The 144,179-nt window shown below is 40.6% G+C and overlaps 2 protein-coding genes across 3 annotated transcripts; one reads left to right on the top strand and one right to left on the bottom strand.

The window, feature by feature from the left end:
• Positions 1-15,513: 15,513 nt before the first annotated feature.
• On the top strand, positions 15,514-74,597 carry LOC132124083 (bone morphogenetic protein 7-like). Of its 2 annotated transcripts, none has more exons than XM_059534864.1 (7): positions 15,514-16,103; positions 55,467-55,659; positions 60,602-60,750; positions 61,071-61,265; positions 73,416-73,492; positions 73,653-73,763; positions 73,876-74,597. In XM_059534864.1, exons 1-7 carry the CDS (start codon positions 15,734-15,736, stop codon positions 74,023-74,025), a joined length of 1,245 nt encoding a protein of 414 aa, XP_059390847.1. In that variant the 5' UTR covers positions 15,514-15,733; the 3' UTR covers positions 74,026-74,597. The 2 variants fall into 2 exon arrangements, with proteins under 2 accessions (XP_059390847.1, XP_059390848.1); XM_059534865.1 differs by having other exon boundaries at positions 60,635-60,750.
• A 1,407-nt stretch (positions 74,598-76,004) lies between these two features.
• Positions 76,005-87,526, bottom strand: LOC132123838 (thioredoxin domain-containing protein 5-like). The gene is made up of 10 exons (XM_059534528.1): positions 87,222-87,526; positions 85,444-85,596; positions 85,093-85,198; positions 84,836-84,932; positions 83,405-83,520; positions 83,227-83,313; positions 81,617-81,766; positions 80,884-80,966; positions 78,978-79,107; positions 76,005-77,002 (listed from the first exon to the last, which is right to left on the bottom strand). Exons 1-10 carry the CDS (start codon positions 87,392-87,394, stop codon positions 76,880-76,882), a joined length of 1,218 nt encoding a protein of 405 aa, XP_059390511.1. The 5' UTR covers positions 87,395-87,526; the 3' UTR covers positions 76,005-76,879.
• Between the last annotated feature and the right edge of the window lie 56,653 nt (positions 87,527-144,179).

Consider the following 144,179-nt stretch of genomic DNA (forward strand, 5'->3'; position numbering starts at 1 on the left):
TCGTTGACTTGATTGCAAATAAATGCACAGACACTATTTAAACTGAACAGAGATGACATCACTGAATTCAATGATGAACTGCCTATAACTATCATTTTGCATTATTGACACACTGTTTTCCTAATGAATGTTGTTCAGTTGCTTTGACGCAATGTATTTTGTTTAAAGCGCTATATAAATAAAGGTGACTTGACTTGACTCCTCCTGCTCCAGGCTCCTCCCTGGCTCCTCCCTCCATCCACCCCACCCTGGTTCATTGCTCCATGCTCCCACATTGCCTGCCCCTTGCCTGCCCCACACCCGCCTTCAGAACCCCCACACTCACTCCGCTGGACTATCGCTTTCGGTGCTAGGACATACCGTTCCGGGAGGGGGCTAACTGTCACAGTCATTGACTATCTGTTCCTTTTGTGTTATCCTTATTTGGCCAAGTTCTGTTCCTCGTTTTGTTAATTAATTAATCCCCACCTGTTTCCATTCCCCTCATTACTTTCCTTGTGTTTAAAAACCCTGTCTGTTCAGTTCCTTTTGTCCGCTATTGATGTTAAGTTCTAATGTTTAACATTTGTCTTGGATGTGCCCTTATTCTGATCATTAAAATAACTTAATAATCTTCTTCCTAATGAATTTGATTTACACACCCAGCACGTGTGACAATATACATATCAAACACCCACAACATACTTACAAAGCCACAACAATATGCTATACATCACTCAGTTCATCTTGGTTAAATGTAGCATAGATAACGTTAGTAAATCCCTTGCATCCACCTCCACACTTTATTAATCGCACAACTTGCTCATACATACTCAGTACAGCTTAGCAACCACTAGCAACATCCTGTCATTGTGGCATTGACTTGCACAGGCAGATGCCACACATTATCTGCAGAAAATGTTATTTATTTCTGAAATATAAACTAATCCAATAGCTTACATGATATGATATATCTATAGTCACATTACACTTCTGATTAGAGCATCTAACATGTAACCATTCCCTCAACCTACCAAAATGTTTGGTCAAAAAATCTGATGTTTTTTTTTTCTGCCACACTTCAGTTCCTGTGGCCATTCCGCTATGATCGAGTTTAAATGAGAACTATCATTTAGAGACTTTTTTCCCCCCACAGAACAAGGCTAAGTGCTCTGACACTAGCCACTTATTTACTCTAAATTTTCCTCACTCTCTTTTACTTACCCACAGTGCACAGCAAGACCTTAAACACCATTCATCTCACATAATAGATGTCTTGGGCACCATCAGTGAAAAGGGTTTATTTTAACATCCTGCTTGTAGGTTTTATTTTACCTAATCTGGTTTTGGCAAGTGAATTTAAGGGCTGTATTTGGGAGACCAAGAGAAAGAAATGCGAAACAGATGCGGATGAGGGAGGTTACCCTGGGAAAGGAAAATATGCTACGAAAACTGACTGAAATCTCTCTGATGTGGCCAAATACTTCCTGTTGTGTCTTCAGATACTACATTGAGCCACCAAACTGAAAGAAACAGTCCTGAAAAGAATGTGGACAAGCCATTTAAGTGATTCAGCTAGTGAAGTTACAGATTAAAGCTCAAGGGAAATACTTTTTGACCAAGTGAAAAGTTACGTAGTCTTTAGCACATTGGCCCTGTAATTTACCTTCCTGGTCTTATTGTGCACAGTTCATCAGTGCATAGTATACCAAAGATCATTTGTCATGTGGTATCATTAATCATTTCATTTAAAAGTAATACATTTGGATACATTTATTTTCTTTTTTGACTTAAATCATCTATAGCTATTTAGGCTTTGCAGGTAATTTGACAAAAAGTGTTACCATTGCGATATTTTAAAATTTCCGCTATGGAATGCTCACTTTTCATGATCCAGTCACTGTTTTCCCATTGAATATTTTTTCACTTGGACAGTAAGTTCCCAGCTCAGATGAAATGCAGTACATTTATCAGAGACCAGAAGACCTGTGAAATCTGAATTTATCAATTTTAAGGGGCCCTAACTGCACAAATTGTATAAAATCCAACAGCCCAGGTGGTCAAAACCAGTTACTCTGAATGCAGTTTCCATTCGACCCACCTCAGCCACTGGAAAGGCTGCCAATGACTGAAATGACTTGACCTTTCTCCAATTTTACAGACATTCTTCTTCAATCTTTAGAACCTTCCTTGGCCTGTAATGCTTGGACTCAGAGATGCAGATTTCATCAAATATGTTGACGGTTTTGAGTTGTCTTGAGAACTGAAGACTTTATTTAATGCGTTCATTTATTTGAATTGAATAGCTTAAACTGAAATTATAAAAAGTTCAGGTTTATCCAGGAGTGATTTATAAATATAATTTATAAGGGGCAGGTTTTGTATCATTGTCATGTGGGTTCTGATTTGACAGACATGTAAGCCATATCTTAAAGCTTCTCATTTAGCATTTGTTGCATTTGTGTTATTGTATAGGCATGTGTGCATGTTAAGGTTTTTTCCGGAGCTCTAGTGTGGTCTAACACGGCATTAACCCAACACCATTGTGTGTGCAAGCTTGCGTCGTAGGCTTTATTAGGGCTTTGATGTTCCATGGATACCAGTATCACCAGCATTAACACGTACAGGAAGACATAAAAGTTCAACCGCAGGCTCAGGCTTACACAGACAGATCCATTCATTCAGTAAAACACCTGAGATTAACTGAAATCACCCAAGTTCTAATGCAGGACTAGTGACAGGGAGTCAGTCAGTGATTTCTGTGAAGCCTTTGTGCCGCTTCAGTTTCTCGTGTATGTGAGAGCAAGAGGATGTTGCACAATAGTCAAGATCTGGGCATAAAGGTTGTGGATTGATAAGTCACATAATTTTGACCAATACAGGTGCCTGCGACACCTCTAGTCTTTTAATGCCTGTACACAGTGGTGTTCACACTTGCTATGTTTACATGTGTTGTGTTAACAACACTAACCACTGAGTCACCATGATTCCATTGATCCAGCTCTTTAATTTTGATCTGATTGGTTATGGTTAAATAATTTGTTTAATAGGAAAATGAACCCTTTAATCAGAATACTTTCTTAATCAGATAAAAAAATACTAGAGCAATGATAGCTTAAATGCATAGCTTTAGTGTACATATAATAGAATTTACAGACATCTAAAATTGGATTGGATTCATTTGGATTGACAAAAAAGGGCATGTAAACATTATCTCTAGGGGGATATAAACTCAATGTACTAATACTTTGTGTACTCTTATTATTAATTAGTACCAATATGCACACTGTGAGGTTTAAAAAAAAAGGTCAAAATGTACCTTTGAGGGTTTGGCCATACTGATTTCTAAATGCACTTTGTTATTGTTTGTCAAAAAATCCCTTAGAAATCTTTTAGGTGGTTAGCTGGTCAAACATAGATTTGGCGACTCTGGCGATTTAATTAATATTAATGTACCTTCATTTTGCAATTGAATTCTTTGAATTTATGGATTCTACACTGCCTCTGCTTTAAAGACTTTATAGGTTTATCTTCTGAAACAGATGCACCTCATAACGCTTGGGGTGTGTCAGCTGCATGCTTGCAGATGTGTAATATAGATGGAGGACTGACTTTCTGAATGACAGACTTGAGTAATAGGTTAAAAGAGCAGATGAAATATGGAAGGATGTGCTTACTGAAAGAAATTCCCTCCCACCTCAGCTCAGGCTGCCAGATGTGTAGTGTGTTGACTGAGAGGACAGATGATTGGTAGCAGATGTATCTATTCATTACCTCTCACCCTCTCAAACCACTATGAATAGAGCTGCATTTTAGAGGATTTTAGGAGAAAATATATAGAATATGGCAGTAATGATGCTAGTTCTCATGTTCATCATAAACATCTGTACTGCTATTTTGATTAGTGTAATGCATCCTTTCCAAATAAAGAATTAAATATCTTTCAGATAAAAATCTTACCTTAAACTTTAGAGTGGTAGTATGTACAGTATCTGCATGTGTTCATAATTCACCACTTATCAGTTAATCGTCAGCTCTTCTTTTTTCTGTCTGTATCACACAGGTGTACCATTGATTGATGGGGGTATGGTGAGATTGCCACATCTGACTGGTCTCTTGCTAACACTAGATCTCATCCTCACAGGCTGACGGATGAAGGCCCAAGAGGTTTTAACATTTTGACTTGAAAAGAGATTGGTGCCTGATGGCCAAGGTACACATACAGTACGCTCTGAAACTTACTTTAGCATGATGAAGCAGTTGCTTATAAACCATATGAAATACATTTTATCTATGTTGAAATAATATCATAGTTACTTAAAAAAATGTGTTTGTGGGTGTTCTTGTCACATGTATAATCATAATGTGGAATGTTTTAATATGCAAAAGCACAAATTAAATTTAAGAACCTCATTTAAATTCAGGTCTGTTTCTCAAATAAACCATCGTTTGTAATGATGTCATTCCATCTAATTCTACCTAAGTTGTCTACAAAATGCCATGCCAGAGTATCTTTTGATACTGTACTGTATATGTGCTGTTTTTGGCCAGTCTATGAGCGATTACATCTTTCAGAGTTCCCTAGAGGATGTTAGAAGATTAAACTAATGTAATGTTGTAGCAGTTCACACAGTCACATTGAGGTTAGATGAGATGAGCTCACAGCTGTTTAGCGATACTGTTAAACAAGCACATCAGTTTCAAAATCACTCGAAAGGACTTTCCATAGGAGATCTAAACAGAGGCCAGAGCTTTCATGTGCTACACAGAAGGACAAAATAATTTCATATTAGAAGGAAATGAGTGATTATATGGAGGTCACTTGACGTCACACATTATGGTCAGCTGAAAAAATAAATAAATAAGATTGTCACATCTACCCAATGTTTTTGCTGAGGTCTGTTATGTACTTAATTAGAAATGGCCCCATTTTGGCATCTTCAAGTGGCTCTTGAACTTGCTGAACAGGTCAGTGCATTTCCACAGCTCTGTTTTGGTGCTGACCGTAACTCCGCCTACCACACTGTCTTTGACTCCTCCTCCTACACTCAGGCCATTCAGTATGAGTTTGACCATGTCATTCATTGTAGCTGAAGCAGTCACTGGAGCAACAAAATTCACCTCAGGCGCTGGGAGAGGCAGGACGCTCTCTATGAGTAAACAATGAATGGCCAGATGTGACGATCGCGACCCAGTGAAACACAGGGAGAGAGAGATCCAAGTGCAGGTATGTTTTTATTAGGGTAATCCAAAACGTAATCCAAAACAAGCCAGGGTCAAAACCAGAAAACAGTCCAAACAAACAAACAAAGAAGGAACAGGAAGGGAATAGGAACTCGGAAAGCGAAGGAACTCGGGAGACGAGAAGACTGGGTATGACATGTAACGGAAGGTAAGGAATCCATGAAGACGAACAGGAAAAGACGGGTAAATATAGGGAGAATAATGACTAATAAGTGAAGACACCTGGTGCAATTAGCAGGAGTGCAATTACTGTGATGAAGGGACAATGCTAGTGGGAATTGTAGTGCCTACGGTGAAGTGCCTAAGGGGAAGTGAGCCCACTAGTGGACACCCAGGGAAACAGAGACTAGACAGCGTAACATTACCCCCTCCTCTACGGAGCAGCTACCAGATGCTCCACCCGAACCCAAGAAGAGACCAAGGACACAAAGAGACCAGGGGGAGGGACGGAGGGCCAGGTAAAATGGGGAAACAGAGACAAGAGGACCAGGTAAAATGGGGAAACAGAGACAAGAGGGGCAAACACAAAAACAAGGAGCCCAGGAGGGAGGTGGACCGGCGGAGGATCAGGGGGAGGGACAGAGGGCCAGGTCCTTAGAGGGGAACAGAGAGAAAGACAAAGACAAGGAACCCAGGAGGGAGGTGGACCGGCGGAGGATCAGGGGGAGGGACGGAGGGCCAGGTCCATAGATGGAAAACAGACAGAAGAGCAAAAACAAAAACAAACACAAAACACAAGTCCAGGAATGACGTGAAGCCCACCAGGGCGGAGCAGAAGACCACTATATCTGTGTGGTCGAGACAGAAGCCCACCAGGGCGGCGCAGAAGACCACCACATCCGTGCGGTCGAGACAGAAGCACCCCAGGGCGGAGTAGAAGACCACCACATCCGTGTGGTCGAAACAGAAGACCCCAGGGCGGAGCAGAAGACCACCACATCCGTGCGGTCGAGACAGAAGCCCACCATGGTGGAGCAGAAGACCACCACATCCGTGTGGTCGAGACCGAAGCCCACCAGGGCGGTCCAGAAGACCACCACATCCGTGTGGTCAAGACAGAAGCCCACCAGGGCGGTGCAGAAGACCACCACCTCTGTGTGGTCGAGACAGAAGCCCACCAGGGCAGAACAGAAGACCACCACATCCGTGTGGTCGAGACAGAAGCCCCCCAGGGCAGAGCAGAAGACCACCACATCTATGTGGTCGAGACAGAAGCCCCCCAGGGCGGCGCAGAAGACCACCACAGTGGGATCAAATTAACAGGAGAGCAATTCTGGTTAGGCAAGTCTGAAACAGAGAACATGAACAAGTTAAGGGTAGCCTCCGTGGCCACGACAGGATCAGTCAAGCGCTCAGAGAGTTCGGCTGAGACGTGACGAGGCTCTGGAAGTTCCGCAGAAGCAAGGAGAACCTCTGGTAGTTCAGCCGAGACAAAGAGAGGCTCTAGTAGTTCAGCAGAGACGTGGAGAGGCTCTGGTAGTTCAGCAGAGGCTGGGAAAGGCTCTGTTAGTTCAGCAGAGACGTGGGGAGGCTCTGGTAATCCCATGGTGTTTAGACTGGATTCCAGAAGATCAATGCTGACTTGACTCTGCTCATGAAGATCATTGGTGACTTGTATTTGTTCATGAAGATCAATGGTGACTTGCCTTTGCCCATGAAGATAGTCGGTGACTTGACCTTGCCCATGAAGAACACTGGTGACTTGACCTTGTCCATGAAGATCAATGGTGACTTGGCCCTGTTCATGAAGAATACTGGTAACTGGACTTTGCCCATGAAGATCATTGGTGACTTGCCTTTGTCCATGAATTTCACCGGTGACTTGGCTTGACTCCAGAGTGTCAACGGTGACTAGTCCTGACTCTGGAGGTTCAAAGGTGATTAGCCCTGACTCTGGAGGTTCAAAGGTGATTAGCCCTGACTCTGGAGGTTCAAAGGTGATTAGCCCTGACTCTGGAGGTTCAACGGTGACTAGCCCTGACTCTGGAAGGTCAACGGCGACTAGCCCTGACTCTGGAAGGTCAATGGCGACTAGCCCTGACTCTGGAAGGTCAACGGTGAAGGGACAATGCTAGTGGGAATTGTAGTGCCTACGGTGAAGTGCCTAAGGGGAAGTGAGCCCACTAGTGGACACCCAGGGAAACAGAGACTAGACAGCGTAACATTACCCCCTCCTCCACGGAGCAGCTACCAAATGCTCCACCTGAACCCAAGAAGAGACCAAGGACACAAAGAGACCAGGAGGGAGGTGGAGCAGCGGGGGACCAGGGGGAGGGATGGAGGGCCAGGTAAAATGGGGAAACAGAGACAAGAGGACCAGGTAAAATGGGGAAACAGAGACAAGAGGGGCAAATACAAAAACAAGGAGCCCAGGAGGGAGGTGGACCGGCGGAGGATCAGGGGGAGGGACAGAGGGCCAGGTCCTTAGAGGGGAACAGAGAGAAAGACAAAGACAAGGAACCCAGGAGGGAGGTGGACCGGCGGAGGATCAGGGGGAGGGACGGAGGGCCAGGTCCATAGATGGAAAACAGACAGAAGAGCAAAAACAAAAACAACCACAAAACACAAGTCCAGGAATGACGTGAAGCCCACCAGGGCGGAGCAGAAGACCACCACATCTGTGTGGTCGAGACAGAAGCCCACCAGGGCGGCGCAGAAGACCACCACATCCGTGCGGTCGAGACAGAAGCCCCCCAGGGCGGAGTAGAAGACCACCACATCCGTGTGGTCGAAACAGAAGACCCCAGGGCGGAGCAGAAGACCACCACATCCGTGCGGTCGAGACAGAAGCCCCCCAGGGCGGAGTAGAAGACCACCACATCCGTGTGGTCGAGACAGAAGCCCACCACATCCGTGTGGTCGAGACCGAAGCCCACCAGGGCGGTGCAGAAGACCACCACATCCGTGTGGTCGAGATTGAAGCCCACCAGGGCAGAACAGAAGACCACCACATCCGTGTGGTCGAGACAGAAGCCCCCCAGGGCAGAGCAGAAGACCACCACATCTGTGTGGTCGAGACCGAAGCCCCCCAGGGCGGCGCAGAAGACCACCACAGTGGGATCAAATTAACAGGAGAGCAATTCTGGTTAGGCAAGTCTGAAACAGAGAACATGAACAAGTTAAGGGTAGCCTCCGTGGCCACGACAGGATCAGTCAAGCGCTCAGAGAGTTCGGCTGAGACGTGACGAGGCTCTGGAAGTTCCGCAGAGGCAAGGAGAACCTCTGGTAGTTCAGCCAAGATGAGGAGAGGCTCTAGTAGTTAAGCAGAGACGTGGAGAGGCTATGGTAGTTCAGCAGACGCGTGGAAAGGCTCTGTTAGTTCAGCAGAGACGTGGGGAGGCGCTGGTAATCCCATGGTGTTTAGACTGGATTCCAAAAGATCAATGCTGACTTGACTCTGCTCATGAAGATCATTGGTGGCCTGACTCTGCTCATTAAGATCATTGGTGGCCTGACTCTGCTCATTAAGATCAATGGTGACTTGCCTTTGCCCATGAAGAACACTGGTGACTTGACCTTGCCCATGAAGATCAATGGTGACTTGACCCTGTTCATGAAGAATATTGGTAACTGGACTTTGCCCATGAAGATCATTGGTAACTTGCCTTTGCCCATGAAGATCACCGGTGACTAGCCCTGACTCCACTCTGGAGGGTCAACGGTGACTAGCCCTGACTCCACTCTGGAGGGTCAACGGTGACTAGCCCTGACTCGACTCTGGAGGGTCCACGGTGACTAGCCCTGACTCGACTCTGGAGGGTCCACGGTGACTAGCCCTGACTCGACTCTGGAGGGTCCACGGTGACTAGCCCTGACTCGACTCTGGAGGGTCCACGGTGACTAGCCCTGACTCGACTCTGGAGGGTCCACGGTGACTAGCCCTGACTCGACTCTGGAGGGTCCACGGTGACTAGCCCTGACTCGACTCTGGAGGGTCCACGGTGACTAGCCCTGACTCGACTCTGGAGGGTCCACGGTGACTAGCCCTGACTCGACTCTGGAGGGTCCACGGTGACTAGCCCTGACTCGACTCTGGAGGGTCCACGGTGACTAGCCCTGACTCGACTCTGGAGGGTCCACGGTGACTAGCCCTGACTCGACTCTGGAGGGTCCACGGTGACTAGCCCTGACTCGACTCTGGAGGGTCCACGGTGACTAGCCCTGACTCGACTCTGGAGGGTCCACGGGCACCTGACTCGACTCTGGAGGGTCCACGGGCACCTGACTCGACTCTGGAGGGTCCACGGGCACCTGACTCGACTCTGGAGGGTCCACGGGCACCTGACTCGACTCTGGAGGGTCCACGGGCACCTGACTCGACTCTGGAGGGTCCACGGGCACCTGACTCGACTCTGGAGGGTCCACGGGCACCTGACTCGACTCTGGAGGGTCCACGGGCACCTGACTCGACTCTGGAGGGTCCACGGGCACCTGACTCGACTCTGGAGGGTCCACGGGCACCTGACTCGACTCTGGAGGGTCCACGGGCACCTGACTCGACTCTGGAGTCGGAGGCCATCTTGCGCCGTGACGCTGGGCTGGCGGCCATCCTGTGCTGTGGCGTTGGCTGGCGGCCATCTTGCATCGTGGCGCTAGGCTGGCGACCACCCCTTGCTGTGGCGCTGGGCTGGTGGCCATCTTGCATCGTGGCGCTCGGCTGGCGGCCATCTTGTGCAGTGGCGCTGGACTTGCGGCCATCATGGGCAGTGGCGTTGGGCTGGCGGCCATCCTGGGCAGTGGCGCTGGGCTGACGACCACCTTGTGCTGTGGCGCTGGGCTGGCAGACTTCTTGTGCAGTGGCGCTGGGCTGGCGGCCATCCCACCGGAAGAGACAGGAGTGGCTGGGGCATCCCAAGGAAGCCTATCCTGCAAGTAGCACACGAATTCCCAGAACCAGGACCAGAACACCTGTGCCATGGCACCCACCTCATTGCCCTCTTGGCGGAGGGTGGTCAACTTTAAATATTTTGCCCTCCACTCCACCATACTGGCTGGGGAACGAGAAACATCAAAAGACATACCGCTGGATCTTGTCTTGGAGTCCTTCTGTGACGATCGCGACCCAGTGAAACACAGGGAGAGAGAGATCCAAGTGCAGGTATGTTTTTATTAGGGTAATCCAAAACATGCCAGGGTCGAAACCAGAAAACAGTCCAAACAAACAAACAAAGAAGGAACAGGAAGGGAACAGGAACTCGGAAAGCGAGGAACTCGGGAGACGAGAAGACTGGGTATGACATGAAACGGAAGGTAAGGACTCCATGAAGACAAACAGGAAAAGACGGGTAAATATAGGGAGGCTAATGACTAATAAGTGAAGACACCTGGTGCAATTAGCAGGAGTGCAATTACTGTGATGAAGGGACAATGCTAGTGGGAATTGTAGTGCCTACGGTGAAGTGCCTAAGGGGAAGTGAGCCCACTAGTGGACACCCAGGGAAACAGAGACTAGACAGCGTGACACCAGATGGACGGACGTGAGACAGTGTGTAACTAAATAATGCTGATATTACTATTAATTTCAGTTTCAAGTATCACAGGATAGTCTTTGGACTGTTTTTTATTATTATTTGAGTTAAGATAAAACTTGCACATAAAAATACTCACAATAATAATGATTTGTTGTCAGTATTCTGTAATTGTTATTAAACAGTAAACTGTGACAATTGAAATATTACAACTTGTCCATTTTAGAACTTGTGTATTATGAAGAGATGTGCAGTTGCCTCAGATCAAAGTCCCATTATAATTGTTTTATTTTTATTTTTTTATCAAATATATTAAAAATCATAGTGACAATTTGTTCAGGGGATTTGTCAAGCAAATTTGTAAATTCATTACATGAGTGGTTTATTTTGCAGATGCTGTTATGCACACTTTCACTGATCAGCCACAACATCAAAACCATCTGCCCTATATTGTATAGGTACCCCTCATGCTGCCGAAACAGCGAGATGGTCCTCACTGCAGAACACATGATCCAGGGGGATTTGTTGGTCCAGTACATCCCATAAATGCTCAATCAGATTGAAATCTGGAGGATTTGGAGGCTACAGCAACACCTTGAATTGCATTATCCTGCTGAAAGAGGACACTGCCATCAGCGAACACCATTGTCATGAAGGGGTGTACGTGGTCTGCAACAATTTTTAGGTAGATGGTACAGTACATGCCAAAGTAACATCCATATGAGTACCTAGACCCAAGGTTTCTCAGCAGAAAATTGACTAGAGCATTACACTGCTTCCTCCGACAAGTCACCTTTATTTATGTAGCGCCCCCTAGGCCTATCTCCTGGTACTAAAGGGCGTTCCTGGGTTCTTAACTTAATCCCAGTAAAATGTATATAATATATAGAATTTTTGCTGACGACCTGTTTAACTGTCTGTTTGTGTAACTTTACATGTGCTTTGAATAACTAATAAACTTTTAAACCACAACCCTGTGTACTTACTTTTGTGTAACTGACTTAAACCATATTCACATGGAATATCATTTACATATTAAATCTATTACCCCATGATATCTTACACTAAATAAATACTCAGGACTCAGTTATTAATGTTAAATAAAAATAGGGTTTACTGAATAAATAAAATATTAAATTCACCAAAAGAATGAATTCTCACTATAAAAAAAATAAATAAGATACAAGATGTATCACTGAAGAAAAGTATTCAATAAATACTCACTTAGCGTATTGAATAAAATTAAATCACCTCAAACCTCAAGTTTGAATAATCTTCAAAATGTAAAATAAATCAAAAGGTTACACGTACCTCAATATCCTCAAAATGTAGTAAGAGCTTAGAAACTTGTAGGCTACATTAGCATCACTTTAGCTAACATTCAACAGTAGCCTAAAATACAGTACATAACACATCAACATGAAACATGCACGCGGGCCCACGCTCACACACACACTACACGTGATTCACCCACCCCAGTCCTAGCCGGCAAAGGAGCTAAAACATAACAATTAACCGTTGCAGGCCTGGAGCGTCGCTTGTGTTCGGCGTGGCCAATAAACAAAATGACCCCTTCACTCCCTTTGGAGCAAGAAAAAAAACAAATAGATACCTTAATCCCAAATGATTGTTCGTCCGTCAAATTACCACACCGTCACAGGCAGGCAGTCTCTAAAACGCGATGTCCATGGACTGGAAATCACTCACACGACAGGCTTCCTCTCGGCGGCGAAATGTTAGCTTTGGCAAAACGTCAATCACTACAAAGTCTTTGGTTTTCAAGTTCACAATTCAGTCCGATTTTGTGCACAAACATAACCAAAGTCCAACTGGCAAATATACAACGTTTATCACGTTCTATTTTACAGTGCAAACACTAAAACACGGAGCGCGTTCACGATGCAACTTCTGCTCAGCTACATACAGTCTTCCCTTTTTTCCCGGTTGTCGACCTTTCACCTCACGTCATTCCATGCATACAAAAGTCATATAATAATTTTTTTAACTACCAAACATCAAAATATTACGTTACATTACACATTTCACTTTACCAATGAAATTATTTAAACAAAAACCCTTAGAATAAATTTAAACACATACTTAAAACAAACAATTGTATAAAAAACTAAAACTCCCATAATCCCTTTCACTTACTCAAAATGAATAGAATGGAGATGATCTACAATAAATTTGTTTCTTGAGCTTACTTCTAAATTCTAATTTTTGTATATCTTTAAGATAACTTCTTTAGTTCTAACTTATAATTATGAACCTTAATTAATCTAAATTATTTAGCACTTAAATAACTTAAATGCTTTTTAGCACTGGGCTACACTTACATAGTGCTTACAACAAAAAAGTTTGTGTCAAAGCAACTGAACAACATTCATTAGGAAAAACATGTGTCAATAATGCAAAATGAAGATCTCCTCTGACCAGACGAAACCAGCAGTTCAATTCCAGGCTGCACCATAGTCAGATTCTGCAGAAGAATCATCTGTTTCCCATGGCCTTGTCCCTGTGGCCATTTAGAAGACAAGGTCTGTACAGGGGATCTGTATCTGGGGCTCTAGATGTCTTGGTCTTCGCTGTTTTTCAGGGCTGTAGAGGTCCACTCTAGGCGCTGATCCACCATCTGGTCGGATGACTGCAGTGACCCTCTGATCTGGATACAGACTGGATCTGGTGGCTATGGTGACCTTGGAATAAGAGAGAAACCGACTAATATTAGCATAGATGCCATTCTTAGAGTGTGTAATTTCTGACCTTGTGGGGAGATTTTTTGGGAAACAGCTTAAATCATACAGAATAAATTATTTATATATTTATTTTAATTATTACATATTTATTTTAATATAAAAATGCAGAAAGTTTTGTGTGAGAGGTAGGTTTAGGTTAAGGGGCCAGAAAATACAGCTTGTATCATATAAAAATCATTATGTCTGTGGAATGTCCCCATAAAACATGAAAACCCCTCATCATGTGTGTGTATGTGTGTGTGTGTGTGTGTGTGTGTGTGTGTGTGTGTGTGTGTGTGTGTGTGTGTGTGTGTGTGTGTGTGTGTGTGTGTGTGTTTGAGTGATGGACTATCAGTGATTGGACTGATGAAGGAACAGGAAGCGGGTGGCTGGCATTGATTTGCGCTGCTTTGATGCATGCGTTTCTGCCCAACTAGATAAGATTAGCCACTTAGAGTTAACAACACACAGCCATTTTATCAATCTAGATCTCAACCAGACACAACATAGTGTGTGAATTTGTGTGTGTGTGTTTTCTGAAATCAGTCTCCGTAACATAAACACGTAAGTTCTCTCTCTTATTATAGTAAGTTCAGTGAGTGTCTCATCTTTGCACCTGACCCTGACCACAAACATCAGTTTGCTGTCTATATGTCTGATGTCTGTAATCTCAAACATCAGAGAACTCCTTTAAAAATACTGGAGAAATACAGGCGATCAGATTTAACATAAGATAAAACAATACAGTCAGGTTCAGTATTCAGGTTCGGTTACTTGTCAAACATCCAATTTTTTCATAAAATTATATTTACAACACACACCACATGTCTACGTGTGGTGTCATGGTATATTTATGGAAACATGCTACTAGGCTACTACAACGCTTTTACATTTAATGAATAGCCTATTATATTATTTCCAATTATTATAATGTGCAAAGATGAAAAAAATAAAATAAAAAAATAAAAAGATTTAAAAAAAAAAAAACTCTTGCGGTTATCTACTGTGTCGTTAGGGGTCACGCTTCGGCCATAAAATGACTCGATTACGTAGAGTAAGTTTATTTAAGATTTTGTGGTGACATTTTTTGAAAGAAGTAACTGTAATCATTTGTAAAATTACCTACAATTCTTTTTTAATTCATGGTATTCTTTCAGGAGCGAATTTCGGTTTATTGGCTTGCATCTCATAGAACTTCACCAACAAAACTAGAGGGCTTTTTGTTAGCCTAGAATGAATCAAACTACATTCTTATCAATGCATGTATAATATGGCCATTAGGCTAACCCACACATACGCATTTTGTTTACAATGCGTCGGTTCTGGCGTGTAGTTGCTGATTTTAAGATGATATTAAACTAAAAGTAACATCTGAACGACTGCGCGACAAAACTAGAACGCTTGCATTTTAATAGACGAAACTACTTCACTTATAATGAATGAAGTTGTAGCCTATTTTACATGTCATGATCATCGACGCGCTATTTTAAGTTGAACGCGGTAAGAAAGCTGAAATTGTCATCTACATTTACAAAGACGACACATAGACGTGTACGTAAAGACGGGTTTGAGGATGTTAAAACTGTCTGGTAAGACTCCACCTCTGGACGCGAGCAGTGGGGCGGGCTCGAGACGCGTCTACCTGCTTCAGCCCGTTATTTAAAAGCCTCTGATACAGATGCGCTGTCCACTCTGTGAACACATTCTGTAGGGATCAGTCTGAGGTCACATCGAAGAACTGAACGGAGAAGATATCTAGCTCGTAAGGATATCATTTCTTGGAAAATTGACGCATGACTTTTTTCTTTATTCGTTGTTGTGAATTAGCCTATACACTAAACTTAACAGTAACTTTTGATGGGACACAGAGAAGATTCAAGCTGTTTTCTGCCTGGAACGAATCATCACGCAAAAGAATTGATGGAGATTCTGCGAATTGAAAAACCTGGACGACAACTGCATTTGTTTCGCACAGGATAATATTATTTTGCAGAGGCGGCTTACAGTTACAAACCAAAGGGTTTTTAGATCTTCAGAAAACCATATACACTAGTGCTTTTAAGAACCCAGAAACTAGCACCAACATATTTGAAGATAATGTAATCATGAGCTTTCAGGGAACCATGTAGGATAACTTGTCTTTAAATAAGAAGGTTCTTCACTGAACCTAAGAGCCACTGAAGAACCTAGCTGTAAGATCCTATGGCGTGAAGCAGAAGAGAAGAGGGAAAAACACTGGCTTCCAAGTGATTTTATATTTAGAAGTGAAAACACCCTCATGATCATCACAGACTGGATGTAAAGATGACAAGCTTCTGGTTTGCTCTGCTGAGCTTCTTGTGGACTGTTTATTTGGCAGGTAGTGGTTCTGTACTGGACCCATCTGAGCTTCAGCCCAACTTCATTCATCGGAGGTTACATACTCAGGAGAAGAGAGAGATGCAGAAACAGATCCTGTCCATACTGGGACTGAACCACAGACCCAGACCACATCTGAACAACGGCAAATTTAATTCAGCACCCCTCTTCATGCTGGATCTGTACAACAGCATGTCCACTGAAGAGAAGAGCGACGTGGATCAGTACAGATCACTGTTCACCACCACACGACCCACTTTAGCTTCACTAGAGTTCCTGCATGACGCGGACATGGTCATGAGTTTTGTCAATTTAGGTAAGATTAACTTTTACATTTCCTTTTTTGCTCTTGCATCCATTTTGTTAAAGATAGGCACAACGATCTCAGTATACATGCGTATCTAACAAACCCTTTTACATTCAATTATTTAAAAAGCAGATATTGTATATTGTTAAATACATAGAGATATAGTATTTGGGCACTTTTATGTTCATAGTTAATGTGAAGAACTACACCTGTGTTTGCTCTGTTAAGACATCTAACACCTGTGTGAACTGACTTCATACAGCCACTTAAACACAGTGGCCTAAAGGTGTTCAAATTGGCTCAAAAAAACTGTAGTTTGTTATCTAGTGTGATGACTTTCAGGCATGTGTGTGACTTTAGTGTACAAATACTAATTTTTTTTTTATTTTGAGCAGGATATCTGCTTTGACTATTTAAAGCTGAACAAACATATTTTTTGTACCATTTGTCTTTCTTTCTCTCTCTCTTTCTTTCTTTCTTTCTTTCTTTCTTTCTTTCTTTCTTTCTGTCTATGATTGATGCTTGCTTTTACATTTTGTCATCTAATGCTATGCCATTCATACATTATAAAGTGTGAAATTATTTTTTGTGGCCTTTGCCTTTGTAAAACTTTTGCATGCACATGAAAGATAACTTTTAATTAATCTTATTTTATATGAATACAGTATGTTATATATTAAACATGTTATTATTATTATTATTATTTATTTATTATTATTATTATTATTTTAATGCAGTTTGGAGTGCAAATTTTATTTATTTATTGTTTACTGTAGCTTGTAGGACTGAGACATTTTTATTTTAGTGTTATAACTTTCATTGGAGTGCACATTGTGTCATGTCTCTTTGAGCTCACTAAGAAAAAAATATCATAAAGCATATTTTTCTCATATATCATGGTAAGTAGTGTTCATCTGTACCAGATTACTGATGGTCCTGCCTTCTCTTTGTAAGGATTTGTTGGATATTGCCCTTCAACACTTTTTTTTTACAGAAATCTATCATCTATCAAGCTCATAGTGACCCTTAGCACAGTGTCAAACCACCGGTCTGTTTATGCTCAGGGATTCTGTGTGGTTTGCTTCAGTAAACACAGAGCTCATTAATGGAGGGTGTATTCGTGTCCAAAATTCACTTGTTTATGTGAACTTCCCTCTCCGGGGCCAAGAGTTGCCCAATTAAGTTAATTATAACAATACAAACTTTTTTGGCTCTGCTCACTGCAGCTATGGGCCAATTGTTGGGTCAGTTGCAAGGGATGCTTTTGTGTGAGTTGCAATATTCTAGTTTTTGGCTGGGTTCATTTCAAAGCTAATTTGTCTCTGTCAGTCTGTTTTATAAGACAAGAAATGTGTTATTTCTTGACCTAGTAGCGGTGTTCTTCAGTCAGTTGACAGGCATTCGCCATTGACTGACACAATAGCCACATTTTCAGTTCTTTTTGGAAATAAGCAGAATTTCATATCACCTGACCACTGATATGTTAGCCGAGACAGGCTTGAAGTGGCTTTTACTCATTTCAGTCAAAGGTCAGATCATTTTTTTTGTAATACAGGTTTATACGGTGGACTCATGTAAGGGAAGTCATATAACTTGCTTTATGTGATTCGTCTGTGATTCAAGTGATTCTTCATGGTCATTTACTGCAGTTATCCGTCTAGAACACATATGACTCAGTTCCAAATGTAGGAGAAAAAAGGATATTGGCATACAGAAACTGACCAGTGTTGTGACACATCCAGAAATAGCCAGTCTTCTTCTCACAGACATTCAGTGTATTCTATGTGAATCATCTTATGACTGTAGCAACAGTAGTACAAATTTCCTTTTTATGGTGTGGCTTCATAAGTAGTCAGGATTTCTGACCTAAAGAGAAACATCACAATTATTACCTAAATATTTAACAAAAAACATTGTCGTTGTGGCCAGGTCCGTTTGAAGGAATTTGGGGGCCCCAAGTAAAATGAACATGGAGGCCTCCCCCGACCACCCACCCCCCGCATGCACGCAAAGCCTTTCAGGAACCACAGCATAGCCATACAGTTTAAGTTCACCCAAACTTTATATAAATAAAAAAGGTTTACATTGCAAATACTGCTGTTGCATATACTGTACATATAAAAAACTTTTTTACAGTGCAAATACTGCTTGAAAAAATATTTGAAATTTGAACATTTTCAACAATTAAACATTTGCAAAAAACACCACTGTACCATAAAATCAAATATACATTTAAAAAGTGCACAATAACTAAATTCAACATACGTTGTACTTGCACACACACACACACACACACACACACACACACACACACACACACACACACATTAACATTTTTCAGTTCTCACAAACATGTGCAAATTATCTAAAACTGCTGTTTGCGAGCCTTGTTTTCTGCAAAGGCAATCACAATGTCCTCCATGTCCAAAGACTGGCGAACATCACGCTCAATTGACATAAGTGCCAGTCCTGTGAGCCTTTCTTAGCCCATGGTGGACCTCATGTAATTTTTTATCAGCTTCAAAGCTGAAATGCTCCTCTCACCAGAGGCCACTGACACAGGGAGAGTCTGGAGTAGACGCAAAGCAATGCTTAAATTACAGTACAAATCCAGTAGCTTCACACTGTATATGTAATTAAGCATGTCAAATTGGGAAGTGGCTACATGGTCTGGAAAAGTGTAGAGAGATGAATTGATCTCAAGTGCCAAGTCATCAGCATCAATGTCATGGAGGGTTTGTTCCAATTTTTTGGATCGTTCATGAAACTTTCCATTCTTTATTGTCTGCTTCATGTTGTCCTTTGAGAACAGAAAGTCATAAAGGTCATAAACACCCTTCAATCTTGAAAACCTTTCAGTTAGGTTTCTGAGGGCTGTGTCAACCATGGGCAGAAAGAAGTCTCTTCTGAAAGTCTTGTCTGGAGTAGACTGAGTTTCCTCTGTACCTTCATATAGAGACTGTCTTTTCTTTTTATGCTGCCTTTTCTCAGGAAGGGTCATTTCCATATCCAGATTTTCTTTTGCATCAGTTTGACAGGAACCAATGCCATTTTCCCTGTCTCCAAGTTAGTCTTTTACTACTTCTGTTTCTGATCTAAGTGTTTCCATGGAAACATTTGGACTTTGTAGCAGCTTGCTGACATGATTGATCTGGTACAAAACATTGTACCAGGTCATTGTGCAAAGCAGAAAAGACCAGGTCTTCAACTCACCATGTAAGCTTTTAGCAGTGGACATGGTCTCTGAGTCCCCCTTCTCTATAGCAAACGTCTGGAGTGCAGACAATGGATCTCTGGTAACTGGTATCGCACCACCTTCACGCAGTCAATCCGAGCTTCCCATCTTGTAGTTAACAAAGGTTTAAAAGTGAGCTGCTTTACATGTTCCTTTAGAACTGCCCAGCGTTGCACAGAGGAACTGAATAAGTTATAGAGTCTTTGCAACACACCAAAGAAGGAGATGGACAGCACTGAGGGCTTGGCAGCATCAGCTTGTGGTACCATGAGTTGTAGAGGAAACCTCAGTGTTGTGAAGGGGTGCAGACTCAATTTCTGTTCTGGATGCAGTGTCTTCCACTGTGAGAGATGGTATTGATGGTGTAGCTGACACCTAGAAATTTGACAGGCACTACTGTATATTAAAAATTCTGAAATGTCCATGGGCAAAAGTGACTGGTATTTATACAGTTTGGTGGGAATTCAATAGTGTTTTTTTTTTCTTTCTAATAATATGACACCACACACTTATCAGTTTAAACTCTGGGCTGTGCAGGATTTCAGCTATAACTAGAATTAAAAGTTAGTGAACTAACTTTGATGTTGGCTTGGCCATGGGGCAAAAGAGCCACAGTACTTGTGTGCCCAACATTCTTGAGCTGCCCCGCTGCAAAAAAAAAAAAAAAAAAAAAACCTGTACCAGTTTTTTCCCATGGTCCCTTGCTGTTTTCTTTTCTAATGAAAAGCCTAGGCTATGATAACAGCTATGACTGGGTTGTCTAGCTGGATGCGAAATAAGTCATGCATATTTTTCTCGTGTTTGCTATTTCACAGTCCACAGTCGCGTTGTGGGCAACGACACACAAGATAACTGAAACTATGCGGTTTAAATCAAGGTGATCATAAGGGGTCCAAGCACAATGGTTTGTATAGATGATGCAGTTGCACAATGGACGTGTATCTTTTGAGTACTATTATATGCACAACATGAAAATAGATAACTATCATAGTGCCCCTTCTTCACTTTTTCAGTAATGTGTGATAACCTGATAAATGTATTGGCAATACTATTAAAATATGATAAAATTTAATGGTATTTAGGAGATGATCGTTTTTGCATAATTACTATATTGGGTTTTATGAAAGTTTATAAAAAAATATGAATATTTATTATTTTTTTATTTATGCACATAAATGAAACATTTTCAAGTCTTTCAACAGATGAGGTGTGCTATATCTTTTCTAACTGATTGGACTTACGGTTTTCATAAAAATAAATATTAAAAATCATGAAAATCCCATAGACTTTAATTGACAGGATGTTCAGATTAGCCAAGCTCCAAATCCCATTAGACTCAATCAAACTTAGCTTCTATGAACTATTTCAAATCAATTTAAACTCATTCAAACTCATGTAATATTTCAAATTTATTTATGTGCATAAATAAAAAAATAATAAATATTTTGATTTGGATTTTGCACACATACACGGCTCAAAAACCCCTGGATTTTGCTTTTGTTGTGTTCTAATGGGTGGATTGTGTGCATTCAGAGTAATATTTTATTTTAAGAAGCTCTTTAAAAAATATATAAATGACTTTAGCACCGAGCAATCGATGTGACGTTCAGCCTGACAGAGAAAACTCACAAGCACATATAAACAGTCATTTTCATGTGTATAATATATTCTTCTAATTATTTTGTGCTGTTTCGCTGCAGTGTTTTAATGTAAAAGGCTGTAAATTCTCTATGTGGACTTCAAGTGTTCAGAAGAATACATCACGAACTCGCGGGCAGTTGGCTGCCGCGAATATATCATGTTATTACTTTAAACAGCTCAGAAACATCTGAATTTAGCTCTTGGTGTGTTCTAATGGGTGGATTGCGTGCAGTTACCGGAATATTTTAATTTGAAAAGGTCTTAAATAAGAATAAATTTGCTCGTTGTGAGCTCCGTTGAGACAATGCCTGAGCTGACCAGCAGTGATTCTTCTCTCGTCTTTCTGACTGCTCTCTGCCCAGAAATAAATTATTAATGAGCCCTGAACCCTGTATTTATCAGATATGTTGGTTTAGCTTGTCAGTTTGAAGGAAATTGTATTATTTACTTTTATTTTTAACCGATTTAAAAGTGAAACTAAACCAGACTCCTCCCTTCACTCTCGGGAATTGCTCCTCTAGGGGCGGAATTTTTCGCAGACAATGGAAGTCTATGGGAAATTGATTTTAAAAAATTAATAATAAAAAAGTTTAAAGTTTAAGTCTGATCAGTCTGAAAAGATATAGCATAAAGCACCCCCCTATGCTGCAGGTGTCTGCCGAGTTTGGGGCTTGTGGCTTTAAAGCCCTAGGAGGAGATACGTTTGGAATTTAGTCTCAGAAGCAGGGCCGTCTTTGATGACAGGTGACACAGGCAGCCTGGGGCGCCATCTGCTGGACGGGGCGCAAAATTGCAGAATTAAAAAAAAAAAAGTTAATTAAATGTATGTATCGTATTATGAAAGCTGCGTACACGCTATACACTTACTGTGCACTGTCCACACACTGCTTGTATTTGTCCATTTCTTTTACTAGATTTACAATCCTAAAAAACGACTGATTCACTCTGACAGGCAGCTGTCAAACTCACGCGCGTTGCTCAGCAACCGGGAGTGGCGCGAAAACATCTGACAGCTGGTTTTAGTGCTTTAAATGATGGGGTAAAAGTCCCCCCTGGCGGTTGTAGGCTATAAATGATCATATATGTATAATATTTTATGATGAAAAGAACACCCAAGCCATCGGGATCGGCTTTCCGAAAACGAAGGAAGGAGGAGGAAGAAAAACAGGCCCAAAGCAGAGGTAACTTATGTAGACTATATCATCAAGTTCACAGCCTACCCGGAGGAGATAAAGACGAGGATAACCAACAACTTTTTACAGCTTAACAGTAAATAAAATGCATTATTTGAAAAAAGCTGAGGTCTCCCTTGCCAGTTACAGAAGCACTGGTTTTGCTGATGCACAATCCTCTGCAAAAGAATTGTGTGAGGAGATGAATGTAGTTGCTGCCCTAAAGCAGAAGAGGCTCAGAGTGACCAAAATGCAGTTTTCCTATGAGGCTCCCGATGAGCATCTTAGTGATGCACTGAAGAGAATGGAAGTTTATTTTTTCAATGCAGTTGTTGATGTGTGCATTTCATCTCTAAGAGAGAGAACAGGTGACATTGCTAGCAAGTTTAGTGTTCTCACAAACTTCCCTGATCTCCCAGCTGATGAGCTTGTGAAGCAAGCTAAAGAACTGTCCCACACCTTGACCTTTGGAGATAAATCAGACTTAGATGCGGAAGAACTGATTGTGGAGATGCAATATTTTCCAACTTGGCCGAAACCCAAAACGACAAAGCTTGAACTGCTGGTGTTTCTTGAGGAGAAAAACCTTAAGGAAGCATATCCCAATCTATGGATAGCACTGAAAATTGCCGTCACCACTCTAGTGACTGTGGCATCTGCTGAGAGAAGCTTCTCCAAACTCAAGCTAATAAAAACATATTTGCGATCCACAATGTCTCAGGAACATCTCAGTGGACTGGCATTAATAAGCATCAATCAGGAAGTGTCAAAACAAATTTCATTTGATGAAACCATACATGCCTTTGCTGCTAGGAAGTCCAGACGAGTTTAGGCACTCTCGCCTTGGGCACCAAATAACCTAGAGCCGGCCCTGCTCAGAAGAATAATAATAATAAAAAGAATAAGTTTAAATAGCATAACAGTATGTTGGCTTGTTGCCAAGCCAACATAATTATAGAGCTTGTGGTACCTTGTGCAATAGAGGAAACATCAGCACTGATAAGTGATGCATCTGTTGATGTTGAGGATGAAGCTGATGGAGTAGCTGGGAAAATAATTGATAAAAAAAAATCTGAAATTACCTGTGAAGTGCGTTTTACCATTTCACTGTTAGCATATTGAAAGAGGTCACTATTAACAGCTCAGCTCAGTGAGATAGATTCACTCTAACTTCATCAGTGGAGGTATCCTTAGGAAGAGCCTGAGGGCTGAGAAATTTAAGCAAAGCACCTTGAGGGAGAAAGAAAAGATGGTAACACTTTCTAATAACAATCATTAATAGATGGTACATTGATAGTTAATTAATCTTTAGTAAATTCTCATTTAACTGTTAGCAAACAGTATTTTTACTTATTATAAAGTTTACAGAAAACGTAAAGATATGTTAGCATTTCCATATTTTGATATTAGAAGGGAAGGGAAGGGATGCAGGCAGCTGCTTACCAATGCTTAAAAACATCCCAAGCTAATGTTTGATGCATGGAATTTATTGTGTGGTTTTCCTAACCCCCATTTGTTAAATAGATTACGGTGGAATAGTATAGCATGCTACAGCAATGTCATTAAATTAAATACGATAAACAGTGATTCTGGAACAGATCTGCGTCTTCCTTATCCTCTTAAAAAAAAACGTATTACAGTAACCATATTCCGTCCGTTCGAAAAAAAAAGTTGCACTAACTGTTCGTTACAAGCAGCATTTGCAGTCAGGCAGGTAGCTAACATAAACATATTTTTGTTAGCCTACCTGCTGCAAAATTACACCATTTGTACAAGACTGACAAGTAGAGCTATTTTATCCAGTGTAATTTATCACTTACCACTATCTTGTTTTTTCTTATCCTCCTCTTCCTGTCTCTTCTTTCTCTTCTGGCTTCCTGAAGCATAATTCCGCTTCATGACTGCCCAGGAGGTTTTGTATTTTGCCGGCAGCAGAGATCACGTGGTTGGCTGGCTGCTGTCAGCGACTACTGAGAGGGGCCCCCTTGTTATCCCGAATAACAGTATCATTGCACTTTACTGCATTGACGATCAAAGGGGCACTCACACAGTGTTGTGCATTTTATTCTTAACCAGTCATTGTCTTGGGGACAATGACTCCCCAAGCTCGGGTCCCCAAGCAATAGCTTGGTTAGGTTGCCTTGTCGCAACGGGCCTGGTTGTGACACAAAATGTCAGTTCTGTCACAATTTACTCAAATTCATGTCATGTTAATCCTGTATGACTGTTTCTTTTGTGGAGCTCAATGTTAAGCCAAATGTTCACAGTGCTCAGTTCATAGTGAAAAAAAAAGAAGGCTTTCTAAGCATGAATCATGAAATATATTGGAGGTTTTCTAATTTTAAAACTGACCTGGTCCTTATGTTTCTAGAAAAACTAAATTGTACCCCTAAATGACAACATCACAGCATACACATGTAAGCATGCTGAAGTACATGCAGATATTCACTGGAGCCGAACTCTGAGTTTTGACGGTTTTAGATTTGATTGCTCTTTGTGACAGATTCAGGTACATCCAGAGTTCTTGATGTTCCTAATTCTCCCAATTCTTCCTGACCAGTTTTGCTCTGTTTATAGAAGGGTAGAGGATGGCCTAAACTTTTCTTGGCGCAGAGGAAATTCCCATCTCTTGTTTGCACTGGTAATATTGTGTATTTGTCTTTTTTTCTGGATAAGAGGGGATCTTCCAGTAATCCAGGGATAATCCATTCCTGCGTTCTCTCCTTTGGTCCATCATTGCCTTCTCCCACCTGGATCTTTTGTGTTCACTCACATTTCCTCCTGTAACTGTCTCATACAAACATATACACATATTAAACTCATTCTTTTCCACAGCGCATGTCTTAACTAGAGCCCAGCTGTCATTTCCCCCTCTTAGCAAAGTCAACAGCCACCCAGGAGAGCACAGGTAAGCTTCACTTTAGGCCTGTAAAGTAGTAAGTGACCCACACACATAGTTGTAGGGGGTTTCTCAAGAGCTTAACGTGGTCTAGACAATCCTGGCTTCTAATAACTCTATGAATCCTGTATTTGACAATGTGCTTTCATTTTGTTCTTCTGCTCTTAATAGTGTCTTTCAGTGTGCTGAGCTTCAAATCTGAGCTGAGCTTTGTGTTTTGCACTACAACCCATATTTTATCACATAATTTGCTGGCTGCAATCAGTCAATGAATTGTTTGATGTTAGCTGGTTATGCACAACATGGATGACCTCTTCTGAAAGACTGGTCGTGGATCACAGACACAGGAGGGCTGTATCACTTCTAGTCTGCATGCGGGTGTTAACATGGAAATTAAGAAAGGAATTTGAGTTATGCTTTAGCTCCGTAAAGAAAGAAAGGGATTTTCTCAAGGGTGACTCAGCAGACTGATAAGAACTGTTGAAAACATGCAGCAAATGAGACTAATGGGCAGGCACAGATGAAATCTGCACTGATTTAACTGTCAGAATTGTGGATTGAAATAATGTGTTAAATGGAATTCAGAGTACAGCACTTTTGTTAGCACATTTTTAGTCATTTAGTAGTGGCTTTCATCCAAAATGACCCTATCTACTGTTCATATTTTTGAATATCCTGATTCACAGCCATACATTTTTACAGAAGTGTTTTGGCATAACATTGTTTCCTTTAAAGCTGCATTTTTCCTTGAATTATTCCAGTTGTACATTTGTTATAATGATGGGTCAGATTTTGTTGTAAAATCAATTCTGTATCTTAAATTTTTGCATTAAGTCACATCTGTAAACTAAGAGAACGTGGTCTGTTATTGCAATTTTACCTCTTTAATGTGGTGTACGTTTGAGAAAAAAATTAATATAACAAAATAATGACAGTACTTGATTTGATCAACAGTGAATTGAAAAGTGGCCACTTTGAGGGATGTGACTTCATTCGAAAAGAAAAAGTCGAAAGGCAAAATAAGTGACTGATTACGTTTTGATGATTACAAAAATTACAAAGACAAACAAAAAAAATAAAATAAAATAAAATGTTAGAATGTGTAATAATAAAGTAAATAGAGTCCTTTTTGATTTTAGGTTGACTTTAAGCAGTTTTATCTAGGCAGGCTAAAATGGGTTTCGTTGGTCTTCTCTCTTAGCCTTGGGCCAGATCCCCTTGTTCTCTGGGCATTTTTGAACAGTGATTGTCTGACAAGGAATGCAAGTTTTAATCTCCGTTAAACAGACATGCTGAAGTTGATGATCGTGAGGTCAGGAGATAAGCTTCTTTCAGGGAATGTCCTCTTAGCTTCAGTGTTAGCTGTGAAGTTCCAATGTTATCTCTGCGTCTCTCGCCATAGCCGTTAGATATTCCCCCACGGCCACCAGTTCCTGCGATCAGTTCTCAGGAATGTGCTGTTCTCGGCAGGTAGCTGCTCTGCAAGAATCTCTTGTTATCATATTGAATAAGGAATAAATAAGGATATTGGAACAATAAAACTTGCCGTGCTGTTGCCTCTGGGTGATGAATTTGTCAGATGAGAAGGCATTTGTTAAACTGATGTGAGATGATAACCACAAACCCAGAATCTGATTACATGATAAATCACTTGTGGGATGGATCACATCCATGTAGCCTTTTAAAAGTCTCACGTCAAGATCCGAGTTATAACCCACAGAAACAAAAAGAGACCATACCACCAACCCTTGCTTATTCCTCTAAGCCAAGTGTGGTATTTTTCTCTAAAGCGTGCTAATGGCCTGACATCAAACACTCTTAAAGCCAAGGCTTTAACCAAGTCTGTGCTTGAAAGTGAAACACTCAAGAACAAAGTTAGAGAAGTGTGGACGGCAGAGCGTGACCTCTCTGTAAATAACTTTTGACCCCCAGATGAGGTCACAGCTGAGCCGTTACCATGGGTTCAGACCTACAGTTATGTAGCATTTGTTATCATACAATATTATGAAATAGACTGATATTAGTCAGGGCAATTAAATAATTGACACATTTAAAGAATTGTTTCAAAGGGGGTTCAACTTCTTGCTTTCTTTGATTTGAAGCTAATAAACCATTGGCAGCATATGATTTGTAAGCGATTTAATTGTTATTTGGGTTAATTTTACAAGAATAAAGGATTTTTATGTAAAATGCTAAGCAGGTGGAGTGTTGGTCTTATTCTTGTCACAGTGTCTGGGTTGTGTCCCTGGGTTTCCACTAGATGTCCCCCTTTCTCACAGTGTCTGTCACCTTATCACTTCCTGTTCCCTTATTTGGTCACCTTCCTCCTTGTTAGTATTGATTGTTCCCCACCTGTCTCCTGTTCCCTCATTATCCTTCTGTGTATTTATACCCGGTCTGTCTGAGTCTGTGTTACGGAGTCCTTGTTTAATGTCCTATAGTTATTCATGTCCGTCGCTTCTTGCCTTGCTTTGCCTTGTCTTCGTGTCTTGTTTATGTTTGATATTCTGGTTTTGACCCTGCCTGGACTGTTTACCCCTTTGGATTACCCTTTAATAAATGACTTACCTGCACTTGGTTCTCTCTCCTGTGTTCTCTGTAACACCGATCGTGACAATTCTAAAATGCTTAAAACAACATATTTCTGCCTCATTATGTGACCAAAGTCCACATTAGATTGCAATTGGAAGTTATTACAAACACCAATTGTTATTTACAGTGAGTTTTGAGTACAAGTATAGTTTTTAGCTTGCTTGCCAATAATGCAATAATGCACTAGTAATAGCAATAATGCACAAGCAATAATGCAGTAGTAACAGGTTACTGCCCAACACTGGTCAACATTAAGTGCAATTTGACCATAATTTAAATCAACAACAACAAATAAATAGTGGAGAACTTTGCCTCCTCGTTCCAGAACACCACTTTATATGCCATTGGTCTGTTACAAATATTACAAAGGTGTTCCATCTACATCAGTGGAAAAATGCAGCCATTCAAAAACTATTAAAATAACTTAATGTCATGAAAATGATTTAGTTCCTGAGTTTCCTGTGTCAGTGCCCTACACAAGTACTCTAGATGTATGGCTCTGTTTTCTTCAGACAACAATGAATGTGTTCATTTGATGGTCACTAGCACAATGAAACGTATTGTGGTGTGCTGAATCTAAATCATCTAAAGAGGTTACATTGTTTTGACTATAGAACAAAATATACAAAAAAATAAATACATGAATGTTAGTGGATGTGCTAACTGTCAAGATAGACTCGGGAGACAGAGGTAGGTGAATTCAGAACAGTGATTTATTGAATGATATATACAAGTGCTCGGTGAATCCTTATCCTTAAGTGGACGGTGAAACTCCGTAGCTCCGTAGCTCACCGAAGGTGAGTATACGTTATGCTTGGCTTGCAGGAGATCAGGAGACAAGTGGGATGAGACTGTTCCTGTTGGAGGAACTGTGGTGCGGGCGAGTGTTTATATACTAATGGTGATTGGCTCTGTGATGCGTGGCAGGTGTGTCTGGTTAATACTGAGGGGACTGTGAGTGTTGTTGATTGGAAGCCGGGCTTGCCAGATCCCTGACACTACCACCCCCTCCAGGGTCCGTGACAGCGGACCTAACTCTCCGACATCTTGGGGGTCTGCCTAAGGGTCGTGGAGCGGGTCTTTCTGGATGCAGGGTGTGAAAGTCTGTGAGCAGGTTGGGGTCTAGGATATCCTGACGAGGTACCCAACATCTTTCCTCTGGTCCATAATCCTCCCAGTCTACCAGATATTCCAGTCGCCCACCACGACGTCGGGAATCTAGAATCTCTTGTACAGTGTAGATGGGTTCAGTGTCAATTGGTAGCAACGGGGGGTTGTCGTCAGGGACCAGGTCTGTGGAAGGGACAGAAACAAGAGGGTTCAACAGGGAAATGTGAAAGGTAGGGTGTATCCGATACTGAGCAGGTAGGCGTAGGCGATAAGTGACAGGATTTATTTGTCTCTCCACTGGGAAGGGTCCGATATATTTAGGGCTGAGTTTTCTGCAAGGCTGTCTTAATCGGATATCCAGGATTGAAAGCCAAACCAGTTGTCCAGTTGACCCTCTAATTGTTTCAAAACCAGGTGTTCACTGCAAGGACATCTGAAGGTTCACCAGACCAGGGAAACAACGGAGGTTGATAGCCTAGGACACATTGAAATGGGGTGAGGTTAGTAGAAGACTGACGGAGCGAATTCTGAGCATATTCCGCCCATATGAGGTAACGGTTCCAGAGGTTCTGGTTCTAATGACAAAAGGTTCTAAGGAATCGACTAATGTCCTGAATCGTATGCACAGTTTGTCCATTGGCCTGGGGATGATATCCGGAAGTGAGACTAACCGTGACATTGAGGAGAGAGAAGAATGCCCACCATACTCGTGAAATGAATTGGGTTCCTTGATGCGATACAATATCTTCCGGGATCCCAAAGTTCCGGAACACATGCTCGAAAAGCAGGTCTGCAGTCTCAAAGGCTGTGGGAAGAGCTCGTAACGGGATTAGTTTACAGGCTTTAGAAAATCTGTCAATGGCTACTAATATACAGGTTTTATCATCGGAAACAGGTAGATCAGTAACAAAGTCTACCCCAATGTGGGACCAAGGGCGATATGGAATCGGCAGAGGAACTAATTTTCCTGTGGGTAACTGTCGTGGAACCTTGGTAAAAAACCTTGGTAATGGCACAGAGGACGCATCCCCTGATGTATTCTTGGACGTCCTCGTGCATTCCTGGCCACCAGTACTTATGTTGTAAGGAAGCAACAGCTTTATTTACCCCGGGTTGTCCAGTTTCCACTGAGGAGTGTGCTTGTGAGATAAGAGCCCTGTGATGCTCTTCTGAGACGAAGATCTTTCCTTGTGGACATGCAGGTGGGGTTGTTGTTGAGCCCATTCACGGAGCATTTGTCTAGATCCCATTGGATGGGGTTAACAAATATTTTAGTGGGTAAGATCGGCTCTGGTTCTTCAGGGGTCTCTTCAAGATTGTGAAGACGGGACAGAGTATCCGCTCATTTTTTAGATCCTGGTCATCTGGAAATGTGGTAAAAAATAAAGCCCACCTGGCTTGTCGTGGGTTGAGTCTCTTGGCTTCCTTCAGGTATTGGAGATTCTTATGATCAGTAAGTATGAGAAAAGTTTGTCTAGCCCCCTCTAGCCAGTGTCTCCACTCTTCCTACGCCAGTTTCACTGCTAGGAGTTCTCTGTTGCCTATATCATAATTCCTTTCCGCTGGAGACAATTTCTTCGAAAAGTAGGCACAGGGCATTGGTCTGGTTGCGTTCTCAGAATACTGGGACAGGATGGCGCCGACGCCTGTTGTGGAGGCGTCCACCTCAACAATGAATTTATTTTCGGGATCTGGGTGTTGAAGTAGTTGGGCTGTGGTAAAGGTGGTTTTAGAGCTTGGAATGCTTGCTCCGCTTCATGATTCCACTGAAGGGGTCTTGGGTTTCCCCTTCAAGAGGGAGGTAAGGGGTGCAGTTATCATACTGTAGTTATGAATGAACCTGCGGTAAAAGTTGGCGAAGCCAAGAAATCTCTGGAGCTCCTTGATGGTTTTAGGTGCAGGCTATGAGGTGATAGCTTGAGTTTTCCAGTCATCCATCCTCACCCCTTCCTTGGTGATTGTGTATCCTAAGAACTCTATGGATTGCTGGTGAAAAACACACTTCTCAGCAAAGAGAAGAGAGAGAATTTACAAAGAGAGAGAATTCTCTTAAACGTTGGAGCACTTGGGCAACATGACATTGGTGATCCATACCTCGTCTTCCACTCATCTCCTTCTCTAATTCTGACCAGGCTGTATGTGCTCCGTAGATCTAACTTGGTGAAGATACGGGCATCTCGGAGCTGTTCGAGAGAGGATGGAATTGGTGGAAGAGGATAGCTGAATTTTACCTTTATTTTGTTCAGAGCTCTGTAGTCGATGCAAGGCCTTAACCCTCCATACTTTTTTGGAACAATGAAGAAACTAGCCGCTGCTGGAGAAGTAGATGGTCAGATGTACCCTTGCCTAAGGGCTTCGTCCACGTACTCCATCGCCTTCTGTTCCGGGATGGACAGGGAGTAAATACGTCCCTTAGGAATGGCCTCTCCGGGGACCAGATCGATTGCGCAATCCCAATGACGATGTGGCGGGAGCTTAGAGGCTGCGAGGGGGTTAAAGACATCTGCAAAGGAGGCATAACAAGATGGTTGACAGATTGGTTTTCTTTGGGACTCTCAATGGACGTGGAATTCAATGGTGTTGGGACAGGTTGGTTATCAACATAGTGCATGGAATGACTTGGTCATTTTGGCATTTACAACCCCACTTTTTTACCAATTTTACCCGTGGTCCAGTCTATAAAAGGTTGGTGATGAATCAGCCAAGGGCGGCCAAGTATGAGTTCTGCACGACTATTGGTAAGTATGAGTGGTGTAAATTGTTCTTGGTGTTTAGATTCAACACAAAGGGTGATTGGTGCAATTTGATATGTCACTTACCCCTTATTGATCATTTCTCCTGTGACCGCGCTGCTGGAATAGGGCTGTGTAGTTCGAACCCTCTGGAGACGAGCTTTCCTGAAATGAAATTTCCAGCTGATCCGGAGTCAACAATGGCGGTAACCTCTACATCGAGGCCTAACCAGAGATGGTTAGTGGGTTAGAAACAGAGTGTTGAGGAAGGACCGAACTCACCACTAACCATGGGGGACGAGATGGGCAGGTATGTATGAAATTATCACATCCCGTAGTACAGGCACAATTTCTGTGCTCTTCGCCGATTTCATTCCTCGGGAGATAACCTTTGGGAAACCACTTGCATTCTTTCGGGTGGTGGTTCTGGAGCTTTTTCCGGTGTGCTTCGGGGGGGAATATTATCTGATTGCTTATCTGATGATTATATGATCACTGACTGAGGAATCCCCTACCGGGCATCCAAACACTTCCTTGAAATGACCGATGAAGTTCTGTAAGGAGGAGGTGATTGTGGATTCCTGGAACCATAGCGCTTCAGCCTCATCTCAGTGCTGGCCCGGACTGTATGATAATTGCTGTATGATAAACAAGATTTTTGATCTCTCCGTAGGATACTGATGTGCGTGCTGCTCCAGTGCAAGCGAACATTGGAGTAGAAACCCATTGCAGTCCTCCTCCCTGCCGGAGAAGGGAGCTGGTCGTGATATCGAGCTTGCCATATACACAAATGTGGGAGTCGAACTAGCGGAAGCGCTATCCTCTGACTGCGCAGAATTCATCCTTGTTGTTTAGGTCAAGCCTTCTGTCAGGATAGACTCGGGAGACAGAGGTAGGTGAATTCAGAACAGTGATTTATTGAATGATATATAGAAGTGCTCGGTGAATCCTTATCCTTAAGTGCCCGATGAAACTCCGTAGTTCAGATGCGGGCAGTATGGGAGTCACATGGGATGGGAATGCAAACAGGTGAGTTCGCTCGGTTCTGTAATGTCAAAGCCACAGTCACTGATCGCTCACTTATATTCTCTTCTTCCTTAGGTGCTGAAGACTGTATCAACGTCCATCGAATCATTGGTAGCGAACGGCTTATCCGCGGTCATGAGGGTAGCCTAACAAAGACACAGGTTAGCGTAACACCGAAGGTGAGTATACGTTATGCTTGGCTTGCAGGAGCTCAGGAGACAAGTGGGATGAGACTGTTCCTGTTGGAGGCTTGACGGGGAACTGTGGTGCGGGTGAGTGTTTATATACTGATGGTGACTGGCTCTGTGATGCGTGGCAGGTGTGGCTGGTTAATACTCAGGGGACTGTGAGCGTTGTTGATTGCTGGAAGCCGGGCTTACCAGATCCCTGACACTCACCTTGAGAACATATATACAAATATATACACACGTCTACTGAGGCTGGCATTCAAAGGTGTGGGGAATTTAAGGGCAATAGCAGAGGCGGATTTAGTAAATTGGGGGGCCCAGGCAAAATATAGGAATGGAGCCCTATACATTTTCACAAATTTTTTCTTAGATCAAACTTAAGGTTCCTTTTTTATTTTGATGCTTGCTGCTGCACAATGGTACCCCATAGTTGTGTCCAATGTTTATACATTTTTTTATGTAAGTTGTTGGTTTTTTTTCTTTCTTTCTTTCTTTTTTATTTTATTTTTTTTTTAACAGCCAGCGGCAGACAGTGACTTGATCATAGCCTCTTTGTTAGATCAATTTAGCCTTCTCAAATAATCACGACTTACCTAAAATAAAATCTATGAATACAAAACAGTTAAAGCATATCACAATGTTAGTTTAAATGTTTAACTGAGACTTTTGTTCTTATCTATCAGATCCCTTAGGGGAGATCCATCTCTGCTGTCTGACACAGATTTCCTCCTCTAATGCTGTGTCTCTGGCCAGTCCTGAGTTTACACACACCTGCTGCAGCACACACAGATTGCTCTGGCATGCTCACACAGACATAGATACACAGGTAGCCACATTTGTAGGAGACACTGCACACAATGCCTTAAAATCCACATATATCCAAGTATATAAAGACCAGATAGGTACCAGAGATTTGATGTTCCGACCCCCTAAGTGATGAAAAAAACACACCATGTTACATGCCACAATGGGCAGAAATGGTCCCATAAGGTTTCAAACCCCTATCTCTAATCTTTCAATTTGGAGTGGGCAGTATACCAGTTTAAATTAAAAACTAGTGGAAAATTTCAATTTGTTTACATTTTTCCTATACTGTTCAATTCAAGTTTATTTTATTTGTATAGCGCTTTTTTGTGACGCTAACAATGGAGGACAGGAGGCAGATGCAAGTAAAGGTAGTTTATTGACAGGAGTATGATGGATGAATGCTGGTGAGTGACGCAGGAACCACGATGGCAGCACAGACCGGTGGGTAGGTGGTTTGAGTGCGTTGGTAGCGATGGCGGTGATGGTAGATCGGTGATCGGCGGTGATAATCCGTGAATGACTGTGAATATCTGATGAAGACTGAAGCAGGACAAAGAGCAAAGACAGGAACACAGGAGCACGAACAGACATCTACACGAGGACCTCAAACAACGATCTGACAAACAGGAGACGAAAGACAGGGCGTTAAATAGGCGGTGGAATGAGATGCACCTGCCGCTGATCAGGCGATCAGTGGCAACACCCACATGAACCAATCAACATGACATAACATGACTACAGCTGGAGACGGTGCATTCGCGAACCGTGACAGTACCCCTCCTCCTTAGGACGCCTCCTGGCGTCCCCAGAATCTCTTACCTGTCGATTGTAATCATCGATAAGGGAGTGATCCAGGATGTCCCTAGCAGGTACCCAACTTCTCTCCTCCGGACCGTAACCCTCCCAGTCCACCAAGTACTGAAATCCGCGTCCCCTCCTTCTAGAGTCCAGAATACGATTTACCAAATAGGTGGTCTCCCCATCTACGAGACGCGGCGGGGGAGGGACCGGGGTAGGCGGATTAATGGGAGAATGAAATACGGGCTTGATTTTGGACACATGAAAGGCGGGATGAATTCTCCTGTACGTAGGAGGGAGTTTAAGGCGGACTGCCACCGGACTAATGATCTTGGTGACAGTAAACGGGCCAATAAATTTGGGAGCCAACTTATTAGATACGGACCGGAGAGGAATGTTCTTGGTTGAAAGCCACACCTTTTGACCCACGACGTATACGGGAGGCCTAGACCGGTGGCGATCGGCCTTGGCCTTGGTGCGCGCCCCCACTTGGAGTAGAGTCTCACGGGCTCTGGTCCAAGTGCGGTGGCACCTCTGGACGAAGGCGTGAGCGGAGGGGACCGCAACTTCGGATTCCATACTAGGAAAAATAGGTGGCTGGTAACCTACACTACACTCAAAAGGAGATAGGCCCGTAGCTGATACTGGTAAGGTATTGTGGGCGTACTCCACCATAGACAATTGTTGGCTCCAGGAGGAAGGATTCTTGGAGACCAAACATCGCAACACCCTTTCCAAATCTTGGTTGGCTCTCTCGGTTTGACCATTGCTCTGGGGGTGAAACCCAGAGGACAGACTTACAGTCGCTCCCAGTAGTCTACAGAATTCTTGCCAAAATTTAGCCACAAATTGGGGTCCCCTGTCGGAAACCACATCTATCGGGAGGCCATGTAAACCAAAGATGTGGTCTACGACAGTCAACGCTGTCTCCTTGGCTGAAGGTAATTTGGGCAAGGGAATAAAGTGGGCTGCCTTCGAGAACCGGTCCACCACGGTTAAAACTACCGTGTTGCCCTGGGAGGGCGGGAGGGCGGTAATAAAATCTAGAGCGATGTGGGACCAGGGTCTCGAAGGAACCGGCAGCGGTTGGAGTAACCCATCAGGGGGCCGATTGGAAGTCTTACCAGTGGCACAAACCGAGCAAGCCAAAACAAAACTGTGAATGTCGCGAGCCATAAGTGGCCACCAGAATCGTTGCTTGACTAAAAATCTAGTACGGTTAACCCCTGGATGGCAAGCTACATTCGAGCAATGTCCCCACTGGATAACGTTGGACCTTAATCCCTCCGGCACAAATAAACGGTTCGGTGGACACCCAGGCGGAGGCGTTACCCCTTCTAAGGCCGTTCTGACCTTCGATTCGATCTCCCATGTGAGAGTGGAGACCACTAATGTCTCAGGAAAAAAACACTCGGGAGTGGACGGGCGTTCGGAATGGTCAAAAATACGCGACAAAGAATCGGGTTTGATATTCTTGGAACCCGGGCGGTACGAGATAGTAAAGTCAAAACGTCCGAAAAAAAGTGCCCACCGAGCCTGCCTGGAGTTCAACCTCTTGGCGGTGCTAATGTACTCTAAATTCTTGTGGTCAGTCCATACTATAAAGGGAACCCCTGATCCCTCTAACCAGTGTCGCCATTCCTCCAATGCCATCTTGACTGCCAACAATTCTCGGTTACCAATATCGTAATTTCGTTCTGCCGGAGATAAACGATATGAGAAATACGCGCAAGGGTGGACCTTGTCGTCTAAGGGAGGATGTTGAGATAACACCGCTCCTACCCCCACCTCTGATGCGTCGACCTCCACCACGAACTGACGTGTAGGGTCAGGGGTAATCAGAATAGGGGCTGAAATGAAACGGCTCTTCAGTTTAGCGAACACAGCCTGAGCTGTGTCCGACCACCTGAACGCAGTCTTGGCGGAGGTCAAGGCGGTCAGAGGTGCGGCTAGTTGGCTGAAGTTGCGAATAAAACGCCGGTAGAAGTTAGCGAACCCCAGAAACCTCTGTAGGGCCTTACGGGAATCTGGGCTTGGCCATTCTACCACAGCCTTAACCTTCTCGGGATCCATGCGTATTCCCTCAGTCGACACGATATACCCCAAAAATGGAATTGACTGTGCATGAAATTCGCATTTCTCCGCCTTGACAAAAAGCCCATTCTCTAGCAACCTCTGAAGCACTCGTTGGACGTGCTGCACATGTTCCTGGAGAGAAGAGGAAAAAATCAATATGTCGTCCAGGTAGACATAAATGAACTGATCGATCATATCTCGCAGCACGTCGTTGACGAGTGCCTGGAAGACCGCTGGGGAGTTGGAGAGCCCAAAGGGCATAACCAAGTATTCAAAGTGCCCTCTGGGGGTGTTAAAAGCGGTCTTCCATTCATCCCCCTCCCTGATCCGAACCAAATGATACGCATTGCGTAAGTCCAGTTAAGTGAAAATTGACGCTCCCTGCAACCTCTCGAAGGCCAAAGACATCAACGGCAAAGGATAAGTATTCTTTACCGTGATGTTGTTCAGTCCCCGGTAATCAATACAAGGTCGCAGAGATCCGTCCTTCTTTCCCACAAAAAAGAACCCCGCCCCCGCAGGAGAAGAGGAAGGGCGGATGAATTTGGAAGCTAGAGAATCAGAAATATATTTCTCCATAGCCTCCCTCTCTGGAACAGAAAGTGAATAGAGTTTGCCCTTAGGCGGAGACTTACCTGATAGTAAATCTATGGCACAGTCGTAAGGACGATGCGGAGGAAGAGAAGCAGCCCGAGACTTACTGAACACTTCCTTCAGATGGAGGTACTCAGCGGGCACGTTAGACAAATCCACCGCCTCCTCCTGCAACACAGACACAGACACAGACGGACAGGCAGACACTAGACAAGACTCATGACACCTTTTACACCAAGACAAAACGGAGTTAGAGAGCCAGTCAATGCTAGGGTTGTGGAGGAGGAGCCAAGGGTGTCCGAGGACAATGGGTGCCAGGGGAGAGTCAAGGATGTGAAAAGAGATGGTTTCGGAGTGATTGCCAGAGGTGATGAGTGTAATGTCTTCAGTGATGTATGATATGGTGGGAAGTTGCTGACCAGTGAGGGCGTGAACCGTGATGTGGTGCGGAAGAGGTCTGAGGGGGATGTGGAGCTTGTGGGCTAATGTGCTGTCCATGAAGTTACCTTCTGCCCCGGAATCCAGTAGTGCCTGACAGTGATGTGTCTGTGCTGACCACCGCAGCCATACCGGGAGGAGCGTAGAAGATGATGGTGATGATGATGATGATGATGAGGTCTTCTCGGCGGAGATCCCACCCGATAGTAGCCTCATACGTACTACCGGGCCTGGCCTTTTACCGGACAGGCGTGGGCTTGATGTCCGGCTCCCCTGCAGTAAAGGCAAAGGCCCAGGGACCTCCGCCTCTCCTTCTCCTCCCGGGAAAGCCGAGCTCGCCCTACCTGCATGGGCTCGTGATCGTAGACGGGGCTGGCCACGTCCCCGCCGCTGAACCGCACGTCTGCCGGTCCCCTGGATGGGGTGTTGAGTAGCCCCCTCCTCTCCATCCGTGCCAGACGTGCGTCGACCCGAAGGGCCAGCTCAATGAGTCCATTGAACGACGGGGGAAGGTCCAGGGCGTAGATCTCCATCTGGACGCGGTCAGCCAGCCCATGCAGGAACATGTCCCACTGCGCCTCCTCGTTCCAATGGCACTCCGCCGCCAGGGTCCGGAACTCGATGGAGTAGTCCAAAACGGATCTCTCGTGCTGGGGCAACTCCGCCAACCTCCTGGCCGCCTCCCGTCCTGCGGCGGCCCGATCAAAGACCCGTCTCATCTCGGCGGAGAGGGCCTGGAACGAGGCGCAGCATGGGTCCTGGTTCTCCCACACCGCTGTTCCCCACAATGCCGCCCTCCCAGAGAGCAGGGTCAGGACGAAGGCCGCCTTGGCCCTCTCAGTGGCGAACGTTCTAGGCTGGAGGGCAAAATGCATATCACAACGGTTAAGGAAAGCTCTACAATAGTCGGGTTCACCTGAGTAAGCCTCCGGAATCGGGAGGCGTGGTTCCGGCTGGGAGGGGGCCTCCGATGGTGCTGGTGGAACAGGCGGTGTGAGTGGCGCAGTGGGAGCTCGTAATAGCTGGAACTGTTGGGTGAGCTCGGACACCTGCGTCACTAAAGCCTGAACCGCGCGACCAGTGTCGTTAAGAGTCCGCTCCTGGGAGTCCATCCTCCGAACACTGGCACTGAGGAAAGCTTCGAGGGAGGAGGGTTGATTACTCGCTGCCTCCATGTTGGTCAGATCGTTCTGTGACGCTAACAATGGAGGACAGGAGGCAGATGCAAGTAAAGGTAGTTTATTGACAGGAGTATGATGGATGAATGCTGGTGAGTGACGCAGGAACCACGATGGCAGCACAGACCGGTGGGTAGGTGGTTTGAGTGCGTTGGTAGCGATGGCGGTGATGGTAGATCGGTGATCGGCGGTGATAATCCGTGAATGACTGTGAATATCTGATGAAGACTGAAGCAGGACAAAGAGCAAAGACAGGAACACAGGAGCACGAACAGACATCTACACGAGGACCTCAAACAACGATCTGACAAACAGGAGACGAAAGACAGGGCGTTAAATAGGCGGTGGAATGAGATGCACCTGCCGCTGATCAGGCGATCAGTGGCAACACCCACATGAACCAATCAACATGACATAACATGACTACAGCTGGAGACGGTGCATTCGCGAACCGTGACATTTTTACAATACAAATCGTTACAAAGCAACTTTACAGAAAATTATGTTTCTACAATATTTAGTAGTAGCTAGTAGTTTTTGCACGTTTGACAGGATTTTAGAAAAATAAAAATAAAAATAATAATACAAGATGTCGTCAGCTAGATGATGAACTATCAATATTATTAATTAATAGTAATTATATGATGCAGTCACACATGTAGCAATAATTGTAGCCACCAGATTCAAGGTTCCAGATTCAAGGTTCCAGGTTCAAACTGGTTTGTACCAGTTTGTAAGTTAAAGTGAATGTCATGATATGCAGTTTGTGTAGGTAGCTGTTTGTGCATGTAAACAGTCTGCAACATTTGGTCTTCTGATACAGACTACATTGTTATAGATATAATAGTCAAGTCACCTTTATTTACATATAAAAGGACAATAGGCAAAATAGACAAAAGGCAGTTCATCATTGAATTCCGTGATGTCATCGTCCTTCTCAGTTCAATTTAAATAGTATCTGTGCAATCAGGTTGAGGAGATAACTGAAAATTAATTGCCCCCAATTAAGCAAGCCAGATGCGACAGCGGCAAGAAACCAAGACTCCATAGGCAACAGAATGGAGAAAAAAACCTTGGGAGAAACCAGGTTCAGTTGGGGGGGGGGCAGTTCTCCTCTGGCCAGATCAACCAGCAGGTTGATCCATGCTGCAACAAAGTTAGGTTGTGCAGAGGGCTCATCTGGTTCCATGATCTTGTCCCTTTGGCCATCTAGGAGATTCACTGGGTATCCGTCTCTGGAGCTCATCTAGTTGTACTGGTCTCTAATGAAATTCAGGGCTGTAGAGGTCAGCTCTACCTGTTGAACCACTATCTGGGTTTGATATGGACTGGATCTGGTGGCTACAGTGACATCAGAGTAAGAAAGAAGAGCATATATGCTATTCTTCTTACGATGTAACAAGTACACTATGCTTTATTGAAAAGGTTCCTGGATCCGGTTATCCTAATTATTGCAGCCTAACAATCCTTTAATGGATTTGAGTAATTTAAATCTGTAAGTGTGTTATATGTAAACCAGGTTAAAGAGATGGGTCTTTAATCTAGATTTAAACCGACAGTGTCTTCCTCTCAAACAGTGTTAGGTAGATTATTCCAGAGTTTGGGCACTAAAAAGGAAAAGGATCAGCTGCTCACAGTTGATTTTGATAGACTAGGTATTATCAAATTGCCAGAGTTTTGAGCGTGCAGTCGACATATAGGACTATAATAGGATAAGAGCTTGCTCAAGTACTGAGATTCATGCAAGGCTTTATAGGTAATTAGCAGGATTTTAAAATCTATACAGTGTTTAATAGGGAGCCAGTGCAGTGTTGACAAAACTAGGCTAATATGGTCGTTCTTCCTGGTTCTAGTAAGAACTCTAGCTGCTGCATTTTGGACCAGCTGGAGTTTGTTTATTAAGCGTGCAGAACAACCACCCAACAAAGCATTAAAATAATCTAACCTTGAAGTAATGAACACATGTATTAAGGTTCATTTTGATTTCGAAGGATGAAGGATGACGAAGAATTGACAGAGCAGCCATCAAGTCTTGGACTGTGTTCTAGGTTATTACATGCAGAGTTTTTAGGTCCTATAATTAACCTCTGTTGTTTCAGAATTTCGCAGTAAGAAATTACTCATCATCCAGTTTTTATATCGACTACGCTATTGAGCAAAAAAAGAAAAAAAAAACCTTTTCAGAAATAATAACGGCAGGCCTAATAATAATATAATGTACCAACATTATGAACACAATAGGATAATTTAGTTCCCCTCACTTTACAACAAATCTTCTCAGTGTGGATTGAAAGCCAAAACGGAAACAGAGAGAAAAAGATGCGTTTTCAAACTAGGTTCTAGGTTATTACATGCAGAGGTTTTAGGTCCGATAATTTACACCTCATTTACAACAGAATTTAGCAGTAAGAAGTTCGAAGCTCGAGTCGTGCGGAACACGCGTACATGCTAGAAATAGAACCGACGCCTATTTTTCACGCGACACGCCCGCGTGTTGGAAGCGTTTCCAGGCAAAATATAATAGGAAAATATGTTTATATGTAATTTTGTACACAAATACATATTAATTCATTACATTTTGATATTTGAAAGTCTATAGGTTGACATAAATTCAGATATAAATGCAATTAAAAAATAAATAAATAATTATCGATTTTCAAATATTGCACCTGTCAAACATAGTCTATTTTGCCGTCAATACTGTTGATGGTGTCCTTTATCAGTAGGCATAGGTGTAGGTGTGTAAAAAATAGTTGATATTGTTGTCATAAAGACAAGATCCTGGTCTGTCGGCGGCCTCCCTCTATGTCACCTACAGCAGCAGCAGCGCGCCAGCGCCGCGTCAGGCACGGTTCTGGTGTGTAAAGACACAGAAAACGCGAGGCAGCCGCCACGCTCCTAACACGCAGCAGAGACGCCATGCAGCCAGTGTGTCACCGGCCTAATTGTCATAAGCATAACAGTGAAAGCTAACACCTTGTTACCTGATGATATCTCCCAAGGGTAACATGTAAAGCATGAAAAGCAACGTTCCTAGTACTGAGACTTGAGGTACTCCATACTGCAGCTGTGATCGATATGATACCTCTTCATTCACATCTACAAATTGATGGCATTCAGATAAGTATGATCAAATGCAGCACTAAGATTCAGTAGCACTTTTAGACAGATACAACCATGATCAGATGATAAGAGCAGGTAATTTGTAACTCTAATGAGAGCAGCCTCAGTACTATGATACAGTCTAAATTCTGACTGTAAATCCATTTATGGAGTACCATTTTATTTTTACCATCTTAAGCATATCTGATGTGATACTGTAGCTGATGGCTGCATGATTGCAATTTTATTTCTGCTGTGCTGTTGAGTAATGTCATAGCCTGTTGGTGCTTTATTTTTCATTCATTTAGTGACTGTATTAAATAAATAAATGGGGTTATATTTGTTTCTTCTACAAGAGATGAAAAAAATAATCAGATCTAGCAGTTTTTAATGCCTTTCTGTAGGATATGATACTTTCCCACATGCAACACAAAATGTCTCTAGTTTTGTTTTCCTCCTGCTGGGCTCCATTTACCAGGCTGTTCTCTTTAGGGAATGAGTGTGCTTGTTATACCACAGTGTCAAACTGTTTTCCTTGGTCTTCCTTAAACATAAAGGAGCAGCTATATCTAAAATGCTAGAGAAGAGAGAGTCCATCATTTCTGTTACACCATCAAGTTTTTCTGAGCTACTGGATATGCTGAAGAATTGAGATAAATCAGGAAGATTACTTACAAAGCAGCATTTTGTGGTAGAAGTGATGGTTTTACCATACTTGTAACAAGAAGTAGGATTTACAGTTTTGACCTGACATGTGTTGTCTAACCCCAATAGGGTGTCTATAAATGCTGATCCCAGTGCATTTTTTATCATTATCAAAATGGATGTAACAGTTTCCTCCAACAATTAAGACTTTATCTGCAGCCAGCACTAATTCCGATAGAAAATCACCAAATTCTTTAATAAAGTCTGTGTGGTGCCCAGGTGGCCTGTATACAGTTCCCAGTACAAACATCGCACGTCCTGATATTGCTGAGTTAGATGTGTTCCTAGGTCAACATATTTTGTTGACCCTGGAACAACATTTTACTCAAAAAATGTAGTCTTGACCATATCCCTACACCTAAACCTAACCTTAACCATAAGTGATCCTTAAAATCAGAGGAAATGATAGATGAATGACACTGATGTACAAGCACCTAACAGTGATTGTAAGCGTAAACTTCACAAAATCTATAAACTTGTTCTTCAAATCTGATTGGTTAATCACAATGTTGTTCCAGGGTCAACAAAAATGTTGTCCCAGGAACATGTCTCACTTGGTAAAATCAGGTTCTGCACAAACATCACAAGGGATTTATCAGTAACACTTGTTTCTTTGGATAATGTTATATGTAGCACCATTACTTCAAATGAGTTATACGTGAAGCCCTCCTTCTGAGAAACACTGAAAATATTGTTATAAATTGTAGCAACACCTCCCCCTTTACCTTTTGGATTTGGCAAATTTATAAAAGTAATCTTGGGGGGTAGACTCATTTAAAATAATGTAATCATCTGGTTTTTGCCAGGTTTCTGTCAAACAGAGCACATCTAGGTTATAATCAATTATCATATTATTTACAAAAAGGGCTTTCATAGAAAAGGACCTAATATTCAATAAGCCTAGCTTTATAACTTGTTTCTCTGTATTATATACATTTTTTTTGTTGTTGTTGAACATCCACTAAATTGTTACTCTTAAATTTCTGTGACGTGAGGTGGCTAGCAGACGGTCGGCTTAGCAAGTCTGTCTGCTTCCTGACCTGGGCCCCAGTTAGGCAAGTGCTGTTAGTCATATAATACTGTTTACAGTTTTTTATTAACACACACTCTGTGGTTGAGCAGTCAAAACAAACTGGACCAGCTGACCAGTCAGAGTAGACCTGACTTTTTCGGAATTGATTGCTGCAGTCCCACAGGCTTGCGGCCAGGCAGCATTTGCGTCTGCATATTGAGAATCGTTTTCGATCGAACCCTGCCGGAGATCCGCTTCAGGGGGCCAAGAACGAATCCCGATTAATACCCGAGGCCAGCCTCAAGAGGCTGGTCCCCTTAGTAGAGTATTTCGATGCATGGAAAAATCTCACAAATATTTCTCCTTGGGCTCTGCGCACCATTCAAAAGGGGTACAGACTACAGTTCGGTTCCCGCCCACCAAAGTTTGACGGGGTGGTCTGGACTGTAGTCAACCCAGAGCAGAGTCGGGTATTGGAACAAGAAGTAAACTCCCTGCTGGTAAAGGAGGCTATAGAACATATTCCTCCTCAAGACAGGGAGTCCGGGTTCTACAGCCGCTACTTCTTAGTTCCCAAGAAGGATAGGGGGTTACGTCCAATAATAGGTCTCAGGCACTTGAATCGGTCTCTGAGGAGATTCAGGTTCAAGATGCTCACTATTCCCATCATCGTGAATCAAATTCAATCCGAGGATTGGTTTGTTACGATAGATCTGAAGGATGCATACTTCCACATTTCCATCCTTCCATCTCACAGGAAGTTCCTGAGGTTCGCCTTCGGGGGCGAGGCGTACCAATATCGGGTTCTTCCGTTCGGCCTAGCTCTCTCCCCTCTCATATTTACAAAATGTATGGATGCAGCTCTAGCACCGCTGAGGCTTCAGGGTCTCAGGGTTCTCAGTTATATCAATGACTGGCTGATTCCAGCCCAGTCACAAGTGCTGGCAGTTCGGCATCGAGATGTTGTCCTTGCCCACATCTAGAGCCTGGGGTTGAGACTCAACACGAAAAAGAGCGTGTTGGCACCAGCCCAGAGGACCACATTCCTGGGAGTGGTGTGGGATTTGGTCACGATGCGGGCACAATTGTCTCCTGCACAGATCGAATCCATCCTGGCCACGGTGACCAGGATAAAGCTAGGCCAGGCCATCACTGTAAAAAATTTCCAGAGAGTGTTAGGTCTCATGGCAGCAGCATCCAATATCATTCCATTCGGTCTCCTGCACATGAGGCCCTTGCAGTGGTGGTTGAAAAAAAAGGGGTTCTCCCCGAGGGGAAACCCATTTTGCATGATCAGGGTTACGCGCAGATGCCTTCATTCCCTATCTATGCGGAAGAGAACTTGGTTTCTGTCCCAAGGTCCCCTGCTGGGAGCGTCGTGTTGCCGGAAAACCGTCTCGACAGACGCCTCCCTCACGGGCTGGGGCGCGGTCATGGACGGCCGCTTTACGAGAGGTCTATGGCAGGACCATCATTCCTCCTGGCATATAAACTGCCTGGAAATGTTGGCGGTGTTCCGAGCTCTGAGGAGCTTCCTGCCGGATCTCAAGGGTCATTACGTCCTTGTGAGGATGGACAATATGTTGGTGGTGGCCTATATAAACCATCAAGTGGGTCTGAGGTCTCGCCCTCTATGCAGACTGGCGCATCAGATCCTCTTGTGATCCCAGGGGAAATTGTTGTCTCTCAGAGCAACATACATCCCACGGAATCAGAATCAGGGAGCAGACATCCTGTCGAGGCAGGGGCAGAGGCCCGGGGAATGGAGACTCCATCCCGAGGTGGTGGAGTCAATATGTCAGAGGTTCGGCCCAGTGGAAGTGGATCTATTCGCATCTCGAGAGACGACTCACTGTCCACTGTGGTTCTCCCTCACACATCCAGCCCCACTGGGGTTGGATGCCATGGTACAGACATGGCCGAGGCTGCGTCTGTATGCCTTTCCCCCGATCGCTCTGCTCCCGGGAGTTCTAGAGAGGGTTCGTCGCAACGGCATCAGTCTATCATTGGTAGCCCCATTGTGGCCGGCCCAAGTATGGTTCTCAGACATAATATTACTTCTGGACGGCCCTCCATGGGAGCTTCCCATCAGGAGGGCCCTGCTGACACGGGCAGAGGGCTCAATACTTCACCCTCGGCCCGAACTATGGAAACTGTGGGTCTGGCCCCTGAGGGGGCACAGTACCGAGAGGCCGGCCTGTCAGCAGGAGTAGTGGAGACCATACTCAGCTCTAGAGCTCCCTCCACGAGGAAATTGTACGGCCTAAACACCTACACCTCCCCCTGCCTGGGAGCGCTTGCTTCATTACGGAAGCTGTCTCTGTTGTGTGTCGGCGTCCTTTTTATAGCATCCGCATATGCCGTCACACATTACGTCATGACGCAACACCAATCAAGATTGGCTTAGTTTCATTCATACTTCAGAAGCGCTATGCTGAGGGGCTTCCCCCAAAGTGTCGTTCAACGCAGTTCTCATTCCCTTTCTCGGGGAACAAGGGTTACAGTCGTAACCCGAGACGTTTTTCTGAAACGGAAAATTTTTGATTTTATGAAAATAAGTACCAATAATATTTTGTTGTGCCATTTTGTAGGCTGTGAATGTTGAAGCCTGCCTTTAAGTACTGTTCACATGTCTCTTTTTAGAGGTTGTCAAAGCACAAAGCACCATTAGTCTATCCCCAAATGTTTTGTCAGCTGTTCTCATGGATTATGCCTTTATTAATGTTTCTATATGCAGAGAAGAAGGAAAGAATGGGAATGTTTATTTTCCAGACCATTTCCCCCATTTTATGGAATTTCCTCCTCATATAAAAAGACATTATAATATTTGTTGACAGGCCATTGGCTTGAGTAGGCACTCGAGAAAATTGGTTTGTTTTATGCCTGTTAAAGACGGAACAGCTGACTCTTGTAATGTCTGTTAGCCTGTTGCCCTATGCATATGCTGAATTTAAAGGAGACATTCCCCTACACAAATCAAGTCAACCTGACTGTTGAAAACTCAAACACACACCACACACACTAAATTCCTTTCTGTTCAGTATTTTCCTGACACACAGGTACAGTATGACCGTTGACATGATTAGCTTCAGATAGTTGGCGTTGGTTATAGAGATGAAGAGATTGAGAGACATCAGACATCTTTTAACAGTCGCAATTATCACAAATTACTGCTTTTCTCCAAACATCCTGCTAATAAAGAGAAACACAGACATATTTATTTTCTTCCCATCTGAAATGCCAGATCAGTCCATTGAAGATTTGGGTCTACATACTATAAAAATACTATAAAAAATACCAAATATTGAATGCAAAATAAATCTGACCCTCTGTCCCCAATGTGAAGTAGGGAAACTATAACAAGGAAACTTTTAATTAATAATAAATGGACATGAAATATTGATGTGAGTATTTATATATATTTTTTACTGTATGTAAGAATAAAGAAAGTGTAAAGAGACTTTAGAGAAATGAATCATTGTAACATACACTGTAACAAGGAAACCTTAAAATAAAGTGTAACCGTGGGTTCCAATTTGAAATATATTTTGTATTTGCATGGAACAAGAGATACAATATGATGTTGCAAAGCTTCATGTTCTTTCATAAACCACAATTTATAAGGTCTCTCTTAAGGAAAGAGCATCATTGTCTTTAACACAAAATCTTGTAAGTTTTCTTAAAAAAAAAAAAAAAATATAAGAGCATGATCTCTAGTGTTCACACCAACCAATGGATCTGTAGAACCATGTCATCTATGGTTTGCCATAAACTTTTGCACCTCTTGCTGACCTCTGCTCAGAGCTCTGACTCCTGTAGTTGCACCTTTGATGATATGCATGGGTCAGAGACTTAGATTATGGTTGTAGGAAATACCCACATAATGCAATGTCAAACCCCTGCCATCTCCCAGGTTCCAGAACACAAAACCCCATGAACCCTGTCCTTTTATCTACATGCAGTTTCCATTTTAAGACTGGGCTATCTTTCATGATTTTCATTAACGTAGTGTTAGTCCTAGGATTTTTTTTATATTGTTCTTAATTTCCCACTTTTCATATATCACTCAGGGTTAATACAGTACATTATCTAGGGGTGTATCTCTCAAAAGCATTGTGAGCAACCTGTAATTTCAAGTTCTACTGTTAACAACATAATTCAACAATTTGGTTATTCCCAGAACAATAGTTTCAATGAACATTCACAAACATAATTGCAAAGTTATTTGGTGAGAACTACAGCTTTCGACCTGTGATTAGAAGTAGAGATTGATCAATATTCAGTCTGTCAGATTGTTTTTTCTTTTTCTTTTCATTAAAGGGGTCATATGACATTGCTGTGTATTTGGTGTAATGCAATGTGCTTATGCAGTTTAAGTTTAAAAAAAACATTATTTTCCACATAATGTACATTATTGTTCCTCCTTAATGCAATGCCTTTCTGAAGCACAATGATTTTTACAAAGCTCATTGTTCTGAAAAGGGCTCTGTATGCCGATTGGCCAAATTCCTCATGTGTGTGGTGGAAATGTAACGTGCCTTACCATACTGTGTTGCCATATCCCAAAACCAATAAAAGCCATTATAAAGGAGACATTTGTTGCATCCAGTATAGACATAATTACTGATTATGATGACTTATGTTGTCTTTTTACGCGTTGTCTATCATACTGCGTAAACATACAACAATGTCTGCATTTGGGATCAGAGAAACGTCAAACAACAGATTCTACTCTACACTGCTCAAAACTCGTGTTCGAATCATCAGTGGCAAATTCTTTAAATATGAAAATGTACTTACAGACTGTGAGTCTAGGCTGTCCTTGCAAAGTCGGAATTGCGCCACTTTATAGAAAACAGATGGCATTGTAGGCTACTCTCCCAGGAAACAATCCTCCAAAAATTTTGCTGCACACACTCAAATATTTGGGTTGAACTGAACAGTGTTGTATGCAGTCTTTATTTGCGTAAACATTTGGGCGGTTTTATGCAAATCATCTCACATAGTGACATAGACATGTGGGTGCATGTTTAAACGAGGCGTTTTAGGAGGGTGTGGACAACTCTTAACGTTTTTAAAGAATATCTCTTTGGGTTTGGGACCTTAGTCTTTGCCACTCTAGGGATCTTATCTATGCTCGAACAGCTTGTAACACTCCAAAGAGAAAGGGAAACTTGAAATCACATCATATTACCCCTTTAAGAGCATCAAAAACAAGTGCAGTCATAGAGATGACAAGCAAGTCACAGTAGCCTTTATTACATAAGCTGGAACAATTCGATTGTGGGGAAGAGAATGTGAACGGGGATTCTGAAGATAATTACATAAACATGGATGGATTCTTAGCATGCCTGGCTTAACAGCATATTTTTATTGGTTAAATGGAAGGAGACAGCTTTCAAATCATTTGGTTCTCAATGTTTCATGTGCTGCAGAGATGCAGGAAATAATTTCAGGCTTTGTGTATGGTCAACATTTTTTCTCACAAGTTTGTGGCGACTTGATTTTGGATTGGGCAGAATAATTAAAAAGCCTTATATATAAATTATGCCATAATACTCAACAGAAACTTGTTGGTAGTGAATAGTTTTGCACCAAAGTACTGCATGTATAAAGTGGATACTTCTATACATTTTAATTCTACATACATTTTTATTATCCATTGTGTACACTGTAGAAAATGTTACATTTAAAATTGCATTGTATAAATCTTGTCAGCAATTTCCTTTATGAAATGTTTGAATAACAGGGAGAAAGGGTCATTGACAGAATTCCCCATGCAAAACATAACATCTGTTTATATCAGCATAATTATTTAACATAATCAAATCAATATTAAAGTGATCATGTAGCTTAACACCTGTATTCCTATCAATTTTAATGGGTCATTTAGTTTTATGTTTTACAGTTAGGAAATGTACAATATACATTCACCATACTATGATGCTTGTAACATTGTCATTGTATTTTAGCCATAGGGTGAGCTGTTGTTTTCATAGTGGCTGTGGGCAAGCAGGAAAAAGTCAAGATGTGGTGAGTGAATAAAATGCAAATGACCACCGGACTACTTCAGGGGATGTGATGGAAAACATTTAAAGCATAACTCGCATATGACCATGGACCACACTGAAGCCTGACTTGCCATTCCATGCAGCCATATGCCACTACATATATATATATATATATATATATATATATATATCCAAATGTAGTGGCATATGGCTGCATGGGATGGGAAGTCAGGCTTCAGTGTGGTCCATGGGTGGGCTTGGCACCGTTTGTGTTTCCACTGTAGTTTATTATCGCTTTAGAGTGGGCAGGATTATTCACGTCATTATATTTGCACCGTCTCTACTGCCATGACTCCTAAAAAAAATCATTTTCATTCTGCGTCACTACTTCAAGCTCTCACTGGACCCACTCCTCTGCTATCAACGAGAGTAACATCTGTACTTCCACAACAGACAACAAAACTTTTTAGTTGCATTCTATCTTTCGCTAGCTGTGCTGATTTAAATTTAGCGGTTCTTTTTGTGTTTGTGTTGCAAGTTCAGTGACGCAGGTAATGATGATTCTTTTTGGCCAATCCGTGATGAGCAGAGTTTACACTTCACATTTCGGTAAGGGTACGGTTCACTTGGAACTTCGACCGAAGTGGTACTAAAAAAAAGTACCAGGTACCAGGTACTGTACCCAGTGGAAAACCCCACAGAGCATCATGCAAAGGCTTCTTACACCGTGCCAATGGTGTACACGACTGTATCATCAGAAAGAAACTGGGCAAAATTAGCATCTATGACAGAATAGCAAGGCAGACACCAGTGTTGAGAAGAATAACATATCTTTTTTACAAATCGTCCCCTTGGAATTATAAGGTTCTATCTGACATTTTTGTCAAAATTGAGTTATTCCCACATTGTTATTCTGTTAACTTATTTACATTTATGTGATTTTTTTTATGTTGTATACATTATGGGATTCTTATTTAAAAAACAATAAGGTTCTATCTACACAGTTGAATGGAATGCAACAACTTTGAAGCTCAATATCTCCAAACTAGTCGGAATGCAGATAGAACCTTATAATTCCAAGGGGACGAAATTAATCACAAGTGGAATTTGCCTGAAACATGACATATTTTTTTAGGGAACTTTACAGAATTAATACAGAATTCATATATTTTTGCTTAACATATTGTATAAACCATTTCTCAATGTGTGTCCCTCTCCCTGGATCTGTCCTCACATCCCTGTCCTCGTTTCCTGTCAATGTGTGGGTGAACAGTACTTGTGAAGATGATGAAAAACACCAACACAGTGAAAGCCACTCAAGACTTTCCACTTTGTCTCTTGTTCAAACAATTGCACTTTCACATTTTTTAGTATGTGGCCACGCAGTTATTGTTGTGGGTCCTTTCTGAGCCTGTTCTCTGAAAAACCACATCAGTCATATCAGACCACATGAGCTCTGTGGTTTTGGTTGTGTTTTTTTTTTTCCGTTGATGCCAATTTTCCATTAACCTCTCAAAAATGCAACAGCATTTGCAGAGGACACAATTAGAACTATCGAGTAGCTGGGACCTTTCTCTATTTACTTATCTTTCTCAACATTTTTAGTAGTAAGTCCTCACTAGAGGTTCTACAAGGTTAGTCAGTCAATTAGAGTAGTGTATGTAGCACTAGTACAGGGAATCCCTCAGAGTTCCATCTTAGGCCATTTGAGGTTTTCTCAAGAGGCTCAGTTTTAAATTGTAACGCATGTGTCAGGAGAGCAGAGGAGTATAACTCCCTGTTGGAAGTCCACAGATCAGAGAAGTTGTTCCCTTATGATGTTGGAGAACTTTAAACAGCTACTCTAATTCACCAAACAGAGAAGAGGGGGTAGTCTTCACATAACCCCAGTACCCTTGTTAATCCCTAATTCATTCCTCTGCTTCACAACTTTCTTTTCCTCTTCACGAGGTCACTAGGCTTAGATGGAAGTGTGTGTTCCTCACCTAGGGAAACATGGAAATACAATCAGAGCAAGACACTTCAACCCTGGGCCACAAGCGGGGGGTTTCGGCTGGACTTGTACTTATGGCAAAAAATTCAGCCCATGGGTCGTTCGTAGAAACAAGAGGAAGGGTTGTCTGTGACATGGTGGGGAGAGCAGCATGGCAGAATGACAAAACTGTCGTCTGATGAGAAGACACACTCTGGTCATAGTTTCCCCTTTTTTCTTTTTCTATAAGAGTGGCTGCTGGCCCTTAAAACACTGGATAAATTGTCATTATGTCCTTTGCCATGGGAACAGCTTGAATAAATAAAGAATTATAATTCTACTAGAAATAGTGAATCATTACTACAGCACATGCCCTGAACATCTGGACGCTCTGTGAAGTGGTGCTGTATTATAAATGCATATATATACACCATATAGGTAAATTAGGTCAGTCAGTTATCAGCTGTTATTGAGCATACATAGCATACATATATTTATAATGTTTAGGTATAGCCTATGTAAAAAAGAGATTCACTAATATTTTGTCTTACCTAAACCAGGTATGATCAGACTATTATAGTTATTACTATTACTACTACTACTACTACTACGACTACTACTATTATTATTCTTATATCATTTCCAAGTATTGTTAAGAAAACTTGCATCTAAATAGCAGTACTTTAACAGTAGCAGTATTGGTGGTGGTTAAGGAAGCGCAATTCACAATTCAGCACTGTATAAATGCATTATTCGTTCATTCATTCATACTTTGTGCCATCAACGGGTCTGACATAGCAGTAGCTGCTTCTCACTACACTTAGGCAACGAATCAGTAGAACAAGACAGTATAATCTAAATATTTGTCAATCTGGATTAAGCACCAATTGTTATTGAGTTTGTCTGCCACGGATGCACTGCAAGAGATACAAAGAATGAAAGTTTCTGAAGTCAATTTATGCAGAGACAAATGGTTATGATAAATAAAATATACAACAGTGACAAGAATAAGTAAGCGAACCCTTTGCAAATATCTGAATGTCTGTATTGATTACTCATAAAATGTGGCCTGGTATTAATTTACTTCCAATTATAGACAAACACAATCTGATGCAACTAATAACCCACTTTTCATATTAAGTCATCTTGATGAACATATTAAGTAATCATTCACAGTCCATTAATTCCCACAAATCTGTTTCTGTTCATCAGAATTGTTAGGTCTTGATAACACAGTCCTCTTTAGGTCAGGATTCACATATTTTCTTATTTTTGTGTATTTTCTCTCATTGTATTAGTTTTCATGTGATGTCACACCCTAAAAAAAACAGGCTTTCCTCCACCGACCGCTAGATTTTTATGAGGTTTGCATTAAGAGGGTGCTATGGTAAACACACATCTGATTGATTGTGATGCCTTGCTCACTGGCATGCTTGGTCATGCACACGCACATAAGGATCTACTACATATTTTTCTTTTTAAGAAATAAATTAAGAAATATCCTAAGAAAAATTCCACGAAGTTTTTAAGAATGTTCTTAAGTGCAATTCTTGAAAAATTCTTAATAAGTTCTCAAATATATTCTTAACATCTTAATTTTTTTCTAAAGAAGAAATCATTCAGTTATCTGAATGAATCCATGACACACTGCTAAACTCACACTTGACCTATTGTCTTTGTGCTCTTCCTGTAGATTACCCTAATAATATACCTCTAATAATAAGCACGCACCATATACTGTGTATTTCGTTGCAACTTTGACTGACGCTCAGCTTCACATTTTTAATGTGGCCTGTTTTTGAAGTTACTTTTAAAATATCCTGCCTCAAGCTGCAGCGATATGTTTCAATCATTTTGTCCCGTGTTTTTGAACTCTCATCTAAGTGAACGCTTTCAGTATTTGAGTCCACGCTTCTACAGCAAATGCATCCTGCGTATTCATATACGCTGAGTACTGCCAAAGATTATGTAGCTATTTGTAAACTAAAATTAACGGCGTCCATTTAAAGCTCCCTATCTGACTCGTTTTAGAGTTGCTAATGAGATTTGAAGTCAGCGAAAAAAAGCAGCGTCACACACAGGCTAATTATGACCGATCATGTTTACAATAATAGTTATCACTGTCCCTTCAGAAAATCTGTGCACATCCCTAGTAGCTGTTGTTTTAATGCTTAAATATAACAATTAATTTGAAATAACCCAATAATTTAATTAAATAATTATTATTGTTTGGGATTTAAAACAAATCTGAGGCTGTCCTAAAATTTATTAAGTTATTTACGATGATTTTTAAGAAGATTCTTTTCACGAATCTTAGGTTTTGTCTTAAGAAGACTCTTAAGAAAAAAAGATAAGAATATTCTTAAGATGAATTTTTGGGAATACTAAATATTCGTAACTTTTTTCTAAAGTTAAAAAAATAAGAAGAAAACGGCAGTTAAGATGAAAATTCTTCTAAAGAATGTTTCGTGAATACAGCCCTTGGTCTCCGCTGTCTTTCAGGGCTGTAGAGGTCCTCTCTAGGTGCTGATCCGCCATCTGGTCTGGATACGTACTGGATCCGGGTGACTGCAGTGACTCTCTGATCTGGGTACAGACTAGATCTGGTGGCTACGATTACCTTGTAAGAAGAGAGAAACAGACAAATATTAGCGTAGATGCCATTCTTCTAACGATGTAGCAAGTCTTATGGGAAGTGTTATGGGAAGTGTTCCCGATTCTGATTTTCCTAATTAATGCAGCCTAAAAATCGGATTTGGATATTAGAAGCATATTAGTGTGTTATTTGTAAGCCAGGTTAAATTGATGGGTCTACAGTAGATTTGGACTGCTAGGGGCTAGACTTGAACTTTGGGTGCTAAATAGGAAAAGGATCTGCCGCCTGCAGTTGATTTTGATATTCTAGGTATTATCAAGTTGCCAGAGTTTTGAGAACGCAGCGGACGTGGAGGATTATAATGTAACAAGAGCTCATTCAGATACTGAGGTGCTAAACCATTCAGGGCCTTATGAGTAATAAGCAAGATTTTAAAATCTGTATGATGTTTGAGAATGATGAGCCAGTGCAGTGTTGACAGACCTGGGATATTATGGTCATACTTCCTGGTTCTAGTAAGAACTCTTGCTGCTGCATTTTGGACTAGCTGGAGTTTGTTTACTAAGCGTGCAGAACAACCACCCCATAAAGCATTACTATAATATAACCTTGAGGTTGCATGGATTAACATTTCTGCATTTGACACTGATAGCATAGGTCATATTTTAGATATATTTTTGAGATGGAAAAATGCAGTTTTACAAATGCAAGAAATGATCTTTCTAAGGAAAGATTGCGATCAAATAGCACACCTAGGTTCCTAACTGATGACGAAGAATTAACAGAGCAGCCATCAAGTCTTGGCAGTGTTCTAGGTTATTACATGCAGAGTTTTTAGGTCCTATAATTAACACTTCTGTTGTTTCAGAATTTAGCTGTAAGAAATTACTCATCATCCAGTTTTTTATATTGACTATGCTATTGAGCAAAAAAAAATAAAATTTTCAGAAATAATAACAGCAGGCCTAATAATGTTATAATGTACCAACATTATGAACACAATAGGATTACTTAGTTCCTCTCACTTTACAACAAATCTTCTCAGTGTGGATGGAAAGCCAAAACGGAAACAGGGAGAAAAAGATGTATTTTCAAGCGAAAACCTATTATAGTGTGGACAAGGCCTAAAATCAGGGCGCCAACTATGGAGACGGCACCAGAGGTGAGGGGGCACAGTGACCGAGGTGGCCGGGCCGGGCCCCCTCAGGCGCCCACATGGCACCAACGCTGCCTGAGATGCTCAGACTCTAGACCGGCCCATGTCCAACAGATTATCAGAATTACTGTCCGTCTTTTACCCCTTCTCCCAAATCAGCTTATACTACTGTTTCATCTATTAAAATAGTTACGTTTTGTATGCAATGGCAAAGTTAATAATAGATCATTTAGAAAAACTTTGGATATTTTTTGTTCGTTTTATATATATATATATATATATATATATATATATATATATATCATTGTCATTTTGTGTTTGTCTTTGGACAGTTGAAAATGATAGAGAGCTGTCACCACAGAGAAGACACCATAAAGAGTACAAATTCAACCTGTCCCAGATTCCAGAGGGAGAGGCCATCACAGCAGCAGAATTCAGGATCTACAAGGAGTGTGTGACCAGGGCCTTCCGCAATGAGACATTCTTTCTTAGTGTGTTCCAAGTGGTTGGGGAACATCCAGACAGGTAAATAGGAAGTTAAATGTAATATATAGTGTATAAGTATAAATCAGGCTTAAAATCCTGTAGGGTGAACTAGGCATTACTAGCCCTCAGGCCATTCAAGATGTAGGTGATTCTTTTTAGCTGAAACCATTTATCTTGACGATTAATAATGCAAGTCAACGGCTGCCTGTTTTTGAGAGTACACACACACACACACACACACACACACACACACACACACACACACATATATATATATATATATATATATATATATATAAAAGTGTTCATATCTCTTCCCCCAATTACAACAGCACTATAAACTGTAGTGTACTGTATGTTGACAGACTTTAGTTTATTTAAAGACAGACATATTTTATTCAGTAAACCACTGTTTATTCAAAATTAAAAACTGTTTCGTTTTTCCTCCTACATCCGAAAACATACTGAACTGAGTGTACCATTACACCCCTGATAAATATGAACACATTTAAGTACAATAAAACTGCTATTGTGAAAATATTTATTTGCTGGTGCTTATTCATTATTTTGAGTAATTGACTTGTTTGAGTAATTGTCTTAAATTGAGCCAAGGCTTCCATCACTAAACACAGCAGAGGTTGTCTACCATGTACTTTATGTAGACCATGGCAATGACCACAACGCACAACTGAAATAGATTTAGTTGTGTTTAAAAAAGAACCCACCAACACATGTCAAACATTGACTTTGTGGGAGGTGGGAGGGATATCTCCCTGAGAAAGCCAGATGGCGTGACCGGTGAAATGTCCAAAACTTACCAATAAGTTGTGACTGTGAGGCTAGCCATAATTTTATTATTATTATTATTTAACTAAAAAAGGCACTAAATAAGAATTTTGTAACAAAACTAAGGCCAGAGCCAAAACTGGCTAAATGAACTACATGTTTCTCTCACAAATAGTTTCTAATGTTTATCACAAAGTGTTCATTTGCTATACACTGTTTTTGCACAAACCTGCATTGGGAATCTTTTATTTTTTGCCATATCTTAATATTATGTATTGCCACGCATTGTATCTCTGTAGAACAAGCTTTACCTTGATGCAAATTATAGCGTTCTTTGTGGTATTTCCCTACATGCCACTTTCTGCCTATAAATCTCAAATGCTGTGTGGCTTGCAAAATGTATTTGCTTACAAACAGATTAATTTGCAAACTTGTCAAGTTCTAACAGCATAATTACTGTGTTTATAGTTTGTGATCTTTAAAAAACACATTGGTTAGGGAAAAGCGGTATAGCTTAGCTAAGCAGATGCACAATATGGCTGAGAGAAGCTTCTGAAGTGTGTAAGCCTTTAATCCATGAAGCAAAAAATAATATGGTTATGGAGGTGGTGCAGAGGGGCTGTACTGTATATCTGGCTGAATTTAGCCCATGCGGCAAGACGATTTGAGCTAAAACAGAACCATAGTGAACATAAAGTCAACAAGTTTCAAATGACCTTAAATGTAAAGAAACAATATCATGTGAGAACATTTTTCAAGTGATCTTACTTTGTTTCTCTGGACCATCTTTAATATGTTAAATGTATTTTATTTCTTCACCACCACAAATAGTCTCCACCTTCCATTGTTTGGGTATGTCTGAAATTGATTACTAGCATACTGTTGTATTTTACAATTATTATATTATATTACATTGTTTAATGTAATAAAATATAGATTTTTTTTTTTTTAAAGATGAAGGATACAGCATGCCAAAAAAAAAAAACATTACATGGCAAGTCCAATGTAGCAAGTGAGTCTAGTTTAAGATACTTTATGAGTATATTTTTTTTAATCACCTAATATTGGTAAACTGGTAATTTTAACCATGTACAATTCATATATTGCAAAACAAAACGAAAATTTGGTAGCACTTTATTTTACAGTCCTGTTCCTCATGTACATACTATGTACTTATTATAGTAATTACAATAACTATGTAATAACTAGGTACTAACCCTGAACCTACCCCTAAACTTAACCCTACCCCATGTAGTTACCTTGTATTACCAGAACTTTCTTAGATAAATACACTGTGAGTACACTATAGGTACATGTTAGTACACGTACTGTAAAATAAAGTGCAACCGAAAATTTGTTTTTGTAAATTTTTATATAATGACACTTATATTCAAAAAAGCTTTGAATACTTCATTATATTGGGAAAAAATGTTTGGAAGAAATCTGAGATGCATTTTTAAACACTGTCAGTTATATTTATTTTGAAATCACAGCATAGATCAGGTTTTGTTTTCATGACAATCCATCAATACTTTGGGGAAAAAATCCAGTTTACCACGACTGTGGAGTTATTACTTGTTCTGTTTATATATATTGTAATCTCTGGTTGTTTTCATGTGCATATGGCCTCTGTGGAAAACCCTCCCAAGCCATATGTGAAGATGGTCATGTATGGCTGTAATGACATCGTGAAGCTATTGAAATATAGGTCTATTTTAACAGCTGCCATGGAAAGAGGCAATAATGTGATTCATGTAATCAAAAAAAAAAAGAAAGAAAAAAAATGCGACACTTCTGACTTTATTATTCCAGTCAATTTAGTGTGTCTGTAAGAGGCTTTACAGTTGGGATTTTAGAGTTGGCAGCTCCCTTGTGGTCTCATTCGGACCCTGTCCCAGGTGAAGGTGTGTAAATGATGGCACTAAACAATATGAGCCAGCATAAGTATGATGCATTCATGTCGAATGTGACGTGTGAACCAGGAAAGGAAAGAACCTCATATGGAGTTCCTTAGAGAGCAGCTCTAATTAATGAGCAATAACAAGGAGCTGCAGTGATATTCCTAAAACACCTGTGTGCTTTGAAGTGACTTGGCCAATGCTTATTGCCATGCATAGTATGTAAATACTGTAATTGGACAGGCCTCTCTGTAAGGCTACTGTGATCAAACTTTTGTCTCTGTTCTCAAATCAGTGACTTGAAGCTCCTCTAAATATGACAATCTAGTAGAAAAAGAAAAGATAGAAAAAAAAGAGTACATGTCTTAAAATGATCTTGGAAAATATGTATGAGGTGATGCATGCTGCAATGGGGAACAACTTAATATTTAAATCAATAATTAGGTCATAGCAAACACACACACACACATACATATGTGTGTATATATATATATATATACAGGTCCTTCTCAAAAAATTTGCATATTGTGTTAATTAAAAGTTAATTAAAAGTTAATTATTTTCCATAATGTAATGATAAAAATTAAACTTTCATATATTTTAGATTCATTGCACACCAACTGAAATATTTTTTACTGATGATTTTTTTTGCATACAGCTCATGAAAACCCAAAATTCCTATCTCAAAAAATTAGCATATTTCATCCGACCAATAAAAGAAAAGTGTTTTTAATACAAAGAAAGTCAACCTTCACAAATAATTATGTTCAGTTATGCACTCAATACTTGGTCGGGAATCCTTTTGCAGAAATGACTGCTTCAATGCGGCGTGGCATGGAGGCAATCAGCCTGTGGCACTGCTGAGGTGTTATGGAGGCCCAGGATGCTTCGATAGCGGCCTTAAGCTCATCCAGAGTGTTGGGTCTTGTGTCTCTCAACTTTCTCTTCACAATATCCCACAGATTCTCTATGGGGTTCAGGTCAGGAGAGTTGGCAGGCCAATTGAGCACAGTAATACCATGGTCAGTAAACCATTTACCAGTGGTTTTGGAACTGTGAGCAGGTGCCAGGTCGTGCTGAAGAACAAAATCTTCATCTCCATAAAGCTTTTCAGCAGATGGAAGCATGAAGTGTTCCAAAATCTCCTGATAACTAGCTGCATTGACCCTGCCCTTGATAAAACACAGTGGACCAACACCAGCAGCTGACATGGCACCCCAGACCATCACTGACTGTGGGTACTTGACACTGGACTTCAGGCATTTTGGCATTTCCTTCTCCCGAGTCTTCCTCCTGACTCTGGTACCTTGATTTCCGAATGACATGCAAAATTTGCTTTCATCCGAATAAAGTACTTTGGACCACTGAGCAACAGTCCAGTGCTGCTTCTCTGTAGTCCATTTCCTGCACAAGCCTGTGCACGGTGGCTCTGGATGTTTCTACTCCAGACTCAGTCCACTGCTTCCACAATCTTCCTCAGGGTCCGGTCACCTCTTCTCATTGTGCAGCGTTTTTTGCCACACTTTTTCCTTCCCACAGACTTCCCACTGAGGTGCCTTGATACAGCACTCTGGGAACAGCCTATTTGTTCAGAAATTTCTTTCTGTGTCTTACCCTCTCGCTTTAGGGTGTCAATGATGGCCTTCTGGACAGCAGTCAGGTGGGCAGTCTTACCCATGATTGCGGTTTTGAGTAATGAACCAGGCTGGGAGTTTTTAAAAGCCTCAGGAATCTTTTGCAGGTGTTTAGAGTTAATTAGTTGATTCAGATGATTAGGTTAATAGCTTGTTTAGAGAACCTTTTCATGATATGCTAATTTTTTGAGATAGGAATTGTGGGTTTTCATGAGCTGTATGCCAAAATCATCAGTATTAAAACAATAAAAGACCTGAAATATTTCAGTTGGTGTGCAATGAATCTAAAATATATGAAAGTTTAATTTTTATCATTACATTATGGAAAATAATTAACTTTATCACAATATGCTAATTTTTTGAGAAGGACCTGTATATATTGTATATATATATATATATATATATATATATATATATATATATATATATATATATATATATATATATATATATATATTCATACTGCATTTCCTGTTATTTACTTTGTTCTCACCATATAGATAGTCTTTATGCTGACATGGGGTTAAGAATAAATAAATAAATGTACTTTATTATTAAAAAAAAAAAATAATAAAAAACAAACAAACACACAAAAAAAAAAAAATCAAAAGGGTGTCATAGATCTGTGTAAATGGTGATTATAACAGTAAACGATTTTTGCAGGGATGCCGACCTGTTTCTGCTGGAATCTCGCAGGTTGTGGGCTGCTGAAGAAGGTTGGTTGGCGTTTGACATTACAGCATTAAGTAATCTCTGGGTGACGAGTCCACTTCATAACCTGGGTCTACAGATCAGTGTGGAGACCAGCAGTGGTAAGAGAATTTTAAGATAAACATATATTTGTGTAGCTCAGGTGATTGACCCGAAACTGAATGCCTATGAGCTGCCATGAGCAAAGATAGTTGACTTCAAATAGCATATTTCCAAGGAATCCTGCATCAACCAAGCAGATGCCAATGAGATTAATGGGAATGATTCTTTTCTCAAGGTATATCATATGGTATAGACCTCCTTGGCTAGTTCATCCTATTCATTCTCATTTCCTTTGGTGACTCAGAGTTCATTTCTGTTCATTTTGATTTAGTTTAATGGACAAGGATATCACATTTATAGCACTTTCTTCTTTTTAAAGGGTGGAGCATCAATCCCAAGGAAGCAGGGTTAGTAGGCCGTTATGGTGCTCTAGAGAGGCAGCCTTTCATGGTGGCCTTTTTTAAAGTGAGTGAAGTCCGTGTCCGAACTGGCCGGTCAGTGGGCAAACGACGTCAGACGAACCGCAATCGCTCCAACAGTCCACAGGAGATATCAAATCGATCAGCTCAAACAGGTTAGCCATTGATATTTCCCATATTGTGAACTAAGCCCCTTTCTTTATTCTAAACGAGACAAGTTTAAAATGGCAGAAATCAGACATACTTTTAATTCTTCAAGAGATGATGGGGATGTTTTTGTATTTTAGGGGATGTTTTATTGAGTCCAAATCTTTATATACCCCTGCATAATGAGAATCTGAACTCACTAAAACTCTTTCAGATCCAACGTAAATTTATTTAAGCAGCACATATATATAGGCCTGACATCCTCTGTCTTGATTTGATTTGACTCTACAGTCAAGACGTATTTTTGTAGGTTGACCCGTAAGGTAGCATCACCCTGGTTCCATGACAAAAGCCCCAAATAATTTTTCCATTGGCTTTTGGAACATTGTAGAAAATAAACTCTGTGACCAACAAAAGTGTATGATTCTTACACATTTGTCTCTCATGAGATGAATTTTCGCCAGCTAAACATATAGGCTATTACTGAACTAAACCACAGTTGCAGGACTTCAGTGCCACCACCTTATGAACCCTCTTTCATTCTTTATTTCAAATATATTTTCCTTGAAAGTTTCAGTAAGAGTAGCCTGCAAGAGCTTTATTATGAACACAATTAGGTTGTAAAAGTGGACTAGTGAGTAGATAAGGGTTGTGACGATGTTTTTTGAATCCAACCTCCTCTGTAGTCCCATTTAGGCGCATATTTGCAACAAACTTTTTCATAACAAGTAAACTCTTTTTAAAACTTATTAATGAATTATTTAATGTCGTAAACATGAAAATTGTGTTTGAAGCTTCTGTTAACCATAGATCTTATTTCAGGCATTTAACCAAAAACCATTAAAAAAAACATTGAGTTCAGGATGATGGAACTGAAGTGTTAAAATGCTAATTAGTTTCTGGGTTTTGGTCTACAAAAATATATCATCTCTGCAGCACTTTATGTAGATAAATTGAAAAAGCCATGCGTGAACATGGCACCCTTCACTTTTAGGCACAAAGTGTACCGTACCTGAATACAAACACTATGCATTACAGTTTCCTCTTTCAATTCAGATACTATCAAGTTTATAGCTGATTAATAACACATTTATTAAATGGCACAGACATTTGAAAGTCAAAGTGATGTGACATACAGCCAAGTATGGTGACCCATACTCGGAATTCGTGCTCTGCATTTAACCCATCAGGGGATCAGTTGGGGGTTCAGTGCCTTGCTCAAGGGCACCTCAGTCGTGGTATTGAGGGTGGAGAGAGCACTGTACATTTACTCCCTCCACCTACAATTCCTGCTGGCCTGAGACTCGAACTCACAATCTGTGGATTACAAATCCTACTCTCTAACCATTAGGCCCCGACTTCTCTCAAAAAACTCAGTTGGCCCCTTGAGTGCTAAGGTTTAGAGTAACCACACGTTATATGTTCAGTAATAATGTTCTTACCCTTTGTGAGAAAGAAGGCAATCTAAAATTCAGGGTCGCCTTGATTTTGCCAAGTAAGACATGTTCCTGGATCAACATAACTGTCCAAAAATATAGACTTAACCCAATCCCTACCCCTAAACCTAAACCAACCCATAATTCATTTCTAAAATCAGTGTGAAATAATAGCTGATTAACAAGGGTCTAGAAGAACCTGACCCTGATCATAAGCCTAAAACGAAAACATTAATCATAAAGAGTAGGGGTATAACCCGGGTGCCCTGGCCAAATTCCCTCCACTTGTCAGTTGTCACCTTTAGCTAGTGTGTGGTGATCGCACTGGCGCTGTTGTACTATGGCTGTAGCATCATCAAGTGGATGCTGCACACTGGTGGTGGTTGAGGAGAGACCTCCCACATGATTGTAAAGCACTTTGGGTGTACATAAATACACAATAAAGCGCTATATAAATCCATAATTAATTAATATATCTTTAAAAGCAAACTAAATGTAAAGTATTACTTACGTAATAAGTACTCTTTTTAAAATATGGACTTTACAAGGCAATTCAAGGGCTTTTCACTGTCAAAATAGTTAACACTGGGCCATTCTAAACATAATCCTGAGTTATCTTGATTTTATCTTAGCATTTTACATAAATCCTAGGTTAATGTTCCTTTTGGCATATCTGCAGTGTCAACAACCATGATTGGATAAATATACAGTGCACAACAAGTATAAATAACAGCTCGTTGCGCACTTTTGTATCAGTGAGGAAAAAAAAAAGACTATTATTTCTCAATGTTTGTCCTGAATGTACTTTTTGGACCATAACTGTAAACATAAAGTATCCCATATGCAGTTGAGTTTAATTGCCACAAGATTTATTTTAGAATATATAATTGAACTTAATAATTAAGAATATTGTGTTATTAATTAAATAATCCTTTTAGTTATGAAATAAATAAATAAATAAGTGGAAGAACTTAATCCAGTTTCTGCTCTTCATTATTATTATTCATGCTCATTCACAAGCATAATATTAGTTTAATCTGAGTTGGAACCTATTGATATGCTTTAAGATCCAGACTGTATATTTTCATTCCCTACTGTATTTCAGGAACACATATAATTCAAACATTATTTGTGTTTGTGAAAGACAAGTGTGCATCAAGTGTATATTATTAACTGTAATACAAAAAACTGACATAAACACATACCATGTATGTAATGAAACCTCCTGAGAATAATGTACATCAGTGCCATATGTGAATAAGATTCACCCACTTATACAATAGGGCTTAAATTTAAAGTCCCTAGACCTGGCACACTACGTGTCCCATCTAAATCTGCTTAATTTGTTCTGAAGGATTGGACTTTATGTAACCCAAAACATCAACCCCTCTCCTTGGGATGTCTGGAGTGTAAATATTTATATTTGGAGCAAGAAGTTGTGAGGCCATTGTGACAGCCATCCTCTTGTGTCAGTGCTGAGAGTGCATATGGTTCCAATATGAAAACACTCTTATCAAAGCTTTCAAACAGACAGCCTGTGATCGCTGCATCTTGATCCATATTGAGAGACATAAGTTAATTAGTTTATAGGCTCTCTAATTGTTTAAGAATTCTCTAATTGTTTATTAATTGATTTTTTTTTATTGATTTCCATTTTAGAGTCAAGATAAATGTGAATAACAAATAATATTTAATGTTAGATTGTTTAATATTTAATTATTAATTATTTATTGTTTAAAAACATTAGTTTGCATTTAAACAATGTAATGACAATTTATGACAACTATAATTATATAATAACAATTAATATATATTTAAAATTATTTATTATATTATTTTATATTTAAAATGTAATAACTATTACATAAAATATATTATTATAACATATTTGTGAAAAAAAAAGTTAACCCAGAGTGTGTTGCTGTCATAATGCATGTTGTGCATTGATGAAGTCATGTGATTATGTAATAACTGTAACAGCCCTGTTGACTTTGCAGCTGAAACATTCCTGAATGTTCCTGTCAGTTGGAAGCTGAGCAGAATTTATTTTGTTGAGAGATATAAAGCTGGAAAAAAAAATGCTTACAAATATTAGATGGGAAACTTAAACTAAATTAAATAAATAAATAAAATGTAACTATAACTGAAAAAAAAAATCAATTAAAGCTACGTATTTTAAAATGACAAAAGTACATGACAAAATTACTAAAACAAAAATTGAAATGAAAAATAAAAGCAAATTCTAAATCTTAATAAAGTCTATAATAGTTTTAGAAAAATTCTAAAATATCGATGATAGGTAGAAATGTATTAATTAAAAACATACCCTTATCTATAGTCTTATCAAGTATGTTGTGTGTCCAGGCATTTAAGGTTCTTAATTTGTTTCTTTTCTTTCTTTTGAATCTGGGATGAAATATGACCCTCTCATGTTCTTGAAAGGTTTTGGGGAGATTCACCCTTTGAAAAATTATTTTCTTCTCTATGAGCTTCCAATTCAGGCAAAGCACATTATATGTGATTAGAGATTTGACACTGTTTCTTAAGCTTTGGCGATCTGTGAAAACAACACATTAAGCATTAATACTCAGCTAGAGATCGGGGGAACTCACCGGCCTTTGGTCTGAGGGAAGTTAACAAGTGTCTAGCTCAGCTCAGTATGTGCCGCCCCAATGAAAGACCTGTAATTACCTTCGAGCTGTTATTAGGTGTTGGGCTAAACTGCCTGATCACGTTAACAGTATCACTTAAAGAATTATAATAACACAGCACTGTCCAGCTGCAGTTTTTCATCTTCCCCTCTGTCAACCCTCCTATTGTTTACCATTGGTGTAATTAGACATCAGCAAGCCTTGGGGATGGAGGTTTAATAACGGCAGTAATGAAAGACAGGAAGAGAGATAAACTTCACATGGACGCAGACAGCACTCACATTCTCTTTCAAGTTATCATGGGAGTGGTGAGACAGCTTCCCTGCCTCAGCTCTTTCCAGGATGGATGTCATTCCTTTCGGAACACCGTGTCCATTACTCCAGCATGCCGTCACCACCAGGAATGTAATTGTGTAATTGCTCCAAGGAGAAGCTTTTTGTGGGAGAGGGTTTGTGAGATCTCTTTGCAGTTACCATGTTTTGGTCTTTTGGTCAAGAAACCACATGTGTATCTTGGCATGTGATTTTGGCAGTTTTTGGCTGTAACTGTATTTATTATGAAAATCTGGTCAGTTTTTACCTCCATTATTACACCTCTTGTCTCATTACATGTTGCCCCAAAAACAAATATGGCGTATATATATATATATATATATGTCACACACCTGGACTCATTTTGTGTGTTTTTTGCCCCTGTGACCCAGTTTCTGTCTCTATGTGGTTTGATTAGTTCCCAGGTGTGTCTAGTCATTTCCGCATGTCTTCCATGTCCCTGGTAATTAAGTCATGCCATCCACCTGTGTTTTCCCAATTATCCCTTGTACAAAAGCCTTGTCCTTTCAGTTCTGTTTTGTCGGGTCTACTCGTCTACTTGTTACTTGTCAACTCGTCTACTCGTCTACTTGTCCACTTGCCACCTGTTATTTGCTACTTACCTTGCCTATGTTTGATTTAATAAATCCTTGTTTCGTTTATCCCTCGGCTCCGTGTTCCTTCCAGCAGCGTAAGCCCATGACAGAAGACCCGACCTAAAAAGTAAAAAAAACTGCGTGTTTTCCCTCCGTTTTGTTTTCCGTTTTTTCACAGTCTTTTTCTTTCCGTAGTGTGTCATGGATCCCCTCTATCGCCCCGAATACCTCCTCCTCCTGCTGGAGCAGGAGGGACTGTCTCTCGAGGACCATACCAGACGGTTTCTCTTGATAGCTAATGCCACCAGCTACCCGGACCACGCGCTCTGCACCTTTTATCACGCCAGCCTGAACTCCAGGTGCAGAGCGTTGTCGCCCGAAGATGGTCCTCGGGAGGATTTCGCCGCATTCATAGAGTGGAATCTGGTGAGAAATGGGTCACCTCTCACGGTCGGCCCAATGGAGGATCTCGCCAGGTCCACTCTGGACCCAGAGCCCAGCCTACAATCTCCCCACGGTACGAGGCATAAGCCCGAGCCCACCGATGACGGAGAGCCAGAGAGCAACCCGTCAGACCAGGTGCGAGAGCCGGCGACACTGCCCACCACGAGGGAGCAAAATGTGGAGCGCCAAATGGGTCAAAATGAGGGGGTTTCCAATTCACCTATGCCAGATCCTCTGTTAAGCCCAGGAAGGGCTCCTGATCTTCCGTTAAGCCCAGGACAGGCTCCTGATCCTCCTGTAAGCCCAGGACGGGCTCCTGATCCTCCTGTAAGCCCAGGACGGGCTCCTGATCCTCTGTTAAGCCCAGGAAGGGCTCCTGATCTTCCGTTAAGCCCAGGACGGGCTCCTGATCCTCCTGTAAGCCCAGGACGGGCTCCTGATCCTCTGTTAAGCCCAGGAAGGGCTCCTGTTCCCCCGTTAAGCCCAGGACGGGCTCCTGTTCCCCCGTTAAGCCCAGGACGGGCTCCTGATCCTCTGTTAAGCCCAGGAAGGGCTCCTGATCTTCCGTTAAGCCCAGGACGGGCTCCTGATCCTCCTGTAAGCCCAGGACGGGCTCCTGATCCCCCGTTAAGCCCAGGACGGGCTCCTGATCCCCCGTTAAGCCCAGGACGGGCTCCTGATCCCCCGTTAAGCCCAGGAAGGGCTCCAGCCCCAGAGCTTACTCCAATGCCTGCTCCTCCAAAATTCCCACCCTCCCACCCACTCCTGCCTCCTCCTCCGCTGTCGTCTGGCTGCCCCTCTGCTCGCCCTCAGCCTACCATCATTGTGGTGCGAGCTCAGCGGGACCGCCATCCTCCAGCGACGCCTTGGTCGGCGTCTCCCTCACCTCCGCCTCCAGCCTCTGAGGCCTGGACTCCGCCTCGGCCCGTTGACCCGTCGGCTCCACCATGGCTCCTAGCTCCTTCCTCTCCGCCGTGGCCCAGCAGTCCGCAGGCTCTGCCTGGCTCCCTCGTCCCTCCGGCTCCGCCTTGGTCTGGCGTCGTCCATCCTATGCCTCGGGACTCCACTCCTCCGGCTTCGCCTCATCCCTCCGTCCCTCCGGCTCCGTCAGGCTCCTTCATCCCCTCGGCTACACCTCAGTCCTCGGTCACTCTGGCCTCACCGCGGCCTTCCGGATCCACATCGCCGCGTCAGTCACCAGAGCCATCAGTTCCGCCTAGGACCTCCGGCTCCTCCCCGTCACCCTGGCTCTTCGGCTCTCCGTCTCCGCCTCGGGCTCCTCCTCCACTTGCTCCGTTGGCATGGGTCAAGTCCCTGGAGTCGGTGACCATTCCTCCTCCATGGCTCCTTCCACCGTCGGCCCCACCTTGGGCCATTATGGCTGTGGCCTGGGTCCTGCTGGGTACCTCCTGCTTCAGATCCTTCCTGTCTCCTCCTTGGCTCCTCCCTCCGTCATCTCCTCCCTGGCTCCTTCCTCTGTAGTCCCTGTCTGCTGGCCCCCTCCTGGGAGGCTGTCCTCCACCGGAACCTCCTCCCAAGTTTCCACCCACGCCTCCCTTTGTTGTTTCTACGGTGCGAGGACGCACCTACCGGGAGGGGGGAGTACTGTCACACACCTGGACTCATTTTGTGTGTTTTGTGCCCCTGTGACCCAGTTTCTGTCTCTATGTGGTTTGATTAGTTCCCAGGTGTGTCTAGTCATTTCCGCATGTGTTCCATGTCCCTGGTAATTAAGTCATGCCATCCACCTGTGTTTTCCCAATTATCCCTTGTACAAAAGCCTTGTCCTTTTCAGTTCTGTTTTGTCGGGTCTACTTGTTACTTGTCAACTCGTCTACTTGTCCACTTGTTACCTGTTACTTGCCACTTGCCACCTGTTATTTGCTACTTACCTTGCCTATGTTTGATTTAATAAATCCTTGTTTCGTTTATCCCTCGGCTCCGTGTTCCTTCCAGCAGCGTAAGCCGTGACAATATATACATTGTGCATATGTTATGCTACAGTATGTCCTCTGTTTATATAAATTGACATTTGCATTATACATCCAGGGGTTACTTCTGTGTTTGTATAAAATTCTCAAAATCCTCAGTGATGACTGCAGTCCAGACAAAATATACACTATGATATTCTAATGTTATGTAGTAAGTATTGATCGCCCAAAAAATGTTTTTTTATGCAAAATATAATATCTTATTTTTGCTTTACATTTTTGGAAAGAAATATAACCAAGACATGTTCTTAAGGTTCCGAAAGATTGACCTATTTAAGAAGTTGGACAACAAACTATAAAAAGCACAATATTCTTGTATGAAATAGCAAAATGCTGTTTAAAATAGATGGAGTATAGCATGTCACACCACAGGATGTCAGCTTCCCATGTGCATGTGTGTGAAACTAGTGTGTCAAAATCTGCCATTTTTGGGTTGTAGTTTGGCCTCATTCTTAGACCTGTGGTTAGGTATAGAACATTCTTGACAGTTTAATTACAAGCAGATCGGTTTGGTTCTTAGTGTACTTATTTACCAGATCATTTTATTCAATGCACCCTATAAGTAAATATATAGTACAGTGACAAAAGAGGAATAGTTCTCCTTTGAGGGTTCAATGAGTGTTGTGAAGGTCAGAGGGGCTGTAATGCAAACAATTGTGTATCAAGTGATCATGGAAGTGTGTTATTATGAGGGACTCAGCTGCTTAGGTGGAGCATCGAAGATCATTTCACTAACAAGTGGGTGTGAATGTTCTGGAAAGATGCCCTGTTGCGATGGTACCACTGGTCTGGATCATTTTAATTTATTGTGCTAGCTGGAAGGCTAACAAATAAAGTATTGCAGTCTTGAAATGGCAATAGTTTGAACAAGGAGGAAGTTCTGAAATTGAAAAATGCAAATATGTCTGGCTAGGCAGTCATTGCAATGTAGTGGGTGAAGTTAAGCTCATCATTAAACTCTACAAAGTTCCTGACTGACTTGGATGTTGTTAGTGTTATTCAGCCCAGCTGGACTGTGATGATTTGGGGAATTGTCAGGCTTGCTGAGTTGCATATATTGTGTATATTGATAAGAAAAAGGGGGCCAAGCATTGAGCCCTGAGGAACCCCTGTCATTAGCTAGTGTTTTTAGACACCTCCCTAGAATGGTTTCCATCTAATGTCCTACAGTGTGTTATTTATTCTGAAAGGTGGATGTATCAATTGATTTTCTTAGCTGTATTTTATGACAGTTTTTTTTTTTTGCCATGTTGAATCATCACATCCTTATATTTTTTCTTACAAGAACAGTAAATCAAATTAACTTACATCATAATGTCATTACAGTAATGAATTACAGTATGGTTTCATTAGGGAGGCTTCAGAGGCTTGTTTAAAAAGAAAACAAACAGTGTAACAGCAAGTATGCTCCTGTAAATGGCAAAAGTGTGGTGTATATGGGATTGGGAGTACGTTTGATCGAATGCTATAGAGGACCCACTTCTTCTGACTACCCATATTACATAGCATGTCTTGCCACTGTTTTGGTCACCAAGATCTATGGATGGCCAAAGTGCTGCTCATTCGGACAGGTTCTCAAAAAAAAAAAAAAAAAAAAAAAAAAACAGGAAGGGATTACAGGTGGCCTGAGCTGATAGCTTTCTCTCCTCTCTCTCACTCCACTGTACTTAGCAAAAAAAAAAAAAAAAAAAGGCCTATGAGAACATCAGTGGAAAGAATGTGTCAGAGTTCGAATTCAGAGCAGGAGACAGTGCCAGAGATGACCTTCCCCTTCAAAAAACTCAAACCTACCTGCAGCTAACAGGACACAGGGTGGGGCTGCACAGATAATTGAGAGAAAAAAAACAAAAAACAAAAAAACCTGTAAATGTTGTTGACAGCTACTTGCATTGGGCATATTATGTTGTACAGCAAATGTGTTGTGATGCAGAAAGGATTAGCAGGCTCACTTCAAACTTGCATTACAACAGCTTTTTAATTATACAATTGTAAGGCAACCTACTGATAATAATAAATAAAAAATGCTACAAATACTTTTCAACCGATTGGCAAGAAATGCCTTGAATATTTACACTCATGATCCAAATCTGTCTGTCTTTCTTACATGCAGGAATGGGCACAAATACTGTTCATCAAAAAGTATTTTGTTACAAATTATAACTATTTGCTCATTAAATGTATTTAATTAAAAATCCAAAATAGTGGTGCAAAGATTTTATTTAATTAAAATACATGTAATTTGAAAATACAAACAATATGTACAAGCAATCATCTGAAGTGCAAGAGACAGTGCCCTTACATTTAGTAATACTGTGGTCAGATAGAGATGTAAGAAAAAGAGAAGTGCTTTCCCCTCCTGTAACAACTTATAAACAACATAATTTAACCTTAACACTAGACAATATATCCAATATATTGATCCATATTTCTTCTAATTTTTTTGTTTACTTAAGACACAACCGACTGTGTTTACTTGAATACCATCAAGCATGTCTACGCTTTTTTTCCCCGTTTCTTTATCGCTCCTTTATCTTTTCTTTATCATCATTTAAAAAAAATAAGCAGTTCTGTGAAACTGTATTGTCATAGCACCTAGTCCTTCTCAAGAGGATGGCTCAAACTATTTAATTGTCAACAGTAAAGATTAACTCCTAAAAATGCTGATATGTAGGCTCTATGTAGAATTCTGAAACCCTTATTATTAGCGACATTGGAGGCCATTAATTGAGCTGTGGTCAACAACTAACTGCTTGTGCTCTTGCACACGCTCCATAGTAATGCGAGCAAGTGACAGCCAAAGTGATTCACCAACATCATGTCGACAGATGTGGTTCATTAAAATTACAGTTATGATAGTTTCCCTTGAATTTTCCCAGTTAAACTGCCCTGAATTCTTCTCATAAAAAATTGTATACAGACTCTCATTTTTTAAGTTTTGTTACATGCTGTTAACACATTGGCTATAAAAAACGATTAATACTTGAAAATTATTTCATAAAAGCCCCTTTAAATATTGAATTTTGTCCATAGAAACAAGTAGCTAACTTTTGCTCGCTAGCTAACGTCACTTGACGAGAGCACAGCTTTTCCTTCTGTCCTGTAATAACATTCAGTGAGTAATATCTGATGTGAAGATGAGTATATATTTTAGTAAATACTTAGCCAGTTTGCATTGAGCACCAAAACAGCATCTTTTGTTGTTGTTTTCTTTTCTTTCTTTTTTTTCAGTTGGAAGATGATGGAGTAATTAAAGGGATGGTTCACCCAAAATGTAAATTCTGCCATTAATTACTCACCTTTGTGTCATTTCACACCCGTAAAACCTTCATTCCTTTTCCAAACTCAAAAGAAGATATTTTTATATGAAATCCAAGAGCTTTATGTCCCTCCATAGGCAGCAACACAGCTTTCACATTCATAGCCCAGAACGGTAGGAAATACATTGTCAAAGTAATCCATGTGACTCCAGTGGTTTAACCTCAATTATATTAAGCGACGCAAGTGCTTTGTTTGCCTAAAAAACATAATTTACAGCTTTATTTATTAAAATATTTATCTGCATTATGCGTTCACGAGAGCATCACATGCATTTGTGTTGTGATACTTGTCAACACAATGCACATGAGTGAGTGTTCACTAGAGTAACACAATGAATGTGTTTGGATAATATGTTTGTAAATAAAGTGATGATTTATATATTTATTTATTTTGCACAAATAATGCACTCACATTGCTTCATAAAATTGGATTGCTTGATGTACTTAATGACATGGAGTACTTTTAATGATGCCTTTCCTACAATTCTGGACCTTGAATGTGTAAGCTACATGACTGACTGTAGAGGGACTCCTATGGATCCAACAGGATGTCATATGATCCACTTGCATCTAGCCAAAAACTATGATAGGCTATAACTGGCAGTACTGTTAACACAAGGAGTATTATCAGACAATAAAATGAACTACTTGATCAAGTATGGTAACACTTTAGAAAACTGTTTCGTCAGTAATGAATAACTACACAGGGACAAATGACTAATGCACTATTATCATTGTAGTAACTACTGTTACCTAACAAGAAACTTTGATTAACGATTTAGTAAGTAATAGGATTCAGTAGAAAAAAATAGTTCACTATAGGCTAATCAATAAGTACAATGTTTTTCATATATCCTGAAGATCTCATAAGAACTACTGTATACAGGTTTATAATTATTGTGAATTAGAATTATACATAATGTATAATTAATTCTAAAATGAAGATGACTCAAGTATTAAAAAAACCTTCTAAAGGAACTTTATTTTTTAATCAGTATTCTAAAGTGAAAATCATCATAACGCCCTAATATTGACTAATGTTGTCTAATCAGCATCTTGATATGCCACACCTGTGAGGTGGATGGATTATCTCGGCAAAGGAGAAGTGCTCACCAACACAGATATAGACAGATTTGTGAACAATATTTGAGAGAAATAGGTTATTTTGTGTACATAGAAAAAGTATTCGATCTTTGAGTTCAGCTCATGAAAAATGGGGGCAAAAACAAAAGTGTTGCGTTTATAATTTTGTTCAGATTAGTTATACTTTTAACATTTAAAAAATACATGGCGACAAGTGCACATTCAGTATAGTTAAACGTATTTTTTTTACAAGGGATTCCTTTGACTGTCATGTAGTATGTTATAATGTAAAATAGCACACGTTAATGTCTCTCTTCTCTGTGAAAAGGAGATTACAACAGTGATCAGAAGACCGCCTGCAGAAAGCATGAACTGTACGTCAGTTTCAGAGAACTGGGCTGGCAGGTAAAGATGCATGCTCAGTACAAATCTGTAATAACTGGAGCAGCCTTCAGTGGTTATTTGGATATAAAACTCATTATCCTGAACGAGTGCTGAATCTAGTTTATGATTTTTTTTTTTTTTTATGCGAGCAGCCTTTCTGATTTAAATGTGTGTTTGTCAGGACTGGATGATTGCACCTGAGGGTTATGCAGCAAACTACTGCGATGGAGAATGCTCTTTTCCGCTAAATGCCCATATGAATGCTACTAATCATGCTATAGTACAGACACTGGTGAGTCATGATTAATAAAAATGATTAATAAACACCAGACCTAGGAGAACAATTATTTTGAAAGTTTATTTCACAGCAGTGAGTGTAAAAAATATCTTGCTCCACTTTTCAGGTCCATCTAATGAATCCACAGAACGTTCCGAAGCCATGCTGCGCTCCCACCAAACTGCATGCAATCTCTGTGCTCTACTATGATGACAACTCCAACGTCATTCTGGAAAAACACAAGAACATGGTGGTCCGCGCATGTGGCTGCCACTAACACAAGGGACACCTGCAATCCTGCTCAAGTGCTGCACCACAGAGACCGAGACAAATGTTTGTGAGGACTGACAAAACAAAAAAAAGCAAGCATTATGAACAAATGTGAGAGAATGTCTTGACGGTGGATCCAGGTTTGCTGCTTATCTTTACACACATGGCCATTTGATGTGACATTTCGAATACCACAAACTGCCTAGAGGATGTTCATGTGAATCTATAACAGAAAATGAACTTGATGCCTTCAGTTTAAAACAAAGACACATAAAAAAATGCAAAGTATGAGCTAAAATGCTGTTTAAAATTATCTCTTACCAAATATTTAAAGGGGTTGCATCATACAGTACATTATAATTTCATTTTCTGTTACAAAACAGTCAATTCTTCATGACTATTTTCCACCCTTACTCTGATGCTTGGAATTAAATGGGATACGTTTTTGCTGATGTGCATTTAGGACTAGACTTTGTATCTTTCTCATGTTTTAAAAGGTCAGAACATTTTTAATTTTTTTTTTAACTTTCAGGAAATTCTTCCCTAATATAAAAAGATGATTTGTGTTCTGAAAGTTACATTAGCTCTTCTATTTCAAAAGAAACTTTGATTCCTCATGATATAACTTCTTTTGGTCTGAAGATTTCATACTTATGAATTGCTTTGTCCCAAAGCACATCAATCAGAGCAGGGTATTTCTACTGCTTTGTGTGTTTTTGATGAAGTCACTTAAATCCACAGGACTCTATTTTAGGTCTCAAAAACTATCAAAAATTATTTTTTGATAGTTTAATTATTTATGATTTCAGCAGTTTCTCTTTTTTTTTTTCTTTTGTTTTCTTCACTGTGAGAATTTTGTGAATGGTACAAAATTCTCTCTGGACAGAGGATATATATATATATATATATATATATATATATATATATATATATATATGTATGTGTCTATTTTCATCATTGTAGCAATATCTTTGTTTTCCCATAGTTTGTAATTTGGGAATCGATTAATACTTTCATTTTTTAATACCAATACTGGAACCAAATATTTTGGTTGCGTTTATATTTTTTGAAAATCATTATTCTTCCATTAATGTGAAGGGAACGCTTCAGAAAATATGTACATTTTAATTCTGTTTGGACTTCCATTCATTTCACTGACACAGGAACCCAACAGACCGACAGGATCATACCAACCAGCCAAACCTTGACTAGCTGGTTCACACTGACAGGGGTCACATCATTAACTGGTATTGGGTTGTACTAGGTTGCTAGTAGGCATTTCTAATCCGCTGTATTCAAAGTCCGCCCCAAAAATTGAATCTGAAAGTAGAAAAAGCAATAAACTTTTTTCTAAATATTGTCAAATTTTTACAATTCATATCCCTACTTATGTCACATACCCCCCACAGACTGCTGTTTACATGTATCAACCGTATGTGGATGCTTGTGTGTACTTTGTGTGTATATTTTACAGTTTATTTATTGTTCCTTTTATAACTCCTATACCACAGACATCATATAACAAGAGAAAAGAAAAAAATAAATAAAAACTGCTATTTTTGGAAAAACACATTTTATTATGAAATTTATCACAATGTGCCTTTTTTTGTATAAAACCCCCAACGCAGTGAGTGTACCCCTCTCACACAGGACAAAAATACTGCGTTTTTCACTGAGGTTGGCTGTGACCATGTGCCTCGCATAAAGACTTCACTGAATATATGTGGTTTCTGATTGCTTTTCCCTTCCTTCTCTTTCAGATCCAGTAAAAGAAAAAGATAAACATCTCGGGCATATTTGAAAGGAAATATGTACATTTTTGTAAAATCTGTAAAATAATAATTCTAACAGTCCAACTAGACAAATCTAATCAAAGAAAAAAAAATTACATCTGTAGAATAAACAAAAAATACTATACTATAACTTTTAACCTTTCACAACCTCTAATGTACTTCAAAGTAAACCATAAACTGACACAATACAGCAAACCTTGCAGAGTGTTGAGAAAATCAATTTTAAATAGTAAAAAAATAGTAGTATATAATGGCAATATTAGGGATCTGAGATGCATCTACTCCATACATATGCCTATAAGAACACCAAGAAGCTTAATGACAAATTAACCAAAAGTAGTTCAACAAATGCCATCCTTACTAAAGAAATCTGGTTAAACCAGCCTGATGTGGTTTGCTGGCGATCAAGCTGGTTAAGACTGGCCTGGTTTGATAATTACGGCACACTATCTAAACCAGCAAATCGCCATCTTGTTCTTGGCTGGTTTAAGCAGGTCTCCCAGTTTAACTGACAAAATACCTTAGCCTACCTTAACAATACAACCTTTTCAAAACCTGTAGACCACAACAGAAACATTTGAAAGTCCAATAGAAAGACATTTACGTGGTCAAATTGCTGTTTGCTAAGTTGGTATCATATTGTGTTTTATACTGATTCGAGAAAAAGGTAAATCACAGCAGGGCCATGTAATTTTTCTTAAATGGTACATGGTCTCCCTGAGGTCATATTTTCTTAGTTGACAGCAAACTAAGCTGAATTTTCTCAAATATAACTTAAGAAATATGCACCTTAAAAGTTAATCTTAAGTGTAATTTTCTTTACATCATAAAGCTGTTTTTTAAGGGAGAAAAGGCAAACTCAAAAGTATGTGGTTGTAATTGCTACTAATCTCATCAACTGGTCGAGATTTAATCATGTACATTCACATTTTATCATGTGGAAGAGAAAGTCCTCACTTTAGCATGTGAGGGACAGAAACAAAGAAAAAGCAGTCTTTGAAAGTATGGTAGTTGTAAGTAGTGTTGCTTTGTGGAGGATGTGTTGTAAGATGGGAAACAAGGGAGGAGTTACAGCTCATCTCTCGCATGTTTCATGACAAAACTGTGCAGGCTTTCTAAGTCCCGCCCTCCATTATGCTCCTCCCCCTGTTGCCCTGCCTGGAACATCAGGAGAGTTGGGTATCCACGCACCTATAGAGAACAGTGATCAAATATTGACATACATTTTGACTGTGTGTAGTAATTAAGCATGAAGCCGAGGCAAAATTGCATCTCGTCTGAGTAGCTACTAGGGCTTTATCAATTAATTCTAATTTAATGTTTTGCCATGATTTTATTACGGTTTTAAATACAAATATTGGCAAATGTTAGAATTAAACACTTTGAAAATATGCCAATGTTAACAGTAATGCGAAAACAATAATCCAACCGCATGTGGCGCACGTGACTAACCATCTAAATTCGTATAAATCGAGAATCAGTCAAATATTATCAAAAAAAAAAAAAAAGAAAAATAGTTTTTTTTTTTCATATTTCCTATCTCTAGTAACTACTACATTTCACTTAAAACAAAAATCTGGATGTACTATATCCATCATGTAGGCTTTGTCATGTGACTTGCTGTTTTTTTTTGTCATTTCACTGCCATTCACAACTCAGTGATAGTAAAGTGTGAATAGGAAACAATTCAACATTTCTAATGGAAGTAGGTGGTCACACTGAGTCACACCATATGTAGAGCGCTCCAAATCAGTCAAGTTATAAGGTTCAGTTTATGTTTGTAATTTAACACACTTCCAGCTTCCAAGGAAAAAGCACTTTGCTTCACAGCTCCATTCCATCTAAAGATTCTAGTTACAAATACTTTAAGAAATTTTTATTTAGTACTTTTGTTAAAGCTTTGAGCCGAGTCCTTTTTTACTGCGTACACTGCATATACAGATAACACAAGAAGTCTATTTTTATTAGTTTTTATATAACTTTTGATATTTACAGGTGCATCTCAAATTAGAATGTAGTGGAAAAGTTCATTTCAGTAATTCAACTCAAATTGTGTAACTTATGTATTAAATAAATTCAGTGCACATAGACTGAAGTAGTTTTTTTTTTTCTTTTAACTAAAGTCACTGCACCCGTTTACCAATAAATTTGAGCACTTGGTTTCCTTCTGCTGACCAGTTTTTTGAAGATGCTGATTTCATTTTCCAGCAGGATTTGGCACCTGCCCACACTGCCAAAAGCATCAAAAGTTGGTTAAATGACCATGGTGTTGGTATGCTTGACTGGCCAGTAAACGCACCAGACCTGAACCCCATAGATAATCTATGGGGTATTGTCAAGAGGAAAATGAGAAACAAGAGACCAAAAAATGCAGATGAGCTGAAGGCCACTGTCAAAGAAACCTGGGCTTCCATAGCACCTCAGCAGTGCCACAAACTGATCACCTCCATGCCACGCTGAACTGAGGCAGTAATTAAAGCAAAAGGAGCCCCAACCAAGTATTGAGTACATGTACAGTAAATGAACATACTTTCCAGAAGGCCAACAGTTCACTAAATGTGTGGTTTTTTTATTGGTTTTATGAACTATTCTAATTTGTTGAGATAGTGTATTTGTGAGTTTTTGTTAAATGTGAGGCAAAATCATCACAATAAAAAGAAGCAAAGACTTAAACTACTTCAGACTATGTGCACTGAATTTATTTAATACACAAGTTTCACAATTTGAGTTGAATTACTGAAATGAACTTTTCCACTACATTCTAATTTATTGAGATGCACCTGTAAATATAAAAAGTTATATAAAAACTAATAAAAATAGACTTCGTGTGTTATCTGTATATGCAGTGTATGCAGTACAAAAAAAGGACTCTTAGCTCAAAGCTTTAACAAAAGTACTAAATCAATTTCTTAATGAAAGTATTTGTAACTAGAATCTTTAGATGGAATGGAGCTGTAATATGTTACATTTCCCATTCATAGTAGACAGCAAGGCAGCACACTCGTTTTTGGAAAAGGCTAAAGAATGTCCTCATTTCAAAAAACAACTTTCTGCCACTAATAATATGAAGTTATGTTGACCCCAACCCTCAAACATCCACAATCCACATGACTTAGTTATTCTGTCACCCATCAGTGGATTTCAAGACTAAAGGAGTTGCACTCACAGAATATCTGTTGCAGAGCGTTCTCTCCAAGGTGCAGTCCACTTTAGCAATCTTCACATCAGTCAGACCAGGAAACTCCTTTTTAGATAGATCCTCCCAGGTAGGGGCCAGGTTCTTGCAGTGACCACACCTGAAACACATGAAAACACGTTGTGTGAGTCGTTGAACAACCCAGCCAGTCAGGGACTGTCGGGTCTTTTGATCAGCCACTAAGGAAACATTAAGATGATAAGAAGAACATATAGGGGAGGGGAGTACACTATGCGCGCACATCTGGATGTACACACAAACATGTGAGTCTTTCACTGCACAGGGTTTGGCAATGTAGCTTAAAGGGGTCATTAAATGGAGAATCAAAATTTGTGATATTTACACATAAGAAGTTACTCTACAATAAAAGCATACTGCTAGTTTCAAAACTCAAAACTAACTCACCAGTTTAAAATATAAACTGTTCTTCTCTTCCCTCCTAAAATGCCTGGATTTGAAATCCATCACTTTATAATAGTATTTCATATTATATATATATATATATATATATATATATATATATATATATATATATATATATATACACACACACACACATACAGAAAAAAGTTGCACAACAGTTAAAATGTCTAAGCATTGTTGAGCTTTGACTATATTTGACCATTTTAATCACCATTTGAAAACAGCAATTGTGCAGTTTTAAAACGCAAAATGTTTAATAAACTAATGTCAAGAAAAGCAACAATGTACTTTTGAATAAACTGCATTTTGCAACTGCAACACTTAACACACAACTTAAAGCCAATCAGAATAGAGTCAGACAGACTGGTATAATCAAATGTACATTCTCTCTAGAAAATAAAATAAAAAGAAAGAAAGAAGGAGAAAGAAAGAAAGAAAGAAAGAAAGAAAAAGAAAGAAAGGTCAAGACATTTTGCTTACCAGGAACTTCTTTCCTTTATAATATACTTTAGATATTTTAATAGAAAACAAAAACACTTACCAAGGTTCTATCAAGGTTCCAAGTATTTTAAAGTATTCACTCATCCCTATATATAACAGTTAGATCTGGTCCTCTAATTTTACTTCACAAAATACATCCCAAGAAATTAAATTTTTCTGTAACTGCAGTCCACTTGATCCTGCTTTGGCTTCTTTGAGAACCATTTTTGTTGGCGAAAATCAACAATACCTGGCTGTAGTGTTTTTACAATTTCAATTAAACCCTGTTCTGGTTCATGCGACAAGCGGCATAAATATATAGTACTGTACTAAAATGGATTTGTGGAAATGAATCACTTCTAAACTCCATTGCCATATTTGTTTTAAACTCAGTTCAAACCAAAGGCAGCACATCCTGAAAAATACTGAAAGACCTTAGGAGACTTACTGCACAAATTAAAAGTGCATTAAGATTACTAAAATGTTAATGCTGCTCAGGGTTATCTAAATCTAAAAACAACTATTAAATGGAAATAAAGTTGCAATAAAAGTACTAGATGAAATGCCAAAATAAGTTTTTTTATGTTGCCTTGGCAGCAAAATTTAATTTGAAGCATTACAATTACTAACTGCAAATAAACAAAAACTAAAATAAAAATAAACTGTGTGTGTGTGTGTGTGTGTGTGTGTGTGTGTGTATATATATATATATATATATATATATATATATATATATATATATATATATATATATATATATATATATATATATATACTTAAAATATTAAAGCAAATTCAGAATAATAAACACTATAATAATATGGAAATAAGACTAAAATAACATCAAATGTTAAGGGGGGAGAAAGGCAATCTCTGATTTTATACAGGAATTTTGTCATCATATCAGAAATCCAAACCCTGATAAAGTACCACTACCAGCCAAATTGTCAAATGAAACCACAGTTACACTCACCATGGGGCATAGAACTTGATGAAGGAGAGTCCTTTGGCAACAGTCTCATCAAAGTTGCTCTCAGTCAAGACCAGAACGTTAGACTGAGAGAAAAAAATGTATTAGTGGCAGCGCATCTTGTAAGCATTTAACTAATGTGTTAATTAAACTAATAGCACAAAATTTGTGTCACGAGGCAGAACACACTTATAGCATAACCCCTAGAGAATCTCCACAGGTGAACTTATCTTGCTGAAGTTTAAATACCCCTCACTAGATGGTTTTCTTAATTACAACACCAGTTCTGAACATATGTTTAAGAGAAAGGTCTCATCTCATAGGCATCAGCAACGGTTTACAATCTTCTAAAATTATCCTCCAACTTAAAAAAAAAAAAAAAAAAAAAACTCTGAAACAAAGCTCTTGAGGGACTCTTTAGACATGCAACAATTCCACCCTGCCAAAATCCCTTTATAAAAGACAAGCTTAGACAGGAAATACAATTAACAAAGCAAAATAACAGCCCTTAAGTTCCCCGCCCATCCTTTCCACTCCGGACCACCAACCCACACGCACGCACACATGCACATTTGCATCAGGAAGAAATAGCTGCGCTGCCCATAATTACTACCTTAGTTTAAAGATGCAGATTTGTGTCTAAGGGGCAAAGTCTGCAGCTCGCTGTTCAAACATCTGCCCGCACACAAATACGAATCAAATATCTGTGGTGCCAAAAACTAAAACAGACACACACCTCCTCTTTGTCAGGTTCAGCGCTGGGTGGGATTTCGTCAGAGTGCTCCTCCTCTTTCGCAGGTTCATCTTTAGATTCTGCAGCTTTAACGTGATTATCAACAAACTCTTTAAATGAATCCAGATCACGTTTTCCTCTGTACTGATCAATCTGGAACCAAAGTATGCGCACATCTACCATTACTGTTTAGTGTAAACACTATTGGACTTTAGTTAACATTCTTTATTCATGACATCTAGTTACAGTTTGATTTGATGATATGGGAACATTACAGTTTTACAAGTGAAAAATAGTGAAGAGATTTCCTCATGGTTGGGAGGACGTAGGAAGTATATAAAAAGTAACAGAATGTCTGAAAATGAAAGAAAAAAAGTGTTGCATGTGTTTTTTTTTTGTTTTTTTTTTTAACAAGGATGCATTAAATTGATCAAAAGGGACTGTAAAGACTAAATGTTCTTTTATACTTTAGATTCATCAGTTTCCACAAAAAAATATTAAAGGGTTAGTTCACCCAAAAATGAAAATGATGTCATTAATGACTCACCCTCATGTCGTTCCAAACCAGTGAGACCTCCGTTCATCTTCTGAACACAGTTTAAGATGTTTTAGATTTAGTCCGAGAGCTCTCAATCCCTCCATTGAAACTGTGTATACGGTATACTGTCCATGTCCAGAAAGGTAATAAAACCATCATCAAAGTAGTCCATGTGACATCAGAGGGTCAGTCAGAATAATTTGAAGCATCGAAAATACATTTTTGGTCCAAAAATAACGACTTTATTCAGCATTGTCTTCTCTTCCGGCTCTGTTGTGAGTGCGACTGCTGTGACTGTTGACGTATGGCGCTGCTGACATGTTATCTTTGTTATTGGGGTCCCCAGAAAACACCTCAGCAGCGCCATACGTCAACAGCGCCATGAATGCGCTTACAACAGACCCGGAAGAGAAGACAATGCTGAATAAAGTCGTAATTTTTTTTATTTTTGGACCAAAATTAATTTTCAATGCTTCAACAAATTCTAACTGACCCTCTGATGTCACATGGACTACCTTGATGATGTTTTTCTTACCTTTCTGGACATGGACAGTATACCATACACACAGTTTCAATGGAGGGACTGAGAGCTCTCGGACTAAATCTAAAATATCTTAAAACTGTGTTCCGAAGATGAACGGAGGTCTTACGGGTTTGGAACGACATGAGGGTGAGTCATTAATGACATCATTTATCCATTTATCCATCACTTTCCATTTAAATTACAGATGTTTCTTGAGCACCAAATCAGCATACTATAGTGATCTCTGAAGGATCACTTAACACTGAAGTATGAAGTACTGAAAATTCAGCTTTGCATGACAAGAATACATTAGATTTTAACATATGAAAATGGAAAATAGTTAGTTACTTTAAATTGCAGTATTTCACAGCATTAGTTTTACTATATTTGTAATCAAATAAATGCAGCCTTGGTTAGCAATAAGACTTCAATGAAAAAACAACACTACAAAACTAATCCAAGCAAATCCTACCAACCCCAAACTTTTGAACACCAGCAAGTACACACATTGATATTTATCTTCAGGAATGATTCCACTTTAGATATTCTTACCTTCTCTCCATCAGAGAAGAAGAGTAGTGTGGGATAACCACGAACCTGATTATCTGAACACACCTCATAGTGCTGTGTGCAATCAACCTTTAGCAAGCAAAATATACAAATATCAGAAAACAGAAGTCAATTTACAATACAGAAAAAAAGAGAGAGAAACCACAATGGCCTCTCTCACCTTGCCGATCTTGATGGTGTCTGAATGCTCAAAGCTGGTGGCGAGCTGTTCCCATGTTGAAGCCATGGCTTTGCAGTGCCCACACCACGGTGCATAGAACTTCACAAAGTGAGAACCTGTAAGTACAATTTTATGTATACAGCACTTTTAAAGCTACAACGCACAAAGTGCTTTACACAATTTAAAAACCATGCATTTATGAAGAGCAATACACCATATATGATGAAGCAAAAAAGATCCAATTTAAAAATACACAAAAAACCATCACAAAATATTAAAATCACATCTATAGAGGCATGTTTTCAAGCATCATTTAAAAACAGACACACATTCAGATGATCTAATAGCCACTGGCAAACTATTCTAAAGATTTGGAACCTGTAGAAGACAACGGTAGGGGTACAGCCACAAAATGCGACAAGAATCCATGTCTAAAGTAGGATAACATACTACAATGTCTTTAATCATAACTGATCAAAATGATCACAGATTACAGAAAATGTGGTGTTGCAGACTGCACATTTATGCATGAAGAAAAGCCAATTTACAGTGTCATCTCATGGCAAACCTCCACAGTCTTGCCACCCACAATGATGTAACTAGAACTGTCACAAATTGTGTGAATTATGTGTACACAGTACAGCCCTGAAATGTGGAAATATATTAATTTAGCAGGATGTGTACATTAAATGAAGATGTATAAGAAAAACTGTTGGTTATTAGAGTTACGCAACATCATTAACGGGTGCTTCCAACATCTGAAAGTGGGAAACAAACAGTTCTGCAAAAGCCAGAGCATCATTTCCTGTCTCTCCTCCAAACAGGAATCATTTATTTGGCTAACGGACAGAACATGTAACATTTAAAGGGTGTTTGAGAAGAGGGCTGAAACTGTACCAAAGCCAAGACGATAATTCACTTCTGCTGCCAAAGTTATTGTCATGATTCGTGAGAACCTAATGGGAATAACAGAACCCCAATTAAAATCCTAACGAGTGCTCAATGATAGCGCAAAAAAAGCAGGAGCTCTTATCATTTACAGACTAATATATATGTGTGTGCGCAAAAGTATTTGACCATTATGGTTTTCACCAACAAAAAAAAGTTTTGTGCTTTATTGTGTCTGTAGGAAATATCAGTTTACTTTTTCTAATATTTCTTTTGCCATTAATTGTAATAATCCAGTGAGATTTTTGTATGCGCAAGGAGTCTGACAACAGCCAGTGCTCCACACAGAGATATGATCTCACCATCATCCAGTCTGGGATTACATAAAAAAAAAAAAAAAAAAAAAAAAAACCCAGACAAACTAAATCCAGAAGAACTGTGGCAATGTCTCTTAGATGCTTCAGGAAACCTTCTAATAACTGACTTAAAACATGACAAAAAATATGAATGGCCTAAGACTCAAAATGGGTTTTGGGCTACTACCTTTAGACGTGTGTGATTTGAAGTTTGTGGCTGTGAGTTCATACAGGCCCTGTTTGGGTTCAGGGACTTTGGGTGGCTCTGGTTCAGTCTGGGGTTCCTGGTGTGAGATGGGCAAAGACCAAATAAGAAGTGCTGTAATATTGTGACATTTTAGAATTACACCTTCCTTGATCATGTATTACACAAAGAACTTTTAAATGCCAGTATAAGAATATGTTTCTAGTCATAAGAATATTTTAGCAGTTTTATGATCTTACTTCCAGTTCCTCCTGCAGGGTTTTCAGCATCCAGTTCTCCAGTGCCTGCAGGTCTCTCGGTCCCTGATACATCACAGCCTCCTGGTCAGGTTTAAACAACTTCAGACTGTAAAGCAAACACAAAGTTAGTCAGTCAATGATTAATCAAACCACATATAATTTTTACCTAAGGCACATGACTGTCAGGTGATTATAAATCATGCATATAAATTGTTTTACACACACACACACACACACACACACACACATACACAACATCTAAATACATTTACTGTCATTCTACATGAAGCATGCATCTTAAAAACATTTTTTTTTTTTTATGCACAGTACTAACAGAGAAGTAATGCTTACGTTGGGTATCCACGGATCCCATGTTCACTGGAGCAAAACTTTGTGTCTTTTGTGCAATCGACTTTCACAACATACACTGGAGGAGCCTCCATGCTGTTATATTTATCTGCCAGCTCATTCCACGTTGCCTGCAGCCTCTGACAGTGCCCACACCTGCACACCACAAACATATATTTTAACACATTTATCACATCTTTAAACTATTATTCTGACACATATAACAAACGTTTCACAGAATCCTTAGTCTGCAATAATTAGGTCAACCGGAACCAGGAACACTTCCCATAACACCTGATGTACTTGCTAAAAAGAAAGGCATCTATGCTAATTTGGTTCTCTTTCATTCTTATTCTGAGGTCAACGAAGCCATATGGATCCAGTCCATATCCAGACGAGATGGAGACGACCTCTCCAGCCCTGATGGCCAGCAAAGACCATGTCAACTAGATGCACCCAAGAGACAGATCCCTTGTGAAGACCTCATCACCTCAACAACCATTGGCACAAGATCACGAGAACCAGAGTCCTCTGCACAATCTGACCTGTGCTGCAGCCTGGAATTAAACCACGCCATGCTGGTTTCATCTGGGTAGAGGTAACTGGCCCCCTGTTTGAGCCTGGTTTGTCACATTGATTTTCCTCCATTTCTGTCATCGATAGAGTTTTGGTTCTTGCCACTCTCACCTTTGGCTTGCTTCGTTGGGGACGCTGACTGATTGCACAGACACTATTGGAAGAGAGCTGAACTAAATGATGACATCACTGAATAATCAATGAAATGACTGAAAAATCACTGTTATTGTCCTCTTGCATTATTGACAAACTATTTTCCTGTGTGACACCGTAAAGCTGCTTTGACACAATCAGTATTGTATAAAGTGCTATACAAAGGGTAAAAATAAACAAATAAATAAGAGAGCAATGAGCCACAATAAGCTAAAGCTAAACTTAAGTCTGCTACAGCTTTAAGCTTATTGGTCAGGTAAAAATCTGCCTTCTTACTGAATCGCTTTCAACAGCTTTTTTTCTTATAACTTAAAAGTACAATATATTATAAAGTACAATAAAATACAGCACCCAGAAAAACAAAACAACTTTAAAACAATAGACTATGTTGGTGTGTGTAATTCAGGAATACTGTTTAGGGGTTTAGCTTACACATAACACATTTCTAATATTCAAATCTGTTAAAGGATTTTTAGGCTGCATAAATTAGGAAAACCGGAACTGGGAACACTTTCCATAACACCCGATGTACTTGGTACATCATTAGAAGAATGGCATCTATTTTTGCTCAAATGCCCTGGTATTACAATCGTACAAGACCCCCCAAAAATTATATGACATGATATTTGTAATATGTAATAATAATAATAATAATAAAGACCATGGCACTACCATTGAAGTTTTTTTGTTTGTTTTTGATGAGAGGATGAGGAAGTGATGTCATGTCATGGCTGTTCATGCTTTGCCACGTAACTAGAACTAGACTGCAGGAATTTTAACTTTTTTACCAAAGTCTATTATAATAATTCTAATGTCAAAAAATGTTTGCTTTATGTATTTACTAAACTTGACATCCACATCATCCAAAACGGACTTATAATGATTGTTTCTGTAGATTAATAAAGTGGCTAAAGGAGTTAACGTTAATGTAACGTTAGTCACTTCAAACATCGCAGCAATTCAACTGAGAACTAGCATTGATATCAATGCATTTATCATTTCGTATATCTCTCAATATAATGAAAATATTTGATGAAGGTGTTCAGTTTTACCAGGGCGCGTAGAACATGACGAAGTGTGGAGCAATAGAGACGGCATCATTGAACATCTCCACCGTGTATGTGTGTTTGGCGTGGTCATCCTCTTCGGTGTCATTATCACAGCATATCCTACTACACAACAGCGCCAAATAAATAAAACTCGTTAAAAACGGCGTCATGTTCATAACTGAGCAGGCCTGTGAATGAAGCGGAGCTATGAGTTTAAATGAATGTGAGGGTGAGCAGAAAGAGCTGATCTATATAACATCCAAACAGCGATCAGCAGAGCTGTTTAAATGAGCCATGGGATCTGTAGATCTGTGAACTGCTCAGATGCCCTCACCCGAGATGCGCATCCGGGGCACCGGTGTACGGAGGCTGATAAGAGCCATGCTTTTTTTTTTTTTTTTTTTTTTTTGAAAAAAACATTTGTCAAATTTGTCAAATTTATTGTGAATATATATATATATATATATATATATATATATATATCATTCTTTTTTTAATACCTATGGGGTCAGGCAGAAGTCAAGTCAATTCAAGTATGTTTTATTGTCAATTCTTCCACATGTACTGCACATACATACAGAGAACTGAAATTGCGTTACTCCCAGACCCTTGGTGCATACAGATAACACTAACAGTAGAGCATAAAAATACAAATTGATACATATTAAATATAGAATACAAATATACAATTAGGCATGTAAAAAATAAAAATAAAAAGGGGGGACAGAAAGTAGCCTAAATGCATTATTGAGGCATTACTTGTAAATGTTAAGATTCATTTCTGTAGCTCTGACTAATTTTATACTTTAATTTTGGCAGTCCCTGAAATGGGTTATGCCGACATTACCTGAGCGGTTAAAGGATACACTATAGTGCTCATTCAAGGATGTGCATGCTTGGACAGAGACAAGAACACTAAGGCCTGGTTTCACAGACAGGGTTTGGACTAAGCCAGGATTAGGCCACAGTTCACAGTTACTGGTGTCCATCTTGAGACAAAACAAAGGCATTGATATATTTTAAGACTTACATTTTAATCTGGAACTAGTTTTAAGCCTTATTTATGAAACTGAGGGTAAGTGTCTAAAATGCATTAAATAGAGCTGTAGTCAAGTCCAGCTTTGTCGAGTCCAAGTCAAGTCCAAGTCCAGGACTAGTCGAGACCGAGTCAAGACCGAGTCCAAAGAGGTTCGAGTCAAAGTCAAGTCCAAGTCCAAAAGTTTCGAGTCCAAGTCAAGACCGAGTCCAAATGAGAAAAAAAGGTCCTCTTCAAGACCACATACTTAATTACTGATAATGTATGTGATGCGAGAGACAGCATATCTCCTATTCTAAGAAAATAATTTTACATTATTATTTGTAATGATCAAAAAGCATGTGCAAAGTAACAACCTTGTAGGACAGTGATCTCCAAACTAGATCCTGGATGGCCAATGTCCTGAAAAGTTAAGCTCCAACTGGCCTTAACGCACCTATCTGGAAGATTCTAGTGTGTCTAGTAAGAGCTTGATTAGCTGGTTCAAGTGTGTTTAATTAGGGTTGAACCTAACAGGGGCGTTACACAAGATCCCGGGCCTTATGCATAGGCAGTCCTGATGGGCCCCCATGCCCCCCACCCATGAAAATATCCAGGTAAAATAAAATATATTTCAGATTCTTTTCAAGGGCCCTCTCTTCCTTTTGGGCCCTGGGATCTAAACTATAAAGGACACTGGCCCTCTAGAAAAGAGTTTGGAGCTGTAAGGTCAAATAATTTTTATGTACTTTATTTTTATTTTATTTACTTAATAATGCTGCTTTTGCTGACATTATGTCTGTGGTTAAAAACTTAAATGACTGATTCCTTGGCACAGTGCACACACACATGCAAAGCTCAGGATATGACAAATGCGCGCAGCAAGGCTAGAAGGGATACGTTTGGCTCTACTGGGCATGCGCAAATAAATACTGCGAAATTTTTGCAGTATAGACTAGTCGAGCGCTGTCGGAAACAATCAACTACTCCAGCATGCATTAACCATAATGCATACAAAGTGTTTGCAAGTACGACGTGAATTTTAGAATTACAATATTGCGTGGAGCTGTCACTTTCTATGACCTTATCTATACTGCATGTAAAAATAAAATATGTAATGTAATAATTAGGGTTGTGCCTGAAGCCGAATACCTTATTCGGAATGGCTCGGATAATTACGGTGGCCCAGTAGTGCACAACACAACAAAATTTAAAAAGCAAACATAAGTTTACAACACAACGAAATTAAGCCACAACACAATGAAATTAAGCCACAACACAACGAAATTAAGCCACAACACAATGAAATTAAGCCACAACACAACGAAATTAAGCCACAACACAACGGAAATGCTCCCGACCACTAGGGGGCAGTTGGTCTGCAGTAACGGGCAATGGACAGCACAGCACGCAGCCTACGTATTTCCACTCCAGTGAAATCTCAGGGCGCATACAGGGTTCTCCCATGAGAACCCTGTATATGCATCGAAATTGTATGGTTAATTTTAGCGCTGGCAATCACTTAAACACAACTATATTTGCCCAGTGCATTGCCATTGAATTACTGTCTACATGCCAAGTAGTAAGTAACTGCAATTTTGTGTTAAATTTTATTTCAGAAGACTATTGTTAGTCTGAATGTAGTTGCTGCGTCTTTCCCGAGCGCCAACCTCCCACTCTCTCTCGTGAGGCCAATAAGGAAGTGACTAAAACTGCAATTCATCGACTGGCCGCTTGAGGCTGGCTGCAAAAGGGAGTCAGTTCCATAGACTCCCCATGTTAAAATGCCCAACTTTACAGCAGGAAAAAACATGTTTACAGCCTGGTTCAAAAAATGATTTTGGTCTAAATAGCTAATTTTGCCCTTCATGACAACTGTGAGGGGGGTGAATTTTTTTCATCCGTTCAAATTATATTAAGACTTAAAGTTCTGCATAATTAAGGGCGTGGCCACTTGAGTGACAGGGAGATTGCCGCTGCTGACACTGCCGTCGCGCTAGGTGGGCGTGGCTACAGCAACTAGCTCCCGCCTTTTTGTCCATTTTTGAGAGTCGCGTGGTGACACGCTGCCAAGATGGCGACGGCCCGCTCTACACACTTAAGGCTTCAAAAACTCTCTTCAGTAGTCTACGGGTGACGTCACGGACACTACGTCCATATTTTTATACAGTCTATGGTCTTTCCTGAAGTTAGTGATTTTTTACAGATCCCAATGTATTGTCCATTTTGTGGTGCTACACTGGAAAGCTGTCATGCTTTTTGCAGTGCATGTGGTAAAAATGTGAAATTTCTAAAAGATAAAGTTCCTGATGAAAACGAGCCAAGTACAAGTGCAGGTACATAGCGAGGCCGTTGCTATATTGTTTTGGAACAAAATATTTGCTTGGTGAATGAGTATAATGTGAGAGATTTCTATATGTCACTGTGTTTGAAGCAGGAAAATCAGGAAGGAATACACTGGATTCCTTCATGAAGTTTAGTGCTGTAAAGGAGAAGGAGAGGAAAACCTTCTTTACTAAGAAATGTCAGGAATCTAAGAAGGATAAAAAAAATGGTGAAGGTATCTTTTATACGCCACAATAGGGATGACTATTGCAACTTACATTTCATAATTACTTTAAGTTAAAGGACAGTTAGCATCATTAGTACCTTTCATATGTTTCCTATGGAATTCAGTGCAGTTGTAGAATTAAGAAAGTAATTTATCAACTAGTTTCATAATATGATGATTATTATTTAATCTTTCATTTTTATTTTCATTAACAAAAGTTTTTATAGATATTTATAAAATACCCACATTCCCCATGTTTAAGCCTATTTTAATTTTCAGCTTGTGACACTTAACATTTTTGTTTATTATTTTCATGTGTAGATTTATGTTGGAGTTATGTGGAGACATAATGGTGTTCTAAAGCCTATGAGAGGGAAGACCCTGCCTCTTGAAGTTCAACCTAATTGGTCATCTGAGCAACTGTTAATAGCTGCTGAAAAGAAAGTAAAAGATTTTAATCAGGACATGGAAGAGGGTCCCTATGTTTTGCTGTATCCAGACGGTTCAGAGGTGAAAAACATTCCAGGAACAAATACCCCATTCAAACTACAGCTGTACAAAGAGGCACTTGGGAAAGCTTATCAAAGAATAACACTGTTCATCTGCACAGGTCAAGATTTTTCAGCCAATGGTGAGCATATTTAATTTAAAGTAAATATTACAAAGACATATGTATAAAACACTGTTTACATGAATGGGTTTAAATCAGAGTGAATGTTCTTTATGTTCATTGTTATTTGAAGACTGTAGTGGACATTCTTCTAGCAAAGACAGTGAAGTGCAAGTAAAATCTACATCTCACAGTCCACATTATGAGAGTGACCAGGCACATGCACAGGTAGGGCTCAACCTGTGCAGAGCACATGCCCTTTTTGCCCTTACACTCCGAAGTGCCCTTTTTTTGGTGGTGGTGTTTTTTTTTTTTTTATCAATGCTATTGGTCACCCTTTACGTCTGTCTGTCTGTTTTACAAATATTTAGCAAATGAAAGTTCTTAAAACGAGCTTGTGTTAATCTTATTCGATCCTCAAGCTGTCAGTAAGCTGATAACTCCGCCCCCTCTATATTCATTGAATCAACTGAAGTTCCACAGCAGCCGCACAGTAGACAACAGCTGAGCTGAACAAAGTTTTGCGAAGGGTAAATAAATATCTTGTTGTTTGAATAAGTACTACTAAACACTATGTCTATAAAGGCTCATATTTTATTTATTTGATGTCTGACTGACTCACTGACTGAGACATGTGGGACGTCGCCTGAGAGAGAGGGCTAGAATTTGCCATCTAGTCATAGCCAATACATAGCCAACACTTAAATAGCCTGTGCATATAGTAGCATTTCATCTTTTATAAAATGCCATTTTGGCCAAATGCATTTTACCACAGGAAAAACTGAGCGCTCCGTCTATATAGCTACAAAACCTAGTTTGTAACCTGTAGATGAAAATGTAATGTGATGCCGGCAGCGGCAGGCAGGCATTTTAATGACGGACAAAAAAAAATTCACATTTGCACACATTCGCTGGTCAAAAACTATATATTGATAAGTAATACAACGACATTTAATTTGTTTTTACCATCGGAAAATCATAACGCGCTGTTTCGTACTGGAACTTACACAAAGCGACGCGTGATCCTCGTCACCTAGATATATTTCTAAGAAATTTCCTTTTTGATTTATGATTGCTGATACACTTAATTTATTAACATTTAGGCTAATCGTGTTATGGTATACTCTCCGCTCGTCCTCACATGTATAAAATGTAGTAAAACATGGTTTTACTACAGTAAGCTAATGTAGTAGTAACTAAAAAAAAATTACAGAAGATCACTGTGAAATCTTTATATTTTATCATGCAGAATGTAATTCATGATTCATTTAAAATCTTCATTTATTTGATCCAAAATACAGCAAAAACAGTAATATTGTGTAATATTTTTACAATTTTAAATAAGTGTTTTCTATTTGAAAATATTTGAAAATGTAATTTATTTTTGTGATCAAAGCTGAATTTTCAGCATCATTACTCCAGTTCAGTACTCTTCAGTGTCACGTGATCCTTCAGAAATGCTTTTCACTGCAACTGTACTTTTCACACTATTTTTATTTATTTTTTCATTGCTGGCTTATTTTAGGGAAAGTGTAGTGAATAAGAGACCTTCAAGAGACCAACATCCCTGGTCCACCACAGTATCAAATTTTTGCCAGGTAGGCGGATACATGTTGGATATGTTATAGTAATGGTATGGCTATAGTTTCTTATAATCTGGAATTGAGTTGGACATAATTACTTAAATTATATTTCAAAAAAGTTTGTGTCAAAAATACTTGACTCATTGCTCACCTTCCCCTCTTCTCAATGTCATTCATAATCATGTTAACCAAATAATACAAATTAGCTTATAAAACCAAACAGAATAGCTAAAAAAAGAGAATATATATAATTGATATTAAAAAAGGGAGGGGGGTGCCCTTTTTCAGTTTCCAACGTGATCTCATGAGAATACGTATGTATTTTTACGTTTAATGTGGTTCTACCACACGTACATTTACTTACGTTTTCATGCACATAAAAACGTACAACTTAGACGTATTTATAGCAGTAAAACGTACAAATACTTACGTTAGCAGCTACAAAAACGTAAATAATCTAACGTAAAGTGTGAATTTATATGAATTCCCATGTATTAATATTAAAATCGTGGCTTTAATGATTTAAATCTGTTGTATTTAATTGTCATATCAATAAATGTTTTTATTGAATTTATTGAAAGCAGTTTACTCATCTACTTAATAGGAAATAACATTTCTGTGCATGCTGCAACACATAGATACACAAAAGCACAGCATACAATTACAAATCACATCCATTTTATTTGTTTGCTGTACTCCATCTTTAGAATCCAGATGTTTGCAAGGAACATAACCATATCAATCGATCTTCATCTTCATTCTCAGCAACAGCGTCCGTCACAGTCAAAGCCCGCGCTCGTTATGATTCGAATTAGTGATGTGTCGTTCTTGAACGATTCGTTCATTTTGAACGAATCTTTAATGTGACTCGGGAAGAACGAGTCGTCTCGGGGAGTGATTCGTTCAGTCGCGCATGCGCATTATTCTATAGGTTCTGTTCTAGTAGTAGTGATTCACCTGGGGGGTCCAAGATGGCTGCCTAATCAGATGTGTTTGTACGAGCTCCTGCACCATATGTGCTTAGTGCAAAAAGGACTTTTAATTAATTGTAAACTGCCTGTATGCCATTTTGTTGCTTCTTTGATTTGAAGACTACCTTTATAGTGTCACCATGGGGCGTAAACGCGGTCATTTGAGTAACTCTTCGACTGATGCTAAGGAGGCTAGCGTTAATACTAATGCATGCTCACCAGCCAGTAGCGGTCATGATTACGTTGTTTCTTGTGCAAGCGAGGAAAGTACGTTCTGTTTAGTGGAAGAGGAGTTCCCTGCGTTGCCTATCACACCGAGTAAATCACCGATCATAAAGAAGAGAGCAAGTGACGACACTCGAGCTGATATCTCATCGCAGCTATTAGGCATAACACAGCTGATCAACAGTCGCTCAGAAGGAATTGAAAGAAAGATCTCAGACATGTCAGCTGAATTAAAGGCCGTTGTTGAGAAGGTTACTACTCTTGAGCGGCGAATGGATGGTGTTGAACGACCTGTGGCTCAGTTGCAGCGGAGGATGGATGATAGGGATACATATTTGAGAAGGCGTAATTTGAGGATATCCGGAATTCCTGAATCTGAGCGCGAAGATATTAAGCTTGAGGTTGTCAAAATCTGCCAAAAAGTTTTCCCTAGTGAAAAGGACAAACTCTCAGATGTTATCGACGTGGTCCATCGTCTCGGGAAAATGCAACAAGGTGGCGCAGGCGCGGATCGTCCCAGGGTGACCATTATGCAGTTCTCCGTTCGCTCTTACAGAGACGCTATCTGGAAGGCCGCGAAGAATTCTTCCTTTCTGAAAGAGAACGGTTTGCGCTTTATGGAGGATTTTTCAGCCGGAGATCGTGAAAGGAGAAGGAAGCTGTGGCCAGAGGTCCAAAAAGCGCGTGCAGAGGGGAAGACGGCATACTTTGTTGGAGGCAGAGCTTTCATTCAGGGGCAGGGTGAAATCTTGTCTACTTAAAGTGCTTTCATTTTAATAATAGGCGTCGCCTATTTTGACTTGGACTGATCTGTCGTGCACTTTGTAGACATTGTTACGGGTTTGTTTTATACATTTAAGAATCTGCCAATATTTTCCATTACAGTGTTCTTTTTGTAATTTTTGATATTTAACATGGTGCTGCCTTTTTCAGCATTTTTGATTTTTGTGACCTACTTTCAAAAATCTAAGTCTATAGAGCGCTCTTAAAGCGGGTTAATTGTTCCATTTTTTGTGATTTCAAATGTCTTTTTCTGTTGTGTCTTTAAACGCCAGGGGTTTAAGAAATGTTGTTAAACGCAAGGCCTTATTTTTATTTTCTAGACAGTTTGGTTCTGATTTTGTTTTTTTTCAAGAGTCTCATTCTAATGATAAAGATGTTAATTTTTGGAAGTCGCAGTGGGGTAATGAGATATGGTTTTCTCATGGTTCAGAGCACTCTGCAGGCGTTTCCTGTTTAAAAAATAATTTTGCAGGGGATGTGTTGCATACATACTGTGATGAGTATGGGCACTTTACTTTGTTAGTTCTAAAATGTTATAATGTCAATCTTATTGTTGTTAATTATTATGGTTATAACTCTAGATCTGAGAATGATCAGCTATTATTTGTTTTGGAAGATAAGCTTACTGATTGGCAGTCAAAATTTCCAAATGCTTATTTAGTGATTGGTGGTGATTTTAACACTGTCCTAAATGAATCTCTTGATAGGTGGCCACCTGGTCGCCAATCAAACTCAAACACAGCTTTGAAAGCTTTTATGCATAGATTAGAGCTTGTAGATATCTGGAGGGTTAAAAATACATATGACAGAGAATTCACGTGGAGCAATAAAAATTCATCTAGACTTTCACGAATTGATTTTTGGTTAGTCTCTAGAAATTTAGATAAAGATCATATTTCTGTTGATATTTCTACAACGCCATTAACAGATCATAAGGCTGTCTCTATTAAATTTATGTTTTCTCCTGAAGCTAGATTTATCAAAGGCTCCTCTTATTGGAAAATGAATAGTTCGTTACTTAATCATAAAGAGGTTAAGTCAGAGCTGGGAAGACTTATTGGCTTTTATTAGAGCAAAGCTAAACGAGAAAATTATTTTGGTTTAAATTGGGAATTGTTAAAACATGAAATTGGGAAATACCTCAAAGTATAGTGGTAATTTGGCTAAATTAAAACGTCTCGAAGAAGTTAAAATTGTTAGTGAAATCTCTTCTATTACCAAGATCTTGCCTGAAAATTTGTCCAATAGTCAAAGAACTCATTTAGTTGATTTACAAATTAAGTTGGATGATTTGTATAAATTAAGAGCAGAAGGTGCTTTTATTAGATCAAGGCAAAGGTGGCTTGAGCATGGAGAACAAATGTCTTCCTATTTTTTTAAGCTTGAGAAAAATAGGGCTAAACATAATTCTATTTCTCAATTAAATATTGGAGGGGTTGTCTCAGAAAATCTTAAAGAAATTTCCCAATTTTGCTACATATTTTACTCTAATTTGTATACAGAGAGTTTAAACTGCTCTGAGCTTTCTGTTAGTATGAAGCAAGGTGTCATTTGTTTAATACCTAAACCTAAAAAGGACATTCTTCTCTTAGACAATTGGAGACCTGTTAGCCTTCTTAATAATGACTATAAATTGTTTGCTCTTATTTTCTCTAATCGTTTTAAATTGGTCTTGAACTCCATTATTGATGAAAATCAGTCAGGTTTTATGAAAGATCGTCATATCTTTAATAATATCAGACTGGTTTTTGATCTAATTGATTACTTATTACTTTGAACTTATTGAGGACGATAGTTTAATTCTGTTTTTGGATTTCTTCAAAGCTTTTGACACAATTGAGCATCCTTTCATTTTCTTTTGTTTTGAGCGTTCTGGTTTCGGACCTTTTTTTTGTAATGCGATGAAAACGTTGTATGCTGGGGGAAATAGCTCAGTTAAATTAGGACACGGCACTACACAGAGATATTTTTTAGAGCGAGGTGTTCGGCAAGGCTGTCCAGCATCCGTATACCTCTTTCTTATTGTAGCTCAAGTCTTTTGTCATTTTATAAAGGAAAGTAAGCTTGAAGGAATTCATATAGCTGGTAGAAATATTTTAATTAGTCAATTAGCAGACGATACAGCCCTTTTTAAAAAAAATCCAACCCAGGTTCATCAGGCGATTAAAATTATTCATTTGTTTTCTAATGCTTCAGGTTTGTACCTTAATATTAAAAAATGTGAATATTAAAAAATTCCTCCCTTTTATCTTTGGATGGTATTCCTGTTAAAAAAGATGTTAATTACTTAGGTGTTGTCATTTCGAAAAATGAACAAGATAGAGTTTCCCTGAATTTTAACCCTGCCCTTGAAAAGATTAAAAGAAAATTTAACCTTTGGTTATTAAGGGACTTGTCCCTGAGAGGTAGAGTTATTCTGTCAAAAGCAGAAGGAATTTCTAGACTGACCTATATTGCTTCAACTATACATTTAGACAATAATTCTCTAAATGCTATTGATCGGACTTTATTTAATTTTTTATGGAAGAATCGTGTGCATTATATTCGTAAATCTGTTGTCGTGAATTCTCTTAAAAACGGTGGACTTGCCTTTTTGGATTTTTCTACTTTAAATAACACTCTCAAAATTAACTGGTTAAAATTTTGTCTGAATAAACCTTCTTTGTGGAATTTTATTCCTAATTTTATTTTTGACCAACTCGGGGGTCTTTCTTTTCTACTAATGTGTGATTATAAGATTGAGAAATTACCGGCACAATTTCTCTCCGCAGCGTTATTTTATTTGGAACAATCGTTGTATTCTGTATAAGCACAAATGTATTTTTTTGAAAAGCTGGTTTGATAAGGGTATTGTTTTAGTTTCTCAGTTGTTTAATACTCAAGGGTATCTCATGACTTATGATGAGTTTCTTGAACACTTTAATTTTCCTGTGACTCCCAAGGAATTCTCTCTTGTTTTCTCTGCGATTAACTCTGGTATTACTTCTTTATTTAGAGACGTGTTATGGGTTGACATGTCCATAGTCAATCTAACTGATAAAATGTGTGGTAAAATTTGTTTTCACAGACTAAAAATAACAAATCTATTCGCGATCTGTTTTTAAAGGAGGTTACTACCAAGCCTTGCTCTATTGCTTATTGGGCTAAATTTGTTAGAAACTCTTGGGAAAGTGTTTGGCTATTGCCTCACAAGTTTTTTGTTACAAACAAGGTAAAGGAAATTTCTTTCAAAATTATTCACAAATTCTATCCTGTTAAACATTTTCTTAGTAAATTTAAGAAGGATATTGATGTTTTCTGTTCTTTTTGCTCTTTGCAATTGGAAACTGTATCTCACGTCTTTTGGCACTGTAGTTTTGTTAAAAAGCTGTGGTATGACGTCTCCGTGTTTATCAAAGAAAAGGTACTCTCTAATTTTATTTGGCTATTTGAAAATGTAGTTTTTGGATATTTTACTCAGGATAATGTGAATAACGAAGCCTTTGTTATTAATCTGTTTATTCTTTTAGTTAAGTTTCACATCCATAAGTGTAAATTTTCTAACAGAAAACCCTGTTTTACAGTGTTTTTTAAAGAATTGGAAAATTACTTTTGTACTATTCAAAGTAGTACTAATAGAAAGGCTACTAAAACTGTCCGTTTATGTTCTGTCTTCAAAATATTTGAGTAATGTAATGGTCTTGCCCTTTTTTTTTTTTTCTTCTTTCTTCCTTTATTTCCCTGGCTTTATTATTTTGTCTGCTGTATTGTTCTGTATATGTTGTTAAGGCATAATAAAAAAATAAAAAAAGTAGTGATTCACCTGTCAGTCAATGCAGTCTTGAGCCGGAAAGAGAATTGATTAGTTCATAGTTCGGGTCTATCGGGTTTTTGACTCGTTCCTTAATCACGTGACAGCCACATACGCTAAACCCAATTGCAGTCTGAGCCGGAAAGAGAATTGATTAGTTCATCTCATGAGTCTCCGGGTCGAGTCATTCCTTAATCACGTGACAGACCCATACGCTAAAACCATAGACAGTTCGGGTTGTTTGTTCTTTTGTCCCGTGATGTGACAACATTGGCTAGAGTAATTATTAAATCAGATTGTCTGTATAAACCATACTTTTGTAACATATGACACTTTATAAACATTAAAAAACACCGTGTACATACTTTTGAATTGTTGTTTATTGTTTATTTTTGTGCCAGAAAAGCTTTGTAACAAAGAGGACAACTATTCCAAAATAAATCAAAATAATAAAAAGTAAATAATTAAAAATAAAATTAAAATTAAAAGATAATAAAGCCACAGGGTCTAATAAATTTAACAAATGAACTTTAAAAGTACAATATAAAAAAAGGAAGAAAAAAAAGAAAAACTAAATATTGCACAACAAGCTTTGCTTTTTTTATATAATTTTGATTTATTTTGGAATAGTTGTCCTCTTTGTTACAAAGCTTTTCTGGCACAAAAATAAACAATAAACAACAATTCAAAAGTATGTACACTGTGTTTTTTAATGTTTATAAAGTGTCATATGTTACAAAAGTATGGTTTATACAGACAATCTGATTTAATAATTACTCTAGCCAATGTTGTCACATCACGGGACAAAAGAACAAACAACCCGAAGAACCAAAAGATGAACTAATCAATTCTCTTTCCGGCTCAATACTGCATTATTTTACTGTCTATGGTTTTAGAGTATGGGTCTGTCACGTGATTAAGGAATGACTCGACCCGGAGACTCATGAGATGAACTAATCAATTCTCTTTCCGGCTCAGACTGCGGTTTAGCGTATGTGGCTGTCACGTGATTAAGGAACGAGTCAAAAACCCGGAGAAGGGTCTGGCTGCAGACCATGGGCGAGTGGAGCTCCACTCTCGAACCGGAAATACGTCACCTCCACTTGAAAACATCAAGATGGCGTCACCGTGAGTTCTTCACTCAGGTAATTTTATCTCAGCATCGCTAAAATGGTGAACTGACGCTGTTGTAACGTGCAGTGTAAGATAAACGCACAGGGCTTGCGTGAAATTACTCACAAAAGGATTAATAAACACAATGGATTTATAGATTTATCTTATATCGCGAGCAATGTTGATGTCTGGCCACTGATCTATAAATCATTTATACACCCTATATAGTCATATAAAGATCAATGTGTCTGGCCAATGTTTTTATTTTATTTTATTTTTTATTTTTTTATTAAGGTATCAAGTTCAATTACAAACCTTTACGGCACATTTCAACAACTGAACACATAATATTAGTGTTGATACAGCCAAATAGAAAGAAAATAATACAAAAATAATCACAATAATCACACCATAAGATAAAACAGAATAAAAAAGGGAAAGAAAAAGAAGGATGAGGGTCTTCTTCTAAAAGCAAAAACAAGTTAAAAGCATGTCCATCATGTAATGAAGAGACTTTAAAAATATCTTTAGTTCGTTCTTTCATCCGCTGAAGTGAGTTTTAACCTTTAAAAGCTTACATCTATGAATTTAGTATTTGCACAAAGTAATTAAGTTATTTATCAAAAATTCTAGGATCTTTTCCTTCAACAATTCCTCAACCTTAATTGAGATCATAGTCTAACGGTGTATTGATTTATGTTTTGAATGAAGCCAGTTTTGAAATTCCAGCCAAAAAGTCTGTACAGATTCACATTAGAAAAACATGTGATCAACACAGTTTCAATATCTTTCTCACAGAACCTGCATGAATGGTTCTCCCAATTAAATCTTTCATGTAGGAAGTTATTAGATGGGTAAATGTCATTGTGAATTTTAAATCTTACTTCTTTGGCTTTAGGAAGAACTGAATAAGTAAAATAACGCTTCCTTATTTTCTTTGCCTCTTCTTCGCTAAATTCTTGAAGAACATACTTTCTTTTCAGTTGACTGGGGAAGTACGGTTTGGATGTTCTTTAAATTTTTACCTTCATTACATGACAGCTAGCATAGTTTTTGGTGTCTTGTGTTAAAATTACGTAGTGAATAATGAAAGGACACAATCGTTTTGTATGTGTATGCCTTTAGCATTTGTTGTATAATGTTAAAAAGGTCATATGAGGAGGTTTTTTTCATATTTAATTTTTCATTCACTTGCAGGGATAGGATTGGCATGGAAAATGCAGCACTCTTTACATTTTAATTGTATGTTGCCATCCTAGAAGTCAAAGTCTTTTTACATGTGACATTAACATGTACATATTTATTTTTTCTATTTTGTTGTTCTATTATTCTATTGCTTGACTTTTTTGTTTCAGATTAAATGTATATCAAGTGTTATCCATGCTCATAACACCTCCACAAATAGAGACTGGATCTTCTGTGCACCATCATCTTGTCTGCTTTAGGACTGTCAAAGGTGTTTGATGCTGTACTTTTCTGTGTTGAATTTACATCATGTCAGTACACAGACATAGTCTTGTTCCAGTTTTGCTGTACTCATGTCTTCTTTGTGTCCCCAGTTTAGCAATCAGATGCATCAGAACAACAAAGCACAACTGTGGTGGCCCAGGAACCTTCAGCAACAAGTACATTGCTTTAACATTAATGATAATGCAATGTCAGTATTGTAATTAAACTTGACCCATCTGACGTAATTGTTCATGCCAGAGATTTAACAACATTGTCAGTCAGGAGCATATTTAACTAACAGGAGGCACACTTCAGCTGGCTTGATAGTGACTTCAGTAAGTGTGATTGACCCTCTTGTTTTTTGTGGCTATAACAATTAGGCCAAGTAATCTCACTCTCTTCCATTTCCCAAACATGAAACTTTTGACTGAAACATTAAAATGTATTTATTTTTTATTTTTGTTGATACTGAACAGGTGCAGTGAAGATATTTAAAGAGACACTATCACATAAAGTACAGAAAGCCTTACATCATCTCTAGGTGCAGTCGCCTACAGTGCAGCCAGCTTCACAAAGACTGTGGGGCTGGTCACCAGGGAAATGGACAATAGGGAGTGCTTTTGGGGTTTACTCCGAAGATGAACACCTTGGCTACTGTAGCTGGGATTGCTTCACTGAAGATGGAGGTCTTGATGAGTAAAGTGTGTGTGTGTGTGTGTGTGTGTGTGTGTGTGTGTGTGTGCACACATTGTGTATTTACTGTAACAATTATGGTCACTTGCAGTTCATGTGTTTTCAGTGTAGTGTAAGATGTTTATTATTATTATTACTCAAAAACAATTAAAACTGCTAAATTGTGGAAATTATTCTTCATTATTTTACTGTGGTTTATATGTATATGTTGTTATTTTGCTTAAAATACAAAATTAAAAAAAACAAAGTTCTGGTTGAGGTATTATTTTAATAATTTATTTAATATTTCATTTATTTTTCACTGCTAAATATCACAAACATAAGGTTAACTTTCTAAAAATGTATGGAATGTTACATTGGCAGTTGTACATTGTTAAAACAAACATGAACAAAAGGCAGAAGCCCTCAAAATATGGATTGTGGATGTCTAGTGCACATTGCTGGGGGGGGGGGGATTAAAAAACCGCTGTTGTGTCATAAACCGTAAGAGATAAGTATCGATTATTATTTTTCTTATTATTTCTACTAGGTAAAAGTAACAAAGATAAAAGTACAGAACATATTAACATTACGTACAAAGAGGTGACATAACTTGGCCGCGTCATTTGGGGAGGTGACGTAATTCTACGGAAAGTGTTGCCTGTGCCAACATGGCGGCGGCGTTGCTAGTGGAGGTGACGTATTTCCGCTCTTGAGTGGAGCTCCACTCGCCCGTATGTCTGCAGCCAGACCCTCTTGAAAACCCGATAGACCCGAACTATGAACTAATCAATTCTCTTTCCGGCTCAAGACTGCATTTACTGACAGGTGAATCACTATTACTAGAACAGAACCTATAGAATAATGCGCATGCGCGACTGAACGAATCACTCTCCGAGACGACTCGTTCTTCCCGAGTCACATTAAAGATTCGTTCAAAATGAACGAATAATTCAAGAACGACACATCACTACTGCGCCAGTGCGCCTTCACGGAGAGAAGACAGATTCATAATTTCACGGATTAATAAATTATATTAAATTCTGCTCTGTACCCTATAAAAACTATTACCTCCAGAGAGGACTGGAACTCATTATCATTTGAACTACTTTTGGTACCACTTTTGATATTTTTTCGCAAAAAATAAATGATTAACATTATGTTTGTTTGTCTGTTATTTGTTTATTTATAACAGTAACGTTATGTAGTTTTTAGAAATGGTTATGGGTAGGTTTAGGGGTAGGTGTAAGATTAACGTTAGTGGCTCAAAATAACGTTTTAATTTTATATTTTTACAAAACTTGTGTTTTATTATGTTTTATTCTTTTAACATTCTGTATAAAATGGGTAGGTTTAGGTTCGGGTGAGGTATAGGGATCTTACATTTATCACAAAAAAATTATAAAAAGGGAAAATATACATAAATATTTAAAAAATGAATCCGATACGCATTGAAAAGCAGCTACATGAGCAAATTTCTATGGATAACTGACTGGTCAGAAAACACGTTCTATCTGTACGTATTTGAGGTTGTTTTTACGTAAATTTCGATACGTATCGAACCTGTAATTACGTCCAGATAATACGTAAATGACACTGTAAATACGTAAAGGCACATACGTATTGGACAGTTTTAATTTAGGTCTAAATATGTACGTTTTGATTGTGAGATCAGGCTGCAGTTTCAGCACATGCCCCTCAAAAGGTCTGTGCACGGCCCTGAGAGTGACACTTTGGTGGGTGCATTTAATTGCATGTCTGCTAACATAATTATAACATTTAATTGTAACTCATTTTAACATGTGGCTTGTGTTTTCTATACAGATGTGGGATGATCCAGATGAAGCAAGCACACCAAAGACAAGAAGCACATCAGACAGGTATTATTTAAGCATAGTTAACAGGGAATTCTTTGGAGATTAGGGGTAGAGTAAGTTGTTCAAATTAATATATGGTTGTTGTTTTTCAGACCGCCTAATCTCTCTCTGCGTTTTTTGGACAAAGTAGGTTTATAGTTTATGTCCATACCAAGTTACTTAGTTAGAACAAATGAAAAATGTATTCTGTCTTAGGGGTTTTGTTTAAGGTCAGTTATAGTGTTTTTGTTGTTGTTTGTATAGTGTTTTTTTTTAATTTCTGACAAATATAGGAAGCAGGAAAAACAAATGTCCAAGAACACGCACATGGCCAACAAAAGTGCTACACGTAAGCTTACTGTTTTACCTCAAAGAAAAAAAATAAATAAAATAGCTTTACTAGCAGTAAATTACTAGCAGCCTAACAATTAGTTTATGTCAGTGGATGTAAATTCCTGATCCTCTTTTTCTTTTACAGAAATTACACACATCTTTATGCACCAATAGTTATCGAAAGTGACTCAGAAGAGTCAAATGAGAGCAGACAATATGTTCAAGAGGAAAGGTTTGCGTTTATTACTCTCAATATCATGTTTCTAAATTTATTAATTCTAGTTTTTTTTTAATTTCATAATTATTTTGCTTTACTCAATAAAACCTCTTTTTTGTTGTTTTACAGCACTGATGTATTATCTGCAGCAGACATTGTGTCAGATCTCTCATTGAAAGGACATCTTGCTGCAGATTCAACATAAATAGAGCTAATGTTTGGGATGGAGCAGTTCGTGGTTTTAAACGTGCATCATATAACCCATTGCAAGACATGCTTGTCAAATTCACAGATGACGAAGGCACAATTGAAGATGCAGTGGACACAGGTGGTCCCAAACGTGAGTTTCTAACCCTGCTAATGGACTGTTTAAGAGCACGGAGAATCTTTGATGGTCCTGAAAATAGGAGATTTCTCACCTTTAACAATGCAGGTAAATTATTTATTTAACTCTATCTTTTATCTGCCATGTTCATAATTGTCTTTTTTACTAACTGGAGAAAAACTCCATTTACTACAGCTGCCAGAGAAGATGAATACTTCCTTGCTGGGCAGATGATTGCTGTTTCTATTGTTCACGGTGGTCCAGGTCCTCGCTTCCTTCCTCTCAGATATGCTGTACGATCACCTCACTGGGAGGGCTGAAATTAATGGAACAGTTGATGATATAACAGATGAGACCATGAAGGCAGCTTTACTTGAGGTCCATTTAACTTTCATTTTAGCTTATTTTAAGTTTTTATTTTTTGTAAATATTATGGTTCAAGGATTAACAGTTTAAATCTTTTTTTGTACTGGCTTTATGGAAAAATTATTAGAATTTATTATGTGTCCTATTTACCAGATATCCAGCGCAGCTTCATTGGATGAATTACTCATGCTCATTGACAAGTATGCCAGCTTGCTGCAGACTGCTGGATGTTTTGATTACCCACAAAGTGTAGAAGGCAAAGACAACATTGTGAAGGATTTCATACAATGGTACATATTATACAGAAACCAGTACTCCATACAAAGGTAAGTTGATTTCTAATTTACATATTAATTGTTGCATATTCTTGTTATTTGTTATCATTGTCATTATTTGTGATCTTGTTTGGCTTCCAGATTTAGGGATGGGCTTTCCACCTTGGATGTCATCCATGCCCTTGAACAACATCCAAGTGTATTCAGACCCTACATGTGCTACAGTGTTGAGAATCTAAAAGCTGAATCATTGGAGGCTGTCTTCAAGGCTCAGCTCAGTGAAGTTGGTAGCACCAGACGACAAGAAGAAACAAGGATTCTAGGATACTGGAGAGACTATCTACTTGACACTGGAGGTAAAGGATTGTAACGTCACATTTTATTGTTGTTGTGTACATATTTCATAATATTCCATTGTTGCATCTTTTCTTTTTTCAGAACAAGAAACCGTCTTCCTCCAGGACATCCTGATGTTTGCTACAGGACTGGATTCACTGCCTCCTTCAACAATTCTGCCTCAGCCCCGACTGAGTTTTGAGTGGACTTCTAAATTTCCCATTGCCAGCACGTGTGCCAACACAATCAAATTGCCAATGTCCAAAAACTATGAAGAGTTCAAAAATGCAATGAACTTTGGTATCCAAAACTCACCTGGTTTTGGATTGCACTGAATAGAACAATGTAAAGGGATAGTTCACCTAAAAGTAAAAATGTTCATATACTCAACTGCATGTTGTTCCAAACCTGTATGAGTTTCTTTTTTCTGAAGATGATATTTTGAAGAATGTTGGTAACAAGACACTTGACGGTACCCACTGACTTCCATAGTATTTTTTTTTCCTTACTATGGAAATCAGTGGGTATCATCAAGTGTCTGGTAACCAACATTCTTCAAAATATCATCTGTGTTCAACAGAAAAAAATAAACTCATACAGGTTTGGAATAACATGAGGGTGAGTAAATGATGACCATTTTTATTTTTGGGTGAACTATCCCTTTAACAGTTTATGTTCTTCGGAACAAACGGTTCTGAACTAACCAGAGTTTAAATGCGGGCCATGTACTTAAGAGTTATATAGTTCTCCACTCCAGTCACCCAAGTGTGAGGTGTAGTCAGATTGCTTTGAGCATGTAGTTCTTCAAAGTTTGCCTGAAGCTGTTCATCTCCACATGTACTAATAGTCGGTTCGATGAAAAATTGGTCCAAGTCTTCCTGGGAGACACGAAATCCACATTCTCTCCCATTAAACCTTTGAGTAAAACAGGAAAATGTATCTACCATTATATTGTTCATTGTGATAATTCAAGGCACAGTATTGAGAGCAATAAAGGTTCATTTGTATTTAAATCTGAATTCAATTTTTGCCTCAAAATAACCTTGTGTCATTGCAAAGTTAAATTACTTTCTGCTGTGGAACAGAATGATAGCCTAGTGATCTCTTTTCACTTTAATTTTACAAAAGAGCATTGAATGAAAATAAATGGTGAGTGAGATTAACATTATGCATAATATTACCATTTTATGTTCCATGGAAGAAAGTAAAACTCATGGCCTAACATTAGGGTGAGCACATGATATCAGAGTTTGAAGTTTTGTGTTAACTATCATTTTAACAATTCCATTATAAAATGCGAAAAAGTTTAATATTTAATATAGTCATATACCAACCTGTGTGGAAGAGCGTACATTGCATCTGGTTTACCAGAAGGACAGCGAGACTGTTTAACCGCCCTAATGGTGTGAGTGTTCCAAATTTCTTTGCATTCATCAAGGTCCTTCTGCAGAACACTTAAGAACACAAAACGCACCAAGCATATATGCTCGTGACTGCCATTAAAGAGTTGTCTCTCTTTCAAGTCATTTAGAAGATCCACCCAGAACTGAGACCTGTGTAAATAAACCAACAATATCAACATCCCTTTTATACATTCAGGCCTGGTTTCACAGACAGGGCTTAGATTAAGCCAGAATTAGGCCTTAGTTTAATTAGGACATTTAAGTAGAGACAAAACAATGGCACCGGCATATTTTAAGATACTTCAGAGCAAGTTGATTTCAAATAAAACCGCTCAAACATAAATTTAAATCTGGGACTAGGCTTAAGCCTTGTCTGTGAAACCAGGTAACTAAAATTCAGCAAGAAAAGTAATATTAAATAAAACCCCAAAATATCATGAATGTAGACTATACCTTTGTTTTCTGAAGTACGACCACCAGCTTTCAATTCGCTGGTTTGTGGTTGAGGAGCCATACATATGGCTTGAAGCCCCTTCAAGGTGTGGATTGATCTTAGAGAACAGTGGATTGCAGCCATAGTTCCATTTTCAGTGCCACAGTCTGTGCGAAGAAGCTTTGGTATGACCCCGAATTCAGTGGCACACTGTAGGTAATGATGAGCTATAAGATCTGGGTTGTTATTGCTAGCTCCACAAACTAACCACATCACTTTGCGTGATTAACCATCAATGCAGCCACTTATAGCCAAACCGTATGGTTTTAATTTGTCGTAGCCATCAATGTGCCAGACATGATTTTGCCCCAAAGAATGATAAACTCTTCTCACAAATCTTCTTCTTGAGCGTTGTTCAATGCCTAATGGATCAAGGTCTGCCATCATAAGCATTACACCTTGCCTTCTCACTGTAAGATTGTGTTTTTGACGTAGGGTCTGGCACATTTGTGCGGTAACCATAATGCTGTCCAGAACCATTCAACTCGGCAATAATAGCTGTTCGGACATTGTCCAAAGGGGAGTAGTTTTTTCGTTTGTACAAGGACAGTCTTTTAAAAAAAAATTTCAGGGTACGAAGGCTCATTTTAATGTTGTGCTTCGATGCCAAGAAATCCACAATGAAACTGTAACTGTGTCCATCTCTGAAGTACTTTAGAAGAAGATCATCCTCAGAAACATGGACTGATGACTCTAACCATCAAGAAAAAATAAAACAACATTAATGTGTTTTAAATGTCTATACAAAAATGGACATAATGTAATTGGACACACTAAAGCTTTCAATACATAATAGAAAGAGTATTATTGAGTTAAAACTTTCATTGGTAGAACCACCTGCCTCAAATAATTCGGTTAATAAACATTATGCTCCAATAACAGTAACTTATGGTTTAGAAACACACTAGACTTTAGGTTCAAAATATTCTAATATTATCATTATGCTTATTTGAGTCCAGTGTTCAAAACGTGTGTATACTTCATACATATAGGCCTACTTACCACGTTGAACTTCAGCTAAAAACTGGACATTAGATCCATTCAATCCACAAAAGGTTATAATTATCCCCAAATCATTTCCACAAAATGGACAAAACATGCCACCCTATAAAGACAATGGTTGAAATTTAACATTTTAGCTGATTATCAGTAGGCGTTAATGAAACAAGAGCAGAGCTAAGTTGTCCAAATCGAAAATAATTTATCTTCTGCTCGTTTTATGAATCGATACATTAAGATTATCAGGTTATCAAAACATTCAAAAAAGTAATAATTTGCTTATTTAAAAAATAATACACATCTTATGCTCACATTCATAGACGTCTATGCTCACATTGCTTTTATAGAGATACTCTTCGTGTCCCGAGGAATTTGGAAATTGGCTTTTCTGTGCCGACACTGCCCCCTAGTGGTCGGGAGCATTTCCGTTGTGTTGTGGCTTAATTTCGTTGTGTTGTGGCGATTTCGTTTTGTTGTGGCGATTTCGTTGTGTTGTGGCTTAATTTCGTTGTGTTGTGGCTTAATTTCGTTGTGTTGTGGCTTATTTCGTTGTGTTGTAAACTTATGTTTGCTTTTCAAATTTTGTTGTGTTGTGCACCACTGGGCCATTGTAGTGGCTTAAAAAACGATAATGGCTTAAAAAACGAATAACGGACAAGGAATAATTCTGCCTGAATACTCGGCTGAAGCTGCAGTCTGGTGTTTGCTAGATAACAGTTGAGTCAGGGGATCAGCGCAATATTATACGGAGAGCTCTAAAGTCACAAATTTGAAGTGAATGAATGTAAACTTTATGAGCAAAAAGAGCGCAAATCAAACACCGCATTGTTGTCGCCTCTCTGTGCATCTCTCAGAAATCAGAGCGTTGCAAGGGTAATGTTGCCTATAATAATACATCATACACGTTATAGTATTTGTATATATTTAAAAGGCAATGATTTAAAGCTTAGGCTATGATATGATACAAATGAATGGAATAAGCACAGCGCGCTCACCAATCAAACAGCCGCGCTGCGCGTCTCAGTCTCTCAAAAACCAAACCAGTTCTCTCTCAAGAGTAGGCCAATAGCTTCGATACGGATACATTTTCTACTTGTCCTACGTGTTTGCATCTGTACCTTTTGCTGGTTTGCACACACACATCTGTTTAGTGAAGTTTACTAAACATTAAGACTCGCTTAAAGTGTTCTGCATAATGAAAATGTGCGCATTGAATGGATTCAGTCGTTTGTCATGACATCTCTCTGCTTGCATGATAAATATTATTTTAGAAAATTAATAATGAATTTAGTTTAACGCGACATAGCCTACTTGTTCAGTGATAACTACTAAAAAAAAGATAAAAAGTTAAAAAAAAAACAGTCTTATCAAGTAACTGTACGACGTCGAATGCAGATACGAAAAATGTTGTTATTGTTACAGATACAAATACTGGCTGTTACATGAAAATTTAAATATGTCATAATTATAAAGTTTTTAAAATTTACATATGTAATTGTTGCATTAATAAGCGTTTATTGATAAAAAAAAAACTATTTAATAACTTTTAATAAAAAAATCGACTAGTAGAAATCAGTAGTCTTGCAACCTCTATTAGTATTTCACTATTGTAAGGCTATCTAGGTGTAGACGTAAATAAAACACAATCTAACAGATATAAAATTAAATTAGAAACATCTAAACTTTTCAGGTCGCAGCAAGTGTACCGCTGGTCATGCACATCCTTTCCCGGAACAATACTGAAAGCTAAGCCAAGATGGAGAAACAGATGATCATAAATGTACAAGGATGGATAGCCATTTTTAAATGAATCTATTAGCACAGTAACTGCAAGGGATGTTTAGTGCTGGAAATCAATTTATTTTTTGCTGAAACTTCTGTGTCTTCATGGAGAGCGGGTCATGGTTGCGTAGCAACAGCAGACGCCACTGGAGCGCAAGTGTAGATTGCAGGCTACAGAGTGCTTTGGAAAAAAGCATAGACAGTAAAAGAAATGGATACAGCGACCCCATTGGATTCAACGGAGACAAATGAAGTCTATTAGAAGCACTCACTTCCTGGAGGTCGGGCGTACTGCGCAGACTCAAACTGAGCTTGATGACGTTGATGTCACGTGAGCAACCTGTAAGTCTTCTAATCGCTGTGCCAAGAAAAATCTGAATCAACCACCGAAGCAAATTTTGGTAAGTATTCTGATTAATTATCTCCCTTGACTTTATGCCTCCACGTCCCCCCGATTGCCTCATAGACAGTAAAAGATTGCCTGCGAGCTTCTCCTCCTGTCCATACGGTAATTTATCTACTGTGCGACAGAGAGTCGATCAGGGGTGCTTCAAAAAAATATGAAACCCTGCCCCCCTGGAAAAAAGCGGCGCACCTAGCGTTTTCCACACGGTTTCAGTCGCGACTTCATGCAAATCTGGTTTTGTTTTGAAGGGGATTTTTTTATTATTATTTTTTTTTTTGCTGGACTCGGTCCGAGTGCAAATGCAACGAGTCCGAGACAAGTCCGAGACGACAGAAAAATGTCTCGAGTCCAAGACCGGACTCGAGTACTACAGCCCTAGCATGTACAGATTCAGCTGAATGATAACATGTACCCTCTTTAAATTAATGCTGTTGAACTGAATTTACGAAGGAAGCTATTTGCTAAAATAACCACAACATTAACAGCAACACTGAAATACAAGCGGTTAATCTGTCAGTCAGATGCACGTGATTGTTCCCATAGGCAGTGGGTGAACCAACTTCAGGAAGGCTAAAAGTAGCCTGTTGCTACCGTAATCTATGAAAAACGCACATCATAAATCCATCTTTTTAGGCAAGTACCAGAAAAGGGTGGTATTAGACAATTTTTTAAAAATATGACTGGATTTAAAAATATGACTGGATTTGCATTTTACTTGATTATGATACAACCATTGTAACATACCAATGCTTTCACTTACACAGTTATTGAAACAGTGAATAAATTATACTGAGAACACCAGCATAAAACATGGATTATCAAAGAACAGTTCAGTCTGGCCGAGTTTAAGCACTCAATAATGATAATAAATCAATAAATCGCGTTATAATCAGTGTAGCTGTCTATGCACTGTTTGATGAAATCTCTTACATCATACTTAAATCTGCACTTTGTTATTTTTGATGAACAAAACTCCATCATTTCAGTGATGACTGATCTGAATACCTCTGATTGGCTATTGCATTCATAAACTCAACAAAGTCGTGTGTGGTTGGTTATAAGGCACAACGCTGTAAAACAAAAGAATTTTGATACAACATGAAGGCCTGGTTTCATAGACAGAGCTTAGTTTAAGCCAGGGCTAGGCCATAGTTCAATTAGGATTTTAAAGTAATATTATAAAAATGCCTTAGAAAAAACATCACTGGTGTCCATCTTGAGACAAAACAAGGGCACTGACATATTTCAAGATCAATCAGTGCAAGTTTCTTTCATTTGAAACAGCTCAGACCTGCATTTTAGTCAGGGACTATAGGCTTAAGCCTTGTCTGTGAAACCAGGGGGAAAAGATTTTAAATTTAATGCTAAACAGTTTTCATTTCATTTCTATGTGTTATTTTAACACCATACAAACATGTCCGTCATCTTGTTGTTGCTGATGAACATGATACAGGATGACTGACTGCTTGATGTAGCCTATTAGAATGCAATTATTTCAGACGAAAAATCAAGATATGAGGTAATATATATATATATATATATATATATATATATACACACACGACACAGGCAAGAGAGCTGATTTTTCTTGAATATTGCAAATGTTACACTTACTTTATACAATGGTAAAACAATAAGTACATTTTATTTTATTTTAGACACAATATTATCAGTATTGTCTATTTTTGTGCAAGAGGAACCTGTAGCCCAATAATTATTCCATTAATTTTTATTTTATAACTTTGTCTTAATAGGACATTCGTCACAGTATTACTTTAATTATTATCAGGCTGCAGACTTCCACACTCTGCTTGCCTCTTTTGATCTCCAGAGTGTTTACTTGCCACTTATGTACTTATTTGCTATGTACTTGCTACATTGTTAGAAGAATGGCATCTACACTAATATTAGTCAGTTTCTTTCTTTCTTATTCCAAGGTCACCGTAGACACCAGATGCAGTCTTTATCCAGATCAGATGGTCACTGCTGTCACCCGCATCCAGTCCGTATCTAGCCCAGATGGTGGTTCAGCACCTAGAGGGAATGACAGTAGAGACCAGGACAAGTAGTTGAGCCCAAGACACAGATCTCCAGTGAATAACTTGTTTCCTAGACAAGACCCACTGGCATAAAACCACAGGAACCAGATGAGTCTGAGTACTGCAGCCTGGAATTGAACTGTTTCGTCTGGCCAGACAAGAACTGCCCCACAACTAAGCCTGGTTTCTCCCAAGGTTTTTTCTCCATTCTGTCACCGATGGAGTTTTGGTTCCTTACCGCTGTCGCTTCTGGCTTGCTTAGTTTGAGACACTTAATATCCAGCAATATTGTCAACTTGATTGCACAGATACTATTTAAACTGAACTGAGCTGGATGATGACATCACTGAATTCAGTGATGAACAGCCTTTAAAATAAATTGGGTTTTTATTATTTTACTAACCTCAACATGGTTCCTGACACAACACATACCCCTCCACGTGTCATCTTTCAACGTAACCTACTGTTATGTCCAGGTTAGGTTTCATTGCTGTGTGAATTCTGTGCCTTGTTTTCTCGCTCTCTATCCTCGCAGAACCAGTATCCTCACCTGAGGTTAATTAAGAGTTCTGTTGTGATTGGGTGATGGGAGAGGACAGAGTATAGCTACCCTCAGACCAGGTTTGGTGGTTGCTGGATGGTGTGCGGTGATGGTTGAGGTTTCATCTTTAGGAGCCCTAGTTTGGTGATTTGGTGCATCGATCTCTCAAATGTGTTGAGACGGTCCAAGTAGAGCTTCTCTCCTTTGTTTCATTGATTACATCTACGACAGAGGTTTTATCTAAAGAGAAGTGAGTGTAAACTTCCATTGCTGATAATTAATATCAAGTTTTGTTTTTAATTGACGTTTTTTGTTTTGGGTTTAGTAGGAAGTGTAAGGATAAAAGAAACTCAGATACTTTAATCTCCTGAGAAACAGACAATATAACATACACAAGCATCTTCGAGACACCCCACAGAGTGGAGGTGCAGAAAACACACCTCTCACATATAAGTTCCTTCTCATCCCCTTCCTTACCCATCCTCCCTCCACTCAGTTTACTCAGAATGGTCAGTATTATAATTTTCTACATGAATGCAAGTTGCAAACCACAAAGGTTTGGGACCTGAGTTGACCTGAGATGCAAATTCCAATTGTTAGTTCCTGTCTTCATCTCAGGGGATGTTTGTCTTGGTCTGAGATACTTAAGGAAATGTTGCAAGAGGATCAGGGCCTTTTCTAGCTGGAATGAGCCCATGGTATGAACTGTGTTCACACACTTCATACTATGTTTTTTACTAAAAGTCAGGTTTGCATCTTTTACTCTTAGATTCATATTTGAGAATTTGAAGTCTTTTATTGATTTGATATCTCTGAATTGGCATGTATTTGGCATAATACTTACCTAACTGATAATAAATTGTTACATTTGATTTACTCTGACTCACTCTGAAATTATTTTCTCAATACGATTAAGTGAAGGCATATGTTACCGCAAATCTGCATCCAGGGTTAGTACATACTAAATCTCAGGCTAGAGGGAGCACGAGGCATATCAGGTGAGATTATAGATTCCTGACTAACTGCTTGACTTTAGTTATTGTTATGCAGTTACATTAACTATGGGGGGCTAGAGAAAATACTATTGTAGTATCAGCATGGTTTGGGCATATTTCATAGTACTAGCCATAACCTCTGATTATTGTCTCACTATATTTAAGTTGTTATATAATTAGATTAATTGTAGGGGGCTAGGTAAAATATGAATGGACTAGCATATTTCACAGTGCTAGCCATAACCTCTGATTATTGTTTGAGCTTTAACAAAGTTGTTACATAGGTGACTGTATGGGGCTAAAAAGAACCACTATTTAAAGAATGACAAGCATGAGGTGGTCTAATAAATAGTTAATCATAACCTCTGACTAATGATCAGACTGGAGAGTTTGTGATCTTGGGGTCGTTGTACAGTATATGTACATCGGCCGGCATGATACACCCTGAGCGACATAGATTCCTAATGAACGAGTAAATATAAAGTAAAGAGTAATCTAGAAGAATCAAATGTCAGAATAATAATGATAATAATTAGGGACAGACAAACAACCAATTTGCCTTTCAAAATAAATTCAAGGTCATATTAAAATGGAGTCAGATTATATTTGAATTTAAATTTAATAACTTTGCACGCTGAAAAGACAGAACACACAAGAAACCTTCAGCCAGCACCGGATACCTTCCTGGACCGAGTGCGTGGACATTACAGAAGGTGGGTGCCATTTTGGTTTTGCATTATTTGTTTTCTCCGATTTATGTTTAGGAAGTTAGTTTAACCTGCTGTATTTAGTTTTCTTTGTAGTTTAGTTAGTTGGGTTACAGAAGTTAGTTTTATGTTTGCTATTTTGGACTTTCCCCCTTCTGAAATGTAATACCCTTTTGTTATTTCTTTGTTTTTAGTAAATAAAAACTTCTCTTTTTGCTGCATTTGACCATGGTTGTTTGGGTTATTGTAGCGTTTCTTGGTCTGGAGGTGGCATTTTCTATGTTGTCGCACAGTGTCTCACCACCAACCATTTATTTTCTGTTTCAGTCTTCCCTAGACTAACTTAGGCTGCAACAGAAATTGGGGGCTTGTCCATGCCTTAGCCCTTGCGAATCATCGATGAACTGTAACAGTGAGTGGAGGCTTATCTGTTTGTTTATGTCAAGGGAATTAAGTGCTAAGTAAGTGCTTTCATCTTTTATGTTTCACATTTGTTTGCTTGGCAGTTTCACTTTTTGATGAGGGAGGAATAGGCGTACAATATGGTTTTTGCTCTAACTTAATTTGCATTATGTCCTTCATTGGAAGTGTACAATCGTTGTAGAAAGAAATATTTAATTGAGAATGCAGTTAATGTTTTGCGAGACGCGGCTTTACAGGTAATCAAGAAGGAACTTTTTGGGAAGTTAGTTAAAACTGGCATGTTATTTTCTGATGAGAGAGCGGTTTTTGGAACAGAGCTGGAATCTGCGGCGAATGCTGCAGTTTTGGGCTTTGATCCTAACACGGAGGCCACAAATCCTTGTTCTAAGCCATTGATAGCTCTTTAGTTAAAAGAACTACTAATCCAAAGTGTATCTCCTCTGAAGCCTTGTTTGCCTGCTCTCATGATTTTGATGTGAGTACATGTATTATTTTAGTACCGCCATTTCGTGAAACTGAAGTCGATTAGTATTTCACAGCATTTGAACATGTAGTTAAAAAAAAGAAATTAAGTGGCCTAAAGATATGTGGGCCCATCTTTTGCAAAGCAATTTTGTAGGGAAGGTGCGAGAGGTCTCTGATGCATTACCAATTGAACAAGCTTTTGATTATGATGTAGTTAAAGCTGCAGTTTCATGAGCATACAAGTTAGTGCCCGAATCATATCATCAGAAATTCCGGTCTCATGTAAGAGCAGCCAGTCAGACATATGTTGAATTTGCCAGAGAGAAAAAAAGCACCGTTTGATAGGTGGTGTTTTTCCAGTGGAATCTCCTCTCTTGAGCAGCTTCAGGAGTTTATTCTGATGGAAAAGATTGTAAAGCCTATGTGCCAGAAAATGTTGTTTTTATTAACAAATATAAAGTTTAAATGTTAGCTGATGCTGCTATTGCAGCTGATGAATTTGTGTTGACACACAGTGTTTTCTCTGCACCCCGTTTGCCCAGAAAATAGTTTTTCAATCACCTCTTCATTCTGCTAAACCAGGACCAGAACATAGTTCCTGCCATAGCTCTAGTCCTAAACGTTTAAGGGGCGATCAAGCATGTTTCTTCTGTCTTGATCCTAATCAATTAATTTCAGATTGAGGCTGCCAAATCTAATGTTTTCAGTTAACAGTAGATGGAGTTGAACTCATCCCAGGAAATGATCTAGCAGGTGGCCAGGTTTTCCCTCGTCTTATTGTTTTGCATGAACCATCTACGGCTGAGATCCCTGAGCTTGATACTGTATTCACTGTTTGTGCCCAGTCACAGAAATTTGGAATGTTATTAATCTTGCTGACACTGCACTGTTTTCTCAATCAGAGAAGGTGACTGTGGCAGGGGGGGGGCATGGTTTTGCAAAGTCTGCAGCGGGAGAGAGAATCAGGAGACGAGCGGTAAGTGAGTGGTTTGGGCGAAAATTATCATCACCTGTTTCTTGTTCTAGTAATTGGCGTGGAGAGAGTATAATACGCCAGGAGAGTCGGAAGCAAGCGAGAGAGAGACGGACTGCTGACGCAAACCGGAAACCGAAACCGGAAAGAGCAAACCGAGAGTGTTGTGCCGACGTATCTGAATAAAAGTCACCAGTTGGTGTTTGTGAACTTTAATTTTATATTTGTTAAATAAATACGTCAGCAGTCCAGCCGACCCCTTTGTCCTCTTCCTTTCCTCCAAACGAACTTGCTACACTGGTGCCGAAACCCGGGAAGGAAGCAGGACCGCCGCCGCCGCCATGCAAAGCCCGTCCTCCACACCGCTTGCGGACATCATCGCCTCCCTCGCGGTCCTGCACCACGAACAACACCAGGCCCTGCTGGACCTAAGGATGGATCAGGAGAGGCGTTTCCAGGCCATTGTCCAGGCCCAGCAGGAGGACCGCAAAAGGTTCCGGAGCTGGATCGATCAGGAGGTTCGCGCCGAGGCCGCCGGGCCGCCCGCCGCACCCATGCACCTACCGCTGCACAAGATGGGGCCCCAGGACGATCCGGAGGCCTTCCTGGAGCTTTTTGAAAAGTCGGCGGAGGCCTGCGGGTGGCCCCGAGAGCAGTGGCCGGTGCGCCTCATTCCCCTGCTCTCTGGAGAGGCCCAGGTGGCCGCCCAACAACTTCCGGTGGCGAACCTCCTGGTCTTCGACGACCTAAAGAGGGCCGTCATCCAGCGGCTCGGCCGGTCGCCCGAACAACACCGCCAGCGGTTCCGGTCCCTGCACTTGGGCGAAGCCGGTCGGCCCTTTGCGATGGCCCAACAGCTCCGGGACCCCTGCCGCAAGTGGCTACTAGCCGAGGGAAGCGACGTGGAGCATGTCGTCGACCTGGTGGTGCTGGAGCAGTTCATCGTTCCGCTTCCCAAAAAGATGGCCGAGTGGGTCCAGTGCCACCGCCCCACTGGCGGAGGACCACATGGTGGCGTGCCCAGGGGTCGGCGCACCCCCACCTACTAACTCTCTCTCTCTTTCCCTCTCTCCCCCCTCTCTCTCTCGCCCTGTCCCTCTCCCTAGGTCCCGTTCACCCGGCCCTCCTCGTGGGGCGGGGCGGGTCTGATCTTGGACTTTGCGAGTCCAAGGGCCCCTCCCAGGGTCATATGCCCATATGTGGCAGGGGGGTGTGGTTTTGCGAAGTCTGCAGCAGGAGAGAGAATCAGGAGACGAGCGGTAAGTGAGTGGTTTGGGCGAAAATTATCATCACTTGTTTCTTGTTCTAGTAATTGGCGTGGAGAGAGTATAAAACGCCAGGAGAGTCGGAAGCAAGCGAGACAGAGACGGACTGCTGACGCAAACCGGAAACCGAAACCGGAAAGAACAAACTGAGAGTGTTGTGCCGACGTATCAGAAAAAAAGTCACCAGTTGGTGTTTGTGAACTTTAATTTTATATTTGTTAAATAAATACGTCAGCAGCCCAGCCGACCCTTTTGCCCAGGGGGGCGGGGCTTGTCGCTGCAGGAGGGGACAGTGCTTCCGTTTCTCCGCTCTCTCTGCGCCAATTCTCCAATCCACTCCCTGCCACTGGGGCGGCAGGTAGGTCTGGGCTGGCCTGTTGGCGTTGCGGGGACCCGGAGCATTTCGTGGACAGGTGTCCAGTGATGGAGGTGGGGACGATGATCCGGGTCCCGGACGTCCCGCAGGTCACCCCCGGTCAGGCTGGCGAGTACCAAATACCAGTGAGTATCAAGGGGGGTAAATATCCGGCCTTGGTGGATTCAGGATGTAACCAAACCTCAATCCATCAAAGCCTGATTCAACCGGGGGCATTGGATACAAGCCACGTGGTTAAGGTGCGGTGCGTACATGGGGATGTGGTGGAGTATCCGGTTGTCCCAATTATAATTCAATTCCGGGGACAAAAGCATAGTGTGGAGGTGGCGGTTAGTCCCCACCTCCGGCATCCGATAATCTTGGGAATGAATTGGCCCACGTTTACGGTTTTATTGGGGTCGTTATGTGCGGATGCCTCTTGGGGAAATAAGGCGCGGAAGGAGACCGCGCGGGTACAGGTGGGGGAAACTGAGCCAGGACAGCTGGGTTCTGCTTCAGGGGAACCGAACGAAATCGGGAGACTGATTCTCTCGGAGCGTGATGACTTTCCTCTGGAGCAGTCTCAGGATGAGACCCTAAAATTGACCCCAATTGTTAATTCCAAAGGGCCGCAGGGAAATGCTTTTCCACGTGACTCATTCTAATCCTATGGCGGGCCATTTGGGACAGGCAGCAACACTAAATCGACTCATGGCCCGTTTCTTTTGGCCGGGCATTCATGACAACCAGCGCAGGTGGTGCGCGTCTTGTCCGGAATGTCAGTTGGTAAACCCACCGGCCGCCCCAAAAGCGCCTTTGCACCCTCTTCCCTTAATGCAGGTCCCCTTCGAAAGAATTGGTATGGACCTCATCGGGCCATTAGAGCGATCGGCACGAGGACATCGCTTTGCACTAGTCATAGTTGATTATGCAACACGATATCCTGAAGCGGTGGCCCTCCGCAACATTTCCGCTAAAAGTGTTGCGGATGCCCTGTTTCGTCTTATCTCCCGGGTGGGGATTCCAAAAGAAATCCTCACCGATCAGGGCACGGCGTTTATGTCACGTAGGCTACGCGAACTGTACGGATTATTGGGCATTAAGTCGATTCGAACTAGCGTCTATCACCCACAAACCGACGGCCTGGTCGAACGATTTAATCGCACGCTTAAATCCATGATCCGTAAGTTCGTTCACGAAGACGCCAAAAATTGGGATAGGTGGCTAGAGCCCTTGTTATTCGCTGTGCGAGAGGTCCCGCAAGCCTCCACGGGGTTTTCCCCCTTCGAGCTTCCCTATGGACGCCAGCCCCGGGGGGTGCTCGACGTACTGAGAGAAACGTGGGAGGAGGGACCATCTCAGGGCAAAAACGAAATTCAGTATGTGCTGGACTTGAGAACAAAACTCCACACATTGGGGCGGCTATCAATGGAGAATTTGTTACAAGCCCAGGACCGCCAGAGCCAGCTGTATAACAGGGGAACAAGGTTACGCAAATTTGCACCGGGAGAGAAAGTACTTGTATTACTCCCGACGTCGAGCTCCAAATTAATGGCTAAGTGGCAGGGGCCGTTCGAGGTCGCACGACAGGTCGGAGATCTCGATTATGAGGTAATACGGTCCGATAGGAACGGGTCCCGTCAGATCTACCACCTCAATCTCCTTAAAAAATGGAATGAGGCAGAATCAGTGATGTTGGCAACGGTGATTGGCGGAGAGGATGATCTCGGGCCAGAGGCGAATATCAAACCACAATCCCTCGCCCTGGCTCCAGGTGGAGATCACCTCTCGCCGTCCCAACTCACTGATTTAACGAAATTGCAGGCAGAGTTTGCCGACGTCTTGTCACCCCTACCGGGCCGTACTAACCTGATTCAGCACCATATCGAGACCGAGCCGGGCGTGGTAGTTCGCAGCCGGCAGTATTGTTTACCTGAGCACAAGAAAAAAGTAGTTCAGGCTGAATTAGGTGCTATGCTTGACATGGGGGTTATAGAAGAATCTAATAGTAACTGGGCGAGCCCGATAGTTTTAGTTCCGAAAACGGACGGCTCAGTCCGTTTCTGTGTAGATTACCGCAAGGTGAATGCTGTGTCGAAATTCGACGCGTATCCAATGCCGCGGGTTGACGGGTTGCTTGATCGGCTAGGCACGGCTCGCTTTTATTCGACATTGGACTTAACAAAGGGCTATTGGCAGATCCCCTTGTCTCCATTGTCCAGAGAAAAGACAGCTTTCACAACGCCGTTTGGATTACACCAATTTGTTACCCTTCCGTTTGGCTTGTTCGGGGCCCCAGCTACCTTTCAGCGCCTCATGGACAGGATCCTACGGCCCCATGCTGCGTATGCAGCTGCCTACCTAGATGATATCATTATATTTAGTAATGATTGGCAGCGGCATATGCAGCATCTGAGGGCTGTCCTGAGGTCACTGAGGGGAGCGGGGCTCACGGCCAACCCAAAGAAGTGTGCGATTGGGCGGGTGGAAGTAAGGTATCTGGGCTTCCACTTGGGGCATGGGCAGGTGCGTCCCCAAATTGATAAGACAGCCACTATTGCGACCTGCCCACGTCCCAAGACCAAAAAGGAGGTGAGGCAGTTCTTGGGGCTGGCGGGATATTATAGACGGTTTATTCCTAATTATTCAGACCTCACCAGCCCTTTGACTGACCTCACTAAAAAGGAGGTGCCAGATACGGTCCAGTGGATGGAGCCGTGTCAGCAGGCCTTTACTCAGGTCAAGGCTGCTCTGTGTGGCGGGCCGTTGTTACACTCTCCTGATTTTTCTCTCCCTTTTCTGTTGCAGACAGATGCGTCGGACAGGGGGCTGGGGGCAGTCCTGTCCCAGGAGATAGAGGGAGAGGAACGGCCGGTGCTGTACATTAGCCGGAAGCTCTCGAAGAGAGAGGCTTAGTACAGCACCATCGAAAAAGAGTGCCTTGCCATCAGATAAGCCGTCCTCACCCTCCGCTATTATGTCCTGGGACGGGAGTTCACCCTCTGTTCGGACCACGCTCCGCTGCAGTGGCTCCACCGCATGAAGGATACCAACGCGCGGATCACTCGTTGGTATCTAGCTCTTCAGCCTTTTAAGTTCAAGGTGATCCACAGGCCGGGTGTTCAGATGGCGGTGGCCGACTTCCTCTCCAGAAATGGGGGGGGGGGGGCTGCCGACCGGATGGCTCCCTGGCCTGAGTCGGGCGGTGGGGGTATGTGGCAGGGGGGTGTGGTTTTGCGAAGTCTGCAGCGGGAGAGAGAATCAGGAGACGAGCGGTAAGTGAGTGGTTTGGGCGAAAATTATCATCACTTGTTTCTTGTTCTAGTAATTGGCGTGGAGAGAGTATAAAACGCCAGGAGAGTCGGAAGCAAGCGAGACAGAGACGGACTGCTGACGCAAACTGGAAACCGAAACCGGAAAGAACAAACCGAGAGTGTTGTGCCGACGTATCAGAATAAAAGTCACCAGTTGGTGTTTGTGAACTTTAATTTTATATTTGTTAAATAAATACGTCAGCAGTCCAGCCGACCCCTTTGTCCTCTTCCTTTCCTCCAAACGAACTTGCTACAGTGACAAACATTGAACCTAAGGTTATATTAGAGGAGACCAAAACACATGCAATAATGAATCTCACTTCCATAGTAGGGAGGGCAGAGTTAGCTGCTGCTGAAAATTCTGATCCTTCCTTGGCTACTTTGTAGACAGGCTGTTGTGGATCTCACTCTGGTATCCCAAGCTTGGATAGCTTACTTTTGAGAAGATGGAATTTTAGGGGCTGTTTACACCTGGCCACTTCATGCGTTTTCTCAGATCGGATAGCTATCTGATTTATCAAAACGGTTCCATTTACACCTGGTCACATGAATGTGTTTTTGCGAAACGGATTTAAATCCGATCTTCAGTAATAGATAGTTTGCACGTTGGTTTAATGAATATATGCTCAGCTTCTCATCTGGTGGTGCGTGTTCCAGTAGCATCGTCATATCTGGCTATAACATTACATATAGCCTATAACACGCCCTCACAAGTTTATTTTTTTAGCATTTTGGGGAGGAATACAATTAACATATGTGGTTTTAACAACCAGATGCATTTACACTTGTCTAGTTTTGTCTGGAATGCGGCCCAGACCACCTCCTGAAGTGGTTTGAGCGATCAGATTCAAATCCGTCTCAAATGCGTTTCAGAGGGCATTTACACCTGGTCTTTTCACGATCGGATAGCTATCCTATCTGAGAAAACGCATGAAGTGGCCAGGTGTAAACGGCCCCTTAATGTGAAAATTGAAACCTCTGCACTGTAGTACACAGTGGCAAGACGTGCACAGGAATTGTACTGCCTGCTGATTATCGACCTCACATACTATAGTTAGCCCATGAGAATGTTTTGTCAGGACACTAAAGAGTTACAAAAACATTCCATCGTATGATGCAATACTACTTTTGGCCTGGGTTGAAGTCTGATTTTTCTACATTTATTTGCTCTTGTGATACCTGCCATTTAGTAGGAAAACTGAATCCGATTATGTTGCATAAGTTCTGCACAAAGACTGGTAGAGACTGATTGGAAGGTTTACCATTGATGTTCGCAATCAGAGAAAGTGTACAGGAGTTAATAGGATTCAGTCCGGCATATTTTTTTTCCATATGATGAGAGGTCCGCTTCATTTACTGAGTGAACAGTTGCTCTCACTGAGTTCTACATCTATGCCTGTTCTTGAGTATGTGACCTCTGTTAAAGAACGTCTTCACCAAACTGGTCAGTTAGCTCAGACTCATCAAGTCCCAAGCTAAGATGAAGACTCGTTTTGACCACAAGAGTGTAGTAACCCATTAGTTGAACTTTTATTAGTTCTTCCTATGCCTGAAGCAATCATGCAGGCTAAGTTTGTTGGTCCTTACATTGTTGAGAAAAAACTCAGTGACACTAATTATGTTATTATTGTCACAAAAATATGATAAAGTCACACATCGCCTGGAAAGAAAATTCTGTTGTTAAACCTGTCTACAGCAGTTGTTCTGCCTGCTGATTGCTCTGAGAATTATGGAATGGTAGAAAAAGATGTCCAAGCCTGCTCACTTGCAGAATTCAGTTGTTTTGAGGGATCTGCATTTACATCCGTCACATTTGACAAAAGAACAGAGTGAAGCTATTAGTGATCTAATTGCTAGGTTTCCTAACCTGTTCTCTGATGTTCCTTCCCAGACTACAGTTTTGAGTCATGGTATTGATGTTGGAGATAACAAACAAATTAAACTGCATCCACACAGGGTAAAACCAAAGAAACGAGAAGCCATGAAAAATTAGGTAAACTATTTACTGGAACACGGTTTATCAGATTCTAGCCAAAGTCCATGATGCTCGCCATCTATTCTAGTGCCCAAGTCTGACTCTACACAAGAGGGTCGGCCTGACCTTGCACTTGCACTTTCAGACTTGCATTCTCATATTGCATTGCATATTTTGTTCTGTTTCTTGATTACTTTTTGATTGAATCTCTCAACATTTACAACAGCAGCCAGGTGGTGAAGACAGGAAAAAATAAATTAAATTAGAGTCTTATCTCTCAGATAGTTCCTTCAAGGTATCTTGGAGAGATGAGGTGTCCAAGTCGCAACATCTAACTACTGGGGTGCCTCAGGACTCTCTTCTTGGACCACTTCTCTTCTCCACATGTTGTCACTAGGTTCTGTCATACATAAAAATGCCTTTTCATTTCACTGCTACAGTATGCTGATGACAATCAACTCTACCTTTCATTCCATCCTGATGATCTGATGATAGCTGCTCGCATCTCAGCTTGTCTAAAAGACATTTCTTGCTTGAAGGACAATTACCTTCAACTCAACCTTGCCAGGACAGACCTGCTTTTGGTTCCATCAAACCCATAATTTCATCACGATTTCACTATCCAGTTAGGAACATCGACCATAACTCATTCTAAAACATCCAGAAACCTTGGAGTTATGATTGATGATCAGCTGACTTTCTCAGACCACTAAAACTTCCCGGTCCTGCAGATTTGCTTTATTCAACATCAAGAAGATCAGGCCCTTTCTTTTGGAACATGCTTCAGAACTTCTTGTTCAAGCTCTTGTTTTGTCAATGCTCTCTTGGCTGGTCTTCCAGAAAGTTCTATCAAACTTTTACAATTAATCCAGAACGATGCAGCAAGATTAATTTTTAAAGAGACAAAAAGAATTCAAATCACACTTCTGTTTATCAATTTGCACTGGCTACTCGCATAAAATTCAAAGCATTAATTTTTACCTACAAACCACCACTGGCTCTGCCACCCCTTTAACTAAATGCAAATGTTCCCTCCTTGTGGAATGACCTGCTCATCTCAATTCGAGCAGTCCTTCAAGTATCGGCCGAAAACATCTCTTCCATCTTTATTTCACCCTCTAACTCTAGCACTCTCTATTCTAATTATATTCTTAAAAAAAAACTTGCACTCTATTGGTTTACTAACAGCTTGTTCCCTTTCGAACGTTCACAACATTCAGTTGTATGGGAAAACGTCTCTAGGTTACGTATGTAACCCTAGTTCCTCGAGGGAACGAGACGCTGCGTCGAAGCGCTTTGGGAACGCGTTCAGCGTACGCGACTCTGAATATCGTGTGTAATCAGTCCAATGGAAGGGCGTGACGTCACCGACGTGGTGACGTAAGCGACCAGGAAGCTATAAAAGCACGTGCCACGCAGCTGGCGTCAGCTTCGAGTACCAGCAAGCGCCGGCAGGGGTGCCGGGGGTATGGCTCCGAGACGCAGCGTCTCGTTCCCTCGAGGAACTAGGGTTACATACGTAACCTAGAGACGTTCCTCTTCAGGAACTCGAGCTGCGTCGAAGCGCTTTGGGGAACGAGTCCTAACGCCGCCAGACTACCAAACCCCTGCCTGGTGTGTATCCGAAGAGCACAGCTCAGGACAGGAGGACAGAAGCGCCTGGAGTGACTGGCATATCTAGGCCATAGAACCTAACAAATGTAGAGGGCGTGGACCACCCCGCAGCGTTGCAGATGTCCAGCATGGATACACCTGCTAAGAAGGCCTTAGAGGCCGCCATACCCCGAGTAGAGTGAGCCTTGGCTCCCGACAGCGGGGGACGACCAGAGGACTCATAGGTGACGTTGATAGCCTCGACTATCCAACGACTAATAGTCTGCTTAGAAGCAGGAGAACCCCTCTTGGGGGGACCGTAGCACACAAGCAATTGGTCAGTTTTTTTCCACAGGGCAGCTCTGTGGACGTATGCGTCCAGTGCTCGAACCGGACACATACAGTTTAGCTTCGCCTGGTCGGGCTCCCAAAAGGGAGGAGGACAGAAGGCCTGCAGCACTACAGGTCGTGGTGTAACAGAGGGAACCTTGGGAACATATCCCGCTCGAGGGTATATGAACGCTTTAGTCATGCCTGGTGCAAACTCAAGATAAGAAGGGGCCATCGAGAGGGCCTGAAGATCTCCTACTCTCCGCAGAGAGGTAATAGCCAACAGAAAAGAGGTTTTAAGTGTGAGATGTCTGTCTGAGATATCTTGAATAGGTTCAAACGGGGGTTTGCACATAGCCTCTAACACCACAACCAAGTCCCACGGGGGAATACGGGACCGTACTGGAGGTCTCAGCCTCAGTGCACCGCGGAGGAAACGTGTAACTAGGGGGTGTCTTCCCAGAGACTGACCGTCGAGAAGGGTGTGGTAGGCCGCAATGGCCGCCACGTAGACCTTCAGAGTAGAGTGGGTCAACCCTGCAGAGAGCCTAGCCTGTAGAAACTCCAGAAATGTACCAACTGGGCAGTTTGCTGGGTCTAGCTGGCGGTCTCTGCACCATGAAGTGAAAAGCTTCCACTTCAGGGCGTACAGTTTCCTCGTAGAGGGAGCTCTGGATTGGAGTAGGGTCTCCACAACCTCAGTTGAGAGACCAGCTGCTACCAGTTGTGCCCCCTCAGGGGCCACACCCACAGCTTCCACAACTCCGGGCGAGGGTGAATTATCGTGCCCTGCGCCTGTGAGAGTAGGTCTGTCCTGATCGGTATCTCCCACGGAGAGCCGTCGAGGAGCGAGACTAGATCTGAGAACCATACTCGGCCCGGCCAGAACGGGGCTACTAATAACAGACGGACCCCGTCCCGGTGTACTCTCGCCAGAACTCCCGGAAGCAGAGCGATAGGGGGAAAAGCGTACAGACGAAGCCTCGGCAAGGTCCCATATTTAACTTCCCAGGAATATATACTGCTCTTAATGAGAGGAGTTTGTTCTGGGACCACACCAGGATCTGGTGCGCCAGCTTGTACAAAGGGCGCGAACGCAGACCGCCCTGGTGGTTGATGTAAGAGACCACTGATGTGTTGTCGGTGCGCACCAACACATGGTGACCTCTCAGGTCTGGGAGGAAGTGCTTCAGTGCACGATAAACTGCTAGCATTTCTAGACAATTGATATGCCACGTTAGATGGCGATCGCTCCACAGACCACGGGCAGGGTGGCCACTCATGACCGCACCCCAGCCGGTGAGGGATGCGTCCGTCGCTAGTGTCACACGGCGACAAGGAGCTCCCAGCACCGGGCCCTGATTCAAGAACCAAGGTTTCTTCCACATGTCTAAGGCACGGAGGCAGCGCCGCGTGACCTTGATAGTGCGAAGCGGATTGCCCCTCGGGGAAAATCCCTTGGTCTTGAGCCACCACTGTAGGGGTCTCATGTACAGCAGGCCAAGAGGTATCACAATGGACGCAGCTGCCATCAGACCCAACAATCTCTGAAATTGTTTGACAGTGAGTGACTGGCCTTCTCTGACTCTCTTGACTGAGATGAGGATCGACTCGATACGAGCAGGGGACAATCGTGCCTGCATCGCGGTCGAATCCCATACTACGCCTAGATAGGTGGTTCTCTGAGCCGGAGAAAGTACACTCTTCTTGGCGTTCAGTCTCAAACCCAGCTCCCCCATATGTGCGAGAACGACATCTCGATGTCGAACCGCAATCTGCTCTGACTGAGCTAAAATCAACCAATCGTCGATATAATTGAGAATGCGGATGCCCTGCGTGCGCAGGGGGGCCAGAGCCGCATCTACACACTTTGTGAACGTGCGGGGTGAGAGTGCGAGGCCAAAGGGAAGTACTCGATATTGGTAGGCTTCGCCCCCGAAAGCGAACCTCAGAAACTTCCTGTGTTGAGGAAGGATGGAGATATGAAAATATGCGTCTTTGAGATCTATCGTGACAAACCAGTCCTCGGACCTGATCTGAGCTACAACATGCTTGATTGTGAGCATTCTGAACTTCAGTCTCATAACTGAACGATTTAAGACCCTCAAGTCTATAATCGGACGCAGCCCCCCATCCTTCTTTGGAACTATGAAATACCGGCTGTAAAATCCGGACTCCCTGTCCAGAGGAGGGACCACCTCGATGGCCCCCTTCTCTAATAGGGTTTTCACTTCCTGTTCCATAACCAGACCCTGCCCGGGGCCCACTATCGTGTGAACGACCCCGTTGAATATAGGCGGCACGGAGCCGAACTGAATGCGGTAGCCTTTTTCTACTATATGCAGGACCCAACGAGATACATTTGGCAGTAGTTTCCACGCTGCTAAATAATCTACTAAGGGAATCAGTCTCTCGAGACTGACCTCTGGTGTAAGAGACCCCCGCAGGGGCGGTGAGCGTCCCAGCCCCGCTACGCGCACGGGCGGAGGATACTGAGAACGATGCTCGCCCGGGGCCGCTGCGCCCTGGAGCACTGGCAGGGTTGGCAGAACGACCCCTAGAGGGCACTGAGGTGGGACGGGCACCGTGGACTGCGGTGTGTACCGTTCTACCCCAGCGGAGGCTGCCCTCTGAAACCCCGGGCCATTGGCGTCAGGGTTTCTTGGCCGAGGACTTCTTAGCTTCGATAACCGCCCTTAAATCTAATTTGGGCTTAGAAGACCTCGGCCTAGAGCGTCGCTGAGACTCTCGTTCCCGACGCGGAGGAGCACGAGAGGCGACGCTCTGTTTCTGGGCCTCGCGGTGTGAGGAGCTAGGGTGCGGCTGGGGCATCTCCTTCCCAGATGCCCCGAGGGAGCGACGAGGGAGGAACTTATGGAACGCCGCCGCCTGTTTGCGGGCCTCCTGGAACCTGTCGATGACAGAATTAACTGTGTCGCCGAACAGGCCAGTCGGCTGGATCGGGGCGTCCATGAGGCAGACCCTGTCCCGTTCTTTCATATCGGACAGGGTCAACCATAAGTGCCTCTCCGCGGCCACCATAGCTGCCATGGACCGCCCAATCGCTCGGGCGGTCTCCTTGGTGGCGCGGAGGGAGAGATCAGCGGTCCTTCTTAATTCAGAAATATCATGGGACTTGATCTCCTCTCCCTTGTCTAGCTCCTTGAGCAGGTCGGCCTGGTACGCTTTGTAACATCGCCATGGTGTGCAGACACGCACCAGCCTGACCTGCAGCCGCATACCCTTTGCCCACCAAAGCCGAAGTTGTTCTTAGTGGCTTTGAGGGCAATGCCGGGGCCTTCAGAGACGATGCCGCGCCAGGGGACAGATAGCTCGCAAGCGTCTGTTCCTCCCGGGGCATCGCTCTATAACCGTGCTCTCCCATCCCCACTACATTTCCGTAGTAATCAGACGAGGGGATGTAGAGGCGGGCCGAGAATGGACGTTTCCACGACCTGGCGATCTCATCATGCAGGTCGGGAAAGAATGGAAGGCCCCGGCTGGGAGGTGGCTGACTCGCGCGCAGGAAGCGTTCATCCAGCTTGCTTCTCTGCGGTTCGGTAGACTTTTCGGCGGGCCAATCGATACTTAATTTGGCCACCGCGCGAGTAACCACCTCTAAGAGCTCCTCATACTGTAGCGAGTGGGGTGGCGAATCCCTATCGAGCGACTCCACATCGACCTCCTCGGAGGAAGAGAGGCGGAGCGTCGATCCCTCACCCTGAGTGGAAGGAACCGCTGTGCGTGCTTCCGACTCTAGGGATTGGGTGCCGGATCTGGCAGAAGTGGAAGGAGTTAGGGACTGGCCCGTCTCCATTCCCTCTACCAGATCGACTTGCGAACCCCACGAGTGCAGCCGCCGTTCTGCCTCGGCAGAAGCGGGACCAGCACCGCGGGGAACGCTGGCGAAGGCCCCCTCCTCGAAGAGGGCCCTCCGGGAACGAAGCAGCCGCACCGACATTCGCTCACAGTGCGGGCCCCCTCGAGAGCCGACTCAGCGTGCTTCGAACCCAGGCAAACCACGCACAGGTTGTGTGTATCCCCACCCGTTATATATCTCGGGCAGGGAGGAACACACAGCCTATAACGCGATTTGGAATCGCCATCTGAGTGCTTAACTTTCGCCTTGCTTTTTGGCATGTCTAGGAGCTCTTTTAACTGGACAGACAACAGTAAATAAGACTCACAAGACGGACAAATGACATTCACACACAGAGCGCTTGCTGAAAGACGTGAAGCTGATGCCAGCTGCGTGGCACGTGCTTTTATAGCTTCCTGGTCGCTTACGTCACCACGTCGGTGACGTCACGCCCTTCCATTGGACTGATTACACACGATATTCAGAGTCGCGTATGCTGAACGCGTTCCCCAAAGCGCTTCGACGCAGCTCGAGTTCCTGAAGAGGAACTCCTTTTTTACTTTCTGCTGAAGTCTGATTTGCTCACGTTTGTGTAGCTGCACAAACCAATTGTGCTTTAGCATGCCAAAAAGGCTGAGGACGACTGCTATATAAGTGAGCCCATAGCGCCATTCATCAGATTATTCTCCTTCAGCGACGAGGATCATCTCTACGCTGACACTTCTGTAAGAAGAAGCTGCGGAAGAATCTCCAGCTCTGCTCACCACCGTGGAAGAAGCTGAAGCAGTGAACGCAAGCTTCACTGCAGGTATCTGGCATCCAAGCAAAGAGCAATTTCCAATGAGCAAATTTCCAGCGTGCGTTGTTCCAAATGTTGTGCTGCGAGTGTGGTTTGTGCAAGGGGCTCTTGCACGATGGAGATGGGCACAGTGAGTGTGACGCCTGCCACGGCCATGCCCATGCAGAGGCTGCACTAGCTAAGGGCTCATGCTCTTTTTGTGAGATGAAAAAACGGCGTGGAAGCCGATGTCTCTCAGCAGGCTCAAGTGGTGTCAGGTCGGCTCAGTGCCTGCGTGCCCCACCCTCCCTACATCCTCTGACGCCGGTGTGCTTTGCGAATGAGGACCAGCGTCCCTCTTCAGCTGCGAGTGGGCTGGTCTCATTTGGTTCGTCCGAGAAGGACATCGTCATCGATGACGTCTCGCCGATGACTGTGTCCTTGGCGGTTTCAGAAACAGATGAATGGGGTCATTCCGGCAAGGAATCCCAAGTAGCCCCGCCCCCTCAGGTGCTGAGGCTGAAGCCAGACACCGAGCTAATCCACGTTGTCACAAAGGCCATGGAGGATTTGGGCCTCGAGTGGTCTGCTCCAGATAAACCCGCCCATGGCTTACTGGACGAATGGTTCCTGCCAGAGATCCGCCAGCATTCCTCCCGCCAGCACCCAGTCCCGTTCTTGCAAGCCGTCCACAACGAGTTTACCAAGATGCAGCGAGCCCCCTATTCAGCACTGGTAAACCCCTCTACTGCAGCAGCTCTCACTACCATTGATGGCACTGACAAAAAGGGATATACCAAAATTCCTCCCCGGAGAAAACGATTGCTGCACATCTGTGCCCACCATCTGCCCTCGGCTTAAAAGGCCATGCAGCGCATCCATCTAAGCCCTACAGGACAACCTCACCTATCGCCAACAGGATGGGATGCTCAGCGCTCAGAGCTGTGCTGGACCCCGAGCCACCGAAGTAGTCCTGAGGCGCTAGAGGGGAAAAGGAGGGGCACTGTTCTCATTCGGCTGGAATGCTCCCCAAAACAGCTCGCCTTCACTCCTCATCCTCTCACAATAACTTACACGAATGTAGACTCCCCATTTTTTCAAGGTGAGCTCTCGTCCGAGAAAATAGAACCTCTCGCTTCCCGTTATATGGCCTGAACAGCCATTCTGAGAATCTCGAGATGGGTTTTGGAAACAATTTGATGAGGCTACTCGCTGCAGTTCGCTCGCAGACTGCCCGGCTTCAGAGGCATTGTTCAATCTTCTGTCCCGGACAATGAAGCTATTGTTCTCCGGCAGGAGGTGCAACTGCTTGCAAAAGGCACTGTTTACAATGCTACAAAAACTTTGTGTGTATATATATATATATATATATATATATATATATATATATACTTGTATATATACACATGCTTATTTTGTTTGGACTGTGTGTTCACTCAGTTGGAGTATGGCGGTGTGAATTGGCTTTTAGGTGCTTAAAAGAAAAAACAAAATATATATATATATATATATAGTCAGTGTGGGGTGGTCAATGGAGTTTCTCCAGAAGTCCGTCACAACCTCCTTCGTCTTCTCCACATTGAGGGACAGGTTTGCCACTTCCTCTCTGTAGCGCATTTCATCATTGTTGCTGATGAGACCTACCACAGTTGTGTCATCCACAAACTTGATGATGTGGTTGGAGCTGAACTTGGCAGTTCAGTCATAGGTCAGGAGCGTGAAGAGCAGTGGGCTGAGCACACAGCTTTGTGGAGCACCTGTTCTCAGTGTGGTAGTGCTTGAGGTATTGTGGGCAACACGGACTGACTGAGGTCTTCCAGTTAGAAAGTCCGGGATCCAATTACAGAGGGAACTGTTAAGGCCCAGAGCAGGTTTAGTTTGCTGATGAGATGATGTGGTATTATAACGCATTCTCATCCCAAGGCGTCATATACTGACCCTCTTGACATTTCGTCAACATCCTACGCATATGGCACCCTCTAGCGTCAATATGAGACACAGATTATGGGTTAAGGTTAGGGTTAGGGTGAGGCTTAGGGTTAGACCGCTAGGAGGTGCCTTCTGGCCCATTTTTATCTGCTTCTAATATTGACGCTAGAGGGTGCCATGTGCGTAGGATGTTGACGAAATGTCAAAAGGGTCAGTACATGACGCCTTGGGATGAGAACGGTCTGGGTATTATTGTGTTGAATGCTGAGCTTCTTATTCATTGTCAAAATCCTACTCTAGATTTAATACTGTCAAGTGGAATTGATGTTGATGGTGTTGAAATTATGCAGCCAAGCAATGATATCTCAGATCATTGTTTAGTTTTGTGCAAACTTCATATAGCTAACACTGTAAATTCTACTTCTTTTTACAGGTATGGTAGAACCATCACTTCTACCACAAAAGACTGCTTTGTAAGAATTGTATAAATTTTTTATCATCTAAACCAACAACATGTATGTTAGACCCTATTTCTATTTCTTCCAGTTCGAGAACGGCATTATCACTGACGTCATCTTGTGTTTAGTGGTTGTCAGAGCGTGCAGTGAGACAGCGTGAGCAGGGCACCACCCACCCAGCCAATCATCATCGGATTTGCATCTCATCAAAAAACCACAACTTGACCAGCAAAAAAGAACCAGTTAATTACAGACTGATCTCGAATCTCCCTTTTCTGTCCAAGATACTAGAAAATGTAGTATACTCACAATTATATTCCTTCTTAGAGAAAAACGGTATCTGTGAGGATTTCCAGTCAGGATTTAGACCGTATCATAGTACTGAGACTGCTCTCCTTAGAGTTACAATTGACCTGCTCTTATCATCTGATCGTGGTTGTATCTCTTCATTAGTGCTATTGGATCTTAGCGCTGTCTTCAACATTATTGACCATAACAATATTTTCCATAGACCAATAAGCTTTTTTGGCATTAATGGAAGTGCATTAACATGGGTTAAATCGTACTTTTATGACCGACATCAATTATTAGCAGTGAATGAAGAGGTATCTTATTGATCACAAGTGCAGTATGGAGTACCTCAAGGCTCAGTACTAGGGCCATTACTCTTCGCACTTTCCATGTTACCCTTGGGAGATATCATCAGGGAATACGGTGTTAACGTTCACTGTTATGCTGATTATACTCAGCTCTCTATTTCTTCATGGCCCGTGAAACATACCAATTTGATAAACTAACGGAATGCATAGTCGATATAAAAAATTGGAAGACGAGTAATTTCTAACTGCTAAATTCAAAAAAAAAAAAAAAAAAGACAGAGGTGTTAATTATAGGACCTAAAAACTCTTGATCTGATTACTTGGAACACTGTCTAAGACTTGATGGCTGCTCTGTCAATTCTTTGTCATCAGGAACCTTTCCTTAAAAATCCAGGTTTCTAGCATTTATAAAACTGCATTATTCTATCTCAAAATGTTTATGCAGAAATGTTAATCCATGCGTTTATGACCTCAAGGATAGATTATTGTAATGCTTTATTGGGTGGCTGTTCTGCACACTTAATAAACAATGTCCATCTAGTCCAAAATGCAGCCGCTAGAGTTACTAGTGTTATTTACTAGAACCAGGAAGTATGACCATATTAGCCTGGTCCTGTAAACACTGCACTGGCTAGCTATTAAACATTGTATAGATTTTTTAATCTTGCTTATTACTTATAAAGCCCTTAAAGGGTTTAGCACCTCAGTATTTGAACAAGCTCTTGTTACATTATAGTCCTCCACGTCTGCTACAAACTCTAAGAATTTGATTATACCTAGAAAACCAACTGCAGGCAGCAGATCCTTTTCCTATTTAGTGCCCAAAATCTGGAATAACCTACCTAACATTGTTCAGGAGGCAGACGCACTCTGTCAATTTAAATCTAGATTAAAGACCCACCTCTTTAACCTGGTTTACACATAACACACTGATATCAGACTAACACCGCCTGTAATATCCAAATCCGTTAAAGGATTTTTAGGTTGACTTGATTTCAAATCATTGCACAGATACTATTTAAACTGAACTGAGCTGGATGATGACATCACTGAATTCAATGATGAACTGCCTTCAACTGTCATTTTGCATTATTGACACACTGTTTTCCTAATTGTTGTTCAGTTGCTTTGACACAATCTGTTTTGTTTAAAGCACTACTGTATATAAATAAAGGTGACCTTGACTTGATGGAATGGCTGGTCTAGTAGGATTTGCCCTTAGCCTAGCTTGGGTGCCTCCAGGATTGCCATGCTTCTGTCCTCTCTCACACTGTTTTGTGTGGGTAGCGTCAGTAGGCTAGCCACTGTCTCAGGGTTTGGCTTCAGCAGCAGACAGAGGCCTCTTAGCTTCTCAGTAGTCACCGGCAAAAGCTGATGTTTGGACACATTGCTGATTTTTCCTTTCGGGCTTGAACTTGATGGTAAAACTAAGGACATTATTAACTGTGTTTACATTTATTTTCAAAGATGAAGCTCGCAATTATAGAAGGGGACATTATAGTTCTGACTAGCGCTTGCGTTGTTCGGCCAGTCACAATGCACTGGGTCAGTTGGTCAATCAGAGCAGAATGTGCTTGTCGGAAAGAGGGACGTTGTAGAAAACGATGCATTTGAAAGAGGTAGGGCATAGAGGACCTACAATAATGAACAGTATTTGAAAAATAATGTTTTTTTGAACATTAAAGCATGTCAACATATTCTGTTACACCAAATACACAAAATAATGATCTTTAAAAGGCATCATATGACCCCTTTAATATTCAGTAATGAGAATTGTCGGAAATGTGAATCTAAAACTTTAAACTAAATAAACATGACAAAAGATTTTGTACCTGGCACCTAGTTTTAAATTCAGGATTGAAAGAAGCAACCGTTTGGTAGGAACAGATGCTGACAACAGTCATAAAAGCCACCATGGGAAAATGCAGTATAGCAGCTCATGCCAAGCAGTCGTTATGGAAACAATCTCAGTCAGGCTTTCATCTATGGATGGTCATGGCACTGAGAGGTTACCATGGCTATCAGTATTGTATTAAAGTTTAATGGGATCTCTTCTGCTGAGAATTTAATCTTAAAACAGAATTCTGCAGGAAATCTGCTGGAATTATCAGTTTTCCTCTCCCGTCTGTGATTCATGCTGAAGGAATTCTTGAAAGTTCAACACCTGTGTCTAGACAACCACACACACATTTTAGAGAGGGCATGTGTGGAATTGGGTTGCTTGTCTTGTGTTCTAAACATGCTGCTGACTGTTGGGGAGCTGTCCTTCATGGTAACACTGCACCAGATAAAAAATCTGTTGCAAAAACTAAGTGAAATATCTACATAGACTGCATTGCTGCCTTCCAAGATATCTTTCTTTTGGTTACATGGCAGCATTGCATGTTTCCCGGAGGGCTACTTTCCTGCTCCAACACACCTGCCTGCAAGTTTATAGTAGTCCTGAAGATGTTGATTAACTGGTTCAGGTCTGATTAATTAGGGCTAGGGCCAAACTCTGCTGGAAGGTGTCCCTCAAGGAGCAGGTTTGTAAACCCCTGTCCATGAGTAGTATATAACAACAAATTAAATTGCAGAAGAAAACAAGAACACATCGTGAGTGGCCCCTTCGGAAGTAGTTGCTGACAGTGGACAGCAAGACAGCTCACTAGGTTTTGGAGAAACAGAAAATATCTTCACACAGCTCCAATGACAACACATTCTGGTGAGCGGAGCTCTGCTGCTTTGGGGCCTTTGAGGAAACTGGCTCTTGACACTTCAGTAAGCTTCTCTTCTGAAAGGAACATTATTTTGACTGACTACTTGCATTACCACTGCAGATATCAATGTCACGCAACCTATACCTAGAGTGTAACTATTAGAAGCCAAACATTTTAAAGATTAATATCCAAACTTTACGAAACTTGACAAATTGCGGCCGTGTCATCCTGCATGCCTTTGCAGTAGCTGTGTTTGATTCAGTGATCCTAATTAGGAAGACTGTCCAGAGATTAAATGGAAGCAGTTATTTAGTTTCAGGTATGAAAACGCTAATTCAATTACTTGTGATCGGTTGTTTCCATTGCCTTGGTTAACAAACAGGCTTTTGCTAGTATAACTAAAGTTAATTTGACAGCACAGTGTTTGTAAAATGAGTTGCATCATACCAAAAAGGAAGGAAATTTGTGAAGATCTCCCAAAAAAACTTGAAAGGCACATTATTCTAGGGTGACCATATGAGCCATTTTCCCAGGATGCGTCCTTGCCAGGATTTTTATATTGGCTAAAATATCCAGATTTTGGCTGTTTGTGCTGTGCAGATCGATCATTGTATGACATTCATAAGAGCTATAGAGAGCAGAGCAGACGGCTATTTATGCATTAAAATCACTCTCTTGGTACTTTGGTGTCATACAATGATTGGTGCGCAGCGACGCTTCAAGCTGAATGAACGAACAAACACCTAACATGTATGTGTATTTGCATTGCTTTGATCGTTCTCTGTAGATCTCACCTTCTCACATGCCACACGATTGGTTGCATATGTACCATACCTGCATGTTATTGGTCAAACTACTTTGGATGTTTTAGGCAATATAGAAATCCTGGCAAGGACACGTCCTGGAAAAATGGCTCATATGGTCACCCTACATTATTCTCTAGTTCACAATGAACCATAAAGAAAAATCCAAAGAGTTTCAGATTTCTCTCATCTCAGCTAGGGTCAGTGTACATGACCATCAGCCCAGGACTAAAAAATGTTCAGTAAATCCTGTTTGTGGTCAGATTTAAAGAATATTTAGCACACCCATTATGTTCAATAGTAGAAACACTTACTGCAGCTAATAATACAAGTAATTTCCAAAGATACAATTGTGCACAATATCAAGTCAAATTTAGTTATATAGTGCTTTCACAATTCAAATGAGCTTTACAGTAAATCACACTGTTAAGGTCAAGGTTCTCAACCTTGTTCCTGGAGTATTCATAACACTACACATTTGACATGTATCCTTAAGCAGTCACACCTGATTCAGGTTGTTAACTAATAAGTAAAATATCCAGTACCAGAAACACCTGTGTCAGACAAAGGGGCATACACAATTTGCAGTGTTGGGGAGACTGCAGCAACATGGTTGAGAAACCCTGACATGAATGATCCATTTTAGGATGTCTCCCTCATCGGAGTCCCAATTCAAGTCTTGTGGTATCTACTAATGAACTGATGAGTTGAATCTGATGTGTTAGATGAGCAAGCACTAGACTAATATGTTTTGATATATTTTTTTTTTCTAGCAGATATATCAGTTCCAATTTTAGTGAGCAAGTCTGTGAAGTGACAGAGAAACTTTGATGGTGTGGCAGTTAAACACATGACATGGTTGATGTTAAGAGCTACCAAATAAATAAGCTGCATGATTTATATGTACATGTGCTGTGTGATAAATATTTGAAGTGGATCAATGTTTTTAAGGGGTTTAAATATAGGCTGGTTTTGGTCTACGCAAGAGTAAGTAGTTCTCACAGGGTATTAATGTAAATAGGGTAGGTTTTGTCCTTATGAATTTGACCAGTTATAAATAAAGTCAGGTCAGGTCAAGGCAAATGTATTACTGTGACTGATCATATTTCTATCACCCATCCATCCTCCAAACTGCTTGTTTTATGTAGGGTCATGGGGATGCTGGAGCCTATCCCATGGGTATTGGGCTGTAGTCAGGGGAAAACCCTGGAAGGATGGCCAGACCATCACAGAACTAACAGACACGCATACATTTATACTCTTATTTCCACCTACAGGAATTTTACAGTGTCTAATTCACCTGTCCTGCATGCCTTTGGACTGTGGGGGATTGAAGGGCATCCCGGCTGAATTGATTTATTTCAGCGCATAAGCCAGAGGCGACATGGCAAGGAGCTAAAATCTTTGAGGTTTGAGGTAAGTGTCCTTAGGGCTGTTCCTTAAGCAGATAAACAGCTGTGATGAACAGACAATTGTAAGGGAAACAGGCAAATTTAGCTCAAATGGAATCATTGAACAGAATCATTGTTTCACGGCTGATCACTGAGACGCCCTGCGATTCACTGAACGAACCGTTTAACTTCAAATCTGCGCTGGATATTAATATCCAAAGTAGTGTTGTCACGGTACCAAAATTTCAGTATTTGGTACCGATACCAGTGAAAATCCACGGTTCTCGGTACCAATTTCGGTACCAAAGCAAAACACAAAAATATGCTAATTAAAAAAAAATACTTTTTAGCACTAAAAATAAAACCAATGCCATTCTTTATACTTATTTACAATTGTGTTTAAAGTTCTTCTACAAGTTATATAATTATGAAAAACAGTGAACAAGTTTCACCCAAATTTAATTTGTCTTTTAATTTATGAAATTTAAACACATTTTATTTTTGGTAAATAAAGGGGATTTGCTATTCAAATTAAAACATGGAAGAAATATTGTGATTTATTTCTTTAAAAAATAAAGTTTTATAAATTTTTTCAACAGTAGTAGCAGTATCACATACATTTTACTAAATAATAGTAATATTTCTAGCACAATGCCTTTATGTAAAAATTAACTTTTAGGCCTAATGAATGCATATTTGTCATTTTAACTGAACTTAAGACTGGTGGTGATGCTTAAGATATTTTTTGTCATTGAGGGTTTTCTGTAAAAAAAAATAGTAATAGATCATATTAATTATTATTAAAAGATAATACTACTACTAATTCTACTATCATACTAATGTATGTACAATGCACTATGAATTGATGAGCAGCTGGGTTCATGAATATTAATCACGTTGTCTGCAATCGGTCAAACTGATTTGCTGAAATCAAAACAAGGACGTAAGAGATCAGCGCCAGCCAATGAAATTGCCATTTGCGCATTAGCTCCGCCCACTACCGGAGAAACCGGTATGTCTTCTGCTTGTTCGAAAATAAATATTAAGAATTCTAAATGAACTCCATTATTTTGACAGGAGAAGACAACAAAGAATAGTTTACATATAGCGTGTCGATTCAGCGTGGTAAGACTCTGGCTCTCTCTCTCTTTGCATGTGTGAGAAACAGTGCTATCAGTAAAGCGACGGCGAGCCTTCACACAGAGTTTACAGAGCATCAAATACAGGTGTGCTGTGCGTCCATTGAGATGAACTGAAAAGTTCAGATCGCTTGATGGAGAGAGAACTCTGAAGCTCAGATGCTGAAATTAATGCAAGCGTCATGCGCTTCAGTCTACGTATTAAACATACCCGCACGTCTCTGCCATTCATTAATTCACACAGACGCGCAGAACATGTATTCATATTTCAAACAACTTTTGCGGCTTAACATTTACAGATACTGGTCCATGTGGAGATTTGATTTGATTAATTTATGCTTTGACAATTTCCATGACTGTCCATATTAAAATGTAAGTTTCATTTTCATGACTGGATTTTGAGATTCCGTCCTCATTTTCTGCTTCGTGGAAATCATAGCGCTGAACCGGGTTTGAACAGGACCTCGGTACTACCGGTACTTAAAGAAACCTGGTACCGTCACATTTAAATTTTTTTAGTACCGACTTGGTACCGAAGTACCGGGTCTTTTGACAACACTTATCCAAAGTATAGTGAAAACACTATCAATTAGCACAGTAACAAGATCGACAGTTTAAGACATTAACTTGTAAGCACAAAAAACAAGATACTTCTCTTTTCAATATGAATAAGGCTTTATTAGATAAATCTAAGACATATAAACTAATCTAACACACAAACGCACGCACGCACACATTCACAGAAGTTGCAGGAAGATCGAAAGTTAGGGAAAGATGAGTTTAAGAGAATGGAAATGTGGAATCCAAAGTTTACAGCAATACGTTAAATTGCATAGACATGAACAACCATCAAATTCTTGGCTGAAGACGGAGTTGTGTGCGGGTTGAAGTTGAAACTCGACGTTACAAAACTTAACTCAGAATACGAAACTCTCAAACGGAAAAGAAAATAAGTAAAGTTTGACGAGACTAGGTTGTGTTTCTTCTCATCGTGGCTTAGTAGCAGCAGGCGTGCAGGCTGAAGCACGCTGGAACCGCGCTCAAAGAACAGTGATGACAAACAGCATTGCTAAAAGCTAAAGCTAAGAAGCAAAGCTAAAAGCAAACTAAAATCAGGCATGACTAATAGCAGAAGCTAAACGCTAGAGACTAAAAGCAAGATTTTATGGTGTCCTGAGTATTTAAACTGGCCTGTTGGCCACACCTCAAATGTTGTCTTGACCAATCAGATATTGTCTTGGCTCGGGGGTATCATAAATCATATGTTTATCTTACCAAGCATGTGGTCCGAATTTTCCCGCTCTTGCAGGGTATAATTTTGGACATGATTCCTATAACAAGAATATGATACATTTGACAAATAATTGATTGTCAGGACTATTTCAAGCAAGCAGATTTGATTACATGGATACTAGACCTGACTATGTATCCTTAAGCTATCCCATAGTTATTAAAAGACATACACAATAAGTGATTATAACATGATAGTCAAATGTGTGGGTTTCATATAAATGAATATGGAGTTAAGCGATGGACTGATATTCATTTAGAAGTCATTTTGGAGTTCATTTTGGTCCATGTACTTGTAGAAAAGACAATTTCTTTGCCATTCTCTTGGCAAAGATTTCTGTGGAGACCAGAGGTTCAAAGCCCCTTCCCCCTTAGGAATTTCAGTCTGGTTCTGCTGGGTGGGGGAAGTCAAAAGATCTCGTGTAGTACTCTCATGGGTTTACACATGATGTCCGGCGTTGCTTATCAATTACGAACAACAAATTTGACAAATCTCTAATCCGAATTGAAATTGTCAATAATTGTTCTAGTGGTGTTAATGTTGAAAGCTGTTCTGTGAAAGCTTTGGTTGGTTGGTTATCTTGCTTTGGACTTGTGGCACAGAATGTTTTATGACTTCCTGTTGCCTTACTGAGGAATTCAGCTCGTGTTTCAGCCACAGCCCTGATCGACTCTTTAATTTGTCTGGTTCGAGTCATTTCTGCTACACAATGTATATGATATATAAATGATGTACAGAACAACCTGTGGCGTATCACACAGATAATGTGCAGGATTCTAATGTAACTAATGGTGAGAAGCTATCACATGCCATTCTCTGATGTGTCTTGGCTGAAAACAGTTCTAATAAAAACAGCCTCTGGTCCTTTGCTTTATAGCATGTTGGCCTCTTACATTTTTTATTTCTTCAATATATGATCAATTCAGTCCCCTCATGCCTTTCTTTTGCTGAAGGTGTGTGGCACACTTCACTCACAGTTCCACCAAATGAAGGCCAAGAAAGTTTGCTAAATGTTAAGGTCTTGACTGAACATTTAAATTTCTCACCTTTAAACCAGAGAAGAGATGACACTGTTCAGAAAGGTCACTGTGCTAATTGACACTTACTTAATGGCTGAGGAAACTCTTAGGTCGTCCCTTTGGTTACATTTATACAGTACAGTACATATTGAAAGTCACTTAAGTTAGTCTACTTGCATCATAGTTTGTTTTTATTTTCCCCTTTAAAAGAAATTGCAGATGTTGTCACTTGCTACTGTCATGGAACACAGCCCTGCCCTGCTGAAGTCAAGTGTGACTGTGCCAGAGAGAGGACGCCAAGTCTCCAAACATATGTATTCTGTTTTTCTTAGCAATGATTTGTAACTGATTAGTCCTGATACCTGTCCAACAAAAACGGCTCTGCCTGCTCAGTGAAGACCATAGGCTACCTAATGGTGCAACAGCAAAGTCGCTGTAATGCCAGATGTTCATTGGAATATGCAATTGTAATGGTTTTTTTTTTTTTTTTTTTTTTTTACAAATGACAGCATCCCAGTCTGGAAAGTTGTCCATATACCTATGCAGAATGTATTAAACATTCCAAAGTTTAAGAATTACTCTGAGTTTATACTTGGGTCATCAATCAACCTTAGTTTTTCACAACGAATCAGAGTAAGCATGCATGAAGCACTTCCTGACACAGGACAGGGGGCAAACTTACCGTAGCTGTTTGTTTCCAGTTCCCCACAGAAGCCATTAAGTTGCTCTGTAGGTGGAATAATGTATTTGAGTTGGCCAAGAGTAAGCAGCAGGTGCAGGGAATATCAGACCCTGGCCAGGTCACTCTCAAACTTTGATGTGCAGGTCAGAGAGGCCCAGGGAATGCTCTTCCAGAGCATACAGAGGAAAATCATCCCCAATTCACTGTTGTCAGACAAGCTATACTCCCAGAAAGCAGCAGAGTACAACAGGAGGATCATTATATCCAAAGATATAGAAGACTGTAAAAATACTGTCAGAGATAAATGATGAAGCATTTCATGAAAGTGTCAAAAATAGCAGAGAGATTTACTGATGCTTTATTCAGGAGTTGTAAAAGATTTCCCCCCTAAGTATTAATCATTGCAGGTGCTTAACCTTCAGAAATATTAAATAATAAATTAACTGGTTTGTATTTATTTATTCGTTTGTTTGTTTTTTACATGAGGTAAACTATTTTGCTAAATTTTGGAAATGTCTGAAAACAGAAAATAGAAAAGAACCAGTATTATAATAGTATTTATTGTCTTTTTGTCCCAACAGTTTACAAATCATGTCACTTGCTTGGGCAAAAACTAAAAGGTTTTTTTTTTTTTCACGAAATGTGAGCTAGAGCTAAAAAGCACTTTTTTCTTTCTTTTTTTTAAGAAAACAAAAAGAATTGAATATTAGTTTAACAGATCAAATTATAAGGTTGCATGATCATAATTTTTTGATCTAGTCAAGAAAGAGAGAAAAAAAGCCCTTTTTATTTTAAATGAGTTATTTTAAAATTATAATTAATATGTAATTTGAAGAATAATAGTTAAGTGTTTTCTTGTACCCTTAGAATTAAATGCACCATTCTCGATGCTATGCTGTTTTAACATGAAGAATTGTCAGAATATATAAAGAGCTGTGTGCCACACTGTCAGACACTGTGACTATATGGGCACAGTTTCTGATCTCCTTGTCTATCACTGACTTGTAAATATGTATGGACATGTGTTCTTGTATTCACTTTTATCCAAACAAAATAAGGTCTCATTCCACAGTTCAAAGATATGTCACACAAACAAATGTAGTAAAAAAGATCACTGATGGTGTTTCACCAATGACTGCATGTGTTCTGATGACAGGTGCTTTACTTAACTCAGCAGACATTACATTACCTACATCGGCTAAATATCATCTGATGAAAATCAGCTATTTTCCTCAAACGTTTACTCCATTTCTGGGAGGCAACTAGCAGCCAGTTGATACATTAACACGAATTGACTGATTTCAATTTCAATGCACAGGTCTTGATTTTGTTCAGCTTATGATTCTAGAACCCCAGCAGAGCTGTTTTTAGACATGTTCACTGTGTCTGGATCAAAGGCTTTATGAAGGATACCATAATGTCCAGAGAGGATGAATTTGTATCTGATGTCACCGTGAAGTCAAGTCAAGTCACCTTTATTTATATATCGCTTTAAACAAAATGCATTGCGTCAAAGCAACTGAACAACATTCATTAGGAAAACAGTGTCAATAATGCAAAATGACAGTTAAAGGTAGTTAATCATTGAATTCAGTGATGTCATCTCTGTTCAGTTTAAATAGTGTCTGTACATTCATTTGCAATCAAGTCAACGATATCGCTTTAGATGAAGTTACCCGAACTAGAGAAAAAAAACCTTGGGAGAAACCAGGCTCAGTTGGGGGGCCAGTTCTCCTCTGACCAGACGAAACCAGCAGTTCAATTCCTGGCTGCAGCAAAGTCAGAT

The sequence above is a fragment of the Carassius carassius genome, chromosome 42 (assembly GCF_963082965.1).
Source record: "Carassius carassius chromosome 42, fCarCar2.1, whole genome shotgun sequence".
Taxonomy (NCBI): Eukaryota; Metazoa; Chordata; class Actinopteri; order Cypriniformes; family Cyprinidae; genus Carassius; species Carassius carassius.

What these genes read in the sequence shown, in the direction of transcription:
- LOC132124083 (XM_059534864.1), top strand. Translation starts at nt 15,734, where the DNA reads ATGACAAGCTTCTGGTTTGCTCTGCTGAGCTTCTTGTGGACTGTTTAT. An exon ending in GTTGGGGAACATCCAGACAG is followed by an intron (nt 55,660 to 60,601) that starts GTAAATAGGAAG and finishes CGATTTTTGCAG; the next exon opens with GGATGCCGACCTGTTTCTGC. An exon ending in CAGTGTGGAGACCAGCAGTG is followed by an intron (nt 60,751 to 61,070) that starts GTAAGAGAATTT and finishes TTCTTTTTAAAG; the next exon opens with GGTGGAGCATCAATCCCAAG.
- LOC132123838 (XM_059534528.1), bottom strand. Translation starts at nt 87,394, where the DNA reads ATGAACATGACGCCGTTTTTAACGAGTTTTATTTATTTGGCGCTGTTG. An exon ending in TCTTCTCTGATGGAGAGAAG is followed by an intron (nt 81,767 to 83,226) that starts GTAAGAATATCT and finishes CTTTGGTTCCAG; the next exon opens with ATTGATCAGTACAGAGGAAA. An exon ending in CTGAACCTGACAAAGAGGAG is followed by an intron (nt 80,967 to 81,616) that starts GTGTGTGTCTGT and finishes TTTTTCTCTCAG; the next exon opens with TCTAACGTTCTGGTCTTGAC.